This window comes from Rhea pennata, chromosome 6 (assembly GCF_028389875.1).
Source record: "Rhea pennata isolate bPtePen1 chromosome 6, bPtePen1.pri, whole genome shotgun sequence".
NCBI lineage: Eukaryota > Metazoa > Chordata > Aves > Rheiformes > Rheidae > Rhea > Rhea pennata.
In genome coordinates this window covers 39320943-39443651 of record NC_084668.1, presented here as the reverse complement: position 1 = coordinate 39443651, position 122709 = coordinate 39320943, and the positions used below count along the sequence as shown (strand labels likewise).

The following is a 122709-nucleotide window of genomic DNA, read 5'->3' as shown; positions in this document are numbered from 1 at the left end:
CACACACACACACCCCTACACCCCAAGACACAAAGGCACTCACAACACCCCCCACATGCGTGTGAATGCAACCCCCCCCCAACACACACACACACATATACACATGCACATGCACTGAACCCCCCACATATATATGCACACACACAATGTGTGAAAGCACCCTCACACACACACAATGAATGCAATCACAAACACATGCACATGCACACATGCACTAACAACCCCCCCCCCAAAACGCGTGCATGTGCACACGCACTCACTCATGTCAATGCACCCCCCCCAAGCACTGACACACACACCTGTGCACCAAGACAGAAAAGCATGTGCATGCGTGCACATGCACCTACACACACACACACACACACACACTCACGTGAATGCATCCCCCCACATGCACATGCACTGACACCCCCCCCAGCATGCACGTGTGCACACACACACACCTGCACCAAGACCCAAAGGCACTCACAATACCCCACCACACACGTGTGAATGCACCCCCCAACACACACACACACACACACACACACACACACACACACACACACGCACGCACACACTGACCCCCCCCCCCGCATATATACACTCACATGTATGTGTGAATGAACCCTCACACACACAGCCCTGCATCGCAAGACACAAAGGCACTCACAACATCCCCCCCACGCACACATGTGTGAATGCAACCCTGCCCCCCCCACACACATACATGCACTGAACCACTGCATATATACATACACACATATGTGTGAATGCACCCTCACACTCACACACACACAAAATGAATGCAATCTCCAACACACACACACACGCACTAACACCCCCCCCAAAATGCGTGTGTGTGTGCACATGCACACGCTCAGTCATGTGAATGCACCCCCCCAAGTACTGACACCTGCCCCCCAGCGTGCGCACACACGCATCCGTGCACCCCATGACAGAAGGGCACTCACAACACCCCCCCACACACACACATACACACACACGTGCGCATTCACTGGCCACCCCCACCACATATATACACATGGACATGTATGTGTGAATGCACCCTCACACACACCAACCACCCTCAAAAGTGCATGTGTGTGCATGCACATACATGCACACCCGTGACTGGACCCCCCCCCACACACACACACACTCACCCCCTACCCCTGCATAAACACACACACACAAAAGCACTAAGACCCCCCCTCCGCATGTGCAGGAGCATACACATACACACATGCGCGAGCTCTCAAACTCACAACACCCCCCCCCCATACACACACACATATGCGCGTGCAGCCTCCCCAACACACACACACACACACACGTGAATGCACCCCCCCCACACACACACATGCACTGACACCCCCCCCCCAGTGTATACACATACGCACACAACCCAGCACCCTAAGACACGAAGGCACTTACAATACCCCCCCAGACATGTGAATGCAACCCCCTGACACACACAAATGCAATCTCAACACACACATGCATGCACACACACGCTCACGTGAATGCACTCCCCCCCCACACACACAAGCACAGACACCCCCCCCCAGTGTACACACACACACACACACACACACACACACACACACCCCTGCACCCCAAGACACAAAGTCACTCACAACACCCCCACACGTTTGGAGCACCCTCGACACACACACACACACACACACACACACACACACACATAAATGCAATCCCAACACACACATGCGCGTGCACAGACACACACTCATGTGAATGCACCCTCCCCACACGCACAAGCACAGACACCTCTCCCAGTGTACACACTGGCGCACACACACACACACACACACACACCCCCAAGACACAAAGAAAGCACTCACAACACCCCACCACACGTGTGAATGCACCCCCGACACACACACACACACACACACACACATGCACGCACTGATCCCCCTGCATATATACACTCACATGTATGTGTGAATGAACCCTCACACACACAGCCCTGCATCGCAAGACACAAAGGCACTCACAACATCCCCCCCACGCACACACGTGTGAATGCAACCCTGCCCCCCCCACACACACACATGCACTGAACCACTGCATATATATATACACACACACACACACATCTGTGTAAATGCACCCTCCCACCCCCCCACATGCACTGCCCCCGCATATATATACACACACACGTGTGTGTGAATGCACCCCCTCACACTCACACACACAGAAGCACTAATAAACCCCCATGTGCACATATGTGTACACACGCAAGCGCACATGCACTCACAACATTCACCCCCCCACAGGTGTGAATGCACCCTCAGGCACACACAAGCACTAAGACCCCCCCCATATGCATAAACACACATACACATTTACACACACAACACTCCCCCCCACACACATGAATGCAATCCACCAACACACACACATATGCGCTAACAACCCCTAAAAGTGCATGAGTGTGCACACACCGCGTGCACACGCACACACTCACTCACATGAATGCACCTGTGCACACACAAGCACTGAAACACACCCCAGCGTGCACGCACGCATACACACACACACCCCTGCACTCCAAGACACAAAGGCACTCACAACACCCCCCTACATACACACGTGTGAATGCAACCGCCTCACACACACACAGACACAAGCACTAAGACCTGCCCCATGTGCACATTTGTACACACACACACACAGGCACGCATGCTCACACACTCACAAAACTCCACACACATGTGTGAATGCAACCCTCTGACACACACCTGCGCGCGCGCGCGCACACACACACACCATGCGTGCGTGCACGCACTGACCCCCCCCCGCATATATATACACACGCAATGAATGCAATCCCCAACACACACATGTGCAACATGTGCGCACACACACACACACCCAAAATACGTGCAGGTGCACATGCACACACTCATGTGAATGCACCCTCCCCAAGCACTGACACCCCCCCCACGTACACACACCTACATCCCAAGACAGAAAGGCACTCACAACACCCCCCCGACACACACACAAACACACACACACACACACACACACACACACTCACTGACAACCCCCCACATATAGACACAAGCATGTATGTGTCATTGCACCCTCACACACATGCACTAACAACCCTCAAAAGTGCAAGTGTGTGCACACACACATACACACTCACGTGAATGCACCCCCCCTCCACACACACACACACACACACACACACACACACACGCACTGACATCCCCCAGCACACACGCATGCGCACACACACACTCCTGCATCTCAAGACATAAAGGCCCTGCCACATGTGTGAATGCAACTTTCCTCCCCCCCCCAATACACACACACACCCTGACCCCCCGCCCAGATATAAATACAAACATACATATGTGTGAATGCACCCTCACACACACACACACACACACTAACCCCCCCCCCCGCATATATGCACACACATATGTGTGAATGCATCCTCACACACACACATGCAGAGCCCTGCAATGCAAGGCACTCACAACACCCCCCCCCCCACTTACACACACACACACACACACACGCACAGGCGCACACACACGTGAATTCACCCTCAACACACACACACACACACACACACACACACACACACACACACACACTGACACCCCCTCCCCTCGCATATACATACTCACACATATATGTGTGAATGCACCACACACACACAGGAGAACTAATTCCCCCTCGCGTGTGCACATACATGTACACACATATGCACGTGCACACTCACAACTCCCCCACACATATGAATCCAATTCCCCCAACACACACACACTAACAACCCCCAAAAGTGCATGTGTGTGCACGTGCACATGCACATACATTCTCTCTCTCTCTCTCTCTCTCTCACACACACACAAGCACTAAGACCCCCCCCCATGTGCACAAGCAAAATACACACGCGTGCATGCTCACCCCCCCCCCAGATATGAATGCTGTCCCCCAACACACACCCACACAGGCACGCACGCACACGCACACACCCACACAGGTACTAATAACCCCCAAAAGTGCATGCATGTGCACACACTCACATGAATGCACCCCCCCACACACAGAAGCATTGACACACACTAGTGTGCAAGCACATGTGTGCGCGCGTGCACACACACACACACACACACACACACACCTCCTACACCCGAAGACACAAAGGCACTTACAACACCCCCCCATACACACACACACACACACACACACACGTGTTAGTTACCCCCCCAACACACACACACACATGCACTGATCCCTCGCATATAAATATTTATATACATACACACACACAACGAATGCAATCCCCAACACACACACTTGCACATGCACAAGTACACAAACACCCCCCCCCAAAATGCATATGTGTGCACACGCACTCGTGTGAATGCACTGACACACACCTCCAGCATACACACACACACACACCCCTGCACCCCAAGACAGAAAGGCACTCACAACACCCCTGACGCACACACACTCACTGACCCACCCCCCGGATATGGACACATATGTGTGAATGCACTCTCACACACACACACACACACACACACACACACACTGACACCCCCGCAAGCCTGTGTGTGCACACCCCCCCACACACACACCCCCCAAGACAGAAAGGCACTCACAACACCCCCCCATACATACACACGAATGCGACCACCTGACACACACACAAACACACACACATACACACACACACGTGAATGCACCCCCCCCCCACACACACACAGACACACTGACACCCCCCCCAGCGTATATACACACAGACACCCCTGCATCCTAAGACACAAAGGCACTTTCAATACCCACCCACACACGAGAATTCACCTCCCCCCCAACACACACACACACACACACACACACACATTCTCTCTCTCTCTCTCTCATGTGAATGCAACCCTCCCACACACACTCACACATAGCCCCCCCAGCGTACACACACCCCTGCACCCAAAAACACAACAGCACTCATAACACCCCCCCAAACACATGTAAATGCAGCCCCCCTGCACGCACGCACAGTCTCTCATGTGAATGCACACCCCCCCAGCAAACACGAGCGCATACACACACACCCCTGAACCCCAAGACAAAGGCACTCACAACACCCCCCCACACGTGTGAATGCACCCCCCCCGAAACACACACATGCATGCACACTAACAACCCAAAAGTGCAGGTCTGTGCATGTGCGCACACATACACACACACACACACACACACTCTCTCTCTCTCTCTCTCATCTCTCTCATGTGAATGCACCCCCCCACACACACACAGAGGCACTGACAACCCCCCCAGCGCATGCACGCGCGCACACACACACACACACACACACACACACACACACCTGCAACCCAAGACAGAAAGGCACTCACAATCCCCCCCACAGACACCTGTGAATACAACCCCCAACACACACACACACACACACACACACACACACACATCATGCGTGCGCGCACGCACTGACCCCCCCGTATATATATATATATACACACACACACAATGAATGCAGTCCCCAACACACACATGCGCACGTGCGCGCGCACGCACACACACACACACAACCCCCCCCCCAAAATGCATGCATGTGCACATGCACACACTCATGTGAATGCACCCTTCCCAAGCACTGACACTCCCCCCCCACGTACACACACCTACACCTCAAGACAGAAAGGCACTCACAACACCCCCCCCGACACACACATACACACACACACACACACTCACTGACACCCTCCGCCCCCGCATATATACACAGGCATGTATGTGTGATTGCACCCTCACACACACGCACACACATGCACTAACAACCCCCAAAAGTGCAGGTGTGTGCATGCTCACACACATACACACACTCACGTGAATGCACCCCCCCACACACACACACGCACTGACATCCCCCAGCACACACGCACACACTCCTGCATTCCAAGACATAAAGGCCCTGCCACGTGTGAATGCAAACCCCCTGCCCCCCCCAAATACACACACACACACACACACACACACACACACACACACACACACTGACCCCCTCCCAGATATAAATACATACATATGTGTGAATGCACCCTCACACACACACTGACCCCCCTCGCATATACATACACACACATATGTGTGAATGCACCACACACACAGAACTAATTCCCCCCATGTGCACATGCATGTACACACATATGCACGTGCACACTCACAACCCCCCCACACATATGAATCCAATTCCCCCAACACACACACGTGCACACACTAACAACCCCCAAAAGTGCATGTGTGTGCACATGCACATGCACATACATTCTCTCTCTCTCTCTCTCACACACACACACACACACACAAGCACTAAGACACCCCACATGCATGTGCGTACACACACACGCGTGCGCGCGTGCGCTCGCGCGTGCCTGCGCTCACATCCCCACCACACACATATGAATGCAACCACCTGACACAAACTGCACGCGAGCGCACGCACATACACCAAATACCCCCAAAAGTGCATGCATGTGCATGAGTGTGCACACACACAGACACATGTGAATGCACCCCCCCCACCCCCGCCCAAGCAAACACACACAGCGCTGCACCCCCAAGACACAAAGGCACTCACAACACATGTGTGAATGCAACCCCCCCCCCAAACACACATACACACACACACACACGTGCGCACGGACAACCCCCAAAAGTGTGTGTGCGTGTGTGTATGCACACACACATACAAAGACACACTCATGTGAATGCACATACACCCCCACAAGCACTGATGCCCCCCCCAGCAAACACACACACACACACACACACACACACACCCCAACACCCCAAGACACAAAGGCACTTACAACACCCGCCCCCCACAGACGTGTGAATGCAATCCCCCGACACACTCACACACACACACACACACACACACTGACCCCACCCCAGCATACACACACACACAAGCACTAAGACCCCCCCCATGTGCACAAGCAAAATACACACGCGTGCATGCTCACACCCCCCCCAGATATGAATGCTGTCCCCCAACACACACCCGCACAGGCACGCACGCGCGCACACACACACACATGTACTAATAACCCCCAAATGTGCATGCATGTACACACATCCACGTATGCACACACTCACATGAATGCACCCCCCCCACACAAAGCATTAACACACACACACTAGCGTGCAAGCACACGTGTGTGCACACACACACCCCTCCTACACCCGAAGACACAAAGGCACTTACAACACCCCCCACACACACACACATGTTAATTACCCCCAACACACAAACACACATGCACTGATCCCTCGCATATAAATATTTATATACACACACACACACACACACAACGAATGCAATCCCTAACACACACACTTGCACAAGTACACACACTAACACCCCCCCAAAATGCATGTGTGCACACACACTCGTGTGAACGCACTGACACACACCCCCAGCGCGCGCGCGCGCGCGCACACACACACACACACACACACACACACACACACACACACACACACACACCCCTGCACCCCAAGACAGAAAGGCACTCACAACACCCCTGACACACACACTCTCACTGACCCACCCCTGGATATATACACACGGACACATATGTGTGAATGCACTCTCACACACACCTGCATACACACACACACACACACACACACACACAACCTCCAAAAGTGCAGGTGTGTGCATGCGCGCACACACTCACACACACACGTGCACTCAGAACACCCCCTCCACACACAGGTGAATTCACCCCCCCAAACTCACACACACATGAATGCAATCTCAACACACAACCCTGTGAATGCCCCCCCCAGAAGCACTGACATCCTCCCATACACACACACACACACAAAAGTGTGAATGCACCTATCCACCCCCCCCACAGAACACCCTCCATGTGCACGTGTACACACACATATGCATGCGAATACTCATAACACCCACAAGAACAATTCCCCCAACGCACTTGCACGCATGCACTAACAACCCCCAAAAGTGCATGCGTGTGCACGTGCACATGCACACACACACATGCATGTGAATGTACCCCTCCACACGCAAATGCACTGACACCCACTCAGTATGTGCACACGCGCACACACACCCCTGCACCCCAAGACACAAAGGCACTCACAACCCCCCCATGCACACGTGTGAATGCAACCCCCCATACACAAACACACACACACAACACACACACACACACACACAAAAGCACTGAGACCTCCCCCCATGTGGAGGTGCATAGACATACACACGTGCAAGCGCTCACACTCACAACAATCTCACACACACACGTGTGAATGCAACCCCCCTGACACACATACCCCCATGCACGCGTGCACACATACACACATGTGCACACGCACATGCACACACACAATGGGCACTAAAAAAAAGAAGTGCTTGCATGTGCACGTGCACGCGCGTGCACCTACACACACACACACACACACACACACACACACACACACACACACACACACACTCTCTCACAGGAATGCACCTCCCCCCACATACGCACACACAAGCATTGACACCCTCCCAGCACGCACGCACACACACACACACACACACACACACACACACACACACACACACACACACCCGGCACCCCAAGACACAAAGGCACTCACAACACTCCCCCCCAACATGTGTGAATGCAGCCCCCTCAACACACACACACACACATGCACTAGGACCCGCCCAGGTGCATGTGCATACACACGCACATATGCACACACACACACGAATGCACCCCCCCACACACACACAAAGTACTGACACCACCCCTACCATATACAGACACCCCTGCACCCCAAGACACAAAGGCACTCACAACACCCACACACACGTGAATGCAACCCCAAGACACACACACACACACTGACCCCCCTGCATATATGCACACACATGTATGTGTGAATGCACCCTCACACGCTCATACAGAGCCCTGCACCGCAAGACACAAAGGCACTCACAACACCCCCCCTTACACACACGTGAATTCACCAACACAAACACACACACACTGACTCCCCCGCACATATATAAACAGACACACATGTGTGAATACACTCTCATGCACACCTGCACACACACACACAATCTCCAAAAGTACAGGTGTGTGCATGCACACACACAACACTAAGATCCCCCCATGTGCATGTGCGTATACACACACACACACACGTGCACTCACGACACCTCCTCCACAGTTAATTCACCCCCCCAAACACCCACACATATGAATGCAATCCCAACACACACACACACACGCATGCACACACGCACACCCCCCCAAATGTACCCCCCCAAGCACTGACACCCCCCTGCATATACACATATACACACAAGTGTGAATGTACTCACCCACCCCCACACAGAACTAATACTCCCCATGTGCACATGTGTACACACACATATGCACGCACACTCACAACACCCCCATGCACATATGACAATTCCAACACACATGCACGCACACACTAACAACCCCCAAAAGTGCATGCATGCGCACATGCATGTACACACATGCAACTGTACCCCCTCCACACACAGATGCACTGACATCCCCCAGCGTGTGCGCGCACACACGCACCCCCTGCACCCCAAGACACAAAGGCACTCATAACACCCCCCCACACGTGTGTGAATGCAACCCCTCCCGACACACACACCCGCACAAAGAACCCCCCAAAGTGCATGCACTTGCATGCACATGGGCACGCATATACACACACTCAGGTAAATGCACCCCCCCCACACACACTGACACCCCCCCTCCAGCGTGCACACACACACACCTGCACTCCACAACACAAAGGCACTCACAACACCACCCCAACACACACAAGCACTAAGACCCCCACCACGCGCACAAGCATGCACACACACAAGCACTGACAACACACCCCCCACACATACGAATGCAATGCCCCAACACACATACACACACTTTCACGTGAACACACACCCCCACACTCAAGCACTAACACCCCCCAGCGTGTGTACACACACACATGCCAAGACAGAAAGACACTCACCCCCCCATACACGTTTGTACACACACACACCTACGCTCTCACATCACCCCCCCTAAATACACATGCATACACACAGGCACTTGCACCCCCTGACACTCAGACACCCCCTCCACACACACACACACACGCACACTCACACCCACTCCTGCCCCCTCCCACTCAGAAACACAGGCACCCACATCCCGTCCCCCCCCCTCCAAACACACACACCAGCCACCCTCCACCCCGTGTTCCCTCACGTGGTTGCCTCCGTGGGTGCCGGGGGTTGTCCCCTGGGGGAGGTCCCGGAGCCCCGGGGAGGGGGGGGGGGGGAAGGAAGCACAGCCCCTCACCATCACGTTTGGGTCACAGGCGGGGGCTCGCCCGGTGCCTGAAGTTACTTTCACCAGCTCAAACAGCCTCCAAGAACCCCTCACCCCATCCACAGCTGAAAGCCAGAGGTGGATTTCTTTAAAAATAGTAATAATAAAAAAAAACTCCCTTTCATTGCATATTCACAGAAATACATACACACACACAATTTTACTAAAACTACACAGATGCTTAAGTTCGGGATTAGCCTACATTTCTTTTAACTACTTCACACAATGAGCAGGAACGAAAAATACTGTGGCCCAAAGAGGAGCTGAAAATACCAACAAGAAAAATTCCAAAGCTGTGGCAAAAACGTACAGACATCAAGTATAATCAGAATTTCAATACCAGAAGTAGAATTTCATCTTTTACTTGCCTTCCGGCAAGTTTTTTAAGCCTTCATCCAGTGACTTCTGGAAAAAGCTCAGATCGTTTCCGCTCATCAAAGGCAACGGTATATTGCGGATTTGGTACACAAGAGACCATTTTATTGCCAACTCGAAGTGTTCCAGAAACACACCACCTCTTTTCTTTCTTTTTTTTTTTTTTTTTTTCCAAACTAGGCAAGAAGAATTAAAAAAAAAAAGTGTAAATACAATTTCAATAGTGATTTCTCTTAACTTCTCAAGCATATCTCATCAACAGGATATACAGTACAGTTTGGAAGAGTAAACATTTTAAAAGTAAGCAAACAACTTTTTCAACCAACATACACAATTTCTCGCTGCGTTTACGCCAAACTCTCCTTTTGACATGGACAAGTTATGAAGTTAGTTTTCTTCTTCGGTACAACATGGACACAGGACTAGTACAATCCGGGCTGGTTTTGCTGCTGCTGCTGAAGTTAAAGACCACTCGACAGTGCGAAAGCCTCGGTCCTGCCATCCATCGCCCTTCATCATCTCGCGTAGCGCTTAATGTAATCTTCAACTTTATTCCGAAAGTCCTCCTAGACGGAAGCACAGTCAGACTTACAACCAGCACGCCACCGAGGCGCTGAGAGGGGATCACGGTGACGCTAAACGCCCACGCGTTGGCACCAGCAAGGTGCAATTTCCGCCTAGGGTTCTCCAGGGAAAGGTGGGCGACTGTCCCGGAGCCCCCGGTCCTGGCCCCGGGGGAGGGAGCCTCTGCTTCCCGGTAGGACCGTACGGAAGGAACTGCTGGAAGAGCCGCGCGCCCTGTCGCAGCTCCGTCCCAAACAGTTATTCCGCCTGCCACCTCCGGCAATCGCACGGGATCGCGGCTAGTGTATAATTAAGCTAAATCAGTTACTGCCCCGTTGTCATTTATTGTAGCCTGGAGAATTAACACTCCATCACCCGAGCGGCTCGGTGGGAATACGCTCGCACCTACAACCCTCCACGAAAACCACGCAGGAAGCAGTACGTAACCTCCGTGTTAACGGGAGCGCGCAGCGCTCTGGTATTTTATCGTGAAAGCACAGAGATGCCGAGCCAGGGAGAGATCCTGGCGTCCCCCTCAGCGGATACTTGTCCCGGCTGGCACGTCGTCCCCGTGCTATTGAGTCTGAACTTCTCCTCGCCCACCAGTCTCGGGAGGCGTCAATATTTCCTTAGCCCCGAGAGCGCGCTTCCAACACGTGCCCCCGTGGGCTCCGCTTACAACGGCTTGGTTTTCCTCCCAGTGAATTTTAAAGTCCAAATTCAAAGGCTCAAATTTTAAGAATTATGTTTGATTAGAAATGTTGTCCGTGACTTTGTTTTCCAAAGTGCCTCCAAGAGATGCCCATGAGTTATTTGCTCACTGCTCTGGATGTCTCGAAAGAGCTTCGAAACACAGTTTAAGGCCCAAAACATTAGACCAGGGGAAACAAAAATACGAACACGCTTTAGCAAAAACACCACCACCACCAATGTTTTTTTTTCCCCTCAAGAGAACTACAAATCTGTGCTTTAGATGGAATAACACCAGATGGTATAAATTATAAGCATTCATTACAAAAAAACATTGTAAAATGCTGGACTTCTCAGCATCAGGCATATACCAGGCAGCTTTATTTTTTTGAGAATGGTTTTGATACCCGAGTATCATGTTGAAGTGGTTTTGAATTAACTACTTCTAAACAACACGTCTATTTGAGAGGTTCCCAGATCACGGGTTGTTTCTGGTAAGAGGAAGCTGTAGATAGCTTGTATCTGTTAAAATAGCAAACAAAAAAGTGACCTTTTGAATTCATATTCGGCTCTGACCTGTTATGGACTACCCTGATACAAATTAAAAGTTACTTTTAATAACAAATGATGCCAGAAGCCCTTCAATTAATGGTTATTATGAATATTTTCAATATCACTGACTGTCTTCTCACAGCACGAAAATTCATTTTCAGGCTGCTCTCAGGTAAGTAAAAATCAGAGCAAGTTAGTGAGAACACTGCACTATATACACACTGCACTATATAATGCACAAGCATTGCAGAGCTAAATAAAAGGCAGCCAGCTACCTGGAGGCCCAGCTTAGCAATACTACCTTTTTTTAAAAAAAAATATTGACCAAAAATAGGAAAATTTGTAGCAGCTTTTTTACTGTTCCCCTCCCCCCCCCCAATCATTTTGGGTCACTAACATTCTTAGCCATAATCCTGATGGAAGCTGAATTAACAGAGGGCTTGACAGCACGTCATTGCCTGCTCTTGGGTTTCCCTGCGAGAGGGGCCACTAAAAGGAATTGGTAACGAGAATTAAAAAAATACACTACTGGACCCGCAGCGGAGTCACTCTGCCCTGTAGAGCAGACTATCGCCATCGAACGGCAGCGCCGCACAGGCGGCTCGGAAGCATTTTCACCCTTACTTTCACCGACTTTTCAGACGGAAAGACAGGCTCTCTGAACCGACTTCACAGAAGCAGGACCTCAACGGAGAAAGACCGCTCCAAAAATCCATCCTGTCACTTATGCTTACTCTCCCGATGAAGGAACTGACAGCACTGGCGAGAATACATTAACACACAGCTTGGTTCACGCGAGCGTGGCTGCTGAGCGGGAGGTTCTCATTCCATAGCTGCAATATTCCCTCTTCACATGCCATATGGCTTAACAGTTCCTGATTAACAGCGTACGCTTCTCTGGACGCGCATCTGTTCATCTGCGGTCCTCACTGATCAGAAGCAAAAAAACTTAATCAGAGCGGTACGTTACACTGCGTTGCAAAACAGGCACAACAAAACCCTGCCGTGAACGCTAAGCGGGGGGAGATGGAGACGGGCTGCTCACCTCGCACGCGGAAGCTCCGGGCAGACGGCCCTCGCCGCGCGGCACGCACCCGCCCTGCGACTCTCCGCGGCGGCGCATCTTACCCTCCCTGAGCTCCCCTTCGAGGAGGGATCCGAAGCGCAGGACTAGAAAAACGGGCTAGGAGGCAGCTTTCGCAAAGTCAGGAGATTTCTTTTTTTTACGCAGGCCGACCTACTTGAATGAAACTTCTTTCGCTTTGATTCTTTACGTGGATGACCCCGAGGAAAAGTCCCCAGCTTTAAGCCTGCATTAGAGCTCTGGGCCTGGACTATCCTGTGTCACAGAGAAAGGCACCGATGAGAAATAATATGTTACATCCAGGTGGTCTTGGTGCTGAGAGGGAGAAGGGTCAGGGACCTTGTTGCTGAAGAGCCCCCACTACCAAAGCAGCTGGCAAAGGAGATGGCGGTTCACGTCAAAGACCCTTTAAGCTCCTGCAGTATAAGCCAGCAAAAGCCAGAACTCTCATCTAGCCAACGCTGACGGCCGCTGTGTCTGGTGGGGCCGCAGTCGTGTCCCTCTGGACAGGGATCACGTCCCACAGCTAGCTCGGCTACAGGCCCTGCTGGACATCTCTATGCTGAAGTTATTTCTTCTGTCACTAGAGTTGTCAGGCCAAAGACTGATGAAGAGGGAGACTCGAGGCTGATCGTTACCTTGACGTTTTACTATAGAAGGACAGATGCTATAACACATAAAACTTCATCATCAGAAACAACTCATTAAGCCCTGACAGGGGGTCAAGTGTGTGCCTGGATGAGGTTTTCAAGGAGGAAGTTTAATCACAAAATACCTTTATTTGCCCTTCATCAACCACCGCTTCACAAATTTCAAAGTGGAAGATACCCGGAGCAAGAGAGTAACACAAATGCCTCGGGGTTCCCCAGAGATGAGCTGGGTGGTTGGGAGGTACAAGACCCATCCTGAGATGTCTGTGCCTCATGTCTACGCTGGGAGCTAAGGTCTCCTCCGCACAAAATGGAGTGACGTGATCCAGAGACCTAAATTAGGAAGCTGAAGCTCAGACAGCGCTACCTTTAACACAACAGCCATCCCATGGGCCAGCACAGAAAGCACACGTATCGAGTAATACGGTGCAACAAGCAGGGTCGAACTTGTGACGAGTGTATGACGACCAGCTGGGAACAGGAAACCAGTTAAGAACATATATAAAACAAAACATAAAGCACATCCTGCAGGAGAGCAGAGCAGGTCCATTCCCAGTTCCAACAGGACGCTAGTGTGTGGGCACTACCCACCATCCCATGTGCTACGAGTACATGTTAAGCAAACATTGAAAAGCAAAACTTAACTCGTTCTTCTTCTAGAAAACTCATCAACTTCTACATAAAAAAAAAAAAAAAAAAACAGACTGATGTATTGTTAAAACAACTCACTTAAGTCTCAATTGATGAACTTATCATCTTAAAGACATACAGCACTGAAATGAGCTTTAAAAATTTAACCTAAAATACGGCAGGCTGTAAAATTTTACTACTACAATGTATTTTACCCCGAGCAAATAACCTCTGTACCTAGCCAGAATGGAAGTTCAGCACAAATTATGTATCTTTGAGAAATTCCTGCAGAGAAATATAGAGAAGTATGGGGGCGGCGGGGGGGAAAGCACATTGAAGCAGGCATTTAAGAATTAGGAATCTTTTGGAAAACAGATGTTTGACCTGAACTGGCATCTCTAAGAGAGGTTGACTCTCGAGCTCTTCAACATTTTATACCACAGCGATTCTACTGATTAACTGCTCGCATATGATAAGCTTTTAATCTGAGAAAATATTTCTGCGCAAGTAACCAAAGCAAACGCAGTGCTTCTCTGGTAGTTGTCACATTACTTATAGTGAAGACCAGCGCTTTCTGAAAAAGTTGTAATGCAAATTTTATCTCGGGAATATTTTTACGGACACATACCTAAGAACCTATAAAATAAATTTTAAAAAGCAGGTTTAGTTCATTATCCTTCATATACCCACTGCTGGCATCGTTTTACGTACTGCAGTATTTGGCAAACTTTATCTTCTTGTTACTCCTCATAATACTGACTTCAGTTTCTGCCATCAATTCCTACATTTGCAGAAGTACGTTGGATGGTTTGTTGCTGCAAAATAAGGAAACAGCTACTACTGACTAGGGCGTCCTCTTTGGGGTCTGAAGGCCACATCTTCCAATTTCTGCAGGAAAATGCACAGCTTACCACAACTCCTCGTCAGTCACCACTACAAGGACCTAGATACTTTCACATGCTCCTTTTGATCCACCTTCGTATTTTTGACATTTGCAATTCTGCACAATTCAAGCCGAGACAAAAAATAAATGATGACAAAACCAGTCAATTGTCCTGCCCTTCCCCCCTCCTTTGTATTAAAGGGAACATTTAAATTAAAAAAGAACACAACTTTAATCCATATTTTATCACCACGGTTAAATTCCAAACAATTTCTATCAGCACCTTACCAGCGGTTTTACTGAAAACGCAGTTTAGTCGAATAAAAGGCTCTTCTGAGCACCAGTAACCAAGCAATGATTAGATGACATTACTCAGTTCCAGTCAGTTTTTTTCAGGAGGAGGACATAATAATCAGCTAGATTTGCCTATTAGCTCTGCAAAGTATCTTTAAAAACGACCTTTCCTTTCTCCTCTGCCTTGCAATAACGAGGAGTTACGCCCACCAGCCCCTCCACGCTCACGCCCATTTGAAAAGGAGCTGAACGAAACTTCCGAGTAACATGAAAATTGCAAATGCGAGGTGTCTCTCCAATTCTGATTGCTGCCTTGCTATCGTCTCCTTAGCTCAGCTTCTACATCATTTCATTTAAGAATTTGCCAAGCGCTGTAATTACATTTTAGCTATAAGACGACAGACTCTGCGAGAGAGCAGGGGGTGAAAGACCCACACGTAGGCATCGCCTTCGAACTTCTCTGCCTAGCAGCTGCGGTAGGAAACTGCATCGCTCTGAGCAGCCCACACTCTCCACTGCAGAATCACAAAGCTGCTCCTCAACGTCAGGCAATTCTCATTTTGCAAAGCGATGAGAAAAGGCTTTATTAGATCTCTTCTGTATCTAAGTCCTAAGGATGTCTGCTGTATTATTCCTGCAGAGAAAAAATAAAAAAATACTGCTCTATTTTTACTTTGACTATTCAGGAAAAAAGCTGGGTATTGTGGAGAAGAAGAGACATGTTTAGTTTACTTTTTTTTTCCTTAAAAATGTCAGTACATAGAGCATGTGGAAGTTACGTGAACAGTGTCAGTGACCTGCCTGCTAGTTCTCCAGTTTGACATCACTCAGAGGAGAGGTGGGAGACGCGTTGCAGAGATGGAGGGAAGCATCAGCGCTCTGAGCATGAAGCAGCGCACACGTGTATGTTCAAGATGCTCGAGACCTTAAGAAGAAATTATTTCCCTCATGTTTCTACAAACTTTTTGTGGTTCCTCAGTGAAGCATAAAGATAAAGGAAGAGAAGCACTCCGGGAAGGTTATCACAAGAGGAAAAGGCTATGGATTCGGAGGCCGGGTGTGAAAGCTGCTGGGGCAGCCAGGGATCACCACGTTTGAAACCCATCTGTGCCAAGGTAATGGAACGAGCCCAGCTGACGAGGGCAAAGCAACTGCCCAGGGAAACTGGTTCCCTGGATCAAATGTGACGTAGGTCCTGACATTCCCATCAAATCTGCCCTTTGGCTCACGGAGCAGCTTGGCCGGAGGCACGTTCCTCTGCTACAGCTATTTCCGTTGCTGATAACGGGTTGCTACAGGGCAAGGGCTCACCCACTGCCTCTGCTCAGACCCCACAGGTTAAGGTCCAAACCCAGCTAGGATCCCAAAACAGTTCTCGTGGTCCCTCAAGAGCAAAGACTTCTGCAAGTCCTCTGCTCATCGAGCTGCAGCACCGCACGACTCGGGTTTTGCCCCGACCGTGGCCTGTTTGCTCACTACCACTTAGTGTTTATGCCCAAGTAGCCGAAAATGAGGAAAATCTCCCGGGCATGCGCCGAGTCACTTCCGAGAGGCAGTGAGTGGAGACGCCCGTGATGTCGAGAGCACGGAGACCGCCACGCCGACTAGTGCCCCATGTCGGCAGCCGACACCCCACTCGTCCAACGCAACCAGGGTGAGCTCCGCGGCTGGTGCCAGACCCTCTGGCAAGCTCGGCGATGTAGCTCTTGGAAAGGGCTACACTGAGAGCCCTTAAAGAAAACTATCCAAGTCATCCCGATTTCTCGGCCTGCGCAACAAACACTTCCTCCCAGGAGGATGCCACTCATTCCCAAGAGAGGAAATGCCTTTGGGATCTCAGATCTTAATGGATAAATTACAACAGCAGAGGAAATCTGAGCTGCCTGGGCCTGGTGAGAGAGTTTCTGCAAGTCAAACCTTCAGCCGCTGCTCTGCAAACAAATCCTGGGGGCAGGTGAGATGCACGGGGAACTCGCTCTCAGAGACCACAGAGACTTCTTGTTTGCCTTCAACAACCTGCTGTACGTTTACATTTTTAAGCAATGCAATTTTCTAAAGAATGCAAAATGAAAGCTTCCCTTTTAAGCCACTTATTTGCCTAAAGCATGTAAAACAAAAGCACTGAAGCATCCGCATTTCTTCCACGTTTCTACCACTGCCTCAACAAGTTAAACCATCTGCAAAAGCTTAATCAATTTTACTGAACTAGAAAGATGCTCCATCCACAATCAAAGTGTTATGAAAGATGGATAATGGCTTCTATAAATACTTTTAGCATTAGAAAAGTAATTTTTTCCTATTTCCATCTGTTAGCACAATTAGCAGATGTGCTGTTGTTCATTTGCACATGCTGCTTAATGTGCTTTTTGCTTCCTGGGAGAAAGCTTCAAAGGCTGTAACATGTACGCATGACACAAAATGGGAAGCCAGTCGGAAAAATCCCCAAAGCAGTTTTCTACATACATGAATACGGCAGGAAAACAAAATACATGGTTGCCACAATTTCTGCGAGAACATCACACACCAAACAGGGTGGTTAGCCGTGCAGAGAAAGTGAAGGATTTACTGCAATAAATACGCAGATAAACAAACACAATGACTCACAGGGTGAATTCTTATGAGAAGATGGAGGTTTTTTTGATTGGGATGGTACTGTTGTCCCTAATAAGACAGTTACGCTGTAATCAACAGGCAATAAAAGCCCCACAACAGAAATTAAACATCTCCCAAAAATACATTGAGTTTGAAAGCCTTCTAAAGCTAAATTCTTCTTTAGCACGGTAAAAGTTTGAGAAGCAAAGGCCAGTCTCCAACATGACAGATCAAGCTCTTGAGAAGCTTGTTCTGCTGCTTACCGGCTTCACAAACCATAACTGCGAAGCTCATAGCTGTTCTTGACAGCCAGAGATGGATGGTCTGAAACAGCTCAAAGAAAATTTCAGAAATATGAAAATGCCTGGACTCTCTAGTTCTCATTCCTCTCTAGACTTCTAAATCTCTAAAAATTTTTTTTACCTGATACACTGCTAACGCTGAGATGCTGGTGTTCACCAAAACCAAACATAAAAAACTTGCACTATATTAGCTAATACTATTGAGGAAAATCTCAACACAAAACCTTTAAAAATATCTGCAAAAACACAAAAAACCCACATTCACTGTCTGTTATTGCCCAGCTGATGCTTTCAGGTGTCACGACTATAGGTAAACATCACCATCAGCAGTATGAAATCAAATCCGGGCTTTCAGCCGCTGGGCTTCTGACATCAAGACAGTGGCTGCGTATGCAGAGAAAGCAAAGTTGCAAGTTCTGGAATTGTTACAAGTACTCTGGGTTCCATTAAAAAAATACAGGAGAAAGTTTACTTACATGAAACATGACAGGTTTCTCTGATCAAAGGTGAATATATACTTCAGCTCCTTTGATAGGCTTTGTGGGTGCATTTAATTAGAGCATTTCTTGAGTGTTTCACAACCTCTTATAGAAGAAATCAGGAAATAGATACTCTACTCAGTATCCAAGAATAAATGTGAGCTGCTTATTTTACCTGAAGAAGGTTAAAAAAATCCTCACGCTTCTATCACATCACTGTTCCGTACTGTTAAAAATAAAAAGCAGCATTCTTGAAGAAAATCTTCAAAACCAGCTAATTCCTGTTCACAACAGAGTTTTCAGCATGTCAAGGACTGATGCTAAACTATCAACTTAAACAAGGGGACGAGGTTAAGTGCAAAACCTAACACTAGCCAATGGACAAAGATGGCCCATAGTCCAAGAGAAGCTGACACGCGACTAGGCAAAGTAGCATAGCAAGGATGAGACTGTGCTAATTTAAGCAATACATTGACTCAAATATTCTGGAAAACGATATAAGAAAATGTCAGGCTGACGATAGCAGCTCGAAGCAAACATAAGAAACGCAGTATGTTTCCCCTTGTCAGCTCTAACCAAGCCCTGTCTTGACAAGCACTAAACAGCCTTTCTGTTGCCTACCCTTCCTCGAGCTACAAGCCCATGGCATCAAGCAAGCTGTGGACAGAAGTCCAGTGTGAACAAGACGAAGATAAAAACAAATCAATTTGTGGTCCAAATACCTGGACTCAGATTCACAAATCAAGCAGTAGAGCCTGGAGAGTTGCTGGAGGCACAGATCTCGATAACTCTTCCTGTGTCTTTGGAAGAGCAAGGAGGAAAAAAAAATAACGTCCACCAACTAGGACAAGGGAGTGGAGATGGTTGGCTCAGCTTGAGATCTGCTGTGTGTTGCACAAAGGGCACCACTGAAAAGTGAGCTCAGCACTCAAATCTGAAGCACTAAAAGTGAGACTATTCATACCTTAAACGCATAAACGGGCTCCAGCAATTCCACGCTTTCCAGTTACCTAGCAGAGTAATCACTCAAACTTTTAAGTGAGACTTACCAATATTATAAACTTTGGGACAACCTGCTCAGATCCCCAGTACAACAAATAACCATTTTGTTTCCTCTTGGTGTGTAAGAGGGGAGAGAATTGCAGTAAAGAAGTCAAGGTGTAGCCTGTTTATGTCCTTATTTCTTTCTTTTGCAAAGATTAATTGGATTATCCCATAGGAAGAACTGTCTGGAGAGCTGTCCTGATGTCTCCTGACATACCTCAACAGGAGAGGAAGCATCAGGAAACCTGATAAAAGCTAAAGCAGTCTTGGGGTATGGAGATCACCACACTTGAGAAAACATTTCTTACACTAACATGATTAAGTAACAATATCCTCTTGCTGTTTGTATACAGAAGTACCTGTATCATCTCAAAGTCTTCCATAACCCTAGGTCCCACACCAAACTCTTGTGATCTTTTTTTAATTTACCAAGAAATAGGTGTGACATCGCGTACTTAACAATAAAATAATTGCAAGATCATGTCAAAGAGTGAAAGCAGAGAAGGAGAAATCTAGCTTTTAGATGAACTAAAAGCACCTAAAAATGATAAGAGAGATAAAGAATGAGATGTTCAGCCATTAAGAAGATGTTAACAGAGTACCTGTAGGTAGAGAAGCAAATATTATCAGATACATAATTTTACAATGATTAAGTGCTGTTTTCTGTAAACCTTGAGAATTAATAATGCAAGATGATGAAACAGTAGCTTCAGAGCCTTGACCTCAATTACCTATTAAGCAATCTTTACAGCACACATCTTTGTACTCGTGGCATTACAGCAGGCAGCACTGAAAATTAAAGAATAAGAGTTGTGCAAAAAACTCCTTAAAATTAACACATACAGCAGTCTGATTACTCATGAATTCAAACATGGCTAAACACTGAAGAGGAAAAAAGACAAAGTAAAAGGCAAGTAAAAATACGCAGCTCTTGCAATCGGTATGAAGTAGCAGGACTCCCCTCGGTGTTTTAATAGCTTGCGGATACTTCTCTTTACCAGAACACAGTCTCGTTTAGTCAATGTGCAAGAGCCTATTTGTAACCCACGTGTTTTTATCCCTATAGCTAGGAATATCTAGCAAAATTAAGAAAGCACTTTACAAGATGCATTCACTGAGCAGAGAACACAGCAAAAACTGACTGCCTACAGATTTGCAGACTGTAATTACTGCTCTTCCCCCACCACAGCACAGCCTCTCAGATATGCTTTAGGACCTCCTGCCTCCCCAGCAGTGGCTTCAGCCCTCCTGGGTTGCACCTGAGCCCCCTTGCAAGCAGCAAGGCAAAGCAGCACTGCAGCTGGCTACAAGCTGTGCATGACCTTGTGGGCTGGATGGCCGGTCACCCAGGCTGGGCTCCTGCTGAGCTCCCACAGCAGCATTTTCTGGTGGCACTTTATCACATTGTCCCATCTTCACTGCTGCTGAGAATTTTCTGGGACTTTGCTCCTTTGTTAAATTTGGCAGAAACAGACCTTATATTTAAAAGCTACAGGGATTTGGGGGGGGGGGGTGTCAGATGTACAGCACCCTTGCATAAGCTTTTATTCCTCGGGGGAGGGGGGGGGGACGGGACTGAAAAGCAAAATAATTGCTAAGGGTTCACTGAAATGAAGCTCATGGACAAACTTAAGAAGTATGGCCTAGATAAATGGATGATGAGGTGAACTGAAAACGGGCTGAACTGCCAGGCTCAAAGGGTTGTGATCAGTAGCACGACATCACTAGTTATCTATGCCAGGAGTCAAAACTGGGGCCAACCCTGTTCAACACCTTCATTAATGATCGGGATGGTGGAAGACAGCATACCCACAGCAAATTTGCAGGTGACACAAAACAGGGAGGGCTCGGCTGATACCACAGAGGGCTGTGCTGCTGTTCAGAGGGACCTCAACAGGCTGGAGAAATGGGCTGAGATGAACCTCATGAAGTTCCAGAACAGGCAGAGCAAAGTCCTGCACCTCGGGAGGAATAACTCCATGCACCAGTACAGCTTGGAGACTGACCTGCTGGAAAGCAGCTCTGCAGAAGACCACCTAGGAGTTCTGGTGGACAACAATTTGACCATAGGCTAGTCTTCCTCTTGACTCAGCCCTCATGAGGCCACACCTGGAATACTGTGTCCAGTGCTAGACACAGTACAAGAGAGACATGGAGCTACTGGAGAGAGTCTAGTGAAGGGCCACAAAGATGAAGAGACTGGAGCATCTCCCATATGAGGAAAGGCTGAGAAAACTGGGACTGTTCAGCTTGGAGGGAAAAAAAAAAAAAAAAGCTCAAGGGGGATTTTATCAAAGGGTATAAGGATCTGAAGGAAGGATGTAAAGAAAACAGAGCCAAGCTCCTTCAGTGGTGTCTCTGATCCTGTCAGTAGACAATGAGCATGAATTGAAATACAGGAAATTTCATTTCAGCATAACAACTTACTGTATGGGTGGCTGACACTGGAACAGGTTGCCCAGAGAGATTGTAGAGTCTCCATCCTTGCAGATGTTCAAAACCTGCCTGGACACTGATTTGAGCAGCCTGCTCTAGCTGACCCTGCTTTGAGCAGGGAGGTTGGACAGGCAATCGCCAAGGTCCCAGCCAACCCCAGTGACTCTGAGTCTGCGAAGCACATGCTTAAAGTGCCCCAAGGACGAATGGCTGGACAACCTACAGTCACAGAACTAAACAGCTCTCCTTAAATGTTTCAGAAACACTGTTTAACTGGCTATGCTGGGCTCAAGAACAATAAAAAGGTTTACATCAAGACAGTTGATATCATTATAATGTTTATATCATTTACAGTTACACTAAAAACACAAGCTCGTTTTCATTTCACCTGCAAGCTGCCCAGCAAAGTTTTCCAGAACTGTCTTACTCCTTTTCATCATTATCTCTCATTTTGTAATTCTGCAAGTTATTTTGCTGCTGTTGCAGAAATGCTGGAGTGGCAGCCCCCGAAACACCACCCAGCTTTTGCCAGAGAAGGCAAGCGATCAAAACCAGAAATCCTTCAAAAACAGTAGTGGCACTTAGGTTGACACATCTCTCCATACCAGAGTGATGCACCAAACACAGGAACATTTTGTTAAAAGTGTGATTTCTACTCTTGGGAGCGGAGGAGGGAAGTGTTGGGCTTGTCAACTTGATAATTCCTTTAGTCCCAGCTGCACAGAAATGCCTTTGTTCTGCACCTAATTACTATTATCTCAGATTCCAATATGTTCAAGACTAGATTGTTTAGCCTGTAAGATATGGATGAATTCCCTTCCTCCTCCTTCCCAGTTACAGTTTTACAACCTAGGGAAATTTAATCAAAAAATTACTTGAAACCTGAAAGTGCCCTGCAATGCTGTAACTTTCCCCAATTAAAATAATTTACATTAATCTTGTGAAACTGATTGCTTCCAATGATTAAAGGCAAGAATTTTCTTTTCCTTTCCACCTTTATTAGTCTTTTTTTGCACCACACTGCCTTGTACAGGAAATTACCCTCCTGATGGCAGTCTTTATTTTTGTTTTCAGAAAGACGCCAACTTTAACCACATGCATGGGACAGACTTTCCTTTCAGGGAGGGAGTTAGAGCTGGGAGCACTTGCACAGTACTATAATTACACTAGCTAAGGATGGGCAAGTGGTCTGGAGCCACTGCCAAGCCATTAATGGCAACACTTCTTTCAGGAGCACAAGGAGAACACTTGGAAAAACCCAGGTGAAGCCTCTTCGTCAGTGCTACAGACACAAGTGAGTTACTGGAGAAGGGGAAGAGACACATTAGGATGAGATTCTCAGCTGTGAATGCAGTCAGTGACACCACGATGATTTAAACCACAGCCCAATCTTAGTTCTGAAAACCAGAAAAGAGATTTATTTTGTAGGCAGTTTAAAAACATAGACGTCAAATTTAGTCTACAAAACTGATCGTTTCTTCTTTAAGCTTTTTAGTTTGGGGGTTTTATATATATAAATGAATTTATGGCATCTACAAGCAAGATGGGCAAGAAAACCAGGCTTTACTCCTTGAAAAAGGTGAACTTGTCAGAGCAGACATAGAATAGGCTACAAAGGCTGCCTGTACAGAAACCTTAGAACAACGCTGAGAAGCTGTTCAAGTCAAAATTAAGGAAAGGAGAAGAAACAGAATGTGATTTAAATGCCAAGGTATTAATACATGACAGAGAAGCCAAGCAAATGCCCAGACCCTATTTTATTGCCCTTCACAGGTCAATCGTTTCCTTCTCTGCATCACTGTGTCCTCATGTGTAAAGCAGCAAAGCGCTTTGCCTCCACTGATGAAATGCGATAAATAAGAGGAAGGTGTGATGTTTCGATGTGAACTGTGACTTAGCAGGAACCAAGACTGCCTGAGCATCTCCAGCCCTCGCTGCAGAGGCTGGGAGAGGAGGCAGCTGTGTCCTCCCACCAGGCTAACGCGTCCTCATCTGCTTCAGGGCTCCAGCAATTTGTACATCTTCAAGTTCTGTCTCCAAGAAACTATGCTCAAAGCTGTGCGCGGGATAGTCAAACTAAAATTGTAGGTGTCAGATCTTATTCTATTCACACAATGCCAAACATCTAAAAATTCTGCTGTAAACCAACACTAACCAGCTTCACTATGCTGCAAGTAAAAAAAAAACCAAAAAATAATAATAAAAAAATTCTTTAAAACCATTTCCTCACTTTGTTACCAAAAGGCATGAAAAGTGAAGTTACTTAGAATTATTACTGCTTAAAGAAAAATCAAGACAACATGAAAAGCTTGGCTTGACTGCAGTCAATTGAAAAAAAAAACCCAAATGCCAAAAATCTGAAGTTCCAAATCTTTTGACTTCAGCAGAGTTACATATTTGGCTTATATTCTCCTGAAAATTTAAGTGGTGAAACGTTAGTTTTCATTTATGATAAACCAAGAGTCTTAAACCAGATAGATCATCTTTGCTGTTAAGTCTTTCAGGCTCATCGACCTGAGTAAGCTTTGCTGCTGCCTCGCAGGCAGCCGTCTGTTAATTTTGAGGCAGCAGCAACACACACAAAATGCACAGAATATTCAAAATATGCCCAAACCTGGTTAACTGCCTCTTCCAACTATTGAATGTAATTCTTACATATTTTTCAGGACGCATTTCAGTTCATGGGTTCATATGCTCAATAATACTGTACAGAATCAAAATCAGATGCTGTTTTTCCGCGACAAGCAGTGTAAGTACTTTGCAAGTTATAAAGGACTTGCATTTTGGATAGGCTGATATCCCAATGCTCTTAGCTCAGTGCTTCACAGCAGTAAAACAAGAAAGCCCATCAAGTCTGTTAATACGTTCCTAAAGTCCTAAAGCAGAGAGGTACTCTCTAAATAGAGGAAAACAACTTTTATAATACCTAGAATCCTTACGGTCTCCTCAGATGAGGAAATTCTGTGGAATCACTGATTAGAGAGAAAGCCTGATTTTTTCCAGAGCTAAGCAGCAGGGCAAGATTTGCTGCCACAGGACCTTATGTGTACAACTGAGGCTACACACTCAAAAGGCAGCCATGGGTTCCCAAAGTAATAGCTTGCTTATACATTTGACTGATTAAAAATAAGTAACATGGAAAGTAATTTGCAAGTGACATGCAGATGTTTTATTACTGAAATAAAAATCTTCCTAGATCCCAGGAAAAAAAATTTAGCCTTTATAGAATTTATTGAATATGCAACACTGCTGACAAAGCAGCCAGTACACTATGACCAGCTGAAGTTTTCAGATAGTTTCCTCCTAATTCTGCCAGCACAGGGCTGGAATCCATTGAAAAGAATCGCTCCCTGCCAACACTTCATTTGGCCACTGAAATCAATCTTCTCTCTCTTTTTTTTTTCTTTAACTGAAATGATTGTGAGGCTAAACAGAGTCATATTTAAAGTTAGCATCAGCATCTTAATGAGATCCTAGAAGCATTTCTGTTTATTGCTGATCTTTTATGCCACGTTCAACAGATCACCAAACGATACTGCAGACTATTTTGACAAGTATTCAGTGTGCTGTCCTCACTTGACTGACTTGTATGCAGACTTGGTTTTGTAGTTATGAACAAGCAAGATACTCTCAGAGATGTCATCCCCTCATGCTGTGTCACTTAAGCCATCAACTGCTATACCCAAAAGTGCTGGCATAGGCTCACACTCTGGATGTGCAAGCATGCAAATGAGGAATCACTACCTTTAATCAAGAAACAACCAGCACCTGTAGGTACCTTAAGGGAAGTGGAGGAGGCTGCTTGCATTAATTTTGATGCATTCCCACCAGAATTCTGCTCTGCTTCTGCACAACAGGTGTGTCTGCACCTGGAGCTCCTCTAGTCACTTTAGAAAAGCAAGCTGCTACATCTCCACAAATTATAAAATAAATTGGACCAAGGCAGAAATTCAAGCGAGCAGCACAGAGCTGTCAGTCATAAATTTAAGGTTACGGGCAACCACAGAGCAGGAAACAGGCTGATAACACAGCATGCCAGATCTCGTAACTCTGCACAATTAGCAAAATACCAGGCTACTTCCATCACCTTGGAGCTAGATATTATCTTACATCCTTCCAGTAACAGTAAACCTGCATTTTGTTTTATCTCCATTCATTTATGCATAACTACATTAGGCTATGTTAACCCAACATGTCACTAACAGTTCGCTACCCCTCTCCACGCTGCGCTGCACCTTTGTTCTTGCCTGCTGTAAACAAGAATGAATGGCAGCTAATCTGCATTCAAGCTTCATTACCTCCCTTGGTCTTGCAGGAGTAGGTAATTTATTTTCACATCATGCTGAAATAGAGGCAGGGCAGCGAGCCGGTGGTATTTTGCAGAACAGCAGCAACATAAGCAATGCAAAATTAAAGATCAGTCCTGAGGAGTTCAGCATGTTTCAATTGCTTTTTACTTGAAAGAGGAACTGAAGGCATCCAGTGTTTTGCACCTAGATATCCTGTATAACCTATTAGCATTTTCCAATCTAGCTGTAAGCATCACACTCTGATTGGATCCTCCCGCCCTGTCAGTAATCTAATAAAGGTGCTTTACTAATACTTCAAAGAGATTGCAAAAAAAAAAAAAAATGCTTTGACTGTCTACATTCTCCATTAGCCTAACTTAGTAGAAAAGCACAAGTTTAAACATTTTCAGCTTTGTTATAGCACTATGTTACCAGTCAGGATTTAGGGAACAAATACTCAAAATGATACAAGATTGTGCCCACTTTTTAGTTTCTCAAAAATTATTTAGCTAAAACATCAGAGCTTCTAACATTTGGGAATTTTCACCGTGGATTGTCAAGACAGGGCCTGGCATTCAATCAGACAGAAGACAAGAAAGGTTCACGTTGAAGAAGAAAGGCCAAGATACCAGAAGGGCTCTAGGCTCCAATTTCTGAGCAGAAATGAAGGTCAGAAGAAGGCCTTTGTAGCCAGAAGGTTGTAGTTAGGAAGGTTGTTCTTCACCCGTAACAACAGAAGGGCCAAAGAGAAACCTCGCACTGTCAAGCCTCTGAAAAGATGTGTGAAAGACAATTTAGTGAGAGGACTCTGATGTAATCTGGCAGAAGAGACTGCAGAGCCTTCTGCAAACAGAAAGGAGGACCATAAGGTCTAGTTAGATCTACCATTTCCCCATGGAAAGGCCTGCTGTCTCTGCTGTGGAGGGAAGAGTACTACCAGCTCTACAAAAGTCAGCACTCAGGGGAGCATCTCCTCTGCTTCAGGTAGCACAAAACCTGGGGGAAGCATTGCAAAGAGGAACCGGGCAGACTCCAATACAGTATCTACTGAAGTGGCCAAAACAAAGGTTTTCCTCCCTCTACTCTGCTGCTAACATGACAATATCAGTCACTTCTGCATGCTCCACTTCTTCCTCCACCATGGCCACGTGTAGGTGGACAGACAGGATGCAGAGGGATAGGATATGGACACTGGAGGAGGTTATCAAAGGATTAAAGTACTCGTTTGTCTTACAGCGTATGGCTGAGATGGCAAATTGTGCCAGGCTTGTCGCCCTTGCCAACCGAGAATTGGACTAAAAATAATGCACTAGTGAATGAAGTGAGCTACGTCACTTTTTAAAATGTACCTTAGGGGAAAGGCACTAGGAAAAACAAAAACAACGTTTGCCAGAAGAAGCCTTTTAGAGTGCACTGTCCAAACACAAACCAAGCCACAGAGAAACCCCAAACATTCACACAGAAACAGAATATAAACTCATGTAATACGCTGCTGGCATTTAACTTTTAACATACTTTCATGCTCTTAGTTATGCTGCAAAATAGAAAAAAAAAACATTTCAGCTGTTTTCAGTTTCTTCAAGGAACTTTGCCCATCAGAGGAACACAGCTATTCCACATAATTCTTAATTAGCTCAAAAATAAATATCTTGTTTAGAGCTATTTCTAGTGTGTTTTTTAGCTACATATTTATAATTTCTATTCTGAAATGTACAGTGAATAGATGTAGCATCTGTGGACTTTTTTAAAATGTTTTTATCTCAAAATCTTTTACCAAATCCTTGCATAGTTCCAATGAATAAACTGCACAAACAAACCGGTTTTGACCCCCCAAAGTTGCCAACAGTCACTATAGTCCAGAGGATGATATTTCTCCTTCTCAGACAGATTTATCTCAAGAAATTTAACTGATAATTAAGTAATAGCGAGTGGAAGGACCACCACACGAACGCTTTAGTTGCCAGCCACACAAACCCACACAAACCCAGTTAACTCAGTGGTGGAAGAACCCTTCTCACCAGTCATTTGGTCTCCATTTACAAAGAGGCAAAAATCAACCCAGATGCCCAGGTTAACGCAGGGAAGGAAAGGCAACGCACTGAACTGTGCGTTCCCTACTGTGGTCACGGTACCTCCGCTCTTGGGTTTGGAGAAGAACGACAGAAAGCACGAAAGGGGGGACGCCCTTCAGGTAAGATGTCAGGAACGCTACGCAACACAAAGCCATGTCAAGCTTCAGTTCCTCCTCTCTGTCAAATCAACACATAAACCCTAAATGAGGGTTGTAAATTTAGTCAGCTGTTTAAAACACATTTAAAAGTGTATCTCACTGCTACTAGAGGTCATGCCACACTAAGCTGTAACCTAAAACCTGATCAGGCCTTCATCCTTCAGCAATCACCCTCCACCTGATGACACCAGCTGAAAGCACTGCTGGCTCTTATTAGGGGGAAGAGCAAAGATGATAAACTGTAAAGGAGCCTGTGTTGGCCATCAGCTGCTTCCAGATACCCTTTATGCTACTGTGAAGTTTTGGGTTGTTCTGCAGAAGCAGTAAGGGAAGACGGCTGATCTCTGCTGAGCAGGAAGACTTACCACAGGAATCAAGCAAGCTAAGCTGTATTTGCCTCCAAATATTAGAGCCTTTATAGAGTTATGATGCTCAATGCAGAAGAAAGAGGAGAAGAAGAAGAATGCAGAAGAATGCAGAAGAACTCCATTCTAGTTCAACTTTCAAAGCAAAGATCTCCATATCCTGAGATCTCCATACAGACAAATTTCCTTGCTGGGTCTCAAAACTGTTAGCAGGTTGGGTTTCCATTCAAAAATCTCCTCCAAAGGAGCAAAAATCCATCTTTTTTTTTTTTTGGGGGGGGGGGGATTCTACAAAGATACTTTAAACATGGAAACACTAATCTCTAAATATACATAATTTTAACAGTACAAAACTCATACTGAGTACAAAGAATATGGGAAGACAGTCTCACAACTGCTTGCCATACTAAAATGATAAAAAAGTAGATATGAGAGAGAAAAAGAGGTTACTGTATGAACAATTAAATGATTTCATTTAAAGCAGATGATCTGCAGAAAAAAATATAGATAATTTTTCCAAGTCCTAATGCTAGCTTTTTGTGGTTCTGATTGTTTGCTTAAAGGTTCCAAAACACCCACCACTTGTTATCATTGAGCTTTTCATTCAGATGCATCAAATGGTTTCAAACAGACCAAACTTCTGTTACATGAAGTTAAATTCATATAAAAAAAAACTAACTTCAGAGTGGTCAGTGAAATCAAGAAAAATACAAATTTCAAAATACTATTTCGTTTCAAATGCATTTCTTCAATTACATCAGAAAATGGGTTTTCCAGGTAGACTTAAATCTAAATGTTATTGAGCCCTTATGTATAAGCATAGGGATAAAAAGCCAAGATGAAAGCACAGCTGGCTGTAGCATTACTTAAGAGGAGATCAAATTTAAAGTGATGCATTTTAACTTTTTAATTGTCTAAAGGCGCTGTCAATCCGAGGACAAAATTACTCTGAACTTCAGCAGACACAGAAGATCCCAAACTCGCCAGCTTCCTTTATTTAGCATTTTGTCTGCTATCAGCATAAGCACAAAAGGAAAAACAAGACTGATTTATATGTCATATTGGTTTACAGCATTTGATTTAAAAAAAAGGTAAGATAGAAGAAACCATTATCATTTTGCAAATGTACTTCACAAACTGGTCTTGGAAGTTTCTGATGTCAAAAAACCCAGCAAGGAGAAGATCCTTTTTGGTAACAGGGAAGTTTTACCATTTCAAGCTGCTGCTGATTCTTGGCAGCTCCAAAACTAAGGAGCTTATGCTGGACAATGACAGCTTTTGAGACAGAAGAACAATTTGGGGGAAAATTCAACTTACTGCATTCTCAAGGGGATGCCTAAAGATATCCTAATGCCCTTTCTATCTTTGTTTTTTTCACCTATGACAGCTATTTTCAGGCAGGCCACTTGCTGGCAACTTTCTCTTTCAGCAACTCACTTAATTTCAGGAGATATCAGTGATGCCCTCTCCAGAATCTGGCTCGTGTAGTCGCATGTTGTTAGGTGCTGCTGGCTCTAGTCCAGTTGCCCAAGGAAGGGTTTAAGAAGTTAAGACTGTTCTATATAATCCTAAAAGGTTTGCTATTGAAGGACTCAAAATACTGCATATAATTATGAAAGGATACAAAAACTCTTCAGGGAAATCTGAAGTCTACAAATGTTTCCAATTATCAATGGAATTTCTAATTAGAATTAGATTAGGCTCTCACTTGTAAAGACAAGAAAACAGTTCAAGTAATTCATGGAAAATGTTCATCCCAGAAGACTCATTAGAACAACCTCCAAAGACTGTGAGCAATTGGGAAGATGCCCTTTTTTTTAAGCTTAGTTTCCTAAGGAACTGAGGCTATGTAGGGCAAATAAAATCTTAGGGGGAAACTTAACAGACAGCTTCAGACTCCATAAAGCCATAAACACTACAAATCCATCTCCACAGAAATACTGAAGACAGACTCGCACATTTTCTTTACTACCAATGGAAGTCTTGAATTAAAAACACAAAAGGAATTTTTTTTTAAGAAAAAAGATTCAACCGTTGTCACAGCAGCTTGCAAGTAACATGAGGAAAAATCTGCCTTAGCATCCCTCTTCCCTGATAGCTCTCTGCCTCACATATCCCTTAATCGATTTCTGTGTGATTGATCTGAGGGTGCAGCTCGTGAAAACACACCATGAGCTGTGGTGAAATGAGGCTGGCAATACTGTCCTTGGTATCTACTAGAGGAGCTAAAGCAAGAAAGAGGCCAGGGTGGGGGGATGCAATAAATGAAACAAGGAGACTTTGCAAATCTCTGGAGAGATTCTCTCTTCTGATAGCTCACCTGCAGCTGATGAAAAGTGGGTCTCTCCTGGAAGATAACCTGTTTTTCAAGATCCCTTCTCAGCATAAGACATGAGAACGTCCCACTCATGGTTTGCCACCAAGCATCTTGGTGGCACAGGCGAGTGATCCAGTCTCGCTGCCAAAAGGACTTTTACCTAATGTGCTAGTATAATTATGAACAAAAACCAGAACAACATGATGGGGCTGGACTGAAAAAGCATTGCAACTGTAAGGCTAATATATTAAAGAATAAAGACAGCTGTAAGAATATCATGAATTGTCCAGAGTCATGTTTAACTGTGTTATATACATATTCAACCTCCCTCCCTAGTTTTCCCCTTGGCATTCCTACAAATGTATAACCCTCCTTAGCATAAAAACAGTATAATGTCTATTAACAAAATTGTAACAGTGTATAAAGCAATGTGAGAAAAGATGGAACTAGAAATACAGTCAGTGACAATCGACAGCGGAAATGCTACAGTGCTCATTAAAAACTCTGCTAAGACCTGAACCAGAACCAAACTCCCACACGCAAACCAGTGCAAAATAATTCACCATTACAGTATCAAAATAACAGCTACAAGCTGTGCTGTTGGTCTAGCTGTGGGAAAGGCAGGAAAACAATCAGAACTCCCTTCACTGACAGTACCAAAAGACAACTAGAAAAATTTGTAAAAAGGGAGGGTCTTGCAAAGGGGTCTTGTTCTTCATTATTTTTGAAAACCTGCCAGACAAGTGGGAAATAAAAGCAAAGCAGGCAGTGATCAGCATCACAGGCCTCTGGAGTGCACGTTGGAAGCAGCACGCTGATCCCTCTCCATCCAGGATCAGATGGACGCTTCCAGCCACGACCGCACTGAGTCTGATAACAGCCTCCTCCAAGAGCGACTGCCACTGCTCTGGCTGGGGAAGCAAAGGCCCCAGAAGCGTGCCATTAATGATCTTCTCTGGACGTGCTTGCTAGCTCTCTGGAGACAGCAGACAGGGACATGATGCTCCTGTTGTTCAGCAATTCCTGTATTCTATAATCAGAAACATATGACACGACTTTCCAAAGAAGATGTAGATAAAATCAGGAGTCATTTCAATTAAGCAGAAAAATCCTTACTTAAGATAGAACCTCGACAAAAGAAAACTTACTCCAGCCAGATTTCTTAGCTTTGGCATTGCAGAATTGTTTGTAGAAGTCACATGAAAGAAGACTTGTTCAGTTTTCACAACGGGGTGGTGGTGGAGGTAAAGTCTTGCAGAGAGCTATTTTACCCCTTAAGAATGACACAGCAGGAAACATTTCCATGCGCTGAATGCTGACGGGTGAGTTTCAATGGGAAGATGGAAAGTTTAAAAAGAAAAATAACGCAGGCCAATTCTGCTGCTCAGCTTCTTCTATAAAACTACTCAAAACTGACACATGGATGAACAAGTAAATGAGTGTTTGCTAATCTGCAGGATGACAAAAATCGCCTTAGCTTTTTAAACTACACCAGGTACAACAGGAGAATATAGTTAAAATGACACAGCCCTAGCATTCATGCTACAGTAGGGTGAGATTTGGAAGAAAGCAACGGAGTATTTTAGAACAACTTTTCCTATTTAAGCCATATGAACAGTGCAATGAATCTTCTTGTGTAGTGCATACGCAGTTTTAAGACATCTTAACAGGAAATATAAGGGCTAGGGTAGTTTTTAAGGAAACCAGCCAACCAAAAGTATTGATGTAACATCTCCAAACAGTCATGATCTGTATATATGTGGAAAGTATTTTCTAGATTTTAACTGACAAATAGCAGGTACAATATCCAAAGTGTCTCTGGCTAAGAAATACAGAAGGCTGAACTACTAAGCTGACCCGGTTTTGTATTATCAAGGCATATTACTGTTCTTTCAATATTTAGTCTTTCTGGCTACCACAAAGAAAAATCAATAGAACCAGTTGTTTTACACAACAAATTCTGCATTTTTAGCACATAATTTTTAAATACAAAGTCATCAAAATTTATGTATTTACTTCTGCTGTTTAGAAATCCATGAAATAGATCCTATTGCCTATCAACAGCTCTGGCTGCGTATCTAATTACTGACAGACAGACGTCTCTGGTAAATCAAAAGCAGTCCTGGCTAGTTAGCTAGTAAGCTGTTCTTCAGAATCAACAAGAAAACTCATACTACCAAATTTATGGGATTGTATCAGAAGCAATTCCAAGGTAAACAAAGGCAGAGGAAACAAAAGAGTGAATGGGAATGGCAGGTTTTCCTAAATGCTTTCTTAAATGCTGAAAGCCTCAGTCAACATGATGGCAGGAAGATGCAAGTTTAAAAAACTGGCTGAACACACAGGTGACAGCCAGGACAGATCCTTCTTCTAGCTAAAAGAGGCCCCCAAGGGTTGGAAGCTGAAGCTGCACTAATTCAGATCTCAAATAAGACACAACTTTTATAGCAACGTTAACTGAACAACTTGAGCTATTGAATTTTGGATTATTTTTAAACCTCAAAACAGGAGTGCTTTCCTGAAAGCCACAGCTACATGCTCACATATAAACCACAGTTCAAAGCATAAAAATTTTAAGTGGCTCCTCATGCAGAAAGATCATAGTTGTCCCTCACAGCCTAAGAGGCGATGCAAACATTCACTGCAGAACTGTTCTCCTAGCATCCTAGTAAGGATGTAATAGCTATGATGCAACCGTCAGCGTTTTGATATCTTAATCCAGCCAAACGAACTGTACAAACTTCAGTTTTGCAATTTTAGCAGCCAGAGGCAAGTTTCAGATTACCTGTTAACCTCCCTGGCAGCCACATTTTGCCTGGGACGTCAGCAAAGGATCTCCGGCTTTGCAACAGCATCACTGAAATCTCTCCCCACGAGAGCCACAAAAGCACCCTCGATGTACCTTTTCCTTGGCTGCCACAAGCCACGTACTCCCACGCTGTCAATGAGCAAAGGCTTTTTCTTAAACTATCCGTTATTCACAGACATTTGTACACAGAACTATTCCTATGCAGGTATACTTGCAGATCTACCTGTATATAGGTTGCAGGGAGGAGAATATGTGTGCGTGCATGTATATTATACATACACTATTTATACATTTGCATTCCACAGGTAAAAATATCCAAGGAGAAATTCATAAAAACTCCCATCTTAATGTGCACTACATCTCAATTATAATGTTCATTACAAGTATTTTCTTAAGAGGTAGGACAGGATCACAGCATATTCGCTTCCTAATAAAATGCTTATATACTATATACAACACCTGTACCCGAAAGAGACAAAAACTAACACAAACTACATTCATACCCTTTAAGGCTAATTGTAAAAGCAGCCATTCTTCTCCCTTGCACAATTTATTCTCCCTAGATCGCCACCATTATCTGCTTTCTTTTGATAATACTTACTGGGGGAAATTAGGTAGTTTTGCACTACCTGGTAAAAACTCAGCAACACATGACACTTTCAATGAAATACCACCAAACTCACTGAACACAGATAACTTCCAAAAAACAAAGTTAACAGGGTACAAAAACTTCAGAGATGCTCAGTCTGTTTAGAGTTTAATAAATTTTAGAATGTTAATTTCTGCATAGAGTATTTCTAACATAAGACAGAAAAAATATTCCTAATTTCCCTTTAAAACTTCTTTCCACACCTGTTGCTATACAAAAAAGCTTCCATGCTACAGTGTAGCAGCATGCATTTTGAATATTCACCTCTTTTTTTTTTTTTTTTTGAGGAGGATGTTTTTTTCAAAGCAGTTAACGTTCTTTTGTTAGGATTCCACAGATTTTGGAATGAAGCTGAGAGATGTAGGACAGTGATTTCTTAGTGTTTCATTCTTTAAGAAGATACTACTGTCAGCCTCTACATCCACATTCAACCTCAGCCAACAGGCACACTTCCAAATTTCGTTATTATTTAGGCCACTAGTGATTTCCATAGTCAGTTCTGTCTCATCCGTAATGCACACGGAACAAACAGGATCAATAAGCAATAGCGGAAAGAATGGAAAGCTTTCACTCCTGGATTTCAAGTGTGCCCAAATTTCTTCCTGCTTAATAAAAGCATGCACCACATAAGACTTGAAGAAAAAAATAGCATTCTGGAAGAGACAGAGAAGGACGAGATCTTTTTGCAGGCCTTTAAGGTAAAGGCTATTCCATGCAACCGCGCCAAAACAATCCCCTATCGTTTCCTTCATACAAGATACACAGCATTAAGAAAAAACTCAGAGAAGCAGCAAAAGACCAGTTGTTCTGTGAATACGGTAACATCATGATCAACAGTTCTAGTGTATGGCACATAACACTTGTGTTAGGTTTATCTTTCCGGATAAAACAATAATATATCAGCAACCAGTTATTTTTTTCAAATAACTGGTTGCTGATATACTAAGTCACTCTCCTGCCTAAAATAGCAGCTCAAATGCTCTAAAAGGATCGACTTAGAACCACAGAGCACAGTGTATGTATTTGTTCAGGAACAGGATGCTTTAAATAAACCACTAACTCACCTTGTCACGCAAATGATGCTCTGCAGCCTCAATATTCAAAGGATCATCAAAATTCAAAAGATCCTGGAAGAGAATCAGAGAAAATTATAGATTTTTTTTTCCCCCTACTGCTCACTTCATTACACAGAAAATCCAAAGCATTTATGAATAATACAAGGAAACAAAGCAAAGAAAACCAGCACGTGTAGCTCCATTTACTTACTACCTTCACAGATATATGCATTTACCTTTGGCAGGAATAAGGGTGGTAGTTGTAAACAGACTCATAAGTCAACTAAAGGACAAACTCATCTGCTGACATGCCCCATGCACAGCCCTGTGACACTCCTCTGTGGCAGTGGTGCATTTATATTTGAAAATTGAGATATTTTCAAATCAAATTTTGAGGGAACATTCAAATTTTCTGGAGGCAAAAATCCTGATTTTCTTTGATGCACACTGTTAAAAAAAAGTTCAGACCTACAAACTGCCTGGTGACAAGGGAAGAAGAATTTCCTTAATGTCACCTCCAGAGAGCAAATTCACTTATATCCTCTGTTGGGAAACTACATAATCTGGAACCTGACAGACAAGAAAGTTTTAGCAAAATGGGAAAAACAGGGCCTAGAGTGAAGGAAAGGGAGTGCAAAGAGCCCAAGTCATAAGCGCACGTTGAGGGCAGAGAGCAGAAATAGTCAAAATAACTCTGAGTTGCCAGTTCAACCTCAGTAAAGGTTAACTTTGGAAGAAAAAAAAAGGGGGGGGGTCTAGGGTTAGAAACAAATCCACCCCATCCTCACTCGCTTTGTTAAAGAATCCCTCAGGATGAATCTGCATGATCAGTATATAGACATTTCTCTCTGGAAAGAGTCTTGGCAGCTTTTCAAAGCCTCGGTACTTTGAGGCAGCTGGGTGCAGGGGGCACCCCAGAGACGAGCCAGGAAGCACAGCTCCTACAAGCCACAGCAAATCCCTGCGGTCTCCGATGCGTGACTGTCGCTCCTGGCGGCTGTTTTTGTCCAAGAGATTATTTTTTACGTGTGGTTTGCCACTGAAGGGACCTCTTTGTATCTCCAGTGGATCCCATTTGCTGACAGTTATTTAACATGCAGCAACAGACTTTGCTGTGAAGTGCAACTACTCTCTGTTGAAAAGGCAAATGCTCGCCAGTCCTCCTAAATCAATTTACTAAAGAAGTCGTCAAGACAAATCCAGCCTTTTGATGTCAGGAAAGCTGGGAGCTTGCAGCGGTCACTGGCTCAGTCTACACTCAAGATTTTAGAGCAGCCCCGGGAGTCTCGGTGCCAGCAGCCAGCAGGACAGCTGCTGCTCCGCTCCCATTTCTGCAGGAGCTGGTGGAAGCGGGCTGGGGCTAACGCTGGAGCCCCCAGTGCCACCTCCTCAGCCAAAATTATTCAAAGCCTCTCCCGTACACACTGCAGCAGCTTGGGTAGTTCCCACCGGAGTCAGTAACAGGTCAAACCCTGGCAACGAAGCTAGACAAGGCCTTCCCTTGCCTTCTCCTGAGCTTTCGCAGCAACAGCGCTGGAAGGGGGCCAAAATCCCGGACTCCCTAAAAAGAGGCAGCTTTTAGTAAAGACTTGGCCTCTCTCCGCTTCTAGGGCGAAAGCCACCGTTGCACGCAGCTTCCTGCCATCTCTCGTGTTTTTAAGCTGCTCCCGTAAGTAAATTTTTAGTTCCTGGAAATCAGCTGAAAGAAATTCATACGTGGGGAAGATCGAGGAGCTTATTATGAAAATATTCCATAATAGATGTGTAACCAAAAATAAAAACAGTCTATGAAAGGCATTACAGATCTTGTACAAGTCTTGCGGTTATTCAAACAAAACCACAAAGTGATTTGACCCAGGGACTCATGCGATACCCACAGAAGCCAAGGGAAGGAACGGCCTTAACTGCAGGAGGCAACAGGCTGGGTTCACATTAGGTGAGGCTGACACCAAACCAGGCAGGGAAAAGGAAAGTGGATATGCAAAAATATTCTCTTACTTACAGTAAATAAAGAGTTTAATCCCCAGACAACATCCTGCAAAGGAAAAGCACAATCAGCTAGGCATGCATTTCAGGGTCAACAACTTGACATCCCTTACATTTCTATTAAACCAAGAATTTACTGGAAAAATCAAGTCTAGTTTGAGGGTTATGCTTTACAAGGTCAGATTGAGATATTGAAAAAGCTTCCCATTTCGTAGATACCTGATATTTAGAAACCACCAAAACCCAAATTCTGAATATTCACATACAAGCTCAGATTCCTTGTGTGCACATAGGAACCATTGCTTCTCTGCTCAAGTAAAGGGCATTTAGTATTTGCTACCAATTTAAAACTGTGGCCCTTAGCTCTTAAAAATTTAAAACTGTGCCAGGGAAATATCTGAAACTTGTGTCAAACACCAGAGAAAACAGATCTAAGTGTAATCTGAATAGAGCAATACCATACATATAAGAGTGTATGTCTCAGATTATTTACTTGCCTTTAAGCTTTACATATTTGAACAGAGATGGCTTGCAATTCCTGCCAACAGAAAGCTTCAAGAGAAAATTTTCTCCAAGTATTCCCTTAACTGCTGTCATCAAATGCAACTTGTTTTGGGGTGGGCACCTCCAGAGGAGCTCCCCTAGCACTGACCTAAGAGTCCACATCCTGAGTTACAGGCTTCAGAGACTAAGAAAACACAAGGTCCAAATGTTAAAAGACACTTAAAAGGATCACCAACCACTACCTCCTAAGTGAGGTTTTTCTAACTAGAAGAAAGATCTTTTTTTCAGTAAAAAGTGCAGGCACCTCACATCAGAGGCAACTCTGCAAGATTACCATTGCACCACCACTGCCCTTACAACCTGCTAGCACTCGACTGCCTACCAATAAAAACCACTTTCTGGTTTCCAGTAGTGGAAGAGACACCATACATGACTTCTTTCACAGCTAAGATGTACCTTTCACAATAAAGCTTCAAAGTAGGAACTTCCTAACCATGGCAAAGAAAATAACGAAACTGAGTTTTCTCCTAACACTAGCTTCAGGAATCACTGCGCGTGGTAAAGACCGTAGCTCTTTCAGACGTGCTCCTGATCTTCAGGGGGAGCATAGAGACATAAATGGCAAAAAAAGAACATACAATACCTTAGAATTACAATTGTCTCTACATTTCAAAATTACAGTGCTGAGCAACCACCCCTTTTCCCAGATGACGCCGTTGGTAGTCCCTTTGTGTCGTTTTTGGGCCAGGACAGTTCTTGGGAAGAGTGAGAGAATGAACTATTTCCAGTAATGGATGAAAGTCATCACTTCACCCTTTTTCACTTCTCTGCTGTTCAGCTACAACTACTGTCACAGAAACCATGTGCAGCAGAGATCAGCAAAACACATTACTAAGAAAACGTACACTATGCAATCCCCAGGTTAAACTATCTGTACAGCGCTACAGAAAGTAAGTCCAGGTCATCGATGAAAAGAGGATTTCAGATGGTGACTTGTACAACAGGTGAGGCATTGCCTTCCTACAGCGCAGGAACGGGCGTGAAGTTGATGCTCCTGCATTCGGGTGTTAGGGGAACGGCTCACAGGGTTTGCCCAGCTTGGTGTTCCTACGTACGTGGCAGCACAATCTGCAGTAGACCTCCCCAGATGGCTGGAACCATCGCTATCTCCTAAACAATAACCATCAGCTGCTCCGACCTCTGAAGATCTGACCTCTGCCACCCTCTAGGATGCACCATCCTTCAGGGAGACGGAATGAACATCTTGGAGATAAGAACATCTTGGATCAGATTTTAACCTGCTAAGTGTTTCCCAGAGCCTTTGATAATGGGCCTTTACTAAAGCATGATAATTTGCTCTCTTCCACCTGAAGAAGCAGAATAAATTAACTTTTTGGATGGGGAATATGCTGCAGAACTACAGCCCAGAACATTAGAAAATCCTAAATAAGCTCAAGGAGCTCCCGCTAGTGAATCAAGGTCTGTCCGTTCCCGAAACCTGCCTGAATGCTAACACGGCACCCACGAGGCTGCAAACTGCTTACAACTTTACAAGGCAGCGTGGCTAAAAACAGACAAAAAGAGCAACTCAATTGCACTCTGAAATCCTAAACAGTTCACCCCACCCTGTGTTTCAATCGTCCTTTATGCTTAACAGTGCTAAAGCCTCACGTTTCCTTGAACCTCTGCAACAGGACACTTGCAGGCTGTGTCTCCAAACAATGCAAATTCTGCTCCAACACAAGCAATTGGAGCATCTCAAAACAAATCAAATCATTTTTCCACATCATTCCACCAAAATTTGCACTTATTCAACCATGGTTTTAAGACTTTGGGACCCATGGCTCACGATATAGTTCAAGCTGGCTTTGTACAGTGCTCCACCTAACAAAAAAAAAATAAGGTTGTAGATTTTCAGAGCACTTATTTTTTCATAGGCATTCTGGAGATCAAAAAGTACTGGAGGATTATTAGTATTATACAAATAATCTGTGCGTGAAATTCTTAGTATCATTTCTGATCTGCTTCCACCTATTCAGGTTTTATGACTTGCTGGATTCATTTTCTGCTCTTGCATGGTTCCGTAAAAAACAATGCTAAATTAATACTCCAGGACAACATTTTTTGTAATGAGCTTGAGGATAGCCTGGATTTAAGTTTGGGAGATTGAGAAAAGGAGGTGGGATGGAACAGATGAGCCACGGCAAATCAAGCACTTCAAAATATTTGAAGATCATCAGGCTGCTGTACTGAAAAAAACAATCATTTTGTATCACTGACTTCAACAGAGCTGCATGCTGCATGCAGATAAGCACTTGTCTCAACGCTTAATGTCTTCCTGCCTAACTAAAAGGATTTGCAAGCCAAAGAACAGTTACTGTTAGATTTTAGTTAAACACCGAATTTCAGTTTTCTCTTAATGCAATAAAGCATTACCCTTGGTTATGCCTACTAAAATCCCGGCTTAAATACTTTAAAGCAGACAAGTTAACCTTACAAATGAGAGTTTTTAAAGATTATCTTCAAACACTGGAGCAGGGCAGACGTTGCCTTAAAACACATAAATCCACCGCTTTACTTGGTTCCGCTCCCGGTAAGAAAGGCAGGCAGCACAGCCAGCTCAGGACGGACCCCGTGGAAAAGGCGGCAGAATTGCCCAAATCACTTCAACCAGGTCCTGATCCAGCGGTGCCCAGGTGGGCTTCTCCCCGTCCCCAGGTATCACACGCCGGCTAAAGAGCAGAAGTCCCCATGTGCTGTGGCACCTGATTAAACCCACAGAGTTTAAGCGAAACGGGGTATAAAGAAGGAAACCTGCTCCGTTACACAGCACTGAAGCCGTTTTGAGCTCAAGCATGGTGAAGTCAACACAAGCAAGACAGAAGATCAACAAACTGTTACAAATAAACCTTTGTAATCACCCATTTTTATTCTTGGGTGGTTTTCTATTGAACTGGAGTGAAAAGTTACATTAAACCCTTGCCCACAGATTTATTTAGGGCATGCCAAAGGAGGAAAAAAAAAAAAAAAAAAGAAATCTGCCACTGCAGCAATGTTTCAAGTTCAAGAGTAGTGAAACAAAACACCAAACAGCCTTTGAAAAAGCCTCTCCTGAGGCTGGAGGCTCTCAAAGCATCGCATTTGCAGGAGGTCCTAATTCAGGCACCGAAGCCTCTGCAAGTGGCAGTTTTCTCACAACCGCTTTGCAACAGCGATGCCACTGAAACCACGTCACTGACGAGCATTTAGCTATACTTTTGGGTGTCTGAGAATATAACTGCTCAGCATTTCTTCTGATGAGAGAATAAACAGGCAGACTGTAAATTAAGATTTTCCTCTTACAGTCAAAGCGTATTTAATACATAAATTAAAGGGGGAGGAAAGCCAGACAAAAACAGCTAATGAGCTTCCAATCAAACAAATTTCTTTGGAGATTTGAGGGGCATTTCTGATTTAACAGAGTAACTAAATTAAAGCCCGCTGCTAAAGCACATTAAAAACGCAAACAATTTAACCTGTTCAGGTCAATGAAAGGAGAAGCAGTCATCTATACAAACAGATGTCTCGGGCAACTTTTGGAAAAACTGAAGTAGCAATCGCAACACAAATGCCCTGCTTTGCACAGCCCCATTTGGAAAAGGATTTAAACAGCACCTGAAAACTCAGCAAGTGGGATCACTGCACAGCAAGGTGTCTCCTGAGGACAGCTCTCTCCTACCTACCTACGGGTCAGCCTGACACAGTTTTCCAGTCCCATCCACCTTCTTCTGTCTTCTCTTACTAAGAGGCATAGCTTCTTTCTCTATTCATCATGGCTTAAAAAAAAAAATGAAGTGTTCTTCATCCCACCCAGACCCAAAAGCTCCAGCTTGCCCTGTCAGACCTTCTTCTGCTTCCTCAACGTGCCTCTGCAAACATCTCCATTCCTCTCCCCTCATCAATTTGGTTGTTTGCAACCACTACTATAAAAAAACAAACTAGAGATAACCAGCATTAAAAAAAAAAAGTCAGAGTGAAAGAACAAAGAAATACCTTTATCTTGTAGGTATCTTGCTAACCAATCTTCTCCAAATAAAGTGCTCTTTGTTAACAGATGTTTCCTCTCCTTGCCCTACTCCTCTCAGATGATGCGTGTAACACTGCTAAAGTATCTTGCCAAAATCCTATGGCAGGTAAAACACCATTGCACCTGGAATAAGGTGATGCAGGGAACGTCGCCCTCAAACAAGCAGGATGGCCATCTTAATGCTCACGTGCCTGGACTCCTCGAGCTCCTGCTTCCCGCTCAAATATAAGGACAGTGACTTAGAGGATTCGGGGTAATGGAAAAGGCATGAACCGGTCCAGTTACCAAAACACACACATACACAAAAAAAACGAAGCCTGAAAACAATTCATTCTGTGCTCAGATATACTGGGAGGAAGAAAATACAAACAATTCTGGTCTGTTCCTCTCCCAAGCTAAGCCAGTCATGAAGCGCCAAGAACGCAGGAGCGCCCATCTAAAAATCTTTCTTTTGCTACAGACTCCTTGACATTTGCCCCCAGGTTACTTCAGAGCAAGCAGATAATCTCATGCAAACCGTTCCCAGGAGAATTCTGCAATAGCTTCATTAACGAGCTACACCACAAAGATTATGAACACTAAAGCAAGCCCTCCAGAGACTAGTCAACTGAAGAGATTAAAGTCAACACAAATTGGATATTGAGGACTCAAAATTGGGAAAACAGGAATGGTTAATCAGACTTCCTGATATACTGCACTGCCCTACCGAATCATTCTTTAAAAAGGTGCTAGCAGTAACAGTTATTGTATTAAAACCAAAGATTTAGCTTTGCCAGAAGCCACTACAAAGAGAAAATTTTGCAAATCTTCTAGGAAGAAGAGGTTATTACAGGACAGTGATTTGTATAAGTATTTTCACTGGTCTTGGCATGAACAGAATAGAAAAAAAATCAATCCTTACAAAACTGATAAAGCAGATTTATAAAATCAAAATACAACAAAAGGTACTCCTGCAGAAAAACTTTCTAAAGCTTATTATAACACCATTAGATCTGCATAGAAGACCATTTTCAGTTTCTTATAACTTCCCTTTACTAAATACCAGGTCTGAAGGTTTTTGTCTGCTGCTTGTTAATTTTTTTGAGATGCAGAAGAAAGCAGTAGAAGCAGTTACAATGGATGTTTTAAGCACTTTTGAGAGCAAGGATATTGGGGAAAAAAAAGAAAAAGTTTTGCACTGTACTTTTTTTTTTAAGCTGACCTCCTTTGCAGGCTTTAGAGAAGGAGATTTGAACCATTAAGAAGCAGAGTCACTGTGGTAAAACTGTGCCTTTTGTAGTAGCCACAAATACCCATCTGAACTGCAATCATGAAGGACATTCAGAAAAAGCTTGGACTGTAACAACCAAAATTCCTTTGCAGTTTGGTTTTCGCTGCACATGCACAGACCTTCCACAGCCCCCATTAGTCACGCAGCTGCCTGCAGGGCCATGGCAATGGTCCAGCCCTGCACAGCAGGGCAAAAGCAAGTTTCCTCCTGCAAACTGCTCTGCTTCAGGTATTGGGACAGTCAGCAGGAGCGTGTTGTCCTTCCGAGCAGCAGCGCAATCTAGAAGCAAAAGTCCCATCTGACCCTGCTTTCCATACATCGGCTCAGTTCACGCAGCTGTTCTGGTGCACGTGCAATAAACTTACGGTTAAAATCAGACCAGAATTTCCCTTTATTCATCTCCTTTTTCTAGCTGCTTCCCTAGAACTACCTTCTGCAACGCTAATACCCCCGGCTGTCTCCCAAAAATAACAAGGTACAGCACGAGCCCCGAAGAAGCAACACTGCTTGCAGTGCTATGCTGCAAGAGGGTCCAAGCTTCTCCACCGCGAGAAGCACCCAGTGGCAGTATCAAGCTGTGACTGACCTCCCAATTGCCACGAAGCACAAGAAGATCAGAGAACAACATCACACTAAGCGAAGAAGGTAGCCCATGCTCTCAGGCTTCTGGACAACTGCACTTGGGGAGGTTTTGATCCCTGTCCCTTACAGAGAACTGAGGACACGTTCAAGTGCACCCTGTCAGCCTGCTCCTCATCCCAGCTAGCAACAGCACTGCCTGCACTGTTCCCGCTTTTGCCTCCACAAGCGCACCACTTCTCTGCACGTAGCATCAGGGTAGGTAGGGAGCAAGGAAAGCTTTTGGCAGAATTAGGGTAGAAAGATCTGCAAGGATATAAATGCAATATGGTACGTGCATTTATCTTTCTACCCTAATTCTACCAAAAGGTAGAATGGTCTCCGTCAGGGCTGTGGCACCTTTAAAAACAATTCTACCTGGTCTGTGAACCACAAGAGAAAACTTTTCAATTAAACTCACTGTGTCAGAGTACCTGCCTGTACAAGGCCCTCAGTTCAGTCCCAGTGTGCCGGGGCAGCAGAGCCCTGCTAGCTTTCTGCAACCCACCACAGGTCTCTTCCAACTCAGTAGGCTTGGGGTTGATGACTTGGGCAGCGGCACCACACATGGCACCACTGTAGATCCTGCTCCCATTGCACTGACAACAACCAAGAGGGGAAGGTGCTGAAGAAATGTGCCACATTAACATATGAGCTCTAAGGGGACCATGAGTCCACAGCCTGCAGACTTGCTACCCACAATGAGCCAGATGCAGACAAGCCTTTATTTCAGCAGAAATTCCTGAGCACTGGTTTCTTGGTTGGTACAAACTCACAACCGTGACCACACTTTCAGGAAAGAAAGTATAGTCTGAGCACTGGCACTGCTGTCCTCCTGTTTAGCTGCAGGTGTTTCTGCCTGCCAGAGCAGCAGCCTTTCCCTAAGGCTGTCTACCTTCCTAACATGTGTTTTGTTTTATTACTCATTTTGTGGAGGAGTGCAGAAAAAAAGCTAAGATGATGCTGGCAGCAGGAGGTGCGCTACATGGTGCTAAGAGCCTTCATCACATGAGCACACAGAGTTGGACCTTTAAACAGTCTTAATCACTGAAGACAACAAGCTGAGGAACCTCCAATGGCAAGGAGCAATGCGAGGCACACATGGCACAGTCCTCCTCTGAACACGGCCCCACCCAGAAGCCCACACGCTTACAGAAACAAGCTCTCCCAGAAAGCTATCCTGCATGTCTTGCTCCTCAGAGAAAAGGAAACCCCAGTGCTGCAATGCCATCTCATACAGGGCATCTGCCCAGCATAGCTGCTGCAGCCCCAGAATTAAGTCCACCCCTTCTCAGTACGGTGCTGAGCACTGCTGTGACAGGGGAAGCAGGCTTGCTGGGAGGCACCAGTCTCACCTACAAACAGCACAAGTAGAAACAAGGCCCGTGGAAGAAGTCTTATAAGAGCAATGGTGCAGGGGGCAAGGAGGCACTACCAGCACCCACGAGAGAGAAATAAAACAGCATGGTGCTTCTCCAAGCCGAGAACATAATCTGTGGGACAGATATCCTTTGGAAAGCTCCAAAACACAGGGACTCTGGATTAAATATAACCTGGAATAAACCATATGAGATGGGCTTCGCCCTCCAAGCCACTGCAACTGCGAGGTTCCCTGCTAACACAGGCATAGCTCATTTCCCCTTCGTCCTCCCTGCTGGTTTCTGGACAGTTTGGTGGAAGACATGGCCTGAAACCAATATCAACCTGACTCAGCTTTTGCATGGCAAAAAGAGCACTTGAAAGCACACCACCTGGAAAAAAAGCCCTGAAAAAAAACAATCATCTGTTTAATGCAGTAGTAAAGTCACCTGCAGTACAAGATTACCTGCACACAAGTTAATTTGTTTCTCCTCACCACTCAGTACTCTGTGCTGATCTGTACCAGGCACTGAAGGGGGTAGAGACCTTGACAGGGTTCATCCCACTACTAAGGTTGCACTTATGATTTTAAGTGCTTTGTTTTGTAACCTTCATGACCATGACCAAGAAATTCACAGAAACCAGATACCAGATCCATGTTAGATCAAGAATCTCCTTGCTAAGCTCTGCTCGACTCTCCAGCTCTTTCTCCTGCAGCACAGGAGAGCCTCCACGCTTTGTCACAACTGGGAAGCCTCTTGCTTTTGATGAAGCATTTCTTCCCCCTTATTTTGCCAGCACGGGGGATAACCATAGTCCACCTAGGAAGGTAGCTTTTACATGCTTTGACTTCTCTACATACAGGGTATGTAGGAAGACCCATTACAAAATGGCATTTGGGTAGCTCAAGAGCAGAATACAAGCCAGTATCGATCCCGTTCCTGTTGCAATGAGCACTGTTCCCATGCTGCCGGTTGAGATAGAAATAGTGTCAGCAGCACAAATTAATAGAATTGCAGGAAACATACAGCTTTACTCTCTTCTTCATCTTCCACAGGCAATGACAGTTATTGCCTGTTTAAAATAATCTTCTACACTAATACAATTTTGACAGCAGACCACCTATTTTCATTAAGACAGTGAAAAGTACTCTGCTGGTACTAAAGCTTTTGAAATTCAGGTTTCTGCTTAAATATTGAAGGGAAACAAAAAATGAAGTCAAGACAGATTTACTTGTCCAAGTAATTAGTTTGACAGCTGCATGATTTCATATTATATATTTTTTCCACCTGAAGACAACAGCAGAACTGATGCAAAAAACACAGGGTGTATTTTCCCATTTAGAATTAAATGATAATTAAATAAGCAAGCTTCTTATGGATAAATTTCAGATAGCAATCAGTTTACAGTAAATGAATCTTAATTCCTTTCAGATTAGATTATCTAGCAATGCAAGCAGATATTTCTTAACCTACTACCTGGAATACCTACCTGGGAAAGGAACTCCTGAAAAAATATCATTAGTTTCCTATAGGTGTGTATAAAGACCTTCCTGCACATCTGCAGCGAGACTCCTCATGATGCCCGTACCTGCTCTAGTCTCCCCCACTGGAAGATGAACATGACAAATGAGCTCTTCCAAATACCTTAAGAACTGAAATGCATGTACACCTAACCAGTAAAGGAAGTCCTAGAGAGAAGTAGTTACTCTAGTCATATAGAACCCACTATGGTCCCATCAGAACAGGCTTACAAAAATGACAAAATAGTCCCCATGAACTTCCACCACATTTTCTCTTAAAACAGTTTTTAATGTTACTACATTCATCCCTTCAGGGCTAGAGCTGCACAGACATGCTTTGATTACCTTTACAGTTCATTAATCAGTGAGACCAATTTCCAGCTGTAGTTCATTAGAGATAATTGCAGAAGAAACAGCTTGACTTCTGGAGCCAGTTGGGCAATCACAAAATACAGATCCACTTCTTTACCTTTTAAAGATCAATCACCTGGAATAATGCTATAGCTAAGTCAAAATAAGCATTTAAGAGAAAGCTGGTGAACAGTGGGGAGACCCATCTTACACAGGCAGATGATACTCATCATGAGCAAGATCCAAGCACATGTTAAGGAGAAATGGGAGCTACTGAAGCACTTTTGAGTTCCAAATTGGAACTACTGAGGGAGGGGAAAAAAATAACAGGGTATCAGAGCAGCAGCAGTGTTTTTATTTCTTATAGGTACTTAAAAGGCTGGTAAGATTCTCTGATTCTGTATCTTCAGTGAAATAAAAATCTGAGAATAGCATGGAACTAAAGCCACCTATTTGCTCTTCACCTGGAAGGCTTCAGTTTTGACCATGAGACCTAAAAGCAGGAGAAAAGCAAGCTACTCAGGCAGTCTGCGCAAATGCCTAACATAGCAGCAGCCCTCAGCTTTATGACTGCTCTGATTTAGAGAGCAAAGTAGTATGTAATAAGATGATGTAGAAAAAAAGGAAGGACAACAAAGTAAATGAGCTCTTGTTGCTTGCTTGGAGCTAGCTGTAAAGTGCAAGATCACACTGAAAGATCAGTTAAAGTATTTCATCACTTTTTACACTAATGCACAGTTTGTGGAGCCACCTGCTACCAGAGATTATCTAAGAATTTAGGATTCAGGAGTGTTTCTGTGGATAAAGAAGAGATTCACAACTGTATTTACTGTGATTAAAAAGTATGTGTGTATATATATATATATATATATATGTATACATTCTTCTAAAATATTAATCAATCCTATCAGGGTTAAAACCCAAGTTACTGTGTAAGCAGGTTGAAAAAACTATTACAGTAATTCAGAGATAGTGTATTCTTCAGTGTCTAGTAGTAGTTCACAGACTGCATTTCACAGTGGTCCATGGAAAACACTAACGGATAAGAGGGAGTAAATTGTAAGAGGCAATACTCAGCATTTAGTAACACAAAGAATTCAATCACAGATGAGACATTGAGTGCAATAAAACACTAAAAGAATGATTTTTTAAAGAATTCTCTACGCTGTCTGAACACATTTTATCTGAGAACTTTCAGAGCGCCTAAGAAAAGCTCAAACTTTCTTTCAAAAGGCATAATTTAAATGCCTTTGCAAGTTGCTATCCATTTTATAGTAAAGCAAATGTTTAAAGTGTCATAGTAGTTTATTTTGAAGGATTTTCATTTAAGATCTCTGCTGCCACCACAAGGATACAAAAGATGAGACAAGATCTTGGCTGTTGCTTCTAAAACTTAAGTATTTAATCTTTTAGAAAGCTTAACACACAAATACATGCAATGGCAGAAAGCCTGCAGTAAAGCTGATTGTATGGTTTTTAAATGTATATGAACAGTGTTATTGCACTCAGAATAGTGATGCTGGTAAGGACTACCAATTTGCCATGGACATCCTACATACATACCACCATTCTCAAATGAAATATTCTAGTGATATTTAAGAGTTTTACTGGACAAATTTGGCATTGCTCCTCCACCATACCAGGCTACCTTTTTATTTAAAGTCAGTGTTTTATATTGCACTCATTGACTGATAAGTCCATCACTGGACAAGACTGGACATCAGCCACAGTGCTACCGCGCAAGGCCGTACCGTTGCCAACTTGTGGAAAGGACCTTCTCCTCCAAACCACAGCATTAAGCATTTGACACAAAATTCAGGAAAGGTGGATTGGTGGGTGCAAAGCGGAGTGTTAACAGATGAGTGTAATTTGTATTGCATGCCTCTAGTCTCCTACAGCTCGACACACAGTAAATACATACCAATTACAGAATATGATTAACGAACGCTGAAAATAGCCTGACTGTGCAGATTCACTGTAGATAAGCCAGCACAGCTCCATATGTTCCAGCTCAAAACTGTACACAGCCTGGAGTTTAAGCACTTGGACACTAACCAAGCTTCAACAAAACCCACACAGAGGCATGCATGAAGTTTTACGGATGACATTCGGCCGAAGAACTGAAATAGGCTGTCAGGAATCCAGCTCTGATAGAGACCCACCCTCCCAACTTTTATTAATACTTATTTGAAAGAGCACACTTGCATGAGGGATCAGATCTACAAAGAACAGACTTGCTGCAGGAGATTTAGTTGCTAGTTGCTATCTGCTTACATTTTGTATCCAAAGCAAAAACATTGTTCTGGGAATAGTGCTTGTAGCTTTTCAACATCCCCACAGCTATTTTTGCCTGACTTTAAAGCTACTTTTGTACTGGAGGATCACTGTATTTGCTACGTTCCTACAAAGAGTCAGCTTTGAAATTAGGACCAAAAAAACCCATCCTTCCTTTTGGTTATGACATGCCAAACCCGAAAGCAACAACACGACAAGTCAGGAAACTCACTGAAACTGCGTATTTAAAATGGACTCTGAAAACAAAGAGTAATGTACAACTCTATAAAGAGTTTTTAATGCTATAAAACATGATTTTGCAATTGTACTGCTTCTCTGCCCACAGGGACCAACAAAACCCAAGGCATTTTTTTTTTCAAGTTAGTATCTCTTATTTCAGTCTCTCACTAAATGTTTCATTTCAACACTTAGTCAAAATATTCTTTTCTTGCTTTAACCTATAAGAGGTAAAAACACCCTAAACTCATTCCAAAAATTCAGTAATTTGATTCTCCTGGCAGGTGAGATTCAAAGATGCTTGCTCTGTGAAACTAATTTCGCACAATTAGCAGTCTGATACAAGACTAAAAGGGAACAGAAGATTACTACACATCTTCCACCAGTGAGGACAGGAAGTTAAGTACATCTTAGTCAACAGTTTTTTCCACCCAAACTCTCCTGTCTTGTGAACTGAACAGCCCGGGAGACTCAAATGCCTTAGAGGCACAATAAACTTAACCCAAGAAGTCAAGGACTTGGGAAATTGTCTTCTGAATTGCCCGTTTACAGAATACACAGTACCTTTAAGTAGCTCCAACACTACAGGCTTGTTAATTCAGATGCCTTCGATCACAGCTGATAACTCAGTTTGGTTTGCCACAACCCCAGCAAACTGAAAGCAGATTAACCACAGCACAGAGCTCTATCTGGGCATTTAGACATCTGAGCTGGGTGTCCATTAAATGCTACAGAAAATACACAGGCATCATCTAAAGTTTCTTTACAGTGCTAACATGCAGCAATATTTTAATCTCCACGAGAAAGACATCCTGAACAGGACTAGCATAGCAAATACAAATATATGTGCATTCCTTTCAAGTTGTGATAATTGGTGTACTAGTCTTCTAAAAGTTGAAACTTAAGCATTTATATATCAACAACATTTTGGGGAACAAAATACATGGACAGAAACAGAACCAGTTAGCTTAATTACCAAGCCAGAGCCTTGATTTAAGCCAGCATGAAAACAGAACAGTACAACAGGCAAAAAAAAAAAATTCCCAACAGGCCCCCATCCCCAAAAATCCCACACCAAATACTAACCGATTAGAAAACAGCATTTTTTGTCATCCACTCCCTTCACTTCCCAGAAAAATAAGGTAGATCATAAAGAAATTTCACAGTTAAACAACCAGCCACAAGTCAAAGATCTCATTCATGCTTCAAAAAAGGAACTCAAATATCTGGTAAAAACTTGTGCTCAATCTGCCTTTGAAAAGAAACAAACATCTGACACGTATAACTTTTATACACCTAGCTCACAGTCTTTAAGAACCAACTCAGGCAGGGGATCTGGTAAAGGCAAAGAGAGACTCTCACCCAGTGCAATGTAATAATCTAAGTAAAGCAGACCGCTTGCTGTAAGCAGCCAAGAGCAGTCACAGAACTAAAATACTCCTTTGTGACCATCTCCTTAGGAGTATTTCCTACAGGAACTACAACTCTGATTTTGTTAATGTTGCCCAACTGTCTTAAGGACTAACTTCTAAAGTTATTCTGTAATTACAGTGTCAGACCTGGCATCGACTTCAAAAGGGCCAAATTTCCACTTATGTGTTAGCGGCTTGGACCAAATGACATTCAAAGCAAACTTAAAGGGCAGCAACTCTTGGCTCCCTATTGGGCTTGCTAAATCAGCCAGGAGGGCCCTGCTTGTGCAGCACCTATATGCAGCCGAGTTGCTCGCCACTTTGAACACCGCGCATGAAAGATTTCAAGACAGTGCCGTACCTGCACCCTAGCTCTATGGTCCGTGCAGTGTTTCTCCTAAGAGCATCCTGCCCTTTTACTTCTCTAAGCTCCTTTACTCAGAAAGGAGAGACAGCCTATTGCCAGCAATGTCAATTCAACGGGAGTTACAAGGGTCAGGCATTAGTGTTTGTCCTGCTCACATCATGTTCTGTCATCTGGGCAAAAAGTGTAGCAGTAAAGCAGACCACCCTCACTGACCACAGCCTGCCAGGTGTCAGCACTCTGCACAACCTCCGATCAGTCAAAGCAGTATCTTGCAGCTACGCTAAAACTAGCGAACTGTTTTATAATCAGTTAGCATTGCACTTGTCACAAATACAGCCACCAACACCGGATGAAAGACACTCTCAGAAGACAAAAACCCAATTGTTTCTAATGCAGTTGGCTTCATCTGTCTCTTTGCAAGTCCTTAAGAATATTTTAAAAGATACAGCTCATTTGATGTACGTATCTGAAAGGAAATGGTACCTTTAATGTTCTAGTTGGAGCCCAGCCAGTGCCATCAATTGAATGTTCTCTCAATAAACTGGAAAAAAGACACACATATTATACAGTGCAGCTTCTAAATTTTGTCAGAAATCTTCTCAGAAAACAAAAAAAGTTATTGCAATGTAATAATTACAGACCAATTGCACCACATCTTGTACTGAAAGATTAAAAAATGCACAGAAAAATTGGTATGTTATCCTAGAACTATATTCCTCAAACAGCATCATTACAAATCTGGATCTGAGCTCAGTTTTGTCAAAAAAACCCAAATTACTTTGATTCAGTGTAGCAAGTGTGGCCAAAATCCTCATGATACAGCCTCAATATCAAGCTTTGCTTTTCACACAGATACACATGCACTCCAGTATAGGACATATTCACCTCTGATGAAGAGACAGGCCTTGCAGAGTATGCTGCATCCCATCACCTTTGGTGTATTTCAATTAAAAAATAAACCCACTTTTGCATGCAGAATATTTTAAGCCTTACAGACTAGCTCAACACTGTATATCCCCAACTGGAAATCAAGTCAGTACAAATATTAAAGCACAGATGAAGAGCATACACTGGGTAAGACAGACTGCTTGCAGGAGGAAAGAGTTTCTTATAAGCTGTAAATACATGCTCCTAAATTTAAGTATAAACAATCAAGGTAGACTTTTCTATATACGCACACACTGTACAGAGATTTTGTATACCCTGATGCATACAAAGTCCAGTGAAACAGTTAACCTATTTCCATGTTGAAAAACAGGAAAAAATCTAAGGTGTATTCAGTTTGTTAGTCATTCCTGGGCCTTAAAGATCGAAGTATTAACAGTTACGAAAACTAAACTTACTGGAGACCAGAGCATAATTGAGAAACAAGCAGAAGTCTCACTTGAATTAATGCAAGAAGTAATAATCAGAATGAAAAACAGTATGAAAACCCCTTTAAAATCATTTCACAAACTTGCCTTCCTCAGTTAAGAGATTATCTAACACAGAAAACTCATGCAGCAAAATAGCAAAGCACTGAAATGTATCGCCAGAAGTGGCTTCTACCACTGAAATAAGGTTAATGTAAAATTTCCTTAAATTACTAGCTTTTGCCAACTTTCAGGATGAAATATATTAATTCTGTTTTAAACTACAACTGAACCTTACAGTCTGTCCAAGCAGTTATTTATTGGATAGGCAAGGCTTTTAATTCAAGGAAAAAACAGTGATTAGAATTACCCCACATTTTCTGCACAAAGGGTAGGAAGTAAATCTGAAAAAGTGTTCTGTACTTTCTCCAAAACACATTAGCAATAATACTGGGCACAATAAATCCACCTGAACCGTGCTGCTCACTTCTGTGCCTTTAAACAGAAAATACGCACCTACCACTAGTGCAGCCCTAAACGAATTTCAAGAAAATTGAAAACACTGAAGACAGCATATTGTGGCTACAGTTTGTTTACAGTATGAAAGTAAGAATAATATAGAATAGGCAAGAACCAGCATTGAGTTTTTGAACAAATAACGGATTGTAACTTTAACTTCATTTCAGTACATCTCCTCCTTAAAAGATGTTGCTACATTAGCTGACAGTACTTCCCTTAGCCTGCTCATACAGTTGACTGTGTAAGAGCCAGAAATAAGTTAATACAGACAAAACCCACAAATATCCACTGATTGAGCTCAAAGAGTCTGAGCTTATCAGCTAAGCCTCATTAACACCCTTCAAGCTTCCCAAAGGCTCCGAGCTCTCTCTAGGCAAATCTCCAGCTAGGAAAGATTGGCAGCGAGGATCCAAGAGAAGACACTCGTACCCTTCAGAGTGCTCCGGCAACCAAGTAATGAAGATGGAGAAGCATCCCTTTTTCTACTATTACTGCTTTACTGATATAATTCATTTCCAGGCAGCAGCCTCTTTCTCCCTTCCGGTAGGAAGGATCCTTGCGCCCCTAATCAACACCTTTTCCCTACACAGGGCACCTAGAGAAACAGCATCTCGCCTTCTCCCCGGGAATGACCCAGATATACCAGGCAGACTGTCTGGAGATCTGAACAGCAGTGATCTGCTCTCAGAGCCCTGTAAAAACAAACAGCAGAGCTGCTTCACCCCAAATGAGCAGAAAAAAAGCAAAATAGATCATGAATTAGGTAGAGGATGAATTAGCACCTGCTATTTGTTCCAAAGCCTGTTCTCTGTGGATATGCTGCAGTAGAGGAGCTGAGCTATGAGGAAGTTCTCAAATGGCAAAACCCAGAGTTTTTCTCCTCCACTTAATGCTTGAAGAGGCTTCCTTTGGTGAGCTTCCAGATATGCCATGAAAGCCATCTGTTCTACAAGGGTTTCCAAAATATCTGATGGGTAGAAAAACCTGTTTACTCCTAGTGAGTATTCTAAAATTGCCAAGACTTTGCCGTATCGGGTAAGTGTGCCAGGAACTTTATCTAGTATTTAGATCAAATAAGCATTCAGAAACTTTCCTTGTGTTGCCTTAGAATGATTTTCACATCCATAAAAGGGAGGAGTAAGCCAATTCTGCAACACTGTGGATTGCTAAAGCTAGCGAGTAAATGCTTTGCTGTGGAAGAAATGACAGGGCCAACAGGAGGATATGGTATGGTACAAACAGGAGCTTATCGGGCAGGTAACCTGATTAAAAAAAAATGAGGAAGGACATTTAAAGAACATTTCCATCTGCTTTGTCTTGAACAAGGAACTGACACAAGCCAAACGCACCCTTGGTTGAGGAATGACTGGAACCGACCACCACATCTTCGCATCTGGCATTTATATCCCTAAAGAGACTTCGCAAGAATGATTTCAAATCATTATATCTGAGTTCCTACAAAGAGATGGTGAAAGTGCTATTTCTGGATGTATAGTAACCAAAACAGCCACTGATACGACCAGCCAGCTGTTCAGTCATTCACTTTCAGTTATTCTGTGACTTAATTCCTGAATAAGGAAAACTTCAAAAACTTTTCTCCTTTAAAAACATAGCATACTAGAGAGACCTTCCAAGAACTTTTACTGAAGTGGGAACTGCACAGCTCTGACAAGTTTAAAGCTTTCTGAAACTCAAGGTGACATGCTTTATAGCTTAAGCGACTAAACAAATTACTCTAAGAGGGAGATCAGTCACAGAGAAAATCTGCTTTGAAGGTCTCAGATGAATGTTTATCATAAGACATCACATAACATTTGTTGGAATGTCAGTTCCAACAAAACACTTTTGTCCTCCTTTTGCCAGTAGGAAGTATCACTGAAGGTAAGTTTGAGTTAAGAGGCTGTAGATCCACCTGAATATCCCTCCACTGGCAGAGGCACCTTCTAGAGCTTCTTCTCTTCTTCCAGCTACTCCTCTCCCCGTTCATTCTTCTCTCTTTCCCCACCTTCCTGATCTGGCATTGCCAATGCAGCTTGACAACACTATTCTAACAGCTTATGCAAATGAAATCAAAATCAATGAGGAAAAAAACTTAGAAAGCAGTCACCTGGAATATGTAACATCTGTTCTAGATATCTTGATGTTTTTCACCCAAATGTGCATGTGATGGAGACAATACCCCCAAATATGGTCCAGATCTAATCTGAATAATTGCAACCCATGAAATATGAACAATACTTCTCCTAGCCATAGCAATTACATTAGATGCAAGTTCAATCATTTGCTGTGTTTTAATTCTAGGACAATTATCTATGCAGACTGATACAATACCATAAAGGTATATTTAGTAAAAGAAAGTTGGAAGAAATACTGATCAGGATCTTTTTCTGCTTTAAAAAAAAGACTTGAAGCTATTTTTATACAAAGACTCCTCAAGAAGTTGATTGCAGATACTATATATAGTCAGCATTCTCCATTATAATAGACACAAAGCAATCCAGCTTATTTTAGTTTTTCCATCTAACTTGTTAGATGCTTTAAAGGTTTAATGTTAAAGTATCTGACACTCAAATAAAGCTAAGGTTTCAGAGCAAATTCTGAAGAAACAACTTCATAAAGCAGAATTACGACGTCCAAACACTAAGTTCATCCACCAAAACTAAAACCATTTTAAGACTAAAAGGACAAATATCCTCAGCAACATGAGGAGGCTTTATTTAGCTTCTGAAGTTGCAGCACTATAGTCAGAGCTTAAACTTTTACCTACGTTTTGGAGTCTAGTATTTCCTGTTGGCTGGTTCCAAACAGCTCCCTTATTCAGTCCTTTACTTAGGCTTTTTGACTCAAAGCATCCAAGCTCTCTCCATTGATTAAGCCACAAGGACTTTGGTGGCATTTAAACTGTAAAAAAGTGATCCTTCAATCAGTGTCCCTATTGTCAAATGAAAAGTTCAACTGCATAAAATGCAATAGTTTGAGGAAGGAACTCTGAAACAGTGCAGGTCTGGATTGACAGCAATTTTTTTTCCTTTTCAAAAAAAGAGCAGCAATACATATCTGCCAAAACAGCCTTTCCATTTCACTAGCATGCAAATCCCAATAATGGTGGTCAACCACATTCTTTTATAAGTTTGGGGTTTTGTACGCTTTTCCATAGCTTAAAACCTTCAAATCCTCAAAGTCACGTTAAAGTCTAGGGACACCAACCCCTGCTGACTTCACTCCTGCTGCAGTCTGACAGCTATAGCACATCAGGTAAATACTACAGTCTTCCTAGTCTGGTTTTCATTATACCTTGATTATTAGCTGCTTAGAAGGATGGACAAAATCACTAAAACCAAAAGCACTGGTAACAGCTTTGTACCTGTTACCAGCTGATAAGGCTAACCTAACCAATAACATGTGTCAGACTTTGGTATGAAAACTATTTTTCTTGCCATGACCCTGGGCACAATACTAAAATGATTTTTTTTTTCATCTAGAGGAAAAACAGTCAAGGAAAAGTTGTTTTTAAGAAAACACTGATTGGCTACACATGGTGGCAACTGTTCTGGATTTTCAGAGAGTTTTCCAGCTTGCCTTTTTCACTGCTTATGCTTCATTTAGTTTTCCCTTTATGTCCCATCAACTTGAAAAAATGACAGCTACGCTTTTTCACTTCTGTGTTTAGTTTCTGCCCAATTTCACCATCAGGTACTCATGACGAAACGCTCAAGTTAAAGTTTCAAAAGCTGATTTTAAAGAGGAAACATTTACTATCAAGCCAAAGTGCAGCAACATAAATCTGTTACTTCAGCAGAAGTGAGCTGTTGGGCTTCATATTTTAACTAAGCACCCTCCATCTTTAAAGTAAAAGTATCCATTTCATATGCTGTCACAGCAGATACTAAGTGTTTCATAGCAGCTATTAAGTGTGAAAATAAACAAATAGCAAATTTAAAGTCATTACTGTCAAAGTTCAAGGCATTTTTTTCTCCCTTTGGGAAATTTAAATGGTTTCCAAGTACTTAACACATTTAGGCATTAAACAAGTAAAAGCTTTAAGCCCTTTCACTGAGGATTATTCACCTATGGGGAAAAAGAAAGACTAAGTTTGGTCTGGATTGGAGTTTGCTTTCACCCTAGATAAAATTAAATGCTGTGTCCAAACCTAAAGAACAGTTCTACAGTCTAATACAAAGCAGGAACAGTGCTTTCAGAGGATTTCCTGGGTCCCCAAGGGTCACGGGCCCACTCGATTTGCAGAATCTGTCAAGATGCTAAATTACACTGACATGAAAATCACAATGTTTTATTACACACAGAAAAACCTCAAAGTGAAAAACAGAAAGCTGTTACTACCTTAAGCAGATTTCGCCTGTCTCTGTAATGTTCGGATGCCAGATTCTTGTCAAGCATTTTACCTTTGGAGGCTGCCAGGATAGAAAACAAGTTAGTGTTATTATTTAAAATAAAAGCAAACCACTGTTACAAGTTACAGAACTGAAGAGACAAACGTGTTTGATAGTCACAGCCTAGGCTGGTATGTTAAAGCATTGGATAGTATAATGTGAGGAGCACCAGCCTTCTCTGCCCTTTAAGCTCCTCACAGCTCTTTACAAAAGCTGGGCTGGTACTCAGCTGCTTCCTAGAAAAAAAAGCCATTTTAAAGGAACCTCCATTTCCGACACAGTGCCCATTTACACTCCTCTCCTGTCTGCTTCAGGGAGAAAAAAAAACTCTTCATGTTATCCAGGTTCTTAACACTTAATCAGCAGGACAACAATTTAAATCATAACAACACAAGTACATGTTTTGTTTTGTTTTTCTCCAGGGCTTACTCAAGTTCTGGATGTTCCCTAAAACCAGCAGAAGAGCCATCAGTGAAGATGAAAATCAGTGAAGAACTGCATCAAAAGAACAGTTTCTTTGAAATAAAGACCCTCCCCTACTCCTAAGCTCTCAGAGAAGCATCAAGACCACCACTCACACCCAGACTTAAACTAGTGGGGGGGGGGGGGGGAAAGGACTTATTTTAAGGCAAGGTCATCAGAATTCTAAATCCCATAGTGGGTTTTGACATGCAGATTCTTTAAAAACACTCTCACTTGCTCTGATTTTGGTGAAGTAAATAAGGAATGGGTCATTAAAATGCTAGTAGCTTAGCAACAGCCAGATCTGTCCTCCAAACTACAATTTGCAGCTTTCAATCAAGCAGACGACTTCTTATAGCAGGTACAGTGCTATTTAGCAACACAGGCCAGTACCACTCATAACTCCCATTAAATCACACAGAGTTGCAGAGCTACCTTTCTCCACTGCTTCCCATGAAATCTTCAGTCAGGAGACAAAATAGCTCCAAAAGCTGTAATTGCACAGTGCATGCCATGTTTTGTCTCGTTGCTTTGTTCTCAAATTGCTACTATCTTAAGTACAATATTCAGATACGTATCCTAAATTCAGCCCAACTCCCTGGAGACAAGATGAGCAAATATCTGTGGTATTAAGCAACCAATAACATGCCTGTTTATTTCACTTTTTTACTGCCATACAAACACCTATCATTACAATACATCTAAAACTCATAACTTGGACATTAACTTTTGTCCACATGCACTTCATGACCGCCCAACAACCACTCAAGACCTAGTCCTCGGGGACATCGACTGCCCAAGCCCTGGGCCAGCCTCCACCACTGCAGAAGTGGCACGCAGAAAACATCTATAAAATCCACAAGTGTTCCCCTTTGAAGCCCCGTAACAGCCCAGTCTCCTGCAAGTTACATGTTTGTGTTGTTTGGAAAGATATCTAGTTCTCAAAAAGCAGGGAAAGCAGTGGTGTTTTTCCATGCCTGTAGCTCAAGGCAAAGCATTTCTAATGCCTCTGCCTTCAGCCATGGAAATGCAGAGATGAATAGAAAAGGGTAAGGTGCTCTCATATGAACTACATCTTTTCAAAAACCACCCAAATCCTCAAAGTCATTTTTATAAGGCTAAACAAAGTCTTTGAAGTGAGTCACTCATTTCTCAGTTTACAGTAACGTAGAAACAAAATAATTCATCCTTTTCATCAAAACCTAGTGTTCCTTATCTTCAAAATTCAGAGAAACACACACTCCTGATTGAAAAACAAAAGTTCTCTCGGACAACCTGAACACTATCAGAAGTTTTCGCCTTCAGATGAGATTTCCCCTTCTCAGAGCTTAAGCTCTAAAGCACCTTTGAGTCTTTCTTTACACCACCAAACCCACACCAGATTTCCTAGACACGACTGTTCTGTGCGACTGCCTCAGACCATCTCCCAGGCGAACACCTGATACTTGCGAGTTGAAGCAATTTATTTCATCATTCACATGCTCAGCCCTCGCCTCACCTACCGGAAGATGCAGGGGTAGCTCAGCCTGAGATCTGGGGATCCCAGCCATGGAAAAAGCAATTTTCTTCTTCAGGTGAAAGCAGCACTCTCTCCCTTCTCTTCCTCTCCTCCTCTAACAAGGAGTACAGCTGTACAAAACAAGCTGTCAGAAGACCAGACAACGTGCAAAGTTGATGGAGTATTAATTATTTCATTCCAAGTGCCACGTGCATGCTCTTACTCTACAGTACAGCATGCTGCTTTGAAAGGAGACCTCCAATTTCCCATTGGTAACTGTATATAAGCTATCAACTATCCAGAATTACTGATGTTCTATAAATCATTCACTGGAAGACACACAGAGAAGGGACACACAACTCAAACCTCAGTCTCTGCTTTCTTCAAGGTCATATGAGAATCACTCACCACATCAGAGATTGGCTATGAAGTGCCAGATAATAAATGAAGCTAGTTCACATTTTCAGCTCTTGATCAGTTTGGAAAAAAAATCTAGTAACGTGTATGTTTAGCCTTTCCTAAAACTGTCTTTTTCCCCCACCTCACAAGCTTTTTCTTGGAGAAATAATGAGGTACCTAGCAGAAATCTGAAGTCTATAACATTACTTCAAACGTTGTGTCTAGACTCTAGATGGTCAGCCCAAAGCATTCTTGTGAACCGCACTGCAGCAATGATTCCCGTTTTTTTTCTTCATGGTTTCTACAAAATGGAATTAATCAATAGAGGTATTAGGAATACCAGTTACAGAGACCAAACTACAACCTAGTCCCACAGTGCTGAGATATTTCTTGCCAGCCCCTCTCCTTTACCAGGCCCTGAAGAATTCTGAATTGAGCTTCGCACATAGCCCAGAGAAACAAGTTAAGGGAAAAACAGAGCCACGCTGCCCTGAGCTTTAAACAGAACATGGTTAATACTGCATCACACAGCTCAACAAGTGGAAGAGGAGTAGCATTATAGTAGGAGTGGGCCTTAACACACATGCAAGAATTGCACAAGGCCCAGAGTCAGGGAGTTGAGTTTTATGTCAGTGTTTATCCACACCTGTGCTAGAGTCAGGTTAAACATCAGGTCCCTAATCTTCTGACACCCATGGTTTCAGCTGCATCTGAAAGCAGAAACACTATTACTTTATTTCTTTATCAAGAGATTTCACTGACTTGATGTCACCAGCACCTATTTTTAATTTTAAAAATACTCTTGTTTTTTCGCTTGCTGCTTCACAGCTCTCATGTCTCTATGGACAGCAACACTACCAAAAATTTCTATAAACAAACATTAACAAGCTTTATTTTTCTTTCCCGAATGCTCATTAATGTGCAGCCTGTTTTCTGAAAAGAATAATGCTTTAAAAGGCCACCTGGCAGGTTTGCCAATAGATTTTAATATTTCTAATGGCCTGACCATTTGAGGAGAAACTACAGAACCAACTCCACTCCCTTTTTCTTTTCATGATCCTCCTTCAACCACCCATGGCTGTACCAGTTGTATTCTGTTCTGACATGATGTTCCACTACCACCAAAAAGTAGTTTACAGGCTTTCTGGTAACTAATATTTCACAGTGTTAGAGAAGTTTTTCCTTCCCACGTGGAAGACTTCCCACTTTCGGGGGAAAATGCCTCAAGACGAAAACACTAGTTTTCTCCTTTTTGTATTCAGAAAGTAGACAGTCCTTATGGCAAAAATTAGAGTCCAGAAGATGCCAAAAGCTAAGCCTACTCATTCCGTGTCATGCCTTTGAAATGGTGCTACAAAACCCAAGAAAATCTTAGCTGTGAAGAAAAATCAGGGGAACTAGAAGAGTTCAGATCCAACCAGAGGATTCTGCACATGCAATGCCAGGTTCTTCCCAGACTGTCAGTCTGCTGTCCCCAGTGCATAGCACTAAGGGTCCAGTTCCAGCTGTCCCTGGAAAGCAGTGGCCTTTGCATTCGGGACTGCACGCACACTTGTGTCCTTGGGAGCACAGCCAGTTCCGCTTCCTCCATTAGGACTGCGGGAAGCATCACCTGACTGCTCACCCGGATGCCACAGAGAAAGGACAAGCAGAATTCCTCAGTTTGGCCCCATTTCCAAAATGCAAGTGTAAAAAGCAAGCAGCAACCTCAATACTGAAGCTCTTTGTAGTAGATTATACCATCAATACCCCAACAGGAAAAGAGGCAAGAAAGATTCTGGGTCTGCCTTAATCAGGCAGACAGAAAGGAGATATAAAATGCCAGAGAGAGGAAGTATTAAAATACAAAGCCTGCAGGTGAGTGCTCATTAGCGTACCAGCTGAACCAACCCAGGACAACTGCCAGGGCATGCAACTCCTTGGGTGTTGCCCTCACACAGCTGAAGTGCAGGAGAAGATTACATACGGGTAATTGCTGATGGGCCACAAGTAGCATCAGATCTGTTCCATTTGACTGTGCTGAACCAGTCAATATCAACATTTGCTCAGTTTTAGCATTAAATTAGCAACAGTGAGAGCATAATCAGCTGGCACTAACCAACAGGAGAATGCACAGTTCTAGCACATAGAAGATTTCTCTTTGGGGAACATTCAGCTTTAGAAAAGTCTCTTGGTGAGCTCCTGTTGCAGCAGCTCACCACTCCTCTCCTCAGCCTCTTTGGAAACCACAAAGTAAAATGCAGCCTATCAAACTGCAGAAGCAGGATGATACAATTAAATTTCTAATAGCACTATAATGCAAATATAGCTGAGCCACCTTGCATGTCCAAGAACTTATTAAAAATAAAAACCCTTCCCATTTCTCAAGCTCAGTCACTTTCTAAAATTATCCACCTCTCCAACAGCTTAAATAGGTTTAGCTAATTAAAAATTTACTGTAAGAACCTTTATATTATTTTATTGCCTTACAGATAAGTCTAACAAACATTTCCCGTACCCAAGTACGGTATCTCAGTGATTTAGAAGTCTGATTAAACGTCAGGTGCATGCCCTGTGCCCAAGCAAGCAGCAGCACTTCAGAGCAGGGCTCAGCCCAAAGCATCCGTACTGTACAGCATCCCTCTTCCGTTTCAGGCTCCTGAATCTTTGCACTAAAGAATCTTATAGCCTCAGTGCCAAAAATCACTGTGTATCATAACCAGCCATAAATAAAGCACGAGGATAAGTTACTTCCCTATATTCAAAGACTCACTGCTGGGCAAGAAAACAGCTCAGGATCCAGTGACTTGCTTCCTCAGCAGGATAGTACACTATGACTACAGTTCACAACACAGTCAGAACCAAGATTTTCCCCTTTAATTATGTCTTTTTTATCCTTTTCCACTATACTACCACTCTATACCTCTGTTTCATTTTCTAGTGCAAAAGCTGAATGCTTGCTTATGAGGAATGAAAGGGAAAAAAAAATCCTCAGAGGAGCAATGAACACAGAATTTTGGCAGCAACATACTGCAAAAGCTAAAGGATGGTGTTACAGAAATCGCACTATAGACTATGCATCTTACTGCTTTAAAAACAGATGTTCTTTTTTTTTCTGCAGGCTAAAGAAATTAGATAAAAAAAAACAGATGCAGGCTCTGAGGCAGGGCTAACACGACTTGCCAGTCTCGCCCGGTATTTTTTTACTCCCTACTAACAAGCATCTTCAGCACTAGCACAAGGAGCCTGATGCAGATGTATGACATCCTAACCTTGCTTAAGGGTTGAAAAAGCACTGGCAACCCTGACATGCTCTTTTAAAGACATTGCCACTATCGATTTCAGTCAGATTCTGCCTGGCAGAAAACAAACTACAGCCTCGCCATAACCACCCCAATATTTGTGGATGTGTTTTCATTAATAATCTGACCGTACCTCAACATTCAACCTACTGCTTTCTTCTTTTTAACTGCAGAAAGGCATACCTGCATAGAGATGCTCAGAATTTAGAAACCCTTAGTTAACACTGAGCACTGAACCAGAACAAACCAGAAGAATTACCAAAATTTAGAGTCAAAATTAATGTCTAGTTCTCTTTTCCACATGTAATAAGTATCTCCTGACAGCAATGCTGTTCAGGCAAACACCATGAACAGAAAGTTTAAGAAGTTAAAATGAGTATATATTGCATATTCTTCCCTTATGCTTTAATTACGACCCAGCATTGCCCCAAAGCTACTAAGCTGCTATTACTGAAGATGACTAAGAATTAGACAGCCGAGAGCATGAGACTGTTTCTTTGTCATGAATACCATGTTCCTCTGGTACGTGATGGCACAGATCATTCATGCTAGAATAAGGATGTAGTCATTTTAAACTACCAATTTTGTATTTACAGCATGTGCATAACTGCACGCATAAGCTAGTAAGATCGACCTATACCAGTGTCCTCACCTTCTTTGGTGAGGTTAAGGGGAACTTAACATTTAAAAAAAAGCACACAGCTGCAAAAAGATTTTTAGCTAGAAATGCTGACATAACACTAATAGCTGTATTTATTGTTATACTTCTATGATCCTAAGCACTGTTTTAAAAAAGCCCCCCCCCAACACACACACACACAAAAAGCTGTAAGAGACTGCCCCACTGATTGGGCAGATCATTACGAGGCTCCACACATTCCCTCCTTGCTGACCAATTTAATAAATCACTGAACTGTGAACATCTGAGATATTCAAGCAGTGTTACTTCTCTTTTATCAACTCAAGAACAAAAGAATCAAGGACAGATGAAACTGTGCATCAAGTGGGATGGTCCTTCGCAGAGGGGACAGATCAAAACCTGTTCTCTGAGGGTACACGAGATAAGTTTCTTCTGGTGAACTCTGGGTTCACCAGAAAATATTACTAAATGTTGCCCGCTTTCCTTGACCAATATTATGAAGGAAGAGCATTATTTTGGGGAAAGGAGTAGGCAAATTCACAACTGTTTCAGAAACACCACCATCCTCCAGGGGCATGAATTTTTCTTTTTTTTAAAAAAAAGAAATACACTGTATATAGTCTGTATATCTATAGACTGTAAATAAAGGAATATTGGAAAACCTACAAAGGCATCTTCTGGAATGCAAATCCAACTTCACCATTTGCAGAAACCTAGCCTTTCTACACCATTAATAGTGTTAATGCTCTGTTCTCCAAGCTTAGTCTGGGAATTCATGCTATTAAATTCCAAAAGTCTGCATCTCCTCTATGCATGCGTGTATGTGTATATACACACACACATATATCAGTCACAAATAATGCTGTGACTGCAACTACACCACACATGATTCTGTATTTAGGCTTGAGGCATCTAAACAGTCAAAGGTCTTCTCAAATATGCTTCTCTAGTATCCTCCCATATACATTCCTCAGCTCCTCTAAAATAAGGGCCCTGAATTATCATTGCCAAGAGTAAGAAATGAGAAAACACAAGGATGCAAAAAGGTTACAAAAGATTATCAAAAAAATATTCAAACTAAACCAAACTTAAGCATCATTCTTCTTGCAATTCATACATCTAAACACTAATATTTCAATTTAAATGCTCCAATGAGTTTCCTTACATAACAAATTACCAGAATACAGACTGGCAGGAGTAATTCATGAGAATGAGACTTCTGCCTCAATTGTTTTCCACTTTTGGAATCAATCTTGTTCTTTTGACAGCTAAATTCCAACAAAGTCTGAAGTTATTTTTATTGCAGGTGCACCTCCCCCTCTTCTGTTAAGATTGGTAATTTTAGTAGAGTGAGAGCATGAAATACAGAAATTTTTCATGTTTGGAAAGGGCAAGTTATTTGAAGCTCTCTATTTATCTATAGTAAAACATGGCAATCATTTGGAGGTCCTATGAAAAACTGTTCACTGAGCATGCTGAAATAGTTAAAGATACTCAATTAAACAGCCTGAGAGGGAACAAGCAGAACTTGTGTAGTGAGCGGGAGGAAGCCACTTGTGCTATCTGTGCTTTATCCATCCTCCACTGCTTGTTCTCAAAAGGACACTGAAGTCCAACACCAGAACTATCAGCACAAGTGTGAAGGAAAAATAAAGAGTAAATTTCCTTTCTATTTACCTATTTTGCTCTCCTTAGCTATATCATTCTTATGAGAATAATCATTATGTATGGTCTCAAGGATGATTAACAACAGAATAGACAAGAGTGGGACCTCAGCCAAAAGGGAGATCCTTAGGTCTGACTATTTGGCAGCTTCTGCCAGAGGGCTGCAAATCCATTGTTTTTTCCCTCCCTTTTCTTTATTCTTCTTCTTCCCTGAAGGAATACTATCCTGGAGGCAAAGAAAGCTAACCAAACACTAGACTGCAAGAGTGCAACCAGCAGATCAAGGCAACAGGTAACTTCCCCTCCCTGGGACTTCTGAGACTACATTTGCAATACTGTGTCCCATTTTGGGCTCTCCAGTACAAGACGTATTGACAAACTGAAGCAAGCCCAGCACAGAGTCACTGAGATGGTTAAGAGTCTGGCAGAGGATGAAGGACCTGGGTTTGTTCAGCCTGCAGAAGAGAAGGCCAATGGTGGGAACCTTTTGCTATTTATCACTACCTGATGGGAAGCTAGAGAGAAGATGAAGACAGATTCTTTTCAGAAGTGCACAGCACTAAGACAAGAGGCAACCGACAAGCTGCAACAAGGGGAAGTCTGACTAGATAAGGAGGAAAAAAAAAAGTAGACACTGAGGGTAACAAAACATTGGAACAGAGGCCCACAGAGTGGAATCACCGTCCTCGGGAGATTTTTCGAATGCTGACTGGACAAGGTCCAAGTAATCTCATCCAACTTTAATACTCTTGCAGCACTGAGCAGGGGACAAGATGACCTCCAGAAGTCCCTTGCAACCAGGATTTTTCTATGACCCTAGGAAGTTTTAGCAACAGACAGAAGATCCTCCCAGTCTCAGTGCCAAGCTCCCTTTGAAGTTCTATTACACGTAAAGGAAATACAAAGCGACAGCCATTAAACTAATGACAAATACTCACCACCATATTGTAGGCATCAGGAACTTCAATTTCAAACTGAAACTTTCCACCTTGGTAATAGCCCTCATCTAGTAAAACAAACAAACAAGAACCACAATATAGATAGTTAAAAAGGAGAAAAAAATAGATGCCATGTAATACAAAATACCTGTCATGAAGTAGTATTCAGTGGTAACCCATGCAGTTTTAATCTTTGTAATCTACTTATACCATAATAGTCTAATGTCATCTAGTAAAATTAGACTTGAAAGCATATTCGTCATCCTATTTTTTGTGACTACCTCTTTAAGATTCTATGCCCAAATGTTCTTGTTTTCAGATGTTCTTTTATAATACCTTCTTCAACCAGATGAAAGCCAGTCTCTTCCCATTATTAATATCCCTTCCTAAAGGCCAACTCTGAAATCATTTGCCAACAATAGCTATAGCAAGCAGTATGACATCTTCTGAGTCATGCCTGGAATACAATTCCAGCTAGTAAAATAAAGATGTCTTCCTTTGCTCTCTCTGAAGCATCTCTTAGGATAAATGAGAGTGAAATGAGAGTGAAAAAGGAGCTCATCCACTGAAAACAAGAGAAAGCTGGTTTCGTCTTGGTTACACAGACCACTATTGCAATGGAGAGATCAGTTAGTCAAACAATTAGCACTGTATTGAGTTTCATAGAAAGCACGTATGAAAAATTCAATTCAAAATATGCTGCTTTTCACCTTATTCTCCCAAAGGTTAGCTTTATCTATTACTGTAAGTGCCAAAGGTTATTCTTACATTCACATTTCCTCTTAAAAAAAAAAAAAGTCATCCCATTCCAATTACCAGACTTCCTATGGGCTCTAATTAGGGAGGAAGCAAGAGGAAAAAGCTAGATAGGTATCTCCATTTCTAGAGGAAACTAAACTCCTGAGCCAAGCTCACAGGTAGCACAGTGAGGGTCAAACTGTTGCCAGATAAAGAACTACAGGAGGAGGGTGCCCTGCAGCTCCAAGGTACCCCTGAAAAGGGAACTGTAGCCATCCAGGCAACACACACCAGTCACTCCACACCCAGCCAGATCAAGCAATAAGTGACAGACGAAATCGGGCACAGATAAAGAGAAAGCAATACATAGGAGGAAAGAGGTAGAAACAGCATTTCACAGATGAAACTGTAGTGCTAAGCCAACCATTGGCATGTAGAATCTAGGTATGAGGTGACATGACAGATTATTTCATGGAGACCTCAGCCCTGCAGCAGCCCACACAGTCATGTGTTGGGATTCACTTGACACGTGGCCTTCCGCTTACTTCACTGTTCTGCCCCTGCTGACTCTAGAGCACAATCTTTAAACGGCATGTTGCACTTCGGCTCCCTTCACCTCACACTGTTTATTACTTCTGGAAAAAGCACTGAGAAAGTAACAACAACAGTCAAAGTTACAGAGCAGTTGTTGTTTAAAAAAAAGGTTTTCGTAACCAGTAAGAACAAGGACTCGGAAAGAAGAGAACTGGGTGCGTCTCAATGAGAAGCAGCACAGACAGTAACAGGGATGGGTTGTTCCGTCTCTTCCAACACAAGAGCTTCAGGACAAATACAAGGCAGTTCTTCATTCATGAAAACAGCAGTAGAATTGCTGTCAGCTGGGAGAGCTCATGGGAGAAAGTCTGGTTTGCCTTGCTCTTATAGTGCCTTGTACATTCCCCTAAGCCTCCTCCCAGGCTAGGGTGCACTCTCGTCCCCCTCATCCTTGAAAGATTTATAGCAGAGATTTGGTTAAGTCACAGGAGTCAGCAGTCCCAGAGAGACCCAGGTGAAACCACCTTCCAGACTTCAGTACCATGCGAAACCAAGTCAGATGAACCTTAGATTGAATCCCTGCATTCATATGAACAACCTTCTGCCACGGAACCGATGTATGACACGCGATACCACACCACCAACATACTCTACTTGCTAATGCATGTTAAATCTTGTTCAGCCACATCTTCCCCAGACTTGTGCTGCATTCACATCATGAATAATATGAACATTGGTGTGCAACAGCATGCTTCACAGCATACTACAAAAAAAAAAAAAAGAGCAAGTTTGCTCATCTGAGTGGCAATTGTCCTGGACAATACATCAGTTAGGGAAACCTGCCTGCCTTGCTGTCAACTTCAGATTCATTACTGAATTATTCAAACCACCAGATTCTAAAATACGAAGCCTGAAAATACCTAGCTGTATTTAACCTGAGACTGAAATAGTCAGCCTGCAGCTTTTGAGACGTCTGTGCTTGGAAGCAAAGACGCTCGCAAGTGATCTGAAATGGGTCTGTCTTGCAAGGCACCTATCATGCCTTTTTCATCAAGAAAGGGATGCAGATAGATACCCAGGCCACACTGAAGGGTTACGGACTCCTAAGGAATGCCCATGTCCACATTACTTCAAGTACTCTAGCTCCCTGGATCATACACTGTCAGCTATGGTGAAGACTTAAGGGTCAGGAAGGCTTGTCACCTTACACGACAGTCTTTTTAACACTATTTTTTAAACTATCATCACAAAAAAGGTTCTGTAAAGCAACCCGCAGCTTAGAAAAACCTTAATAGCAAATCATGTTAGAGTTTTTTTTCTTTTAATAATCTAGCTTGTTTTAACACGCACACAGAGGAACCTCTAGCCCCTGATATACTTCATCAAAACCTGCTTCCAGAATAGCATCGTCTCCTGCACCAGCCCCCTTCTTAGTCCCTGTCTGAATCTAACATGACCTATTTTCTCCCACCAGCCAATACACCATATTCACCTGCCCAGTTTTCATTCCACCCTACAATCTCATCACAAACCTGTAGCTGATCCACAGCTCAACTGTGATAATCAAAGACTGCAGCCAACACATACTCCCCTACTCTTTGCAACCTCTCACCAGCTGACCAGCTCAGTAGGAGAGGGAATCACTCTGCTAAATAACACAAGTCATCAGACATGGGAGGAAGCGAGTCAGTCATGGCTGGTGCTGCCAAGATCAGACTCAAATGCACATTAAGCCCAGTGTGCCACAGGAGACATCAGGAAATACGGCATAGTTTGGTTTCTTCCAGGAGCCTCTGTGTGAACCACTGACAGAATCAGTGCATGCATATCAGCACTAATTTTTGGCTCCAGTAACAGTATAGACAAAATATGACAACAAAACATGGATGGTTTTTTCCATCCCACACAGTAACATTTACAGCTACAATGAAGTACCAATTTCTAGAAGCTCACCCACCCAAATCTTACATCCTACATACACATGCATGAAACTGCAAGCCTTAGCCATTGCAAATCTCGCTGTAATAATCTGCCCAGCACACACTATTCAAATATATTCTCCATCTCCATTCCAATGCAATTTTGGAGTATATCTCATTGATTAAACAGTTTTGTCAGACAGACTACATTTTACCAGCAAGGAAACACATCTGCAATTTCACAGAGAAGAATAAAAGACAAGTCAAAGCATTTACATTTGTCTTTTTCCCCAGAGGAACTGAGATACAAATCAGTAAAGTAATTCTTCAGTAAAGACTCAGATGTATAAAGGTGATTTACACTAATACCCTTTTGATGAAACTGCTCCCTGTCAAGCCTGCGTAATGCACAACAAAGCATGTCAGTAATGGTTTCAGGAAAGAATGATTACAAAAACGCTCTAATATTTCACCTGGGAGCTCAAACAGCCAAATCACCGCCAAATTACCCTGTGGGTCCGAGCGAATCATTTCAGCAGGCACCAGACAACAGGTGAGGAGCACCATGAGGGACATCAGCGGTTCTTACACTACAAGTCACATATCTCAAGCCTTCTCCTCGCTGCCCCACAAGCGCTTATCAAGCTATCACTTCCCAGTGTAATCACACAAAACTCCCACCCATATCCGCATGGGGAGAAGACGGCTGTCTGTATCGCGGGGTGAAGGAGAAACAGTAATCCTGTTACGCTTGCCCAGTAAGCTAGCAATGGAAAGCCATTTTCACTGGCTTAGTCGCAACAGTCCTTTGATGTTGTGGACTTGGAGCAAAGCGCACAGCAGCCCTTCATATCCTGCTACAGTTCTCCCAGCCGACGTGAAACAGATGCTTAATGATGTATACATTTACACGTGCCTTGTGTCAAAGAAAATCCCTGTTTAAATGAATCGTAATTGTAATACAATTGTCCCAAAGAAATTCCTCTTCGGTCAGCAAAAGCATACCTTAGGTGCCCAGGCATTTTATAACCGCATGCATTGTTTTATTTTTAATCTTTTTATTCATTTTATTATGTTCTATGTAAGGCTGAAAAATCACCGGGAGTCTAAAGGCACTATCCAACCAGCAGGTATCTCTCATGCACTACACAATTCCCTCTCACCTCAAAGAGGGATCAATACTCATCACTGTCTTGCATTACAATTTCTAACTCCTCATTTTATGTTTCTGGTTTACCTTGGCATAAGTCAATGCTAACAAAAAGAAAAAAAAAGGCATCAATACCCTACTTTTTCTGCTACAGAAAAAGTTAGGACACATTTACCAAACAGAAAAGCAAAGCAGAGTAAAGTAGAACAAAGCATCCCTTCCTCCTCCTTTTTAAAATTCTCCCTCTATGTTTGTAAACCTTTTCTCTAAAGCAACAATACTCAAATTTGTCTTGAAAATACATACCCCTGGAAAGCCCCTGTATCATGCAATGCATTAACAAGATTGTAAGCCTTCCTGATGAAGCAGTCTTACAGCACTGCAAATTAAGCAACTCTCTTTTCCCACATGGTTTTCTTTCCCTTTGTCCCACAACAAGGTGACTGGGACAGAGACCCTCTATTAGCTACTCACGTGAAAGCGATTGCCAGAGCTTCAGTTTTTGTCAAAGGTAATAGTGAGGAAAAGGTTGTAAATAAAGCGGTCAACTGAAATAGCTTCAGAGCATAACTTTTGAAGTCGGTCACTGGCAAGGGACTTGTGCAGAAAGGGAATAAGTGAGTGCCACTGCCCTAATTTTCCTACTACTAAATTTGTGCGATTAGGCTGTATTAACAGGGAAAGCATCCCTCCCTGCTTTGTCTCAAGTTTCACACATTAACAATATTAACAATTCGGTATTTAACTGAGTTTGTGTTTGTAAGGTGTTTTGATGGTCAAGAGTGCTGTGAAACCACTAAGTTCTATTACTTCTGATTTATCTCTTTAAATGAAAATGTGCAGGATAATTAGGACAGGCCACAAAGGATGCGCTTTCGGTAGCAGCTCCTAGAATAAGCACCATTGAAATGCTCAGCCATGCTCACCGACATTTGTCATTTCATGGCATGCAAAACAGAAAAAAGCCTCTATTAACTCCCTGAAGAATGAGATGCAAAACTAATCACACAACCCCGGGACTACCCCAACTGCCTGAGAACTCTAGGAAAAAAAAAAAAAAAAAAAAAAATTAACTCTACACACGCCTTTAGTTTTCTTTATGTGCAAGCTACCTAAAATCACACATTTCTCCTACCACCAGCAATTCCTATGTTGCACTCAGCATCCAGTTTTGTACTCCAAATATCTATGTAGCAAGTAGACACTGCCTACATTCCAGGCATCTCATTTTTCTTAGTTTTGATCTAATATGCTACTGGTTACATAAGAGGCAAACTGGTGCCACAAGGACATTTTTACAGGACAGAACAATTGGTTTAGACTATAAAAGGAGGAAGAAGCTCCAGACAGCAGGGAAAGTCAGCAGCATCTGCCCCAGGAATACAGATTATACTGTCACAACAGTCAAACTGACTTATCCTGTTTTCTAGTGTGCTACTCTACATCCATTCCTTGTGCACTGCAAAGAAAGCTATCACAAAGGAATCCGAACTACACAGGGTAAAAGTTTAAATAATATTATGCAAAATCAGCAGTCACCCTTGTCAAGATTTGCTACAAGTTCATTTTTATTTGACACTCCCCATCCTCAGAAAAATCTTGAGATATTAAATACAGAAAGATTATGATGAGAAGCAGAGAACAAGGGAGCTGAAGCTTCACTCCACCCGCTCCTGGAAGTATTTCAGCTTGACATAAATGAGAAAGTGAACTTACCCATCAAAATTGTGAGAACCGAAAAAGAGAGCTGCTTTCTTTCATTGCCCTTTCAAGACCAGGCACATTCAACATGACTGCATAAAACAAAGTCCCCAAGAACAGACTGCCTATAAAATTAGGTACTGACACCAACCACAAGAGGTATTTCTTGTGTCAAAAAGCAGGTTCAGCTGGTACCTGCACAGCACCCCGACAGTCAGCTACTGTGAGAAACTATCCTGGTGTAACACTCCTCATAAATTGTATTTACAGAACGTAAGCTCTAGTGTTAACCAGAATATGAAACAATAAACAAGATGTTATATGAAGATAACACCACAATTATCACACCATCACCAGCTTTGCCACAGAAGGATGCAATCTCTGTGACTGCACATGACCAAACCCCGAACCCTAAGAAGTGGGCCTACAAAAAGCTCCTCGCTATGCAGACCACCAAACCTAGCCTATAGGTCCCAACAGTCAGGGCTACAAGAAGGTATTCGATACTCCCTGGCATCAGCAGCTGAGCTGGGCCCAACACTTGCTCTGCAATTGGAGAGCTGCAGAGCTATTTGGAAAGCACACTCTTAGGAGCCAGACGTATGAACTGAATTTCTAGAAGTAACTCAGCTACTCAACGGTAGAGACTATTCCACGCAGAAGGAAAAACTGCCTCTTCCTCCTAAAGGAGAAGATTCATGTAACTTTGTTTGGGCATTATAACAACAGTTGCCTCAAGCAATGATTTTTACCCATTTGAGCCAGAAAAATTCTGTGAACCACCTAGCTGTCTCTGTTATCCCAGAAAAAAAACTAAGATTTTAGTATACTCTAGAGCCAAACCTTTTCAATACTAAAACAACAAGAAAATCTTTGTAGCTTTTTGATTAATGTATTATATTCTGTCTTTAGAGAGCTGTGCTAAGCTGCAGCTGATCACAAGATTCTGTACCTGAATTATGCACAGCTGAAAATAGATGTTTACTTCGGTCAGACTGCAACTGCAGAGACTTCAGCTGTGCAGCTATATTTAGAGTAACAAAATGTTAATTAAGATCACCTCTTTCCCAAGATCACTTCAGCAATGAAGCCAGCACAAAAACCATGCACTGCAAGGCCTGTCTTCTGGCTACAACACCTTGCTGAGCAGCAGTTGAGACAAAAAAAAATGATTATATATTAAGACACCTTGAAATTAATATTGAAAAAAGAGCTATCACTGTTTCACATTCAAGACATTCTTGAATTGCATCAGGATGACCTTGTAAAGCAAACTCATTTCCAAACTAAAGTAGCATCCTATAAACCAAAGAGCAAATAATTGGTGCAGATGAACAGACTGGCACTCACCACATACATGGGACTCTATCTTCTACACAGAAGAAGGTGCTAGGAGTTCCATATTCACACTTTCACTTATTATTTTGATTATACTGAATAGAGCAGTCATACTCATTTTTCCATCACAGAAAAGTTACATGAACAGACATCTCAAAGACCACCCAAGATTTCTACTGCCAAGTGAGTGCTAGCTGATCTTGGTTAAGAAGTAACAACAGTGACATCTAGTGCCCGTTTGGTATCAAGATACTGGATTATCAGAAACATTCCTATATTCCTACACTTGCAGGATGCAAGTGTAAGCCATTATTTCTACAGGTAACACACTGCGTCTCACTTCTGCTGTCAATAAACATCTACAGAAAATGCAGACCTAGAGAAGTCACCTGGCAGGGAAATACTGATCCCAGCACTGGCTAACACCTCACCTGAACATTTTACAGTGTACTGCATGGGTAAATGCTCATTTAAATAGCTGCACAAAGCCTCAAAGGTAAGACACAGCAATAATAGGATGTGCATCTGAAGCAGTTAATCTTCCACACAACTTCATCCACAAAACACAACCGTCCACTCTAAAATGGATGGTCTTAACTATATGAACAACAAGCTCCGTAATTTCAGATAGCTATTAAGAAACTCACCTGGAAATAATGAATTCTGAAAAATTATTATTGAATCTTCATTTCTGTTCAACAGCATGCCAGCAGGAGCTCCACAGTATACTTAAGTGGTATTAGTAGTAAGAGGCCTAATTTCCATGTATATCAATATCCAAGGACTAAGAACCTCTCACATGTTAACCATCTTCAGACATGCACATATTTGAAGTTTTATAGTAATATCTGTCACCTTGCTTTTCAACTCTATAGAATCAACCAATTGGTGAGAAAGAATAAATCTGCAACATAACAGGGCTGTAATACAGTAACTTCACTAGACATTGTCCAAGATTCTTCTCAGCAAATAAAACCACAAGGTTCAACATTGGCTGAGAGAAAAAAAAATGGTTTTCAAATGAAGTGAGCAAACAAGACCTGAACACTTCCTAGATCTGTTTAATTTTAACCACTGCTTTCAGTAGAACTTGATTCTCAAAATCAAGTCCATTTTTCCGCTGCTGCTACAGTCATTGCAGTACAGAGGGTTTTTTTGTTTTTTTGTTTGTTTGTTTGTTTTTTGACTGTTTTCTGGAAAGTTTATTGGATTTGAGTAAAGTCTTGGACTTACGTTTCCTAAACACAAATACTCAGAGACAAAAACAGTATGTTTAGAAAGTTACCTGGGATTACAGTTAGCTGGAAGTAATGAAGCTTGTTTGGGTCAGGAAAATTCACTTTACATGTACCTGCAAAGAAAATAAGTCTGCATCAAACACTGCATTTCAGTTAGGAAACTAAATATATCATCCTTATACAAACCAAGCTTAACCAATTAATTCTCACATTCCAGTCAATTGACTTCCTATACTTCCTGAGGTGCCTCTTTCCTACACAGTTACAGGTCAGAGCTCTTTATGCCAAGTCACCAGGAGTAATGGCACTTCACTCCTTGAGATGTGAGAACAAATAAGTGTTTCCTTTCAGCATAGGATGCTGTCTCAAAGATCTTAAAATGCCAAAGGAATTGGTCTTCTGCAGAGGTATCACCTACACACTAAGATAAGAGCACGCAGAACCAGCATGGTCTCCTTAGAAGTTCTTCTATGGTAACATGCATATTTGATAACATATTGCAGCTTTTGAGGAGTCATGCCTCCAACCTGTGCTAATAAAGAACTACCTACACCTGTAACAGGTAACAAGATACAAGTTTTATTGGAAACCTCATCCTAAAGCCAGTGAAGTCCCCATTCAGCTGTTACATTGAACAAGTTTCTTTATGAAACTAACTTACTGCCATAGCTGGCCTAACTCATTACATCCAAGAATGAGTTTCAAAATCACATTAGGCTATCAGATCCTTACACTGCACCTTCCAAAAATTCTTGAAAAACAGTAGTAACTTTTTTTTTTTTGACTTTTGTACTGGAATAAAAAGGAGAGGTCCATGTTTCACAGCTATATAGTTTTACTGGTTTTTTTGGAGCGAGTTTTGTTAAGTATATGTCCTATTAAAAAAAGGACTTGAGAAAGCTAGCATTCTGTCTTGGCATCCTGTACATTTTAATCCATCAGGCAGTGCTGCTCCTTTTCAAGGCATCACAATCAGCCAGGAATGACCTGAATCTGATGAACTGACAGCTTCAGAATCAGCTGTTGACAGTGCAATTTCAGAGCAATTGCAGCTACTACACTGTTTGCAAACTTGCATAACCATATGACTGGAAAGCAAACAGACACCGCAGGCATATACAACATTCCAGTTTGCCTGATGATAGGCATGCACAGCTACTAGACACTTTTACTCTACGCGATACTAAAGAGCTTCAGCTCTGGTATCTCCAAACACACTAGATACTTGCACTTTACTACAGGGCTTCCAATAGTTAACTATTTTCCTTTGGTATCTTCCAAATGCAAGACAGAAAACTACCAGGGTAAGCTTTATTCATGTATGTTTTATGTTCTCTGTAAGCAATTACACACTAAGACAGCGCAGCATCCTTAAAAACCACACACTCTTTCCATTCTCTCACTGCACAAACTTAAGGAGAATAATTAGAAAGAAGAACAAGTGTGAAGAGACATCAACCTCAGGCTGTCTGAGGGCTGTTATGAAACCAGTCAGTGGGTCCCATCCAGCAGAGACAACTTTACAACATAACAGCCCTTTGTTTGCAAGCAGCGACACAAACTCTTTCACACTGTAATAGCTATAAACCCTAGCGTTCGTTGCCCTATAGAAAAGTCTATGCAATAAAATTTAACAAAAGCTGAAATTACTCAGTGTGAGCTTTCTGTAGGATTGCCTTTAAGAAAGAGGGAAAATAAAGGAAGAGTTAAGTAATGCTTCTTCATCTTTTCCCTTTCTGAAGCTTCTGTTCAGTACTTTCTTTGCTCCTAATTCTTCCCATCAGGCCCTCTTACACTGAAAAGCTTTTTTTTTTTTTTTTTTTTGGGGGGGGGGGGGAGGGGAAGGAAGGGAGAGGAAGATCCAAGAGCTGATCCAGATTTAGAAGTGTTAACAAAGAGACCCAACTCAAAAGTCTGACCAGAAGAAAATATTATGCTTAAAGCCTCCCTCAGACAGGAAAGACTAGAAACATCTTGAGTTACCTGCCAGTGTAATTAGGGAGAATACTCATCATTTTCTTCTGAAGGATGAGCATACAGGCAAGACGGTGTGACTGCACAGCACAGCACGAGTCTGCACACACACTCTTAGATTGCTGCTCATGCCTCTTCCCCTGCATGGGAAGCACCTGAAGTAAGCATATGCACCACTGGAAGCTATGTAGAGCTTCTTTACAGCAAGCGATGAGCTGTAAAATTGCCTCTCAGCTTACTACACGATAACTTATTTTCCAAGTATGGATTGCAAAATTACACAGACACAAAATGATGCTGCCCTGGTCTACACTTGAAGGCAAAGTGTGCTCAGCAACAACTCAGCTTTACTGTCAACACCCTCTTAGCAAGAACTGCGAAGTCTTAGGAACTTCATTCCCTTTTATAAAAAGCTTTGTTTTGTTCCCCGTTACTGAACTAGTTTCTTTCTCAAGCTAAAGATCAAAAAATATTTATATAAAAATTTGATTTTTAACTATATATTCTCAGCTTCAGAAGCAATGAGTGATTTACCCTGTACTTTTTAAAACTTATTTTAAAGTCCACACTAGTAGTGCCTGCTTGTAGCAAAACATACACTGCAGATGAGATTCCAGCGCTGAAACCACATCCTGTTGCCTTTTTATTTTTTTAAAAGGAATACAGATTGTGGTTTTTAGTATTTTCTATGACTATTCTCACTATTAACCAACATATCAGATTACAGCTCACGTGTGAAATGAAAGACCACTAGGGTGTTTTAATACACTTCCTGAGAACTGGACCCCTGGACAAGCATGTCCTGTTTTGGAAACAAAGAGAGAATAGAGTAGAAACAGGACCGAGGTAGCACGTGCAGCCTTTAGTTCCCAGTAACTCTGGGGCATTTTAAGAGAAATAATCTCCCACATGCCACCAGCTATGTAATATAACCAAGTGATCAGTACTGCTTCCAAACAACACTAACAAGGGTTCCCCCTCTACATCCTGAAAAGGGGGCAACAAATAGGATCTGTTTAAGTCTTCACTGGGCTGGCAGTTTTATCCTGCCTTCCCTGAGAACATCATTAGCATTCATACTTCAGTCAAAATAAATTCAGCAGTTTTCTCCTTAAAATGCATGCCATTAAATACTATACTTACAAGGTAAATTAGCTTCAAGTTCTGCAACCTCTGTAGAGAGAAGAAAAAAATACTGTTATTTATGCAAGCATAAAGCCATTCCTGAAGTCCAAAACGGCAAATCTTCTAATTTACACTACTCTAAATCAAATTTTACTCTTAAAAATATAATTAACGAGCACAGAAGATTTACCTTGGCATTTCTCTTTATGTCACACGATTTTATACACAGTGATTCATTACTAACAATGCTCATCCGCCCTGCAGACAATGCAAACATCCTACTGTGATTAAAAGGCTCAGCTCCGCCAAGCCTAAAGCACCGGGGATTCTCATACCCAGATCCCTGGCACTTCAAAAGGTGACCTTATCCAAACCCCCACAGAGCTCATCTACATAAGGCACTTCTAATACCTAAGAGCAAAGCTCCATACTTAAGCAGACTGCACAGTGACAGAATGGTTTTAAACAAGGATTTCTAAAGCCTTTGGATGCTCCGTCCTCTCCCTGCATAATTTCTTCCTGTTACACACAACAGTGAAATGAACTGGCTGCACAGCTGCTGAGGAGGGTACAGGGACAGTAACTGAGCACAGACAGCAGCACCAGCCTGCAAAACACAAGAGCAGACAGCATCCGAAATCAGGGCGCTTAGGCAATGCTGAGAACATGCCCGGAGGTTCAGAGCCCGCACAAACATCACCACTATCCACCATCTAAATGCTCATACTTCTCCCCTGCCAGCTATAGCGGCTCCCCCAGTAGCACATAAAATGCACTCTGAAGACACATCCGAGCAAAAAATCCGAATTCATCTGATGGCAGTTAAGAGCCCCCCAATTCTCCAGAATTTTTCTTGTTTGCACACTCACCAGACTCAGCTGGTCTCTACAGTGCACATGGAACTTGTTTGACTCCCACTTGCCCCATGCGTGCCACAGCACTGGTATCCCCACATCTGCAGCCTACTGCACCAAGTAAAAGTGCACCAAGGATCCCAGCAAAACAGAAGCCTTGTGCTTTTCGCATCAGAAGTTCACAGTTGCACTCTTTAAAATTCCACGTGGCAGCATTTGAGTAACTACAGCTGATTTAACCAAAGAGTTAGCTCCAAAAGATACACACTGCACTGGGGACATACTTATACCTAAAATCTTCAGAGAGTAGTCTTCCCAACATACGAAAAAAAAAAAAGTAGTTTCAGCTATATACATGGATTTAATTTTTTACTTTCCTTTCAGGAGGTACGGAAAAAAAAAAAAAAAGGACAAGCTCACAATTTACAGTTTCCACAAAGTATCTATATGAAGAAAGCAGAAAGGAGGAACAGAGAATATATAGAGCAGCTCAAAGTATTTCTCCAACTACCAGTGCAGCAGGAACCAACTGCTGTGGATCAGTTATGCACACCCACCACCAGAATATCCCTCCATCCCTTTATCTCCAAATTCACCACCCTCAAATACCTGGAGGAACTGCCAACCCACACTGCATGGGTGTGAGTTTCGGACCAGGCCCTTATTTTAGGGGCTGCTGACTCCTTGTTTCCTTTGTTTGTGCATTGTTCAACTTCACAAACCCTGCCTGTTTTTTGCTAATTCTGAGAAAAGGGCAGGCAAGGGAAAGGGAGAATGCAAAGAACCGAATCTGTTCAAAGCCGCAGCAGTCAGCCCGCAACAGCTCTCCTGAGCTGTCGCCTCACCTTGGCCTCCTGCAGCAGTCAGCAGAAAGTTCACTGATCACCAGTTTCTTCGGAGTGAGGAAAAAAAAAAGTCATGTAAAACATTCAAACTTCATTGTTTCCTTTTGTCTTGGCACAGGAAGGAGCGAGTTTTCTTGTGAAAACACAAGAACGAAGATGCTCACGTGCACGAGTACAGGAGAGCAAGCTCTTTCTCTGAAAATGTGCAAATGAGAAGGCCACAATAACATATATGAAAACCTTGTGAACCAAGGCAAGTTTCTGCCAAAAACAAAGGCTTTTCCTAACTCTGCAACAAACCGCTGAATTTAAGAACACACACAACTCTATCCTTACCTGCATCGATAGCCTTAAACAACAGCAAGTCAGGAAACAGATGTTATCACCTGTTCCATGTTAATATTGGTGATTAAGTATAACTCACACATTTTATGGGGCCAAAGTCATAATGTTCATAAGTTTTTCAAATTCTGTCTCTTTGGTAATGTCAGTCTAGACATTGAAGTCATTTTTGTATTTTGCTGCTAAAAAGAGAATGTTTGGACCATACAATTCAAACTTCATTAAGATTCTGATGTTTTACCTTATATATATTGCCTACATAAAGCAATATCCTTATCAAAATATATTCTTCATAAGAGAATGGCTCTTGTACATTCTACCAACTTATTTGTATGACTTAACAGATTTGTAAATAAGCAAAATGTAGAAGCAACTATTATAGCTCAAACTTGCCGAATTTCAGAGGGCTCCACAAACCTCGCTAAGAAGCAAGTTTAATCCCACAAATGTATTGACCTCCTCTCCCAGCAAGTTAGTTACATATAGCGAAGCAGTGAATAAAACCCCAATTTAACCACTTTACACAACCAATATGTTATGGATAAGCAGTATCAGTGTTCTCTATTCGTAACAGCCACCTCATCAATCCTTACAATGCTAAGGTAAGACAGCTGGATAATCCAGGTCACAGGAAATACTGTGCAAAAACATTGCAGAACTTCCCCTAGAAATCACTCCTGTTCAATGCTGGCCTAGTAGAGTTGCAAAAATACTGTGGAGCAGAGGGCTTGCTGCCAAGGCAGAGCAAATGCCACAACACTGCAAGAGCCAGCACCCATGCTGATAAGCTGTCTCAAGCAGGTCCAAAAGGCCAGAGCGTAAGCGCAGACACGTGCCAGAGTTTCCGCAGGGGACAGACTCAGATACAGCCACTACAGATCCAAACTAGCTCCCAAACAGCTAGTTTGGTGCCCCTGAAAGCCTTGCTTAAGCTGGTGCAAAAGCAGACCCAAATGGCATATATTTATTTGCAGAGTGCTGCTCTTGACCTAATACACACTCGCCTGAGCCAACAAACTCTGATGGACCTGAGCTGGCTCCCATCCATGGCACGGATAACTTGCAGTTCGGACAACGTAGCTATAGATAACCCCAAAAAAAAAAAAAAACACCATACTGCACAGTGCTCCCTGCCTGCACCATTCACGTAACAGCAAAGTGCTTTAATAATTTCAAATGCCATTCGAAATTACAGAAAGAGTAGGAATGCAGGGGTTAAATTTAAAAGTACCACAGACTTTGGGAAAGTTGAACGCATATTTCTGATGCTTCAGAAACAGTGTGGGATCCCTACAAAGCGGGGGGGGGGGGAAAGCTACGCTAGACACAGCCAAAGCTATGTACAAGTGACTTCACAAACGGTTTATTCTCCCTACCCATGACAATTCTTAGGCAGAAATAGGAACAAACCCTCTTGACATGTGTAAGAGGGTATGGTTTGACAGACCCACATGAACATTACACTCACTAATGCACAAACTACAACCAAAAGTTGTTCTGCTCCTTCCCTTGCCCCCCCCAACTCAACAAGTCAGAATACAGAAATGCTTTATTTACTATCTTGTCACAAACAGCCAAGCCATATGCTTCCCAATGCAGTTTGCTTTTAAGCACACAAAACGAAAGCATTACTTCTTCAAATGAAATTAATGCTTTCTCATCCATAGCAAAGTTCTTTTTCTCTGGTTTTGTCCAAAAGGTCCCCTCCCCAGCTCAGCCCCCGTTTAATGTACGTCTTAAGACTGTCTGAGATGAAGACACAGACCTTGAATCTCTGACAAAAAATTAATTTTCTAACTTTTAATTCTAGTAATACAATACAGTTACCTCCTAATTCTTACTCACCTATCTTCAGAGGAGCTAAGTATGAAAAGCTATGAACCATACAACTATAGATTGGTATGAGAAGTCAAACAAGTTACCTAATACTGCCAGTTATTTAATATACTAAGAGATCTAAATCTTCCTTCCACTTCAAATGCTTACTTTAAGCAAGATACACATCACTTTACTTCCTACTTCAGGTATACCGCGAATCAGAGGCGTAAGAGCTGAAGCAACACATTGAGCCAGGCTTCCCTTTCTCAGTGAAGCCCTAGAAGCAGTCTTGGTGATACTTTCAAATCTCCTTGCAGCTTGCTGGCTTTGGTATGTTGATCACAGTTATGCTGTAAGTGTTTTATTGTAAACCACTAATTTTCCCTTCAATAAATATTAATCACTCATTTACCGTGAAACTTTCTACTGCCACCTTCTAAAATAAGGGATTTTATTTATTTCAACTTAAAAGCATCATTATACAATGTAATAATGAAAAGGAAAGAAACACTTTTAATACACAGAATTCAACACAGCATTTTTAAAAAAATCTCATGTAATCTCAGTGTTAACAAATTGAGGAAGAACTTTTTTAATCATCAAAAGAAAGGTGCCATCTTTTTCCTCTCCTTTTAATTTTCTCACCTACTATTGTGACAAGGAATATTACTGTACCTAGAGGTTTGAAAAAAGCCAATATATTGATTCCCTTCATTTTTAGTTACACTGCCCATTTATCCGTGTTTATAATCAGTTTCACACTTCCTTTTCCCTCAGGTTTCTACAAAAGCACACCTGAAACATTTCCAGGTTTTAAAAATCTGGCTGTAAAGCCCACACACCACAAAGACAACTGAGGAATAAACCATGCTATAAATTGTTTTCTTAGTAAATCAAGTAACTTCAAGATGTCATTTATAAACAAACAAAACTGCACTGGTAATAAAACTGACTGACATTCAGATGCATCAAGAAAAAAGCAGCTGAAGTGGAAGCCTCTGATTAATAAGCGTGTACATTGCCAGCAATCACACTCTGGTATTTATTTTATTTTTAATTCAATGTCTGTTATATAATATTAAACTTACACAGTACTTTGGCTTGCTGTCCTCAGCTCCTTTCAAATTTTCAAAAAGGATGTGCCTTTCAAGTCCAGCACTACAAGGCTCTGAGCATCTTGCAGGAGCAGGCATGTGGCCACTACTCCCAACTTAGTGAAGTTTCCCCCTAGAGATGAATTTAAAGTTGTTTTAACATCAAAAATTGTCCTTGTGTTCACACTATCAGTTTCAAGGAACAGCAGTAGCAAAGCTGAAAGTTGCTAAAGTGTAATGCTTGCTCTATTTTAACTTATATGCCACAAACAAAGCCCACAAACTTAAGGCCCTACTCTCCAACTGAGCCTATATTGAAAATCCAGCTAAAACAGAGATGCAAGAATGAATCTCACTGAACTTCTAACAAAGTTGTTCTTTATTTGAGCCCTTCTTCCCTGCTAGAGAGGCAGCAGAGCCTCTTCAAGCACATGATTTCTGCCTGTCTCTCCTCCCCACATCAGTATTTGGTTTTTTTTACCTTCTCCAGCTGTGCATATTTCCTATTTAATTTGTCTTCAAGCATGCTAGTCACCACTTGGTCTCTTTCCTGTCCATTCCTGCTTGATTACAAAGCCTCTCTTCAAGAATTGGCAGCCTAGATTAATTCTTGCCCTCCCTCATCCCTCAGAGGCTTCTACCTTTACTGATTTTAGAGCTTCTTCTATGATGTCCCAGCGTTTCAGATCAGAGCCATAATTGTGTGCTCCTCTCCCCAGACAGGCATGCATGACTTGCTGAAGCAATCAGCAGGGGGACAAGGCTGCTACCAAATACTGTTTAGCAGTCATGACTAACTCCTCTGAGGAAAAACTGCTGGAAGAGAACATACAGCTCTCAAAATTATTTCCCTCTATAAAACTTCAGGGATAGAAATCTTCTTTCTATACCACACATATGAAATAACCAACAAAAATGTGCCCTAGACCATAGTTGATACTAGCATTTATAACAATACTGGACAGCTTAGAAAAAAAATGACAAAGGGCCCCAGTATTGTAAGATTAACTTTTTCACAGAACTGGAAAAACAGAAGTTTATTCTGCTCGCATCCATCACTGAATCCAAGGACAGAAGCCGAACACACTGTTGATAGCTTATGTACTTACAATTTGGGCAAAAATACTTCAAATTGGGACTTGAAATTTTCTCTCCACTCATATCATGCTAGTAGTTAAAATCATACCTAGATTATCACACACCCCCCAAAATAAGGGCCATATCAGTTAGCAGACATACCAAATTGATTTACATTTAGTGTTCAGAAACTTGGAAGCCGTGTCTGCATTTATCAGTGGCCACAGTGCCAACACATCCTCCAAACAAGTCCTATGCCTTTCTGGATTAGACTCTATGCACACAACAGATACTGCTTAATTCACAGTTGCCACCAGACTGATCTTACCCTTAACAAACCACAGTTGCAGAATGGGTGTGTGTTTGAGGCCTCTAGGCTAAACAAACATTGGTAACAGTTTCCACTTGAAACTGCTCTTACAGCCTCCCACCAACCTTATTTTGGGTGTGATTCAACAGCCTGAAGTTAAGCATGTAAGAGGCTACCACAGTTCTGTGCAATAAAACAGCAGAAGACATGCACTGCACTGCTCCAGATGTGAAAGGAGCCTCAGCACATGCCTGTCTTCCCTATGTAGCTCTTCATCTCCTGTTAAACTCATTCCTGTAGATCTAAACAGAATGACTTTAAAACTATCAATATCAGAAGCCACCCCATCAATCAGGCTCTCAACACTGCAGATGCTGCTTCAGCTGACCTAGTATTAACAGCTGAAGCAAGTTCTACAAGCTTTTGTCATTAATCAATTGACCATTTTGTAATTGTTCTACACCTTGTAAAAGCATGGCTTAAGAGATGATTTTTCCCCAAGTCTTTTTGGATATTGCTACTTGATTTTACCCTTGCTTTCTGCATAGTTACAGTCAAATGACCCACTTCTACTGTCAGTTCCTCATTTGGTAAAAAAAAAAAAAAAAAAAAAAAAAAAAAAAAAAAACACTCTAAACAGACTGATGGCTGCTCCTACAGTTCTCTTTGGAGAGCCACGTGATACAGTTTTCACACAGTCAGATGTGACATAACATTCACATTTGTTGGATGGATGCCTGCAGTGACCTGCTTTGAACACTTGTCAGCTTGGGACTCAAGGTTGTTCAATACTTAGTCTGCTGTGGTTTGCTAATGCTACTATTAGCAATAACAACGTCAGTATTAATTTTCTATAACTTACCACTGAAGGGGGAGAAAGACTGCAAAAAAGGTTTTACTCATACAAGAGAAACATGATTGCTCTTAACAAGGACACAGTTATATTTCTTCTGGTACTTCACTTCTATGCCAGACATTGTAGTTCAAGTGTATTTATATCACACTGCTATTTTTTCCCTTGAATCTACACTTGTAGGCTAATAAAAATCTCAGATTACATATTTTAGCACTTTTGCTTTGCAGTTTAGCCTGGTTAAAGAGTTTGTTCTTTCTGTTTGATATCTTCACACACACACACACACACTCTCCCCAAATTACAGTTAAATGAGAATCTCCAAGCTGAAAGGATAAAGCAAGCTCTCAGAGTTATCACATCACGGTTTAAAGTATATTAAGCTCCAAAACCTTAGAATAACACAGTCAGAGAGAAGAGTGTGAATATTCTTATGATCTACTGGAGATGCTTCCCAATGCACTGGGAAAGAGAATTTGAAGGAAATCCTTGCTCCAGTATACAGTAACATAGCAGAATCTACACTCATTAGAAAAAGCTATTTGTAGTTCTATAGTTGGGCAATACCATCCAAGTAGATATACAAGCATCAGTCTCGAGATAATCCAAGCTAAGATCATGAAATATGAACACTGCAACTGAATGGCATGAACCCTAACTGTGCAAGCTTAAGTGTGAACAGTAGTATATTCACTGTTGACCATTTTTAGTGGAAACATCAACATAAATAATGATACCTTGCTACTAGATAAAGCTGCACAGCTTGGGCATTAAAACATTCAACAGTTACTGTAGGGAGCAAACCAGAGTTTAAACCCACAGTATTTGCAAAGTATCAGTATCTGAATTTTAAAATATAAAGTTATACTGGAGAAAAACTGAAAAGTATGAGAGCTCTCCCCAATTTTACTGTAAACTAGCATATTTATGCAGTCTTGCCAACAACCTCATTTATGCAGAAATGCTGCAAAGTAAAAAGCTTTTCCCACCAGTGCAGAGCCAACTAATTAGTCTACACTAGCCTTTCACAGTCTATAACATCATATGATGCTACAAAAACTAGGTTTTCTTAATCCTCTATTTCTTACAGAAATTCTAGTGACACCAAGTCTAAAGAAAATACCTCTACGCTTTTTAAAAAAACTTCAAGTTTATTGCCTTTGATTTATACCACCAAAAACTATCAGAACACTGATGTTACTCCCAGGACTTACTTCCCCATCACAGGCAAGTTACGTTTTTGCTCAAAGACTTACTTTCCTGTCAAGCCAAATCTGGTACTCTTTCTTCTACATATTCAGTAACATTTATGTGCCAACACTTTATCAGCGTTTTAATTTATGATTCAGTACAGTTCTCAATGACAGATTATTTTTACAATAGAATAAGGAGAAGGCTTTTTAAGTTTTGTATTATTTTAACAAAAATAAGTGTCCTACAGCCAAGGAGCTGTTGGGATCTGAGGTATACCAATACACAGCCCATAGTAGAGTCACAAATTTTTAAAATACTTGTGGAAATCATTTTATATTCAGTTTCTTATCATGCACTGCCATGAGTACTGTAAATTTTGGAAATTTTACATGCAAGTTTTTTCACCTTTAACAAGCAATTTATCTCGAACAGATACTCTCCGAGTTGAATCGGAAGCTGGATTGGATGTACGGGGTCCTCTGACGCCATCATCCCGCTTCAGCTTGCTTGCTAGAGTTAGCATTACTGCTTCTTCAACCTAGTACACAAATATCAGGAGAAAAACAGTTAAAGCTCAAGGTACTAGGGAAAAAAATATGTACGTAAATAATCTAGTTAAGCCTATATTCAAAAACTATCAGTATAGTTTCAGCAACCAACCAAAGAATAGATATCTACAATAACATGACTGTGATTAAAGATGAGAGCTGACTAGAACAAAAGAATGAGAGCTTGATATGTGAATTATGATTGCTAGGCCAAGAGGAAATTCAACCGTACCAGAGAAAGTTCAGACCTTCATTAAACTATGTTTAACCACCTAATTTCTCTGCACCATCTCCCAGAGCATAATCATGGCTTGCCATCACTCCCTCTAGAGAATTACTACAAAAATACCCTACCAGACTGCTGGCCAGGCAACCTGTTAGGACCATTCTCAGCCCTGCTTCATGTGACAAGTCATTCAGCTACTTTTTGGCTGACCAAAGAAGAGAGAAAGGGGAGGAACTACAAAAACAACTCTGTAACACTATGAAGTGAGCTTTGAGTCAGCTACCAGAACACAACAAAGTAAACAAATTCAAACTTCAGAGCAGTGCAATTATCTCTGCAACCATGCAACAGTAACACACAGTGCAATAGCACAGAGTGACGAGGAACAAAGTCAGTCAACACAAACATTTAGTAACCGAGATGGATTTTTTTTTTTCCTACATTAGTCCTCCACTATGGAAGGTAACCGAGAGGCTGTATAAACCACAACAGAAGGTGGACGGAATGCCAAAGTCAAAAAACCAAAACCATTAGATATTCTGGCTTCTTAAAACATTTTGACACTACTCCTAGTTGAAGGCAACTCACCCTTTTCAGTAGTTTGGCCAAAACTAAAGAAATGCTGACAAGGTCCATAAAACCCTTAAGGCACCATTATCACTAACACAGTAAGAGACAGATTTATTCTGTCATACTGATTTACTAGCTTAAGCCAAAATCTTTGTAAAAAAACCATTCAGTATACAATGTTAACATGCATTAGTTTGAACAGAAGAGCAGACAGGTATGACATAAGCAATGTTACTGAGGACACGAAAGCAATGCTCAAGTAACATCAGCTTTCAGAGTGTGAAAAGGAGAATCAGCTGAGATATTCACAAGACAGACAACAAAGTCAAGGAAACCACCAAGATGAAGATGATCACAGCATAACACATAGATCCCATAAGAGATTTATCTGTGTCAGCTTTAGCTCTGTATGTTGCTGTTTCTTTCTTGCAAAGAAGCCCCAAGTAAAGTTTACCAGGTCCCTTGTAACAGGAGTTACTTTGATTTGCTCACTTCATTTATTCATGCCCCAGCAAAAAAAAATCAAAATAAAATAAAATAAAAAACACCCCAAACCCACACAGCTCAGAAAAAAGCAGCTGGCCTGCCAAAGTAGACACTACATCTGTAGGAACAGCTCTATTGCTTTTCCAAGCTTGGAGAAAAACCTGACAGATTTACATCAACAACAAACCCACACCAAAATTCTGCTGAAGGGGCAAGAAGGAGAAACGAAAGGAATGACGTGACACTCAGCAGTTAAGAAGAGCACAACAGAGAACTAAGTAGTAGGATTTTAAGGAAAAAGAAACATTTCACAATAGTGCTTTACAGTATGATCCTCGGGTAAGACATGCAAGAAGGTCAGGCTCACTGAAGCTGACCAGCGTACATGTTAGGAACAAGACCCATTGAAAAAAAAAAGGGGGGGGGAGGCAAACATGAACCCCGCTTGCCCAACTGAAAATCGGGAGGACTTTTTCCCCACTGCCTCAGAGAAAGAATAAGCAGACAAAAACCAAACCCCTTCTCTTTCTGAAGAGAGGTAGAAGACAGGAGCTTTTTGCAAAAGGGGTGGGGAGTGGGGGAAAGGAAACCAACAGAGGATAATAGAGGCTCCTAAAGGAAATTAAATTGGGGAAAGAAACTAGAAGCCGCAGATAAACTCTGCCTAAAAGGCTTTAAAGGGCGGATGAAGTCAAGTACTTCCATCGATGAGGTACTTGTCCCGGAAAACTAAGGCACCGCAGAGCTGAGCAACCGCGGTGCGTGTGTGTGTGTGTGGGGGGGGGGGGGGGGGGGGCCGGACAAGAGCTGACTGGGCCCAGGTCTCCTGAGGGGAGCACAGCCGGGGCGCGGCCCCAACGCCGCCGGACAAGAGGGGCCGCGCTGCACCCGGCAGGGAGCCGTTACAGCGGCCGTTAGCGGGATCCCGGGGGAAGGAGTGGGGGGAAACAGGGCCCCGGCCAGGCCTGCAGGACCGGGCCCGCGGCCCGCACTCACCTGAGCGCGAAGTCAGGGCCCAGCGGGAGCGGCCAACACCATCCCGGGGCTGGCCCGGGGCGGGGGGCGGCGGCGGCGCGGCTCCTCCCTGCAGCCCGCCCGCCTCCCCTCGGCGGCGGCGGCGGCGCCGGAAATGCGCAGCGCCTTCAACAACAGCTTTATGGGCGCCGGCGGCGCGGACAACGCCGCGCCCCGGAGCTCTCGCGAGACTCCGGGGAAAGGCGCGGACGGGGTGAGGCGGGAAAGCGCCTCAGGTGCCCGCCGCCATCTTGAGGTGTTGGTGCTGCCCCGGCTGGCGGCGGGGATGCGCCTGAGGAGAGGGAGGAAGAACACGGCCGTGCCTCGTCCTCCAGTTTTGGAAGGAGAACCGAGACACCGGCCTTCCTGGAGCCTCTGTGCCGGTGCCGCTTAATTTAATTTTTGCTCAGTCAAGCTATACATTTCAGCTCTAAGTCAGTGGAAGCAACAATCTTATCAAATAACGTGAATGTAAGAAACTGGTCACAAGGGTGTAATTAATATCAGAGAATAAGTAGATGCCATGACTTCAGACTCGTTTGACCATTCTTTAGAAACACAGAATCAGAATAAATCAGCCCTGTGAAACTCAAATATGTGCACAACTTCACATCCCTTAGCTTCCAAAAATAAAAACAACAAAAATTATGCAATTGCAGAGAAGCTACCAGGTTGGAAGAGACTAATAAAGGTAGAGATGCAAGGAAAGTTTGGCAGACATCTCTTAAGATTCCTGCTATTTCCTGAACAGTGGTTGGATCAGCACTGCCTCGCTTTAACTCTTATAAAAAAATAGGGAATTCAGCTTAGCCAAATCTAGTTGAAGCAGCACAAAGCCACAAGATGGAGGCCTTGGACTGTTTTAAGCCTTCCCACAAGGTTAATGCAGAAGATACTAGTCGGATGAGTTGGCAGTTCTGTTAATACCTGATAGTGCTGACCTGCGCTGGGATTAATAAAATATTTTTACAAGTCAGTTCATTAAGGGGCTGTCAGCAAACTGCTTCTTCTTCTAAAGACTAATTAAAGCCAATATAGACCAGCACAGGCTGGCTGTTGACAGGTCTCCTTGCACCCTCTGTCAGTTCCTCTTATTAGTAGTGAGTGAAATTCAGAGCCTGATGCTCAGTGACCTTCTTAACTATTTCAGGTTACTATAGCATGAAGAGCAGTCTTTGAAAAATCAGATTAATCTAAACCCACAACTTGGTCACTTTTTTTCTTTGAGCAGTATTGGTGTAAGTCTAGACAGAGAGATGGCAGTGCTCTTTACTGGAAGCAAGAGTCATACTTTTACTGTGACCAACCTCTACCCACACAGACTCTAGTCTCATAAAAACAAAATGAACATGTTGTACTTACACAAAATGTATCATATGGCACGCATGTGTGCACACACACGCTTAGCACTGCCTACGTGTTCTCCTACTTCTGCCAGACCCTGCCTTTTCCTCTCCTGTGAAGGTTACACCGTCTCTGCACGCAGACTGACCCTTGACATCATCTTTATCATTACCTAGGGCAAATTCATTAGCCTTTCCCATCACTGTTCTAAAGCAAATCCCAGGACAATAAAACTCATCTTCCCATCTGCCTTCTGGACACGTCTTCAGGCAGAGTGTTCCTGTGTACCAGCAGCAAGTGGCTGTTCTAGTTGTCTCACATTGGCCATGTGAGCTAGTCCTGCACATGCTTCTGCTGTTCCTGGTGCGAGGAGAAGAGGTCCCACAAGGTCAGAACGATCACCTTCATGCCATTCCTCAGTGGTGTAGTACTGTTAATAATGAAGTAGCATCAGGTACATCTATAAATACCTCAGAAGAAGTATTCCAACTGCTGTCTCTTCTAAACCTGAAATGAAAGTCAGAAGAGACAGAAGATGGAGACAGAAGAGATGGAAATCACAATTACACACTCCAGTTAAATGGGTCTTTCTCAGAAGTACAAAATAAAGGTCCGTTTTGCAAGACCAGTGAATTTGCCAGGATCAGAGCCGGAGCTCTGATTCAGGGTGCCTCCACCTCCATCCACTGAACCCCTTCTGAGAAAGGGGGTATGAAAGCACAAGATGGGTATTTTGGAAGGAGGTTTGCATGGGCTGAGAATAGCTCCTTCATCTCTTTTCCATTGCTCTGTTACAAAGCAAAGGCAAACCCATTCTACTTGCATTTACAAAGTGCTCCAGCCTGAGTGCAAATCTTCTGTGTGCTCAATTTTTCTCTTCTGTCTTCATCGAAATAACATCTCCAAAAGAACATTCTTCTACTTGTTGCCTCCTGTTTTGGCCCTAGCTTTTCTGATCTCAGAAGAGATGCTAGTTAGGCATTTGTAATCAGAAGTGCTTAGCAAACTAGAAATGCTAGATCACAGGTTTCATCTACAGAAAAGCAAGAAAGTGAACCTTAAAAAGAGAAGGCCACACATGCATCTGGGCCTTTATACAGAGAGAAGATAAGGATCTATCTTGTCTGTAAGACTCTTTAGAAATGGCATCTGATTTTAAGTGTGAAGTTAAAAGCAAGGTGGTAGCACACATTTTGCCTCATTTAAACATGAACGAGACCAGTGAGCACGCAAGAAGGACGTCTCTGGTGTGGTAGGATATGTGCTCACTAACATCCTTTGCTTTTCCTCAGCTTGTTTCTTTCCTGAGATTTAACCCATGTCTTTTTTTACCCCGTTTCTCTCTTAAACAAGAGGATTTCAGTTTTAGACTGGAATCATTAGAGATTGACCTGTCACACCAGACCTGAAACTGGCTTTGGAGTTTGAGAACTGAGATGATGTTCTATGACAGTAACTATGGCAATCAGCGCACACAGTATTACAGCTGCCAGTTCAGAGCCCTAAGGCCAAGGAAAAATAAATGTCACCGATGCGAGGCATGTGGGGTCACCGCTGTGTGTAACTCTTTGCTTCCTGCACACTTCAGCTTGTGTCTGCTGCCAACCTTTTGGAAAGAGGGCAGATCCCAATAATTGTATTATGGTCATCACACCAATGCCAGAGCATTTTTCCATAAACAGCTTTATTGAAGTCATATTAATTGCCAGTCTTGCAATAATGACTGTCTTCGCATTAGCCAATAAGAGCACATATAGTGGAAAGTTTGCATGTAGAGCATCTTAGGAGAAACATGGAGAGAGATGAATAAAACAGTCCCATGGGCTGTATCTCATGGTAATTACCAAGCAGCTGAGATTTGATGTATATTTTAGAGCAAACAAACAACCGTGCAACTTCTGATAAAAATCAATGGACATGTTTAACTGCTCATACCTATCAGAGATTTCATTGACCTGGTATTTGGCTGCCGCTTTCCCTGGGCACTGCTAAAACAATGCTCAGATTCAGGTAACAAAGCCAGGTTTGGCCTGCAGATCTAGAAAAAAAACAAAAAGCTAAAAAAACACACTGTTTTTTGCTTGTTTATTTACTTGTTCTTTGAAGGTTTGGGTTTCTGCTTGGACCAGTGCTAATCTTGACTTTTTTTTTTGTCAGAATAATCTTCTCTTTCCATCTCCTGAAACATAGGCTACCTGCAAAATGTTTGTGTCCATGGGCTGATGATGGTTGTGGCCCCCAGTGACAACCTAGACTTCTGGAACTGGAGGGAACCGAGAGGGAGCCAACATATGACCATGATGGGGGGGGGAGGCAATTACTGCTTCAGCTTTTTCGATTGCATGATGGTTAACCCAAGACTTTTTTCTTTTTTTTTTTCCTCCTTTAAAAAGAGGCTCTGGCTGTTTCTAGCTGGGCATGCTTTCCTGTAACAGTACTGGAGCCCAGGCATCTGCACCTCTGCAAAGCTGACTGTAAGATTTTTATTCATTCCCTAAACTGTTGCACATAAACGTCCCAACCATCCACATTCTTGAGCCAACATGGTGCAACACATCACCTGCAGCTACGATTCAGTTAGAAGGAGTGATTGGCACTGCAGTCTATTGAGATGACAGTAACCAAGGCAAAGGAGGCAGCATTTTGCAGGCATGGAAAGCGCTCTGAGCATAGAAACATGCTCAGCAGCACTGGAGTGTAAACACTGTGCTTGGGATTAACCCCAACTCCTTGTACCTGTGAAGCTAGGTTACAACAGACAGCATGCTGGGAAGCCCACAGTTCCCCAGCTTTAGTGGGGAGAAACTAATTAAAGAAGAAGAAGAAGAAGAAGAAGAAGAAGAAGAAGAAGAAGAAGAAGAAGAAGATGATGCAGTGGACGGCACATAGACCGAGCTCCTTCACTCTCGTATGTTGCAAGAGGAGGGATTATGCGTGAAAAACCACGCATGCCAGCCATCCCTGCCGTGGGCTGAGTAACCCTTCTGAGGAGAATGTAGAAGTCGAACAGATTTCTGTAAAAAAAAATGTTACTTGTCAGACAAATCTGAAAATCGGGCACTTCAACAACCACCAAAAAAAACAGGGCAGAGGTGTCTCCCCTAGAGCCAAAACACTGGAAATGCTGCTGTCAGAGCAGAAATGAGGGATGTGGGTTGCTGGGGAAATTTCCAATCAGAGGCAGAGGGAATGGCTCGATCCTGGTCAGGCAGGTGACAATCAAAACAAAGTTTCTGGAGTGCAAAGGAGAAAAAGAAGCAAATCATTATGAATTCTGCCAACAGTTTAGAGTCCCAGGCGTCTTCGGCAGCTATCTTTCTGCCTGGTCCCCCAATCCAACCTGATGGTTTTGCATGAAAATGAGCCCCATCAGCCAACACCTGTATGTGCCACTGAAGTTGTCCACAGATAAAAGTGAAGGTTATTTTTCAAAGCAGATGAAAGGCAGTTGGAGATCACTGAACACTCCCTCCCCCGATAGCAACTCAGGAGCATCATAAAATGATTTCTGATGATTTCCCTTATGATCTCTGATGGGCAGAATTATGAGCAGCACCAAATGGGAAGAGAAATGACATACAGAGCACAATTTTGTTTCTAACATTTTATAAAATAGGGAGTTTACTAGCTGTGACTTAAAAATAAGAAAAAAGGCATTTGGGATAAAGGACCATGGAAGGAATTTGCTGTCAGTTTTGGGACCAATCAAAACTGAAATAAAAGTCATGTCCAAATAAAGCAGAAAGAGGCATGACCAGATGCAGCAGTTTGCAGCTGATTTTAAAGAAATTCAGACCATAAGAGGGGAAAAATATCCATGCTGTAAGCTGGTAAGGGCAGCTGCAGCATCTCTTTTAGAAGTACGGAAGTGAGGTGGTTCTGCACAGCTTCAGGCCTTTCTCTGATAGACATTTTATAGCTCAAAGACAAGTTTTCTGGGCTTGCTGCAGAAAAATAAAGTTTCCTTAGCAAACTTCCAAATTATAGAAGTGGGATTTTTTTTTAACCAGGTCTTTCCTCCTCCCCTCCATCCTTGAGTCTGTCTTTACTGCAGCATGATGTCTTTCAAGTGCAAGGAGGCAACAGCGGTGCAGAGTAGCTGTTCCACTAAAGGATGAATATGTATTTCCCCCCCCCCCTTTTTTTTTTCTTTTTTTCCCCTGCAAGAGGAGTAGGATAATACTGAATAAATCTTTTCTTAATAGGAAGGCCTTGCTGCTGCCGCCACCTGCTTTTTCCCTCTGGTGGGAGTGTCACAAAGCTCGGAGGACAGTGAATGCCCCATGACCCAGCAGTGGGTGAGCGGTGAGTTATTCTCAGCCTGTGAACCAAAAAGCTTGAACCAGGGCCAGAGCATGGGCTGCCAGTTTCCGAGAGGGGACCCCCCCCCCAATGCTGGCTGCTCATGTGCTGTCTGGCCCGGAGCAACCTCCAGCACAAATTTAATGTATTTAAAAGCTGATAAAAGTGATGTACTGAGTGACTTGCTATTGAGATTGATGGTGAAATGCTGGTACCAGTCCCCAGTAGGTTTCTTACTGTCTGAGCTTTATTTAGTCCTCATGCATAGGGAGGAATGGTGAGAGGAAACTGCTAAATCAATACATTCTCATAACAATAGCAATTTATTTTCATATTCCTCACAGTGTCAAGCATCCTTGAAAAATGCCCCCCCCCCTTAAAAGGCAAGAGCGCAGTTATTCCTGATGTGGTATAAACTTGGATTCTGATGGGGGGGTTGGAGCAGATGTTTATGATGCAGAACTGGATAACATGATCCATCAATGAAATTCAACTTCCAGCTTTGTTGATTTGTCTGCAGAAGTTTTGCCAGCCACATGTTGCCCATGTTCCTGGTACCCTGGGCAGCTGCAGAGCTTTAGCCACAGGAGACGGGTGCAAGAAGAAAGCTGAGCTTTCTCAGACTCTGACACAAATGCCCATGAGAAGTAAAGTGTCACAAACTCCACCACCTTTTCTCTAATTTGGTAGACCTTTACCTTGCTCGTTCATCAAAAGCAAAGCTATGTGTATACATGAAATAATAGTAATGAAAAAACCCTGCCAAAATAAGACTGTTCCATACACAGTTCTTGAAGAGACTCAAGATCTCACCACTATGTCTTAGGCATAAATGCAGGACAAGGATGTTTAGGTGATGGTGAGCGACACAAAAACCTCAATAGGAAAGAATGGCAATCAGTTAATTTTAGTGTCTTACTTTAACCAGTTACTGCAGTTTCTGGCAGGTGCTAAGTGGGGTTTTCAGGGAGCACACTCAGACACGTGCCTAGTCCTGCAATGCTTTCTCCAATTTGCATCCTGTGGGATTCAAGGATTTTAAATCCTGCAGAATTCCTGTGCAAAAGAAAAATTTCTCCCTCTTCAAAAGCAAGTTCTACTGATAGAAATCTGCATTTGTGTCGGTGACTGCTAAACAGACCCCTTAGGAAGTGCAAGGGTGCTGCTGCCCTGAGCCAGGGTTGGCCAAGGAGCAAAGCTCCCCCATTGGCTCTAGGGCAGAGGCAGCCAGAGGGTCTCGTGAAGCGGCCTTCAGCCATCCTACTGCCACGGCTTTTCCCTCCTTGCAAAGCCCAAGCCCTCAGTGCCCTGATGTGGGAGGACCAAAGCTCAATGCAAACAAGATTTGGCACCACGTGCCCACAAGCTACTGAAGAGGAGCCAAGATCATTCCTGAAACGAGATGTTGTGCACCCTTCAGCAGAGAGGAGGCACCTTGCTGCCAAGAGCTGTCTTCTCACTGAGCATTGCTATCTCATTTCCCAGTACATAATTCTGCCTCTTCCCCAGCATCGCTGTTTTCTTCATGATATCACAAACTCCATTTTAGCTGTTTTTAGTCTGGCTTGGTACAACCTTCCCCTGAGTCATTTCCTTGCCCTAATGCTCCTTTTCCAATTCCTTGTTTTACCTTGCTGCTTTCCTGACTTATCCATGTCATTTCCCAGTGCAGCTTTGCCCATGAAGCTTCCTGACTGCCAAACAAACATGCATCTGGCTAGCCACAATTTTAGGCTTCTTTTGCACTGGGGTCAAGAGATCAGAGTCAGTATGAGAACTAGGGACCGGTGGTGTGACCAGTGCTTGGTTCAGCGGACATCTCCCAAACCCTGGTGTTGCAAGGACAGATTAGCTTAGCCACGTCATCATGCATAGGATGGGCAATGAGTACCTGCAGGGTGGCTCTCAAGGGAAAGACCCACGGTCATCTTCATTTTGCCACTCTTCATCACCCTAAACACACTTTGGCTTCTGCTTCTGGGCCAGGACAACAGCTTGTCCCATCCTCAGGGAAGATGGAGGCTGCCCAAAACTCCTAGGAAGGTTCATGCAGACATGTCCATCCCTTTCCATGGATGTCCCCACTTTGGGGTGAGCCGCAGCAGTGTAGGCAAGAGATGCCAGCAATTTCCCAGCTTGGCCAAGCCCTGAGGGGGCAGGGGTAGATGTAGAGCTTGATTTCATTTTTTCCCCTTTCTGGGAAACCACTCTAATTCAACCAGCAAAACCAGGGCAGTCTGTCTTTATTTCTTTATCTGAACTAAAGCTAATTCAGAAGTGGTCAAGAACTAACATGTAATAGCAGACCTGCTGTCCAGGCCCACTCTTAGGGGCTTCCACGTGAATCGGGCAATAACATGGGTAAGCTGGATGCGTCTTCATGTGCCATCCCATCTTGTCCACCCGTGGCACTTTCCCCTAGCCTTGCTCCACACCCTTTTAGACCTCATTTTTCACAGCTAAAATATTTCAGGGATCTTCTCAAAGCTCCTAGGACGGCCAAAGCCAGAGGCCTTCCCATGCTGGGCTTTGGACACAGGTGCAATCATTGGTTTAAGCTGTGGCCTCCTTCAGCTTCATGCAGCTCAGGTGGCCCCGGGGCTTTGATCAGCCCTTGCTTAGAGGCAACCAGGGGTTTTGCCAGTTTTCCAATGCTCAAAATTTGCATTGCTTTCCTCCCCTGTTCCCTCAAATAGCTCTCTTTTCTGGAATGATGGTATTATAACAAAACACAGTAAAAATATGGTTTCAGTTTGTCAAAGTGTTTTCTGCTTTTATTTTCTATCTCATTATAAATAGCATATAAAACATAATTTATCTATATGTGCAAGACTGTATCATGCAGTTTATCACAATATTATTATCACAATAAATAACAGGTACAAAAATATATTTCCTTAAAAATCAGTCCATGTTTTGAAAACCAGCAAAACAATGACATCTAAGACATACGCTGGTTCCTGTTTTTGAAAACCTCCTCCAGGAACTGCGCATCTTCAAGTCTTCCTCAGGCATCCATAAATAATCAATAAATTAGATAAAAAAAAAAAAAAAAGAAAACAGAGTTCCCTGAGCTCATATAAATTAAAAAATAAATAAATAAATAGAAGCTTAAATAGCAGGCGGTGGGGGCTAGGCGCAGTGCTCGCCAAGGGCTACACACTTAAGGTCATTGAGCACTTGGAAGAGGTGCAGGATGGCAGAGGCTTCCAGGCAGCCGGCGGTCTCCTGCGGTGGCAAGAAAAGGCTGGTTACGGCGGGCCCCGCTCTCCCCGAAAAAAAGCCAGGTGAGCCGGGCGAGCCGGGCGAGCCCACTTACCATTTGCTTGGCCATCTCCAGCTTGTGCAGCCAGTGCCGCAGCTTCCCCGAGGGCTGGTGCGTGGGAGCCTCGCTGGCGCTCTGCGAAGCGGATGCTCCGGTGAGACCGGCCGCCGCGGCAAGCGGCGTCAGCTCCGGGGCTTTCGAGGAGATGCTCATGCAACCCCGCAGGTCCTCCTGGGCCTGGGTGAGGAGGGCCAGCGGCTGCAGGTGCGCCTCGGCGAGGCCAGGTGCCTCCAGGCGCCCCAGGACGGCCGTGACGAGGTCCAGCTCGGCTTCCACCAATATCATGCGGTCAGGCACCTGCGGGCAGCAGACGTTTGGTTTCTCAGCGTGGAGGGCTGGTTCAGTTCCCCACATAATACAGAGTTAATCCACTCTTTCCAAGGTTTCTCGGGCTCTGCAGGGGCACTGGCTGCCAGGAGGCATGAGTTAGGAGAGCCGTAGCCCTTCTTAATAGCGTTTTTTTTTCCCTTACCGACAGCTTTGCCGTGCTCCATTTCCTGTGGAAAACTCTGGTGTTGCATTTTCGGTCTGAAGAGAGCATGGTCTTCTCCTGGCAGCACGAGAAAGGACGGGAGGGACACCATTAAAAAACGCCGCCTTCCCCAAGGTGAGTGTTTGGGGGGGGATGTCACGCAACACCGTTCATGCTCGCGAGGCCCGGACCCGGGACGGAGTTGGCTCCGACGCCTCCAGCGCCGGCTGCTACTCACAAACTGCTCCTTCAGGTTTTGGACAGCTTTCAGCTCGGAGGGCAGGAGGAAGCGGTATTTGGAGAGGCCGCAGCTCTTCCGCAGAGTGTCGTGGGGGAAGGCGCCCACCAGGCTCGCCAGCAGGAGCAGCAGCAGCTGCGCTTGGCATCCGGCACGTTGCATTTTGCCTAGGAGAATTGATGGCGAAGGGATGTGGGCATCAGCCCCCCAGGGCCACAGGAAAGCGGGGCCATAAATCCACACCCGGCTGCAAAACCACCCGGCCGCACCAATTTAAGTGCCGAAATTGGCAGCTATGGTGCAAAAAGAGCAAACAAAATATAGTGCGTGGAGACGCAGCGGTCTCTGTGCTCACCTGGGTGCATGACGGCTTGCTCGTGGCGCTGTTCTGGTGCTCTGCCCCATCTCGCCCGCTTTTATACAGCCCCAGCGAGGAGTAGAACGAAACAGGATTGCGCTTTCAGGTCAGAAGGAAAATCCGCAGGCACCGGTGTCTGGAAACGGGAAAGCGAAAGCGGCGGCGGAGGGAATCCCGGGCAGGAGGCGTGGTGTGCGCGCAGGTGTGCGCTGCGCCGCCCCCGGGCAGGTGCCGCCGGCCCCACTTCCCTTCCTGTCGCTCACCTGCCGTGGGAACCGCTGCAGAAATGCACTGGGGGTGGTGGGGGGATTGGACCTGTGGCCCGTACCAGGCCGAAAGGGATTTCTGTAGGTATGCGAATAGCTGTGACGGATGGAAAACAAGGCAGGCATACAGCAGAATTCGCCCTTTGTGCTGCGTAACATTGAGATGTGAAACCATAACTGCGTGCATCTTTAGCTTCACACGTTATTCAGTGCTTTAAAATTAAAAAAAAAAACATAAATAAAACACTGTATCTATCTACAGGGCATCTATACAGTAAGAGCACAAAGACTGAGGCAGCCACACTAGTCAGAAAGTTAGTTTACAGCCTAAAATGCCTTGTGTCACAGATGCAGGCAAATGCCTTTCCAAAAAAAAGACACATTTTTTTAAAGTGCAAAACCACTGGGGAATAACCTGCCCACTTCTAGGCTAGGTCTCAAGCATCTCTGCATGCAAGGAAAGCCACATGCTGCAGTTTTAACCACCCCCCCCGACCCGGGGCATCATTTTGGGCTGGAAAAGGTAAAATGAGATCTCCTGTCAGCGAGCAGCAAATTTGCACCTGGCTCATCACGAGCCTGCTCCAGGGCTGCCGAGCTGGCTGATGGTGATGGTTTCTCCAGGGCTGGACGTGATCTGGCCGCCTGTCACGGGCGTCACTAAGCCACTCCGCTGCGTTTGCTTTGCTGTCCGAGTGCGAAGAGCATCACCTCCTCCTGGCATGCCCGGCCGAGCTCTTGGCATTGCCACGAGGGCGTCTGGCACTGCAGGTCTCCTTCTGCACCTGCGGAGCGAGGAATGCCAGCTGCCCGCTATGGGAAGGAAAGTGAAAGCGGGCAGGGCTGGTGACAGGTCCATGCGGAGCCCAGGTGAGGCAATCCCTGGTGAGTCATCAGGCATCCCAAGGCGTGCGTGGCACACTGGGCTACTGCACAGGCGCAAAGGCTTTGGCTGCAAGAAGAGCCTCCGGAGCAAGGATGGGATCACTTCATCCCTGGAGCAGGTCACCTCAAGCCAAAAACTTGGGGCTACAGACAGCAGCCACGGCAGAGCAGCAAACTTGGGATCAAGGGCAAAAACACTGTGATCACGCAGAATACATGAAGGGCTAAATTAGGACGTGAGTTAACGTGCTTAGAAGACAGCAACACTGCAAGATGCTGCCACTGCAGGGCTATGACATTTTCCTGCTGCTCGGCATTTACAACCTGCAGGGAATCGCAATTTTGGCTCAGTTTGCCCCATCCCAATTTCAGCGAGGGAGGCAACAGCCAGGGCTGACCCGGGCCTGCTTTGAGGATGCAATTCCTGGTGTTATACCACATGCGCTTTCCAGCTTCACCAGCCGGGAGACATGCCAGATGCCTTGCTGGCACCAGGGAGGGAGAGCTGCTACCAGCGGGATGAGGAATCGCATTTGCTCGTGGAGGGTGAGGGCTCGCTTTGGCACCATCCTTACCAATCTTCTTCGTCTCACCATGGGAAAGCCACTTGCTGGAGGAACAGCTCCTTTCTCATGCTTCAGGGAGCCACAGTCAGGACTCCTATAACCCTGGGGACCACATGGTTGCTCCTGTAGCTAGATTCTATGTGAAGATGGGGGAGTCCCTTAGCCTGGGCCAACAGCTCTTGTTAGGCCAGGCTGCTTCACCCAGAGTAATTCTGGGCAGGGAGAGACCTCTAGTGCTCCCTTGGGAGATGACAAACCACCAGCAGTGTCCTCACCCACGAGGGCATCTGCAAAGCCTCCAGCCCTCACAATCCCACCTCTAGTTGCTCTTCCTGTGGACTTGAGCTGCCCAGATCTCCCACACGTTGCCCTCACTGGGCAAAGTGGGCCGGGAGAGGCTGCACAGCCTCTGAGGACATGGCTGATGCCCCAAATCCTCTTTATGTGGGGGAACAAACTCAAATACCTCCCAGGAACATGAGTCAGAAGCACCAATTTTGGTTTCTACAATAATGCAATGAGTTAATCTGCTCCAGGAGAGTGACTGCACAGCTCACGGACTTCTTGTCTGGGGCAGAAATTACAGGAAAGGGAAATGTACCTGCAGAGGCTGGGCCTCAATGGCAAGTCTCCAGAAAGCAAACAGGAGATGACTTGCACTGGTTTGTTCCTGGCTTTGAAGCGCTCTGCCACCTCCATTTGCCCCTTGCTGAAACACGGCCATTATCTTGCGCTTGCAAAGCCAGCGGGAGATAATGTGGTGCATAGGCCAGTGCAGAGTCCTGGTTCACCAAGTGTGTAAACACATGTGTCAGCTCAGGTCTCACCACTGGGCAGCTAACTCAGCTCCCAGGCATCCCTTCCCTTGGGATTGCTCCTTTCTCCAGAAGCATGCTGGGTAGCCCTGTTGCTGTCCTGTACAGTGCCAGCGTGGCACCAATACGCTCTTAGAAGAAAGGCTCACAGCCCAACCCAGAGACCTATGGCTACAGCTGATGCTCATGTGGGCATCCACTTTACGCAGCTTGCTGCATAAGCTCCTCCCTTTTGCATCAAGACCCCTATAGCCATAATATTCACCCCAAACTACAGGACCAAGGGCCCTGAAGCAGAGGTCATCATTACAGCATTTGTGCCTGGGGTGAGACCTTCTGTAAAGCTGCAGCATGCCAGGGTAAGAGGGAAGCTGAATTCTTCTGAGTATTGGCCAAGGCAGGACTGGAAGGGGCTTTTCTCACTTTCTAATGCACTCTAAACACCAATGCTTGCCTACTTTGTGAAGCAAAAGGGCACGGAGGTCTCATGGTTATTCTAAGCCCAGAAGGTGCTCCCCAGCCTCTGTTGAAAAGGAACCACGCACAGCTTTATTTTTCCAACAATTTCTTTTTTTATTGTGCAAGAAAAATCAGTGAGTTTCTCAGCTGTGGCTGTGATGCTCAGCCCCAGCACAGTCCAGCTGCTGCAGTCAGAAACCACTTGCTTCCAGCAGCAGTGCTGGGTAGGATGAGGCTGTCTCTTTGAGCAGGCACCACAACAAGGCTGTTACAGACTAAGAGCAGGCATTAAATCCATGTCTGCATTCCACAGATGAGAATTTTAATCAAAACAAAAAAAAATTACCATCAATCTTCCCCAAGGAATAGGAGTGGCTACCATGAGGGTATTAGGAGACCCACATTTTTTCCTCTCCTTCAACCAAAGAGTTTTCCTTTCATGGTCCCTTGCACCCTAAGATGCAGACGTGCCTTAAGCAGAACTCCAGTGGGGTTTCCCGAGAGGAAACTCCCATCACATCCAGGAACCTGAAACAAGAAGCAGAGGATGGATCTCAGTGTCCAGCCAGATCTCGGTCCCACAAGATGTGGGGTGACATCCGCAGCCAGAGATAGACCTGCTCCACCCAAAGCTCTTCCAAAGCACCAAGGGTTTGATCCCAGATGCAGGAGGCAGCATTGCATCTAATGGCCTATGCACAAGGGTGGTTCTGCTCCGTAAACAAATTAATATGTCCCAGGGATGGCTGCCCTTCCCTTGCTCACTTTGTAGAAGGCCAAAGTAGCTATGGGCCAAAGTAGCACTCTATCAGTTATGGATGCAATTGAGTATTCTCTTTTTTTCTTCTGCTAATCAAGAGTGAGACCTCTCTTCATTCAGTGTGCAAGAGAGGCTCTTCTATATGCTGCTTATTTTCCAAAGCAGTTTTTACCTCTTTTCAGTTTCTTGGAGGAGTGTTTTTGCAGCATCAGGGTCATTCCTCAGGTAGGCTTGATACGGAGAGACAGACTCCAAGTAACCAACCACACCAGCAACCGTCATGGGAATTTTATCTACAATATCAGTGATTCTAGAGAGGAAGCAGAGGAAGAAAGGAACATTGGCAAATTAGATCTAAAAGGCAACGGAACGAGGACAACCGCAAACTGAAGTGCTGGTGAATAAAACACATGACATAATCAGCAAAGGTCCAAGAGATGGAAACATCTGATTATGGTATTAAGTGGGTCAGGAGCCATAACTGAAGAACTGCTGGAGAAGCAGTGTCTCAGGTACCATCAAACAGATGATCTGGTCACCCCAACACATTCCTGTGCCCCTTTGCTAACTTGTTCTCCTCCTTGCCTCTTCCCTCCTCCTCTCCATTCATGGTGCTGCACCTAGAACTTCCTTCTCACCTCTTCTTGTCTTGAAATGGCAAGGCCTCAAATATCTCTTTGTAGTCTTCCAAGACGTGCTTTACTCTATTATGTGAGTACTTAAAAATCCGATCCCTGGTCTGGAAAGAGAGATCATAAACAAAACCACTTAAAGCTCTCAGCCTCTATTTTTTTTTTTTTTTTTAACTCAGGCTTTCTTGGCCCTAATGCATATCTGAAGTATACACACAAAAGCCATTTTTTTAAAAAAAATCCCTGAATTTGAAGTTCACCATAGTTTTGTGCAGCTTCAGGATATTAAGATACTATTTTATAGGCTCCTGTCCTCCTCCCTATGCTGTTACTCATAACAAAGTCTCTTTCTAATGAGTTGCTAAAACATTCTTGATCAAGAAACATCACAAAAAGCAGCTCTTAAATCAGCTTCTATTTTACATTATTTTCACAGTGATCAGGGTTACAGGCAAAGTCTCCTTGAAGATACACTCCATCAGTTTGTTCACTATCTTCCAGTGAAACCAGAGCCAACGAGCAGGCGGTGGTGGCAGCCCCATCCTTGGTCACAAGCAGGATCAAGGTGAGGAGCAGATGGATGCAAACAGCTGCTGTTCTTGAGCCTCCTCTCACACCCCCAAGCCCATTACTTCTCCTGTCTACAGCTACGCAGTTGCTGCGTATTCCTCCCTGCCCAGATCTGAGGTTTAGGTTTCACTGCCTCACCTCAATGAAGATCTGTGTCAGCTTTTCAGAGCAGTTTCCATAGCGCAGACTCATGTCCACAGTGTAGGTGCTGATAGCCACACAACCGTGTGGCTTAACAACACGGTTTACTTCTTTCATGAACTTCTCAATATCGAACCAGTGGACGGCTGTAAATGAAGTAAGGAGGTCCACCGAGCCATCCTCAAATGGCAGCTCTTCCGCAGGGCACACGCTGGGGAGAGTGAAGGGGGGAAGCAGCATTTAATACTGGAATTAGTAAGCATAACATGAAGCCAGTGGGCATTCTCTGGAGTTTGACACAACTCTCCACCAGGAATGCGAGACCATGATTGCTGTCAGTCTTGGATAACGCCTGTTCCGCCATCACCTTCCCTGGATAGGGGTGGGACGCTCTCTCCGTGAAATTTGTATGACGGGGGCTCTGCTCTGAAGGGATTTCCCTTGCTGTTCTAATAGCAAAGCACCAGCCAGCCCCAGCCCCACTCTCACAACACCGCCTTTGCGCAAGGACCCAGGTTTTCCACGCATGACACTTACAGGTAAGACAAGTTTGGAAGGGAGGACGCATCTCTGGCCTCCTGGATCTGAGCTTCGCTGATGTCCGCTCCCACCACCTTCTTGAAATGCTCTGCCAGGAAGCGAGTGCCTTGTCCCGATCCACAGCCCACGTCCACCACCAGTTCGATGGGGTTTGTCCCCTGATGGGAGGAGCAGAGGCATCTCAGCAGCCAGCCAGCAAATCCCTACGTGGGATCAACTTCTACCCCTTTCCTTCCCTTCTGTGTGCATGGGAACACTCTAGTTACAGTATATCCCATGGAAAGGTTCTTGGCTGTCCATATTTTCCACCACAAATCATTATCATGGCGTTCTCCTTAATTTTTCCCCTCGCGGTACAACCGAAGCTAACATCCCCAGCTGGGGTGGAAAACAAACAAACAAACAAACTCCCCCAGAATCTGGCAGCTCCGCTTACCTTTTCCTTCAGGTAGGAGAGGATGGTTTGCTGTAGATCTTCACCAGGAGCAAACCTGTATTTCTGATAGACCGCAGCATGTCCTTTCCCTTCAAACAGCTGTGTGGCCATGCTCGAGGGAGCTGGCACCTGCGAGGAGGAAGTCCGCTTGGTTCGTCACACTGACTAAACGCCCAAGCCCTTCCTGCTGGACAGGCCCACTGTTAAAGAGTGACTTTGGAACAGAGTTATGGGAAGACTTTGCACACGCTGCCTAGTGCACAGAAGTGAACTTTGCTTCCCCAGCATCTTGCCCGCAGGAACGAGCTGCGGGCAAAAGCAGAGCTGAAAAAGTTCAAGAGAGCTTGGAGAAGTTTAAAAAAAAAAAAAAAAAAAAAAAAAAAAAAAAAAAAAACTTCTAGGATTTTAAATGCTTCCTTTCCTTGCTCTTCATTTTTTTCCCCTCGGAGAGGGAAAGTCTCAGAGATGGAAAAAAAAATAAATCACTATCACAGCTGGAATGCCTGCAACTCTATGGGCAGCAGAGTGGAGAGGAAAAGCAAAACCAAACAAATCCCTAAAGCAACAGCAAGGAAAAAAAACAAAAAGTGAAGAAAAAGCTCCACCATGTTTTAAGTACTAGCAGCAATTTCTGATCACACCAATTCCACCCCTGCAGCTTCAGAAACCTCTGATGCTTCTTCATCCCTTGCTGCCCCATGTGATCTCCTGCTTGTCAATCCCGCCTTAAAAAAAAGGGGGGGAGGGGGCAGCCCCAGCATGGCTTCGCTCTCCCCCACGTTTCCGGATGCCAAAAGCTTCCGCAGGACCAGGTTCCTGGAGTAAGGCAGTAGGAAGATCGCTCCACTGAGCCCTGGGGCTTACGTGGGGTCCAGCACGGAGCGACCGCCTGCTCCCAAACTCCCCACACGCGTCAAAGTTGCTTTCGCCCGCAGAGTGCACAGTGCCACTCTGCTTACTTATGAATTTAATCCCCAAAACACATGGTCCATCTGGGCAGGGGCCCATCAAGCTCACAGCCAGCAGCTCCTGGTTCATCTCTTTTTAGTAAGATAATACCATACTATACCAGAACATCTCTATATCCTATTTATCTCGGCAATCAAGCAGACATTTCCTGTGACAGCAGCAGCTCCATGATCTGAAAAAAATCTGCCGGAAATATTCTCCACCATGTTTTTACAGGCACCCACAGCACCCTCTCATTCACGCGCAGGCAGCAAACAGGTTGGATAATAGGATATCACCAACAGAAAGGGTCTCGAGATGCACAAAAATACATAATATTGGGCAACAAAGGGCCACATCCTGCGCTGCAGGAGCAGATGCTGAAATAGGAAGCAGGTTAGCCAGCTCAGGATCAAAATAGTTTCAGCAGGGAGTATCAGCCCATGCTCATACTGGAGGAGCCTACTGGGGAGGTCTTCTCCAAACAGCCAAGCTACCCCACCACCTCCAGATCCCCCTCGCCAGCAGCTCCTCTTGGCCGCCGCTGCGCCCAGGGGCCCATCCCAGGCACCCGCCGCCTCCGCACCAGCGATACTCACGGCGCCCGCAGCTCCCGGCACCACCCTGCTTGCAGCTTCGGGGCCTCCTGCTATCTCAGATGCCTTGGTCAGCGTTCAGGGAGCACCGCGGGGCCCAGAAGGGCCAAAGAGAAAAGCAAGTGCCACCCTCCTGCTCCGCATTGCCCGCCCATAGCATAGCCACAGAGCGCGAGTCTTCCCGAGGCAGGCCTGCCGTACGGCCCAGGGCGGCTACACGCTCCGCCGCGGCGACCCAGCCCTGGCTCGGCCCCTGCTTGCACCCCGCTACCAGGTGCCACGTTGCTCCTTCCAGAAATTAAAAAAAAAAAAAAAAATCAAGTCCTCTCGGTGCAGAGAAGGGTTAAGAAATAGGAGTCGGCACGCCCTTGAAAAACACCAAGTTCCCCGGATTTAAGCAGCAAATTGCTCCCTCTAGAGCAACTGCAGGGCCGTGTTCATCCGGGAGGCTGGCGGCTGCGCTCTGTGCTACCAAGCCAGCAATCACAGCATCGCTGCGCAGCCAGACCTCAGGCAGATGTTGGCTCTCTGCTGTAGGCTTACACTAGTACCAGGTCTGCAAAAACACGACATTATTAATCAGAGATCGCTTTCAAAGCTCCCACAAACCAGGGGTGTGCTTAGCAGCACCACACATCTCCAGAAGCAGAGCAGATTGGATGAAGATGCTGCAAGCTAGCTTGAGAACAGGAATCAAACACTATGGGAACCAAAAATCTGTACTTACAGAGGTCCAGCTGTGCAGCAACCCCCTCCTGTTATTCAGCCCAGGGAGGGAAAGCAGCACCAGAGCCTTCACAACCAAGCAGGACGCACAGAGCAAACAGCACCAATATTTCAGTAACTAGGCAAAGATCCTCCCCCAGTACAAGCCAGGGCTTTGCCACTTTATGCTGGCAATCACTGGAGTAATACTTATTTGCAGCTGAAGCCAGCAGAGCCATGATTCACCTGAATGCTGTCACTTCGCTTTGCATTTTGCACAACACTTGTGAAGCTGTGCTAATTAACAAGGCTTTTAAGCTCCTGCTAATTTTAAGGGATATGGTAAATCTGCGGAACTTATACTGGGGCTGAAGATGAAGGCCACCTCGAAGTGGTTGGCTGAATCGAAGCCTTTGCTCAGGTTGGTGACGGAGTGTTTTTAGTACTTTCATTTGGACCACCTGCTGCAGAGCAGCTCAGCATCAAGCATCCTGCAATATCCCCCAATCACAGGTTTATCCAGGGAAAAACGACTCTCTGTTTTGATCACCTGGTCTTTTCGGCGTGAGGATTGTGTGACCTCCCTGCTGCTATTTATTTTTTTCAGGTTTTCCCTCTCTTCCCTATGTGTTCCTCCCAATAGGACTGATAAGAACTGATTCTGCAAAATTCAACGAGTGACCTTGGTTGAACTGCTGCTCTCAAGAAAAATCAGAATTATTTTCTTAGCTAATGGACCTACAGCCTAGAGTAAGAATGGCTTCCTCCACCTCAGATAACCAAATCTTGACCCTAATCCTAGCATGCCTCTCTATGCTCCAAAGAAAACGTAAGAGAAAGATTTAATTACACCAGGGGATGCATCTCTGCACCAAGAGAAAATACAACACAAGCACCAAAGACCACCATGTTCTCGAGATTCTCTGTGTTTTGCAGAATCCAGCAAGTTTTCAGTTTCTCCAGTTTCTATAGTCCCTAATTTTAACTGTACTTCTGCTCAGAGCAGGAACGCATACAGGAAAGCCAAATGCAAGGCACAGAATTCCATTACAAGCCCTCTTCATAGCTTCGAGGTCCCTATAGCACCAGTTCCCACCAGTTTCCCTCTCTTTACAGGGAATGTAAAGATGTTTAACTGACTGCTCTCTGGCTACAGCTAAGGTCAAATGCCTACAGTAAAAGAAACTATGAGATAGACATTGGCTCCAAATGACACCAGCCCATATCTAAACTCCTCCAGCCTTCAGCACACGGTCTTCTGCCACCCTTGCTTTCCCACTCTGCACCTATTTCTGTTCACCAAGTAGCAGCTACTCTCTCTGTCACTCTGATGGCCCTGTACCCATGCAGCAATAAACTGGTCTCCTCAACCTTTAGATTCCTGAACCTTAGCCCTCACATGAGTTATACCCTGGGGGCACACCTCTGCTGTATTCCAGAGTATCAGAGGCTGCCCAACATTGCTACTAGCCCTCTCATTAAGGCCCTCCTGGCCTTCGGGCCAGGAGAAAAATTCCTGCTCTAAAAGTACTACCATGCCGTAGCACGTTTTGTAGACGCCAGGCCTCATCTGAACACTGCAGCACTCTGAAACTTGAACCACCAACACCAAACTGAGCTGGTTTGGGCCCCGCACCAAATGGAGGTCTTGAAATATTGAATTCCTACATCTGACCCTTACCTCAACCCCAGTGTTAAGCAGAGAAGAAACACTTCCAGACTAGAGATCATAAAGCTCATGGTGTCTGCAGCTCTCTTCCTACATCAGCAGGATTGTTTGTTTAATTGTGCTCTGGAAAGAGTAAGTGAAATAGGAATCCATATATTAGGATCAGTATATGACTTGTCAACATGAACAGGAGTCCTGCCAAACCACTGGAGCTAGCACTCAGTGCAAGCCAATGGCTCCTCTGACAGTCTGGCAGGCACTATTACTCCTGCCTCTGAATCTCTGTCCTCTAAGAGCAAGGCTTGCTCCTCAACGCAGACCATGTGTGAGGGACCTCCAGGAAAAGCAGATGCAGGAGGAAGGATCAGGTATGGCTCTGCCCAGCCAGATGATTGCACAGTGGTGATGTTCACCCAAAGCTCATGTATCAGGAAGGAACATGTAACAGCCAGGAACAAGCACCGAGGGCTGGATCATGATCCTTTCTCCTTGTGTGGTAAAGCCCAGCAGACAGCTTCTCTGACTCCCTTTGAGTCAAAAAAGCTTTGAACTGTCATCAGAGAGATACCCACAGAAAAGCACACAACAGCGGCGACAACAGGAGCCAGAGCAAATGCGGTTTATTCTGTGCACTGAGAGGGATGCAAAAGAGCCAAACAAGAGTAAAGCAGCTACTACCAGGCTCTGTACCTGTCAGAGACACTCCATCTTTATCGCCCTGCAGAAGTCCGGATACGCAGCAGCGCTCCCCCCCGGCCGGCTCCTTGCGTTTCTCTGGGGTGAGTCACAACAGTGCCAGGGAGAGTTTGTTTGTTTGTTTTTTCTATTGAAAAATGCATCTCTCTGAATAAATTTCTGGGGGGGGAGGGAACGTCTAAATGAGATTCCTGTCAGTTTTCCTGTTGCACTTGTATAAACTGATGACTTGTTCCCTCCCTGAGCCTGGCTCACTCTCTAATTGCGTTTACATCTTCCCCAGTAACAACTTCCTGGTGAAAAAATCTTTGCTAATTCCATTATGAGAACTTGTAATCATCTTTTCCTGCAGTGAAGAAACGCTGGTGATAAAACTCATAGCTGCCTTCTAATTAATTGCATGTATTTCTTAAACAGAAAACTAATTCTCATTCATTTTCTCTGTGACTCTATTTTCAGCCCACGCACCACAGCTCTGGGCCGATCAGCTTTCTGACTGGCTCGTTTTAAAAATCATAATCAGTTTTGTCTTTTCCCTAATGACGTGACTTTTAATCTTCCCTTCATGAGAACTCTCTGCTGTGAAGCCAGAGAGTCTGACTCACCACCAGGTCATGCCAGGCCCACACCACAGCATCTTCGCTAAGCTACTGCCTCCGTTCCAGCTTCTGTAGTATAAAAAAGCCCACTTGTATCAATCTATATAGATAGATATAAGACCTGTACAAGTGTTACTGATTATCATCTGACCTATATAACTCTGCCCACAGGATGCTACCCACTGAGCTCAAATGCTGACTTGCATCTTTTGGAGGGTCTCCAAGTACTAAAACAATTACAGCGTCTCTTGCTCGGAGGGTCCAGTTCTCCACCTTCTCTGCAGAGAATAATATCCTTACCCTGTCCCGAGAAAACACTCAGCCTGGGTCACCTTCCCACATCGGTCTAGAGGAATCTGAAGAAAAACGTCAGCTCTATCTGGGTACATTTGGATCCCGTTTGGGTTTTCTTGCAGCCTGTCCTAGACACGGATGGAGAGGGACACCACTTAACGACATCTCACTAAACCCAGGGTCAAGATGCCAAGAAGATGCATGGCACCTGAAGGAGGTTGGGATGCTAAGACGTTTCCTTGTTTTCCTCCTTTCCTCTGGCTAGAAGTCTCTGCCTGTGCCCAGAGCACTGCTGGATGCTGGGTGAAGGTTAAGCTGCAGGATTACACCTCGTGTGAACAAAGTGAATCCTGAACCCTTCCTCCGTGCTAGCCTCAGTGCCCATTTGGCCAGGTCATTATACGTCACTAAAATCACAGAAATTCTGTAAGCAGTAGCCAAGTCACGGGCCTGCTGTGTGAGGAAGAAGAAGGAGGGGACCTGCAGACCTGCACTGGCCAGATGCAGTGCACTGCTGGAGTGGGCGGAAAGCCAGGGCTCAGCCAACTACACATGTGGGGCACCCAAACTGGTACAAAATCTTGTTCCCCTCGGTCACCTCAGCACGACCTTTCTCTGGTGACTCGCTTTCGTATCGTATTTGGTGGGACAGGTCATTTTTTTCACGCCAGCATACTCCTCCTGGGCTTTGGCCAACCTCCACGGCACAAGGATACTGATCCAGGATGGGGCAGACACCTGCCTCCTTACCTGGCAACCTCGGAGCCTAGAGGACATGTATTTAGACGATAATTACGACGACGAGTGGAAAAGGCCAACCGGGACTGTAACCGCTGACCCTAGGAACGGCTCTTGCTCCCTGCGAGCAAATAGACACGGCGCAATGCCTCTATCCGGGCGTTCCTCCCGAAGGGTTGCCCATCACAAAGTTACTGGTGATATAAAAATGTAACAGGACCACAGAGCCCGAGAGAGACTGGGCAAAACAGGCAGGGCATGCTGCTCCCGGAAGCCACATTTTTGGATATGTATCTGGGTTATTTACAACACCTGTGAAGAAGCTGGCAGTATTTCACTTATGTTTATGAAGAAAATGATTTGCTTTGAAGACCCCAGGAAGACTTCGGTTCTTGGGAGACCTTTCTTTACTTCGGACAGAAAAGGAACAAGCAAGATTTATTATCGCAACCAAAAAGGAAAAGGGATCTGGAAATGTCTCAAGTTGGGTAGTATTTCTATGCGGTTCTTTTTAGACCCAGAGCGCTGAGGTTCTTCATTAGCGGAGAACGTAATTCCCTTGGCTTAGGAGCAGCAGGGCATAAGAGAAAAGCTCCTTGCAGAAAAGGGAGCTAACCGCAAATCAGGGATGTCTCAGCTGGCGAGAGCCGATCAAATCACTGTTCATGATACAGCCGTGCCTCGAGGTCTCATCTGGGATCAGGGCTCTCCGCGCTAAGCTCTGCCAGAAACCAAGGCAGGGCCCTGCTCCCTGGCATTTGCAGTCTAAACAAAAAAATCCGCGGGCATGTGAAAAGGGGCCGTGGGGGAAAGCGGGACCCAGCGGATCAGCCGGGTGAGAGAGGAGGCAGCAGGGAAGAGCGCGGCGGAAGTACACGCAATCCTGAGTATTACGGAGAACGTGCAACGGGAACACACGCTCGGCGCTCCTCCCAGGGGAATTTAAGGAACCCCCCCCCCCAGCAGCCTGTTTGAAAGGAAATGTGTGCTTTTCACTCGAGATGCTCCAGCTGGTGAATTCTTTGCTACAGGGCCTCATGGAAGCCAGAAGGACAAACGAGCTAGCAAAGAGGCGCTGAGAAATTCGGCATGAGTGCAAACATGCCTGGATTGGTGCGCCCGCTCCGCTCCTTGCTTCGCCAAGTACCTGCTGCGCGTCACGGATGCGAGCAATAGCTGGATCTTCTTCACACCAGCCGGCACTTCTGATGGTTATTCTCGCCCTCGAGTCCACAAAAGGCTGGAAAATAAAGAGAGGGCCAGCGAGCTGCCCAAGGTCAGGAAGTCTGCGGAGGCAGAAAGCCCTTGACTTTGCAGTCCTGCCCCATCTCTTAGCTCACGCGGCTCTAACTCGCTCCCTGTGAATGATTTATGTGTGGTATGAAGAGGCTCCAAAAGCCCTGACCGACGTAAAAGCCCCAGCTGCAGGAGATGATAAGAAAAAGATCTATCCCTGGCAATTTGACCGTTCAATTAAGGAAGACGGGAACACAGATCATGGGGCTGACTGATGAAATCAAATTGAAAAGTCACATGAGAACCTGTGGCAGAGTCGGGGAGCATGCCAAGATTTCCTGTCCCCAGCCCAGTACCCAAATCTCCTTTCTTTCTATCTCTTCTAATGTCTTTTTTTTTTTTTTTTTTTTGCTTATGAAAGCGTCATGAACAGCTTATCGTTTTCTTGAATTCCTTTGTAATTGAAATGGCTGAATTTTTACAGTTCACTGAGATTACTCCCTGCCCAAAATAGAGCACTTGGCTCTCCGTCTCTATTTCCCAGTGGGATAAGTCACTCTTAGGATTAGGTTTCCAATGCGGGATTTTCACTCCTATCTGTCTACGCATTCACGCCCCTGCGCATAGCCGTTTTGTGCCTTCGTGCTGCAGAGAGACCCAGAAGATGCTCTTTCGTTATGCCCGAATCGCTCATGGCCTTGCACAGACCCGAACGTACTAAATTACAGTCACGGCAGCATAATCCAGCATTTCAGCCCTCTTTGCCGAGCTTGGTTCAGGCCAAGAATGGTCCCTTGCAACAGAGGTGTCTGATGCAAAAGTATTAAACGTTTATTTCCATGTTTCAGGCAAGTCTGGCTTCCGATGAAGCCAAGAAGCACACAGGCAGTGAACCTAACCTCTCTCTTATCTGGGGTCATGGAAGTCTCTTAAGGTTTGCTGCACTGTCATCTTTCATGGCTGAAATTCTCACTAGAAGACATCCTCTCTGTTAATAATTCCCAACACAGCAACTTGGAGAGAGATCTGGACCCACGAACAAAAAGCTGGCAAGCCTGGCCTGCAAGAAGTGCTCCATCACGTCTCCTGGCCCATCTGTACTTCAGCAGCCGGGCTTTACATCTCTTTACCAGAAATGTTTGGTTTTAGACACTTGAGAGCAAGCAAGATCTCCAAGAGAGAGAGGGGGGCTTTGGGCTCCAGTGCTTTTCAGAGGGCATCAGTGAAGACTAAGGTTAGACATCTGTGTGTAGGAAGTAGGTTGAGATATGCATGAGAAAAGACTCATGCAACAGCTGAGTAGCAGCACGTACATGTACCTCGAGCTCCAGCTGTTGTATTTCAAGTTTCTCATGTGCCTGGAGATTTCCTCTATGCGTCTGCCTTGGGGAAAACTGGATTGGAGAGCAGAGAGCACAGGGAAAGCCACTGCTGATCCTCCCCGTTTGCATTTGATGGTAGCAGTGTTCATGCAGTCCAGCTGGTTCCTCCTGAGGTTCCTTTCTGACCATTCATGATTGCAGGGAACTGAGAAAAAAAAATGCCACGGGAATACAGAAACAACCTGGACAAAATTGCAATTGCAAATAAGCAATTACGGGTCACTCTCTCCCTGAGCATGTGACCAGCTCCCAACTTGTCACTCGCTAAAATATGGACCCAACCTAACGGACGGTGTGCAAGACATCCAAAGGGAGACGAACCCTGAGCGTACGAGCAGGAGCAGGGGGACGCCTGAAGGCACCCGCGGCGGGCAGTGAGCCCTACAGCAGCCGTGTGTCTCATGTGCAGTCATGCTAGAGAAAGGCCAGGCAAGGGTAACCCCTAAAAGCTGTACCAGCACCTTCGGAGACACGTTGCAAATAGAGAAAAGAAATGCAGCAGATGCGGTATCTGCTGGGATAAGCAAAAAAATTAAATGGTCTCCGGAAGCTGCTGTGCTAAAACTAAATTACTCTTCACGGCACCTGTGGCCAACTGCACTTAGCATGATTGCTTTGGGCAGCCGTCTGATATTTCATGGGCTGTTCAGAAATGCAATCAAAACCCAGGGAAGCAAGCTGTGTCATTTAAACGAGACCTGAGAGCATCTTAATTCACTGTTCAAGCTTTGCCCTTTTCCTTCTAGTCTGAGATATATAAGTGACACGAATATTCACTGGAACAAAGGAAATACCGTGCCAGATCCACGGTCTCGGCCGCACGCTCCGGCTCCGCTCCACATTGGCTTTCCTCCGTCCCACTCTGAAGGTCGCATCCAGCTCTGTTTCAGGCCGCAGCAGCTCCCTGGGCTTGAAGGTGGCAAGCGCAGGCCGTTACCACCGCACATTTCACTGTAATTTGCCTCTGCAATCGGGCATAACGATGCTGTAACAATTCCTGAGAGCAGAACCCACATCAAAAAAGGAAAGAGGGACGGAGCTTCCTCCTGCAGCCTGGGGGAGTATCGGCGGGTTCAGCATCGAGTCTTGTAGCAGAAAGGAGAACCTGCAAGGGGGGCAAATTGCAAGGTTTGGACTTTCTAAAGATAACTTGTAGTTATATGGCGAACATCCAGTAAATACAGCTCGCTCCAAAAGCAGTTCACATCTGAGGTGACCACACAGCTCCCAACGTTACCCAGCCGGGACAGTTAAGGGATCTTGCACTGAGCTGTATTGCACGGTGAGATCTTGCAAGTGGGCCCTGGCTCAAAAAAACCGGCTGGGACGCAGGAGGTCTTGCACTGAACCAAACGGCAGGGTGCAACCCTGCAAGTGAGCCCTGCTGGAAACTGGCTGGGAGGATGCAGGAAACGTTGCACTGAATTGCAGCGCGAGCCGCGATCCCACAAGCGGGGCCCTGCTGGAAACTGGCTGGGGGAAGGATGCGGATCTTGCACTGAGCTGTGTTTCGGGGCGATCCTGCAAGCGAGCCCTGCTGGGAACGGGCCGGGGGCCAGGATGCAGCAGACCTTGCACCGAGTTAGCTGCAGTCTCGCAAGCCGGGCGGGGGGCAGGACGCCGGGGATCCGGCACAGCGCGGAACGGGCGGCGGGCACGAGCGAGCGCCGCCGGGTGCCGCCTCCCGCCCCGCCTCGGGGCCGGGACGCGCCGCCCCGGCCGGGCTCGGCCCTCGCCCGCCTCCCGGGCGGCGGAGCAGCGGGCGGCGGAGCGGCGGCGGCCGCCCATGGGGCTGGGGGCCTGGCTGCGCTCGCTGGGCGGCTGCTGCGGCTGCTGCGGCGGCGGCGGCGAGGCGGCGGCGGCGGCCGAGAAGGAGCCTCTGCTGAGGTGGGTGCGGGATGCGGGATGCAGGATGCCGGTCCAGCCCCCGGCGCGCTGCATCCTGCCGCCGGCTCGGCCCCGGCGCGCGGAGACGCTTCTTCCCTTCGCTTTTTCCTGGCTGCACGCCTTTCCCGAGCCGTTCGGAGCCCGAGAGCTCCGGGACAGCGGGTTTATCCCCGCGCCGGGTGCTGGGCCACGGCCGCAAATCCAGCTTAGGCTGCGGCTTCATCGGGCAGAGCGCGCCCCCGCCGCAGCTCCCTGCCCAGCACCCGGAGCCCGCGGGAGCTTCCCGGCGTGCGCCGAGCCGGTCTTCCCAAAAATACATGTTGCACTTGGCGATTCAGCTCCGGTGCGGGGGGCGATTCACCTTCTCCCGACACAGCCCGGGATAATTTTACGGCCGTCGCTTTGAGCGCGCCGCTCGTCAGCTCTCGCCGCCCAGCGCTAAGACAAGACCCGGCAGGCGTCGCGGCGCGAGCGCGTCCGTCCGAGCCAGCGGGATGACTTCCGAGCGGGCGAGCGCGTGAAGCGCCTCGGGCCGCCCGAGGGCCTTCCCGAAACGCTCTGCGGCCCCGTCGCTGCCCTCGCCTCAAGGGTCCCGGCGCGCAGGAGCGTGCCGGGAGAGGGGCCGCAGAGGAGGACTTTGGCTCTCCGGCACTGTCCTGATTTCCCGCTGTGACAGAAGTCCTAAATAATAACCAGATAATCCTGACCGTGGGGCAGGAGGGGGGTCTCCGGCCCAGGAAATTCGTATTAACCTAATGAGCGTTAAGCGCAGGTGCGGACAGGTTCGAGCTCCTTATTGCTTTACAGTCTTAGGACGTGGCCGTCCCCTATCCAGCCGCGCGGGGCACCTTTCTTTAGTAACATGCCTTCACCTGACAATCCAATTAATGCTGGCTTTAAGCAGGAAAGCCTGTAAAACCGCCGGGCGTTCGGAAGGCGCTTGCTATTGCGCGATTATCAATCTAATATCCCGGCCCTTAGCTTGGTTCGGGGACGTGAGGCTTTGGGGTTTTAGGGCAAAGCTGCTGGGGCGGCTGCTGGCACTGCTGGGGGTTTCCAGAAGGACGCTTGCACAGGGCCTGGTGCTTGAAGAACGTATCGGCGGCCGGAGCAAGGTATCTCGCACGTAGAGGGGTTCGGGCTTGCCTCTCCTCTGCTACGGCCAAGGGCATGTGCAGGGGACCTGGGCTCTGCTCCTGCCTGTGTCCCCGATAAGCTGCTTCACGTTCTGCACCACGGTTTGTCCGCTCAGAAATGAAGATACTGCCTTGCTTTGGGCAGGGGAGTGGCTCGTAAAAGCTAAGGCGTGTAAGGGTTATTGCCAAATAGTTTGTACAGTAACTCAGATGTTAAGAGATACCGATCAGGGAGCGAGGAGATCCTGCTGAAGGCAGAAGCATGGTACCCACCTCACGCTCGCAGCCTATCTTGCCCACAAGTGACACCTTACATGCTGGGGTCCTGTCTGCTCTCCAGAGAGGCTCCAAAACACCCCTCGCAAACCCTGCTGGCATTAACAGATGCTTGCTCTGGCATCCCAGGAACACCCCTCTGTGCCATCCGCACTGGCCTGTTGCTGCCTCCACCCTGGTCATTTCTGCCCGTAGCTGTGGGAAAGCCCTTGGCTGAGCCATGCTGGGGAGCTGGAGAGGAGGAAAGGAGAAGGGGAAATGGTTTGACCAAACTTGGCTTTGGTGTAGAAACGCTGAGCTGTGCCATCCACACCCTCGATGTTACGTTCTTTCGCTTGTCCTTAATGAGAGATTATCCTTCCCCTCGTTACGTGTTGCTCAGGCTTCTTGGTTTATTGAAAGTCTAATTAACTTTTCTGCAGGAATGTTGATGTGAACAATTTTTCTGTTTTATCTATATGCTGGAGCTCCTCTTAGCATCTTTTGTAAGGGTTGTGCCAGCACAGATAAACCGCCCGCAGTGTTATCTGAGGTTTCACTGGATAGCGTTCGTACCAAAACAAGGGTTTGGGAAAGCAAATAGAATAAATATTGGTCTGTTCTAACAAGAACTGAGCAGGAATTACCATAGGGTGGTTGATGATACTATTATGTAAGTCTTGATGTATTTCTCAGCTCTTGTTGCTCTTGAACGTCTGGACGTCTTGATTAGAAACGTGCAAGTGTTAGCACAGTACTTGCGTAAAAGTTATCCCAACAGAATTAAGTAATCCTATAAAAAAAAAAAAAAAAAGAGGAAAAAGGGAAGAAAAAACCCAGCCTGGTTGTAATATAGAGCCATAAAATAGCACTGCTCTCAATGCGTAGAGAAGCTCCTTGTCTTGGTGGGGAACAGCCTTTTCAGACGATGATGCCCTGCTTTTCTAATCATTAAGCAAGTAAATACAAGAGTTCACAAGCAGAGCAAGGATGTTTCCATCCCCAAAAGAAAGCCAGAGCCTCAGCAGGTGGGATGTTGAGCCAGAACTCCTGGATACTTTGGCAGTGCTTGGCTGTAAGTCCTGTCTGCCCGTAGCCCTGCTCCCCGTGCTGTTTGGCTGCATTGGCCATAGCTCTCCGGTGGGGAGCTGCTGGGATTTGCTGTTTGACTCAGCAGGGTTTGGGCTGCTGTGAAGAAAACAGAAGCACAGAATCACTGGGGTTGGAGGGATCTCTGGAGATCATCTTGTCCCACCTCTTGCTCAAGCAGGGCAGCCTAGAGCAGGCTGCCCAGAACCATGTCCAGTTGGGTTCTGAATATCTCCAAGGATGGAGGCTCCACTACCTCTCTGGGCAACTTGCTCCGGAGTTCAACCGCCCTCCCAGTGACAAAGTGCCTTCTGGTGTTCAAGTAGAATTGCGTGTGTCCTCTTCCTTTGCCCACAATAAAATACTGTTCATCCACAATGGCTTTGAGAAGAAGATGGGTAGAAGCTGTTTCTTTGGCCAGCAGGCAAGGGAGATGCTCTGCATGCATCTGCCCTTCTGCGCACAAAATCTTCACGTGGACAGATCTTCCTGGCAGGATCTTGGCATGGCTGCAAAGGCAGAAAGAAAACTCCCTCCACAACGCCATGCCCTTCTCCAGAAAGCTGTGGGGATTTTGTAGTCTAAGTTGTTATAACTTTTGTTTAACCCAGAGAGGGTGAGGTGGGTGCTTTCAAAGGAGCTTTGGGGGTGGGAAGGTAAAAGGAAGGCAGGCGATGGGAGGGTGCCGTCCACCAGCAGGCCCTTCCTCATGTTCACCCCTCCTCTCCGCAGCAACAACAACCCGTACGCCTCCTTTGGGGCCACGCTGGCGCGGGACGAGGAGCAGAACCTGTGGAGCACCCCCCACGACATGACCCACACCGAGGCGGATGACGACCGCATACTCTACAACATGATCGTGGTGAGGAACCAGCTGGACACAGACTCAGAGGTGAGAAGAGAGCTACCATAGTGAATATGGGATAAAACAGTGAGAAAAGGCTTATTTTGTGTAGTCAGAATTAGCTCCAGCATAATCATGAGCTCCTTCAACCATCTGCTAAGCCCCTGCGGAGACCCATGCCTGTGGACAGTTAGTCTCTTGGAGGCAGACTGAAGCAAAACCCTCAAATGTTTATAGTGTGGACAGCAGGTCCTGCTGTCTGCTCTTCCACTTTACAGACTTGCTTCTGTTGCTGGTGCAGACTTAGCCTTAGCTGGATGCTCTTCCCCGAAAAGCCAGGATATCTCTAGTGGCAGGAGAAGACCCATCCTGAGCTGGGACGGGAGACGCCCCGCGTGCGGCCGACAAAACGCGCGCTGGCGGCATCACCCGAGAAAGCGCGGAGCCCTGCACCCGACACGGGCGCAGCCCCGTTTCACACGTCGCCCTTCACCAGCTCCGCTCCGAGCTTTTTTGTCCCCCGTTTCTCCGGTTTGGCCTTTTGCTTTCGCCTCGCCCGTGCTTACCCCCATCCCACGCCAGCGGCGCTCGCTCTGCAGTGCCTTGAGCTGGGCCGCCGCTCTGACGCCGCGCCAGGTCAAATACTTCTCTAATTGCTTACGGGGTAATTATCGAGGCCAGGCGAACGGGCACAGCTCTTGGCACCGGAGGGAAAATCCTCGCTGTTATGTAAGGGGGGGGCGGTCGCGGGCCTGACCGCCTCCTGTAAAGCCTGCCTGCGCAAAGGAGATTCCCAGCGGATTAGGAACAGACTAAGGAAAATCATGGACACGTTTCCCCCGTTCCAAACTGTCTTCCGTAAAACCCGGAGGTGCATTTCATTCCAGCGGGATCCGAAAGCGGTCTCGTTTTATCCAAGAGGCTAAGACTAAAAACCTCTCCCCCCGCCCCGAGATAGTCCCCCCTAAACAAAAGCGCAGTTTCCACTAGGGGACTTAAACTCCAGCGGCACAGTTAAGATAAAAATTAACTCTTTTTTTTTTCAAATTAAAATGAGATAATGCAATCCTTTGTAAACACATATGACCAGAATCCCCCTTTAATGCTCTTTTTTGCCCCCTCCCCCCGCCCCCAATGAGGGTAGACTTAATGCTGATGTTTACAATAGAGAGCTTTGTAACAACATTTTCATGATAGCCCACAGCCTTTACTGCCATGGCAACTCGAACTGAAGATCTCCTCTTCCCCACCACGCTTCTCTCTGCCTCGTGACCGCTCATCTTCGTTAGAGAAGGTGGCGAGGCTTAATCCAGCCGAAATCGGTGGAAGGAAACGAGGACAACTCTGCGGTGGTCAGCAGGTTTGCCCGGGCAGCTCCGAAGCTGCTGCCTTGGGTTCAGGGCACCGCGGAAGCGCGCGTGATACCTTCAGACCGCAGCCTGCGCTCTGCCTTTCGTGATTTAGGGCTCGTTACGCGCTCGACCTGCAGAGCCGCTAAAAGCGACGCTCATTCATAAAAAAAAAAAAAAGAAAGAAAGAAAGAAATAGAGCCCTCTCCGCAAACAAACATGCGGGCACACAGCCTGTCTCTTGGTGCGATGCAGCTGCTAACTCGGAGGAAAGCCAGCCCACGGTGCGCTCCTGGGAGCGGCTTTTCTGCCGAAGCGCTGCTGCGAGCAACAGGGAGGAGGCGGCTCCCAGCAGCGCCGCGTGGTTTGACTGACGGCGATTTATAACTG

General features: G+C 44.7%; 4 protein-coding genes across 5 annotated transcripts in view; 1 reads left to right on the top strand and 3 right to left on the bottom strand.

The window, feature by feature from the left end:
* Positions 1-10570: 10570 nt before the first annotated feature.
* On the bottom strand, positions 10571-90909 carry UBE2F (ubiquitin conjugating enzyme E2 F (putative)). 2 transcript variants are annotated; one of them, XM_062578368.1, is made up of 10 exons: positions 90770-90909; positions 88349-88481; positions 79575-79604; positions 76505-76570; positions 67840-67907; positions 58907-58977; positions 53178-53235; positions 38731-38763; positions 36738-36800; positions 10571-11380 (listed from the first exon to the last, which is right to left on the bottom strand). In XM_062578368.1, exons 2-10 carry the CDS (start codon positions 88464-88466, stop codon positions 11330-11332), a joined length of 558 nt encoding a protein of 185 aa, XP_062434352.1. In that variant the 5' UTR covers positions 88467-88481; positions 90770-90909; the 3' UTR covers positions 10571-11329. The 2 variants fall into 2 exon arrangements, with proteins under 2 accessions (XP_062434352.1, XP_062434353.1); XM_062578369.1 differs by lacking the exon at positions 38731-38763.
* An 8656-nt stretch (positions 90910-99565) lies between these two features.
* LOC134142369 (interferon lambda-3-like) lies at positions 99566-100833 on the bottom strand. Its single transcript, XM_062579357.1, has 6 exons — positions 100824-100833; positions 100469-100635; positions 100231-100308; positions 99904-100055; positions 99753-99825; positions 99566-99661 (listed from the first exon to the last, which is right to left on the bottom strand). Exons 1-6 carry the CDS (start codon positions 100831-100833, stop codon positions 99566-99568), a joined length of 576 nt encoding a protein of 191 aa, XP_062435341.1.
* Positions 100834-103906: 3073 nt separating this feature from the next.
* On the bottom strand, positions 103907-108818 carry LOC134141998 (putative methyltransferase DDB_G0268948). Its single transcript, XM_062578681.1, has 7 exons — positions 108444-108818; positions 106897-107025; positions 106458-106618; positions 105918-106131; positions 105216-105316; positions 104750-104887; positions 103907-104345 (listed from the first exon to the last, which is right to left on the bottom strand). Exons 2-7 carry the CDS (start codon positions 107005-107007, stop codon positions 104255-104257), a joined length of 816 nt encoding a protein of 271 aa, XP_062434665.1. The 5' UTR covers positions 107008-107025; positions 108444-108818; the 3' UTR covers positions 103907-104254.
* An 8727-nt stretch (positions 108819-117545) lies between these two features.
* Positions 117546-122709, top strand: part of MREG (melanoregulin) — a 13133-nt gene continuing 7969 nt past the window's right edge. Inside the window, exons 1-2 of the mRNA XM_062578748.1 lie at positions 117546-117646; positions 120859-121018. Of these exons, the coding sequence (XP_062434732.1) occupies positions 117546-117646; positions 120859-121018 (261 nt within the window). The remainder of the gene's footprint in view (positions 117647-120858; positions 121019-122709) is intronic.

Bases quoted from the DNA above. Each gene is read 5' to 3' on its own strand.
- UBE2F (XM_062578368.1), bottom strand. From the start codon at position 88,466: ATGCTAACTCTAGCAAGCAAGCTGAAGCGGGATGATGGCGTCAGAGGA. The intron at 79,605-88,348 runs GTGAAAAAACTT...TTCTCTCTACAG, and splicing joins AGATAAATTGCTTGTTAAAG to AGGTTGCAGAACTTGAAGCT. The intron at 76,571-79,574 runs GTAAGTATAGTA...TTTTCTTTGCAG, and splicing joins ACTTGAAGCTAATTTACCTT to GTACATGTAAAGTGAATTTT.
- LOC134142369 (XM_062579357.1), bottom strand. The intron at 100,056-100,230 runs GTAAGGGAAAAA...TGCTGCCCGCAG, and splicing joins GGAGCACGGCAAAGCTGTCG to GTGCCTGACCGCATGATATT. The intron at 99,662-99,752 runs GTAAGTGGGCTC...TTGCCACCGCAG, and splicing joins TGGAGATGGCCAAGCAAATG to GAGACCGCCGGCTGCCTGGA.
- LOC134141998 (XM_062578681.1), bottom strand. From the start codon at position 107,007: ATGGCCACACAGCTGTTTGAAGGGAAAGGACATGCTGCGGTCTATCAG. The intron at 106,132-106,457 runs GTAAGTGTCATG...CACTCTCCCCAG, and splicing joins CTTCCAAACTTGTCTTACCT to CGTGTGCCCTGCGGAAGAGC. The intron at 104,888-105,215 runs GTGAGAAGGAAG...CTTCCTCTCTAG, and splicing joins CCATTTCAAGACAAGAAGAG to AATCACTGATATTGTAGATA.